Genomic DNA, 144,179 nt, shown 5'->3' on the forward strand with positions numbered 1-144,179 from the left:
GCCTCTCCTTGAGCCATTACATCACCTCGTGTGACTTGAGGGAAGGAAGGACTGAGGCACACCTTTTTCCTAAGGAGGGTGGTATAGGTTCAGTCGTGTCCCCCCAAATTCACATGCTGAATCCCTAACCCCCAGGACCCCAGGATGTGGCTGTATTTGGAGATGGGGTTTTTAAAGAGGTGATCAAGGTAAAAATGAGGTCAGTAGGGTGGATCCTAATCCAATAGGATTGATGTCCTACAAGAAGAGATTAGGACACAGATAGGCACAGGGGGAGACCATGTGAGGACCTGGGGAGAAGATGGCTGTCTGAGCACCAAGGAGAGAGGCCTCAGGAGAAGCCAGCGTGCACACACCTTGATCTCCGACAGCATCCAGGACTGGGAGATAGGTCTGTTACCCAAGCTGCCCTGTCTGTGCTATTTGTTACGGCGGTCCTGAGCAGACCCACACGCAGGGTTAACTCAGGGCTCAGACTGTCCAGAGCCCACTCTCCATCCCCCTGTACGTGAGTTACAGGAACCCCAGGAACTGAGGAGGGGGTCCCTGAGGGGAGGCACAAGATAGAAGATGCTAGGCATTAACATGGCTGCATTCATGTTAAACGTGCCTGAAATCCATTCACATGAGATGGTTTTGTCCTGTATGTACGCCCACATCAGCACCTTCAGTCTGAACTGCAGATCTCTGGCTTCACCACCTCCACTGAGAGCATTAGCTTCACCTGCTGTGGACCGTCTCCTATAGGATTTCCAGAACCACAAAGCATCGAAGCTTCACAGGACCCAGAGTCTATGTGCTAGCGTCCAGGTGACCCTCACAGCAGAGCTGCACAGCTGCCCATCAGAACCCATTTCCCTTTTTCCTGTTCACAGCTACCCTGCACCTCCCAGCTTTCCCACCCCTTCCAGCTGGGGTGTAGTGTCTCGTGTTACCAAGGGGAAGGGATGGAGGTGGTGAGGGCCTTGGCCAACCTGCATCCTAGGACGGAGGGCATGATGCCCACCTGGTCACCCCACCCTGCTGGTTGGAGCCCTCACTTGGAAGTAGGGAGGAGGAAAAAGGGGGACAGAGCCTGGGACCTGACAACCACCTGCCCTGGACTCTCACAGGAAGGGGACAGACACATCTTGAGCTCCAGCCCAGTTTTGGGAGACACTTTGTTCCAGCAACAAACTTCTGCCCTAAAAGCCAAGGTGCTTTAAAAACCCCTCTCCAGCTGTCACAGAAAGTCAGACTTAATCTCATCACACTCTTCTCAAACCCCAGCTCATGCTGAGACCACCTCTCAGGTGATGGTGCTTCAGAGCAGCCCCTTTAAAAGATCCCTGGAGTTCAGCTCTCCGAACCCTGCCTTCAGTTTAAGGAGGAAGTTTCCTTGACAACCTTGACAAACCTGCTCAGTTTCCTTGACAACCAAGCTTTGCAATCTCCCAAACTCTTCTCCTTCAAACATTCCTATTCTAGGCTTGATGAGCCTAAAGTGACAGTGCTGTCATCACATGCCAGAAACCGATTCCCCCAAGCCCATAGTTACTGGTTACATGATGCTATTGATGATGAAATCCCAGGAGAGCCAGCTTTCCAATATAACCATTTCTGGACTCGGCACTGGGTCCCCTTCCATGGACAGAGGGGAGTGGCTGTTTCCACGGGCTCCGTGGTGGAAGAGCTCACCTAATGCAGCCAGGACTTCATCCTTTCCAGGTGATTCCAGGGTCCTCACTCTGCCCAGACCCCCACCCACATGGCTGCTGTCTGTGCCAGTCTATATGGGACCCTGGTAATCTCCTAAAATGAGGGTTATTTTATACACAATGGGTTGAATGCTGGCCCCAAAAGATGTGCCACCCCCAGAACACGTGAACAGGACCCTATCCGGGAAAAATTCTTTCTATATGTAGTTCGGGATCTCGAGGTGAGGTCATCTTGGGTTAGGATGGCCCTCAATCCAGTTGAGAGAGTCCTTATGAGAGACAAAAGAGGAGAGACACAGACACAGAGAAGAAGCCACGTGAAGATAGAGGCAGAGATCGGAGGGATGCAGCCACAAGCCTGGGGATGCCTGGAACCCCCAGAAGCTGGAAAAGGCAGGAAGAGCCCTATCCTGGAGTCTCTGGAGGGACTTCTATCCTGCAACACCTTGATCTCAGATATCTGGTCTCCAGGTCTGGGAGAGGATGAATTCCTGTTGTTTTAAACCACCCAGCTTGTGGTCATTTTTTGCAGAAGCCACAGAACAGTCACACAGACCCTGCTCTGTAGGATCCTGGAAGTGCGGATCTCATTAAAGGCCAACAGAGACTGGATTGCAGAGCCCTTAGAGTCAGCATTGGGCCCCAGAAATCCTAAAGCAGAGGCTGGACACCAGAATGTTGAGGGGTCAGTTGGAAGCGCAACCCTAAGGGTGCCTGTCCAGGTGAGCTCCATATCCTGGGAGGAATCTGACCACAAGAGCCCCAGGGGCACTGGGTACATTCTCAGGTGAGCTCCATATCCTGGGAGGGGCCTGACAACGAGAACCCCGGGGCTGCTGGGTACCTGTCCAGGTGAGCTCCATATCCTGGGAGGGGCTTGGCCACAATAGCCCCGTGTGCTGGGAGGGAGGCATGTGTATGAGCGTCCTCTCTGTGCAGCTGGCACAGAATTGATTATCAACTTCCCTGTGGGCAGTGCTGGGATGAAATGAGAAGCAGGAGATGCCACAGGCCCCCTGAACCCCTGTCCATCTAGAGTGATGAGGTCAGTAGGCAGGTGCTGGCCACTGTGCTGCGTGAGGGAGGCCCCATGGATACCTCTTGTGTCGTCCACCTGACACCACGGAGGCCTCCCCAGGACAGAGCAGACAGCCTGCCTGGGGCAGGTGGGAGCTCCTGGTGACGCTGCAGGGGACATGAGAGGGACAGATCAGGAAGGAGGAGGTGGGAGCCCAGGCAGAGCCATGGGGCTTGGGGCCGAGGGGGCTTTTCTGGGTCTGAGCTGGGAGTGGACGTACAGGTGGTGAGTGTGATCCAGGAAAGCTGCCCTGGTGACGTGAGGCTGAACGTGCTTCAGAGTGACAAGCTTCCGGGTGATCCCAGAACAGGACAGTGAGACGGATCCTGTTAGAAGAAGGTAAGTGAATCCCCCCAAGAGAAGGCTCTGTGAGCTGGCCCGGCGAGGGAGGCGAGGGGAACAGGGGTGGAACCTGCAGGGAGTGGGCAGTCCCCCTGGGCGGGCGGCGGGTGCAGACCCCACTCCGTGGTCCCCCAGCTGTGCTTCCAGCTAGATTGCTTGGCTTCTCGGAGACTCAGCTTCCTGGTCTGCTCGTGGGGTGATGGTAGCATGGACTGACTAGTAATTTGCTCAGAACAGGATAGGAAGGGGTCTAGTGGAACTTTCACAGAACACCGTCAGTATGGGAATCGCAGGCCCTGTTTCCCACAGGTCTGTCTTCAGGATCGGGAGAGCAAATCCAAGCAGACTTGCAGCAGAGCCTGGGGACGGGCTCCGTTTGGTGGGTCCCCCTGTTTCCTAAATTTCGGAAGGAGAAGCTCCAGTGGGCAGTGGCAGCTTCATCCCACACCTGGAAGCATCAAGACCTCAAGGCCCAGCAGCCCCGAGCCCTGTGTCTGGGCCCCTGGGAGGCAGGCGGGACAGGCCAGCATCCTCCTCGACCCTCTTCATGCCCAGAACATTCGGGGTCCAGGCCGTCATTAGGGAGAAGCAGGGATGGAAGTGTCCCATGTGGGAACAGGACACGGGGCGGCTTGTGCACGTGGACGTCCACACCGGGAATGGGGGTCGGTGGGACGCGGGCACAGGGAGGGGCAGGCGGTGGGCCTGCGGAAGCAGGGCGGGGCCGGGGGTCCTGGGGGGGGATGCGAGCTTTGCCTGTGCCGGGCCTCAGACTCCACAGAGCTTCCCTCCCTTGGTGACTGGGCAGGAGGGGCCGAGCAGCATGGGTGGAGGGACCCCTCGCGTGCCCAGGCCCTGGCAGCATCAGCCCTCCAGGCTCTGGGTCGGGGATCCTGAGGGGTGCAGGCCCAGCTGTGCCCACAGGGAGGCCTGGAGGGGTCGGGCGGGAAGCACGGGTGTGGTCTCGCCTGTGCGGAAGCTCCCGAGCCAGTGTCCAGTGGGAGCCCTCACCGCACACGTGGGTTTCAAGTCCACAGCTCAGATCACCTTCTAGCCGCTTGGTTTGTTTTCTAGACAAAGTCCTAATATCTCCTATGTCCCCTGCCCATGAAAAGGCACGTCTCACCTGGCACAAGGTGCTGCCTCTGGTCCGTCCTGACTGGACGCCCAGCAGCCAGTATCACCACGTCATGACTGTCAGGGGGTGTCAGGCGTGGGGGGACGAGAGCACACGGTCCAGGCCCACGAGGGGCCGTGCCATCCACAGAGCCAGTGCTATGGCTGTAGGTGTTCCCTCCCCACCCCACGGGCAGAGACCACCGTCCCCTTACAGACTGTTACCAAGTGAAGTCATGTGGACCCTGCTCGGGCCCCAGCCTGTGAGGCGCTCTGCCTCAGCAGGGAAGGGTTACTTTTTCCACGTGGGTTCAAGTAGGCAAATAACAGAACCAAAGACGAGACCACACAGCACAGGCTCTACTCAGTGGCCAAAGAATGGAGAAGCGGGAACTGAGTTCACAGATCAACTTCTCACCCACCTAGAGAGAGTGGTTTAATTTTTTTTTTACATCTTTATTGGAGTATAATTGCTTTACAATGGTGTGTTAGTTTCTGCTGTATAACAAAGTGAATCAGTTATACATACACATATGTTCCCATATCTCTTCCATCTTGCGTCTCCCTCCCTCCCACCCTCCCTATCCCACCCCTCTAGGTGGTCACAAAGCACCGAGCTGATCTCCCTGTACTATGCGGCTGCTTACCGCTAGCTATCTACCTTACATTTGATAGTGTATATATGTCCAGGCCACTCTCTCACTTTGTCACAGCTTAACCTTCCCCCTCCCCATATCCTCAAGTCCATTCTCTAGTAGGTCTGTGTCTTTATTCCTGTCCTAACCCTAGGTTCTTCATGACATTTTTTTTTTAGATTCCATATATATGTGTTAGCATACGGTATTTGTCTTTCTCTTTCTGACTTACTTCACTCTGTATGACAGACTAGGTCTATCCACCTCATTACAAATAGCTCAATTTCATTTCTTTTTATGGCTGAGTAATATTCCATTGTATATATGTGCCACATCTTCTTTATCCATTCATCCAATGATGGACACTTAGGTTGTTTCCATCTCTGGGCTATTGTAAATAGAGCTGCAATAAACATTTTGGCACATGATTCCTTTTTGAATTATGGTTTTCTCAGGGTATATGCCCAGTAGTGGGATTGCTGGGTCATATGGTAGTTCTATTTGTAGTTTTTTAAGGAACCTCCATACTGTTCTCCATAGTGGCTGTACCAATTCACATTCCCACCAGCAGTACAAGAGTGTTCCCTTTACTCCACACCCTCTCCAACATTTATTGTTTCTAGATTTTTTGATGATGGCCGTTCTGACTGGTGTGAGATGATATCTCAAAGTAGTTTTGATTTGCATTTCTCTAATGATTAATGATGTTGAGCATTCTTTCATGCATTTGTTGCCAGTCTGTATATCTTCTTTGGAGAAATGTCTATTTAGGTCTTCTGCCCATTTTTGGATTGGGTTGTTTGTTTTTGTGATATTGAGCTGCATGGGCTGCTTGTAAATTTTGGAGATTAATCCTTTGTCAGTTGCTCCATTGGCAAATATTTTCTCCCATTCTGAGGGTTGTCTTTTGGTCTTGTTTATGGTTTCCTTTGCTGTGCAAAAGCTTTGAAGTTTCATTAGGTCCCATTTGTTTATTTTTGTTTTTATTTCCATTTCCCTAGGAGGTGGGTCAAAAAGGATCTTGCTGTGATTTATGTCATAGAGTGTTCTGCCTATGTTTTCCTCTAAGAGTTTGATAGTTTCTGGCCTTACATTTAGGTCTTTAATCCATTTTGTTCCTATTTTTGTATATGGTGTTAGGGAGTGATCTAATCTCATACTTTTACATGTACCTGTCCAGTTTTCCCAGCACCACTTATTGAAGAGGCTGTCCTTTCTCCATTGTACATTCCTGCCTCCTCTATCAAAGATAAGGTGACCATATGTGTGTGGGTTTATCTCTGGGCTTTCTATCCTTTTCCATTGATCTATATTTCTCTTTTTGTGCCAGTACCATACTGTCTTGATTACTGTAGCTTTGTAGTATAGTCTGAAGTTAGGGAGCCTGATTCCCCCAGCTCTGTTTTTCATTCTCAAGATTGCTTTGGCTATTCGGGGTCTTTTGTGTTTCCATACAAATTGTGAAATATTTTGTTCTAGTTCTGTGAAAAATGCCAGTGGTAGTTTGATAGCGATTGAATTGAATATGTAGATTGCTTTGGGTAGTAGAGTCATTTTCACAATGTTGATTCTTCCAATCCAAGAACATGGCATATCTCTCCATCTATTTTTATCATCTTTAATTTCTTTCATCAGTGTCTTATAATTTTCTGCATACAGGTCTTTTGTCTCCTTAGGTAGGTTTATTCCTAGTTATATATACATTTTTTTTCTGCAATGGTAAATGGGAGTGCTTTCTTGATTTCACTTTCAGTTTTTTCATCATTAGTGTATAGGAATGCCAGAGATTTCTGCGCATTAATTTTGTATCCTGCTACTTTACCAGATTCATTGATTAGCTCTAGTAGTTTTTTGGTAGCATCTTTAGGATTCTCTATGGATAATATCATGTCATCTGCAAACAGTGACAGCTTTAGTTCTTCTTTTACGATTTGGATTCCTTTTATTTCCTTTTCTTCTCCGATTGCTATGGCTAAAACTTCCAAATCTATGTTGAATAAGAGTGGTGAGAGTGGGCAACCTTGTCTTGTTCCTGATCTTAGTGGAAATGCTTTCAGGTTTTCAGCATTGAGGACGATGTTGCCTGTGGGTTTGTCATATATGGCCTTTATTATGTTGAGGAAAGTTCCCTCTATGCCTACTTTCTGCAGGGTTTTTATCATAAGTGGGTGTTGAATTTTGTTGAAAGCTTTCACTGAATCTATTGAGATGATCATATGGTTTTTCTCCTTCAATTTGTTAATATGGTGTATCACGTTGATTGATTTGTGTATATTGAAGAATCCTTGCATTCCTGGAATAAACCCCACTTGATCATGGTGTATGATTCTCTAATGTGCTGTTGGAATCTGTTTGCTAGTATTTTGTTGAGGATTTTTGCATCTATGTTCACCAGTGATATTGGCTTGTAGTTTTCTTTCTTTGTGACATCCTTGTCTGGTTTTGGTATCAGGGTGATGGTGGCCTTGTAGAATGGGTTTGGAAGTGTTCCTCCCTCTGCTATATGTTGGAAGAGTTTGAGAAGGATAGGTGTTAGCTCTTCTGAGAGTGGTTTAATTTTAAAGAGTAAAGACAAAGGGAGGAGGCGTGGGGCTAATGATGGGTTGAAGAGGCCTTCCAAGGAAGGGGCAGGGCTTTTCCAAGGGGGTGAGGTACCACCTCTTTTTACCTGTTTTTGGTTGTTCATGTCCAGTCATGGCCACCGGTAGGTGTGTCACTTAATATCCTGGTATAGTAAATTCAACATGTGATGAGACTTGCGGTCGGTTGGAGGTCACATTCGTTGCCATCTTGGTCCCAGCTGGTTCCATCTGTTTGTTTGTTTGTTGCTTCCTTTCTTATCTCTGGACCCCTTAACTTAAATACTTAGGTGAACTCCTGCTGAAGTTGGGGGGTGGAGTACAGCCCTGTGAAAGCTGGGTGCACAGGTTTTGAGCAGGGCCTGGAGCAGCTCTGACAACAAGAGGAGGCTGAGACAGGCGGTCAGTCTGATGCCCTCACTGGGACCTGTGTCGACATGCAGAGGTTGTCAGCTGGGACACGTGTCAGGGAAGGTTCTCGGTGTTTACACAGAAGATGTGAACGTGAGTCCAGATGCAGAGCTGCCTGCAGACGCTGCTACAGAAACCCCTGATTCTTTCCTGAGAAAACTGGTGGGTGGTCATTCAGGCAACAGGGCAAACAGCTTGCTCTGGAGGCTCTTGTGGGGAATTGAGGACTTAGCAACAGGGGCTCAGCCTACATAACCCCAGAAGCCCTCCCAGGACAGGCCCAGAACCGCTTCTGGAATGGCAAGGAGAAGTGGGTCTTCCACGTACTAGACGTGGAGGAGAGGGCTGGGGTCTGCAGGGCTGCCCTCACCTTCAGCTACCAGCTGGGAGGCTCACAGGACCCAGCACATGCTTGTGGCTTGTGTCCTCACAGCTGAGATGGGTCACAGAATGCAGTAGGGATGCCTGGGAGGGAGGGCCCCTGCTCCAGTCACCTCATGACCTTCATGCCCCCTCCTTCCCTCGAGGGTCTCTAGGGTGTCTCTTCCCCCAGCGATGAAGGGCAGAACCACGACAGTTACCCCCAACCCTGTCCCCCCAGGGAATCTCATTAGAGGCTTGGCACCTGGCTGGGGGCTTGTCACGTGGTGTTGTCTGCCCTCACCCTCCAAAATGCCAGTGTCCAGAAGGGGAGCCGGGGTTCAGCGTGAACCACATGGTTTGTGCACACAGCACAGGCGCAGGGGGCTGCCCCTAATGGGAGGAGGGAGGGTTTAGATCAGGCCAGGGAGCTGCTCACCAGCTGCATTAGCTTCCCGGGGCAGCCGTGACAGACAACCACAAATGGAGGCTCAGAGCAAAAGAAACCTGTCCTCTCTCAGTCCTGGAGACCAGACTTCTGAGAAGAAGGTGTCCCAGGGCCACGCTCCTTCCGGAGGCTCCAGGGGATGGTCCTGCCTGCCTCTTCCGGCTTCTGGGGGCTCCAGGAGTCCTTGGGCTTGTGGCTGCATCCCTCCCGTCTCTACCTCTCTCTTCACATGGTGTCTTCTGTGTGTCTGTGTCTCTCCTCTTGTCTCTTAGAAGGACACTGTCACTGATTTAGGGCCACCTGGATCCAGGATGACCTCATCTCCAGATCCGTAATTATACCTGCAAATACCCTACTTCCAAATAAGGTTCCTTTCTCAGATTCTGGGGGGTATGATGTGGACATAACTTTTGCAGGACCCCCCCATTCAACTCACTATATCTCCCAGTTCCCAGATGCCAGCCGACCTTCCTCAGGACAGCATCAAGCTGGTGATGTTCTGTGTTTCCTCACGGAGTTGTCTCTTGTTTCTTGTGGTAACAGTGAGGTTGGGTGGGGGGCGCTTCTGGCTGACCTCCCGGTCATTCCAGGGACCATGCTGACATGTCCTTCCTGGGAGGGTACGAGCACAGCCAGGGCTCCCTGTGAATACTCCACACTGACCGCTCGGTGGTCAGACACTTGCATGGGCTGGACCAGTCCCCGGCACCTTCTACCACATCCACAGCCTGGTCGACTCTGTGCGGGCCTATGACCATGAGGTATAGACCGGCAGGCTCTATGCGAGCCCTCCTGCCTGCCACATGGCCTCCAGCCCACCACAGACCCTCCAGTCCTGCCATGAACACCCCCATCCCATTAGCCCCCAAGAGGCCTTCTGGGAAGGGTGAGAATTTTACCATGAAGAAGTCAGGGCAGACCCTAACTGCAGCAGGTGGAGGCAAGGACTGGGGGTGCTTGGCTATTTGTCTCCCAAATACCCCGAATGTGGGCTCTGACTTGATGGGTCCACCTCCACCTGAGCTCACCTGGGGGGTCGCTGCAGAGAGAGCACATCCTTGGGTGATTTTTCAACTCTCCCCACACCCAGCTTCACCCCCTGGGCCCCCCTGGCCCAATAATAGTCTTTAAATAGTGTCTCTCATCCATCAGGCCTTTTAATATTGTGTGTGAGTCCAGCGACCAGCGCCCATGTGTCCTGTGTGTCTTGGGAGGGGAGGGAGACTCGTTCTCACATTCCTGCCCCAGTGCACCTGGGTTCGGGGGCAGCAGACCCAGGCTCTGTTCTGGCAGAAGCTCCCTTTCTGTGAACAAGTCTTCCTCCATTCCCGTTATCCTCCATGGAGGCTCAGGAGGCCACAGCATCAGGGCACCTCCAGCACCAGGACCCCACCCTAGGGAATTTCTCAAGAGCAGGGACCAGGCCTGGGGGCTGAGGGGAGGAGGGAGCCGGCCTCTTAGGGATCCCCGGGGCTAGGATGCTTCCTACCCAGAAAGGCCTTGGACTCAGCTTAACTACCACCCAGGGTCTCCTATCCATCCCCTGGTAGGGGGGCCCTTCAGATTCCAGTGCCCCAAGATCCTCCCTACCGATTTCTGACCCCAACTGCAGAGTCGGGGACCCAGAGACCCCCTCCCTGGCTTCTTTTCTCTTGGAGGCCCCCAGAAGTCCCTGAAGCTGTTAGGGTTTGAAGGATGCAAGTTAAAATCAGTGAGGACAGAGGTGATGAGCAGGGTCCAGCGTCCTCAGCTGTGGCAGCCCAGGGAAGCCCACCCAAGTCCTGAAGTGCAGGGTTTATTGGCGTCTGTCACGTCAATGTGAGGACTGCCATGTGCCTGACCTTGGCCTCCAGCCCCTGGGGGACTCAGGAAGCCCCACCGTGTATCACGCCGTCAGTACAGACCAGCCTGGAGCGAGGCCCATGGAGCACGGACACTCCCGTCAAACTTAAGGTGACCTCTGGAGCCAGGACAGAGACCCGGCCTCTCTGTGGGCAGGTGAACCCACACCGCACGGACCCTGGTGCAGTGCCTGTTCCGTGTGGTCAGCATGGGTGCACGCGGGTCAGCCAGTGTCTGTGCATCTCAGCCTGTGACCACAGACCACACTGTCCTGCTCTGCTCACAAGAGCGTGGCCAATGGAGGGACAACAGGGGTGGGAACAAAGCCGGGTCATGGTGAAGCTGGCTGCCCTTGCCTGGTGAGCCAAGAGCGGACATCTGCCCTGTGGGCAGCCCCTCTCCCCACGTCTCGAGGTAGAGCTGCCTTTCCTGCACCCTGGGGCAGGCTCATGTCTGTGTATACAGCAGGACGCACAGCAGTGCACGCAGCAGGCCTGATGCCTGCCCTTGCCATGTACTTGGGGGCTTGGTGGGGGTGGAACAGCCCGACAGGACATGGACTGACCCCAGGGAGGATGTAGGGGTGAAGCGTTTGGGAGCCTCTGGAGGGGATCCTCACCTGTCTGCACACGTGGACTGAGGACACAGACCCAGGGTGGGTAGGTGGGGGAGCCCAGTCCTGGGTCATCCCTGAGGCTGGAGGAGGGGTGTGGAGCCGGGGGTGATGGCGGTGGGGACGAGGGGCTGATCACAGGACAGTGAGGAGACGGATGATTTGAGGCACCCGGGAAAGTGGAAGACTGTGCCTGGCGGGAGGATGGAGAGACCAGCAGGCGGCGCTGTAGGCGCAGGTAGCAGGGCTGCTCCCTCCAGGGTGGCACCAGAGCCCCGCACTGCTGGAAACCCCGCGGTGTCCGGACAGAACCCCAGAAGATGGGGGCCCGAATGGGCGGGAAGAGTTTGGAAAAGTCTCCTTATCTCCACATGTCCTGGGGGAGGGGTTCCCTGCTCCAGCCTCTTTCCTTAGAGTCTCTCCACCTGGGGAAGTCAGCACCCTCAACAGCTCGTCGTGCACAGCTTGCAATTTGTCGGGAGGATGAAAGGGAGGGGGGGAAGGAATGAGAAACAAGCTCTATGTGTTTGGACAGCACATGCCACTCTAATTTCCAATCAGGAAGAGGAATTTCCCAAAGGCTCAGGCTGGCCCTGTAACCAGAATGGGGCTTGAAGCAATCCTGTCACTTTGTGGCTGGTTCCAGAAACAAGTTGAAGACAGTTGCTTAGGGACACTGCAATCCACCACGCCTGCAGTGTTGTAAATGACAACTATCGTGGAAAAATGGCTTGGGGTAAGTAACTGAAAAGGACTTGAAAACAAGGCAGGATTGCAGGAACCGGATTGCAAGGGGTAGATTGGACTCACTGTTAAAGAATATGAAAGCTGCTCAACACTGCCTATGATTCAGTTGGCCAAAAAGGGTGTACAGGTTGAAACCCATACGAACGTTGTGGCCAACCAAACATGCGGGAAGTACAAATCAACACTACAAGATGTAGCACTTTGCCCCAGTCAGAATGGCCATCCTCACAAAGTGTAGAAACAAGAAATGGAGGAGAGGATGTGGAGAAAATGGAACCTGCTACACTGATGGTGGGAATGTCAACTGCTAACAGCCATGCTGGAGAAGGGTATGATGTTTCCTAAAAATCTAAAATATAGAGCTACAGGGACTTCCTGGTGGCGCAGTTAAGAATCCAACTGCCAATGCAGAGGACACGGGTTCGAGCCCTGTTCCGGAAAGATAACACATGCTGTGGAGCAACTGAGCCCACGCGCCACAACTACTGAGCCTGTGCTCTACAGCCTGTCAGCCACAACTACAGAGCCCGTGTGCCACAACTACTGAAGCCTGATGCCTAGAGCCCGGGATCCAAAAGAAGACAAGACACTGCAATGAGAAGACTATGCACTTCAACGAAGAGTAGCCCCAACTTCCTGCAACTAGAGAAACCCCACGTGCAATAATGATGACCCAACACAGGCAAAAAAGATTAATTAATTAATTAAAAAAACAATAGAGCTACAGAGCATACGGCACTTCCACACCTGGGTGTATATCTCGGGATAACCATAAATCGATAGGACACAGCCACTTCAAATATTAGTGCAGTACTTTTGCAGGAGCCTCGACTTGAAAACAATATAAATATCCTTGGAAGGAAAAAAATGAATAAAGAAGATATGGTACTTATGTACAATGGAATAGTACTCAGCCATGAAATCAGTGAAATAAGGCCAGTTGCAGCAACTCGGGTGGACTTAGGTACAATCATTCTAAGTGGCATAAGTCAGACACAAAAAGACACTTAGCATAAGGTATCATTTATAGGTGGAATCTAAAAATGGCTGCACATGAACTAAATTACAAAACAGAGTCACACATTTAGAAAACACACTTAGGGCTGCTAAAGGGGAAAGGTGGGGTGGGGTGAGACATAAACTAGAGGGTTGAAATTAGCACAGATACAGGTCCAAAGACCAAATAGGTAATCGACAAGACCTACTCTATAGCACAAGGACTGCACTCAGCACACTCTAGTCACCAGAAAAGAATATATACAACTGGTAAGAATCTGAAAAAGAATTTATGATGTCTCTCTGTAAGTGAATCAAGTAGACGTGCAGCAGCAAGAAAGACAGCATTCAAAATCAGCTACACCCCATTATAAAAATAAATTGCAAAAAAAAACAAAAACAAAAAAAGACAGAGAGAAAATGTTACAAAATGTACTCAGGGGCTGTGATGCAAGCTGGATTGACCAAATCTAGACCCACAGCTGGATGGGCCCTAAGGCTGGACACTCGTGGGGCTGAGAGGCATGGTGAGGATGAATCAGCAAATGCAGTCCCTTTAGAGTAATACTTCCTGGTCCCCATTCCATAGATCCCAAATCTCCAGGTGCAGGGGACCCTTCGTACAGCTAAAACATACATGGGACACACTGACGATGGTACAACGTCACATCAGGAAGAGTTTAAGAAAAGGCACATAATCTCCTCATCTCTGGGTGCTCGGGTTCCCCCCTCCAGACTCTTTCCTAACAATCTCCCCAGTAGGGGAAGTCAGTACCTTCAACATCCTCTTTCGCACAGTCTGGAATTTGTCCGGAGGATGAACTGCAACGGGGGGAAACAATGAGAGACAGCCCTAGGTATTTGGACAGGCACATGCCACTCTAATTTCCAATGAGGAAGATGAATTGACCAAAGGCTCAGCTTGCCCTTGGAATGGGAATAGGGCTTGAAGCAATCCTGCTGTTTTGTGGCCAGTTCCAAAGAAACAAGTTGAAAAGTGGACCTCAGGGGCACTGCAATTCTCAACGCTGCAGGATTGTAAAAGATACCTAACGTGGAAAAATGCCTTGAGGTAACTGACCAAAAAGGACTTGAAATCAAGGCAGAACTGCGGGAACCGGATTTCAAGAGGGAGATTGGTCTCACTTAGAAAGCACATGCAAAGGTGCAGAACTTCTTCAACGATACTGTTGGCCAAAAAGGGTGTATGCGTTCTACATGAATATATTCAGAAAAAACGCATATGCCCTTTTTGGCTAAGCAAACAGGTGTGCGGTGCAAATCAACACTACAAAGAGGTATCACTTCACATCAGTCGCAAGGGCCATCCTCAGAAAGAGTAAAAACCAGAAATGCAGAATAGGACGTGGAGAAAAGGGAGCCTTTTTAGGCAGACTGTGGGAAAGTAAATTGCCAACGGCACTCTGGAGAAATGTATTGTTTCCCAGGAAAATCTAAGAAACAAAGCTATAGAGCATACGGCACTTCCACTCATGAGCATATACCTTGGGAAAACAAAACTCGACAGGACACAGGCACCACAACGTGTAGTGCTGGTCTGTTACAAGAGCCTCGACTTGGACACAACTGAAATTTCCTTTGAAGGAAAACATGGATAAAGAAGTCATACGCATGTACAATGGAATATAACTCATCCATGAAATCAATAAAATAAGGCCAGTTGCAGCCACTCGAGTGTAGGTAGGTACAATCATTGTCAGTGACATAAGTAAGACAGAAAAACAGACTTATCATAGATATCAGTTATAGGTGGAATATCACAATTGCTACACATGAACTAAATGACAAAATAGACACAGAATCTCACATTTAGAAAACTCACTTATGACTGCAAGAGTGCAAAGGCCGGTTGCCGTGAGGCATAAACCAGGAGTTTGAAATGAGCACACATACCATTCCATAGACAAAATAGGGAATCAACAAGACTTACTCTAAACCTCAAAGGACTGAACTCAGCTCACTCTATACACTGGAAAAGATTATATATGACTGGTAAGAATCTGAAAAATAATTTATCGATATATCTCTGTACGTGAATCAAGTGGATGTACAGCAGCAAGAAACACAGCACTGAAAATCAGCTACTCCTCATTATAAAAATAAATTACAAAAAAAAAGACACTGAATGAAAGGAAAGTTCTTACACAATTCGTTCAGAGTCTGGGAAGCAACCTGGATTGACCATATCAAAACACACAGCTGGATGGGACCTAAGGCTAGACACTCATGGGGCTGAGAGGCTTGGTGAACATGAGTCAGCAAACGCAGCCCCTTAGAGTAATACTGCCTGGTCCTGATTCCACGGGTCCCAAATCTCCAGATTCAGGCAACCCTTTGTACAGCTAAAACATGCAGGGACACCCTGAGGATGTTACCCCGTCAGAAAAGGAAGAGTTTGGAAAAACCACCTCAATTCCTGGTGTTCGGGTTCCCACCTCCAGCGACTTTCCTAAAAAACTCCCCACTTGTGGAAGTCTGTACTTACAACACCCTCTTTTGCACAGTTTGGAATTTGTCTGGAGGATGAACAGGAATGGGGGAACAATGAGAGACAATGCCAAAGTGTTTGGACAGGCGCATGCCACTCTAATTTCCAATGAGGAAGAGGAATTAACCAAAGGCTCAGCTTGCCCTCTGAACTGGAAGAGGGCTTGAAGCAATCCTGCTGTTTTGTGTCCAATTCCCAAAGAAACAATTTGAAAAGTGGAGCTCAGGGGCACTGCAGTTCACAATCATGCAGGATTGTAAAAGATACCTAACGTGGAAAAATGCCTTGAGGCAAGTAACAAAAAAGGACTTGAAAGCAAGGCAGAATTGTAGGAACGGGATTTCAAGAGGGAGATTGGTCCCACGTTGAATGCACATGGAAAGGGGCAGAACTTCTTCAATGATGCCGTTGGCCAAAGAGGGCATATGTGTTTTTCCTATTCAGGAAAAACGCATACACCCTTTTTGGCCAACGAAGCCGGCCCACGGTGCAAATAAACACTACCAAGAGGTATCACTTCCCATCAGTCCAAAGGGCCACCCTCACAAAGTGTAAAAACCAGACATGCAGGATAAGGTTGAAGAAAAGGTAGCCTTTTTAAGCTAATTGTGGGATGGTAAATTGCCAACAGCACTCTGGAGAAGTGTTTTGTGTTTCCCCAAAATATCTAAGAAACAAAGCTACAGAGCATACGGCACTTCCTCTCATGGGCGTATATCTTGGGAAACCCAAAACTCGAGAGGACACAGGCACTACAACTTTTAGTACTGGTCAGTATACAAGAGCCTCGACTTGGATACAACCTAAATTTCCTTGGAAGGAAAATATGGATAAAGTAGATGTGATACTTATGTACAATGGAATATAACTCAGCCATGAAATCAATGAAATAAGGCCAGTTGCAGCAACTCTGGTGTACTTAGGTATGATCATTCTCAGTGACCTAAGTCAGAAAAGGAGACTTATCATAAGATATCAGTTATAGGTGGAATATCAAAATTGTGACACATGAACTAAATGACAAAAGAGACACAGAATCACATATTTAGAAAACACAATTATGAGAGAGGGGGAAGATGGCGGAAGAGTAAGACGCGGAGATAACCTTCCTCCCCACAGATACACAGAAATGCATCTACATGTGGAAGAACTCCTACAGAACACCCACTGAATGCTGGCAGAAGACCTCAGCCCTCCCCAAAGGCAAGAAAGTGCCCACGTACCTGGGCAGGGCAAAAGAAAAAGGAATAAACAGAGACAAAAGAATAGGGATGGGACCTGCACCAGTGGGAGGGAGCTGTGAAGGAGAGAAGGTTTCCACACACTAGAATCCCCTTCGTGGGCGGAGACTGCGGGTGGCGGAGGGGGAAGCTTTGGAGCCGCGGAGGAGAGTGCAGCCACAGGGGTGTGGAGGGCAAAGTGGAGCGATTCCTGCACAGAGGACCGGTGCCAACTGGCACTCACCAGGCAGAGAGGCTTGTCTGCTCACCTGCCGGGGTGGGTGGGGCTGCGAGCTGAGGCTTGGGCTTCGGTCGGAGCACAGGGAGAGGACTGGGGTTGGTGGTGTGAACACAGCCTGCAGCGGGTTAGTGCACCGCGACGAGCCGGGAAGGAGTCCGGGGAAAAGTCTGGACCTGCCAAAGTGGCAAGAGACTTTTTCTTCCCTCTTTGTTTCCTGGTGCGCGAGGAGAGGGGATGAAGAGCGCTGCTTAAAGGAGCTCCAGAGACGGGCGCGAGCTGCAGCTAACAGCGCGGACCCCAGAGACGTGCATGAGACGCTAAGGCTGCTGCTGCTGCCACCAAGAAGCCTGTGTGCAAGCACAGGTCACCATCCACACCCCCCTTCCGGGCAGCCTGTGCAGCCCGCCACTGCCAGAGTCCCGGGATCCAGGGACAACATCCCCGGGAGAAAGCACAGCGCGCCTCAGGCTGGTGCAACGTCACACCGGCCTCTGCCGCCGCAGGCTCGCCCTGCATCCGCACCCCTCCCTCCCCCCGGCCTGAGTGAGCCAGGGCCCCTGAATCAGTGGCTCCTTTAACCCCATCCTGTCTGAGCGAAGAACAGACGCCCTCCGGCGACTTACACGCAGAGGCGGGGCCAAATCCAAAGCTGAGCCCCCGGCAGCTGTGAGAACAAAGAATAGAAAGGGAAATCTCTCCCTGTAGCCTCAGGATTAAATCTCCACAAACAACTTGATGTGCCCTGCATCTGTGGAATACCTGAATAGACAAAGAACCTCCCCAAATTGGGGAGGTGGACTTTGGGAGCAAAGATATATATATTTTCCCCTTTTTCTCTTTTTGTGAGTGTGTATGTGTATGCTTCTGTGTGTGATTTTGTCTGTATAGCTTTGCTTTCACATTTGACCTAGGGTTCTGTCTGTCCTTTTTTTTTCCTCTTTTTTTACTTTTTAAAATTCTTTTCTTAATAATTAGTTTTTATTTTAATAACTTTTTATTTTATTTTACTTTATTTTTTGTTTCATTTTATCTTCTTTCTTTCTTTCTTTCTTTCTTTCTTTCTTTCTTTCTTTCTTTCTTTCTTTCTTTCTTTCTTTCTTTCTTTCTATTTTTTCTCCCTTTTATTCTGAGCTGTGTGGATGAAACGCTCTTGATGCTCAAGTGAGGCATCAGTGCTGTGCCTCTGAGGTGGGAGAGCCAACTTCAGGACACTGGTCCACAAGAGACCTCCCAGCTCCACGTAATATCAAACGGTGAAAACCTCCCAGAGATCCCCATCTCAACACGAACACCCAGATTCACTCAACGACCAGCAAGCTACAGTGCTAGACACCCTATACCAAACAATTAGCAAGACAGGAACACAACCTCACCCATTAGCACAGAGGCTGCCTAAAATCATAATAGGGCCACAGAAACCCTGAAACACACCACCAGACATGGACCTGCCCACCAGAAAGACAAGATCCAGCCTCATCCACCAGAACACAGGCATTAGTCCCCTCCATCAGGAAGCCTACATGGCCCACTGTACCAACCTTAGGCACTGGGGGCAGACACCAAAAACAACGGAAACTACGAACATGCAGCCTTCAAAAAGGAGACCCCAAACACAGTAAGTTAAGCAAAATGAGAAGACAGAAAAACACACAGCAGATGAAGGAGAAAGGTAAAAACCCACCAGACCTAACAAATGAAGAGAAAATAGGCAGTCTACCTGAAAAAGAATTCAGAATAACAATAGTAAAGATGATCCAAAATCTTGGAAATAGAATAGAGAAAATACAAGAAACATTTAACAAGGACCTAGAAGAACTAAAGAGCAAACAAACAATGATGAACAACACAATAAATGAAATTAAAAATTCTCTATGAGGGAACAATATCAGAATAACTGAGGCAGAAGAATGGATAGGTGACCTGGAACATAAAATAGTGGAAGTAACTACTGCAGAGCAGAATAAAGAAAAAAGAATGAAAAGAACTGAGGACAGTCTCAGAGACTTCTGGGACAACATTAAACACACCAAGATTCGAATTATAGGGATCCTAGAAGAAAAAGACAAAAAGAAAGGGACTGAGAAAATATTCAAAGAGATTATAATTGAAAACTTCCCTAACATGGGAAAGGAAATAGTTAATCAAGTCCAGGAAGCACAGAGAGTCCAATACAGGATGAATCCAAGGAGAAACATACCAAGACACATATTAATCAAACTGTCAAAAATTAAATACAAAGAAAAGATATTAAAAGCAGCAAGGGAAAAACAACAAATAACACACAAGGGAATCCCCATAAGGTTAAGAGCTTATTTTTCAGCAGAAACTCTGCCAGCTAGAAGGGAGTGGCAGGACATATTTAAGGTTATGAAGGAGAAAAAGCTATCACCAAGATTACTCTACCCAGAAACGATCTCATTCAGATTTGGTGCAGAAATTAAAACCTTTACAGACAAGCAAAAGCTAAGAGAATTGAGCACCACCAAACTAGCTTTACAACAAATGCTAAAGGAACTTCTCTAGGCAGGAAACACAAGAGGAGGAAAAGACCTACAATAACAAATGCAAAACAATTAAGAAAATGGGAATAGGAACATACATATTGATAATTATGACAAAGGAGACATGATACCCAAAACCTATGGGATGCAGCAAAAGCAGTTCTAAGAGGGAAGTTTGTAGCACTACAATCCTACCTTAAGAAACAAGAAACATCTCAAATAAACAACCTAACCTTACACCTAAAACAATTAGAGAAAGAAGAAAAAAATCCCAAAGTTAGCAGAAGGAAAGAAATCATAAAGATCAGGTCAGAAATAAATGAAAAAGAAATGAAGGAAATGATAGCAAAGATCAATAAAACTAAAAGCTGGTTCTTCGAGAAGATAAAAAAATTGATAAACCATTAGCCAGACTCATCAAGAAAAAAAGGGAAAAGACTCAAATCAATAGAATTAGAAATGAAAAAGGAGAAGTAACAACTGACACTGCAGAAATACAAAGGATCATGAGAGATTACTACAAGCAACTCTATGCCAATAAAATGGACAACCTGGAAGAAATGGACAAACTCTTAGTAATGCACATCTTTCTGAGACTGAATCAGGAAGAAATAGAAAATATGAACAGACCAGTCACAAGCACTGAAATTGAAACTGTGATTAAAAATCTTCCAACAAACAAAAGTCCAGGACCAGATGGCTTCAAAGACAAATTCTATCAAACATTTGGTGAAGTGCTAATACCTATCCTTCTCAAACTCTTCCAAAATATAGCAGAGGGAGGAACACTCCCAAACTCATCTACGAGGTCACCATCACCCTGATACCAAAATCAGACAAAGCTGTCACAAAGAAAGAAAACTACAGGCCAATATCACTGATAAACATAGATGCAAAAATCCTCAACGGAATACTAGCAAACAGAATCCAACAGCACATTAAAAGGATCATACACCATGATCAAGTGGGGTTTATCCCAGGAATACAAGGATTCTTCAATATATGCAAATCAATCAATGTGATACACCATATTAACAAATGGAAGGAGAAAAACCATAAGATCATCTCAATAGATGCAGAGAAAACTTTCAACAAAATTCAACACCCACTTATGATAAAAACCCTGCAGAAAGTAGGCATAGAGGAAACTTTCCTCAACATAATAAAGGCCATATATGACAAACCCACAGCCAACATCGTCCTCAATGGTGAAAAACTGAAAGAATTTCCACTAAGATCAGGAAGAAGAAAAGGTTGCCCACTCTCACCACTATTGTTCAACATAGTTTTTGAAGTTTTAGCGACAGCAATCAGAGATGACATAGAAATAAAAGGAATCCAAATCAGAAAAGAAGAAGTAAAGCTGTCACTGTTTGCAGATGGCATGAGAATTGCATATGACATGATATACATAGAGAATCCTAAAGATGCTACCAGAAAACTACTAGAGCTAATCAATGAATTTGGTAAAGTAGCAGGATAAAAAAAATTAATGCACAGAAATATCTAGCATTCCTATATGCTAATGGTGAAAAATCTGAAAGTGAAATTAAAAAACACTCCCATTTACCATTGCAACAAAAAGAATAAAATATCTAGGAATAAACCTACCTAAGGAGACAAAAGTCCTGTATGCAGAAAATTATATGACTCTGATGAAAGAAATTAAAGATGTTACAGGGGAGAAGGCGGAAGAGGGGAGAAGGCGGAAGATGGCGGAAGAGTAAGACGCGGAGATCACCTTCCTCCCCACAGATACACCAGAAATACATCTACACGTGGAACAACTCCTACAGAACACCTACTGAAGGCTGGCAGAAGACCTCAGACCTCCCAAAAGGCAAGAAACTCCCCACGTACCTGGGTAGGGCAAAAGAAAAAACAGAGACAAAAGAATAGGGACGGCACCTGCACCAGTGAGAGGGAGCTGTGAAGGAGGAAAAGTTTCCACACACTAGGAAGCCCCTTCGCGGGCGGAGACTGCGGGAGGCGGAGGGGGGAGCTTCGAAGCTGCGGAGGAGTGCACAGCAACGGGTGCAGAGGGCAAAGAGGGGAGATTCCCGCACAGAGGATCCGTGCCGACCGGCACTCACCAGCCCGAGAGGCTTGTCTGCTCACCCGCCGGGGCGGGCGGGGCTGCGAGCTGAGGCTCTGAGGCTCGGGTTTCGGTTTCGGACGGAGCGCAGGGAGAGGACTGGGGTTGGCAGCTTGAACATAGCCTGAAGGGGTTAGTGCACCACGGCTAGCCGGGAGGGAGTCCGGGGAAAAGCCTGCACCTGCAGAAGAGGCAGGAGACTTTTCCTTCCCTCTTTGTTTCCTGGTGCGTGAGGAGAGGGGTTTAAGAACGCTGCTTAAAGGAACTCCAGAGACGGGCGCGAGCCGCGGCTAAAAGCGCGAACCCCGGAGACGGGCGCGAGCCGCGGCTGAAAGCGCGGACCCCAGAGACGGGCGTGAGCCGCGGCTGAAAACGCGGAATCCAGAGACGGGCGCGAGCCGCGGCTGAAAGCGCGGAATCCAGAGACGGGCGCGAGCCGTGGCTGAAAGCGCGGAATCCAGAGACGGGCGCAAGCCGCGGCTAAAAGCGCGGACCCCAGAGGCGGGCGGGAGACGTTAAGGCTGCTGCTGCCGCCACCGAGGGGCCTGTGTGCGAGCACAGGTCACTCTCCACACCCCTCCTCCGCGGAGCCTGTGCAGCCCGCCACTGACGGGTTACCGGGATCCAGGGACAACTTCCCCGGGAGAGCGCACAGCGCGCCTCAGGCTGGTGCAAAGTCACGCCGGCCTTTGCCACCGCAGGCCCGCCCCGCACTCTGTGCCCCTCCGGCCCCGCCGGCCTGAGTGCGCCAGAGCCCCCAGTCAGCGGCTCTTTTAACCCCAACCTGTCTGAGCAAAAAACAGACGCGTTCCAGCGATCTACACGCAGTGGCAGGGCCAAATCCAAAGCTTAGCCCTGGGAGCTGTGAGAACAAAGAAGAGAAAGGGAAATCTCTCCCAGCAGCCTCAGAAGCAGCGGATTAAAGCTCCACAATCAACTTGATGTACCCTGCATCTGTGGAATACCTGAATAGACAACCAATCATCCCAAATTAAGGAAGTGGACTTTAGGAGCAAGATCTATGATATTTTCCCCTTTCCTCTTTTTGTGAATGTGTATGTGTATGCTTCTGTGTGAGATCTTGTCTGTATAGTCTTGCTTCCACCATTTGTCCTAGGGTTCTATCCGTCCATGTTTTTTTTTAAATTTTTTTTCTTAATAATTAATTTTAATAACCTTATTATACTTTACCTTCGTTCTTTCTTTCTTTCTTTCCGTCCTTCCTTCCCTCCTTTAGACAACGAATCATCCCAAATTGAGGAGGTGGTCTCTGACAGCAAGATTTAGGATTTTTCCCCATTTACCTCTTTTAGTGAGGGTGTATGTGTATGCTTCTGTGTAAGATTTTGTCTGTATAGCTTTGCTTCCAACATTTGTCCTAAGGTTCTTTCCGTCCCTTTTTTTTTTTTCTAAATAAGAAGTTTTTAATTCAATAACTTTATTATACTTTATTTTATTTTTACTGTATCTTCTTTCTTTCTTTTTTCCTTCTTTCCCTCCTTCCTTCCTTCCTCCCTCCCTCCCTCCCTCCTTTCTTTCCTTCCTGCCTTCTTTCCTTCTTTGCTTCTTTCTTTCTTTCTTCCTTCCTTCCTATCCTCCTTTCCTTCTTTCTTTCCTCATACTTCTACTAATTCCCTCTACTTTTTCTCCCTTTTATCCTGAGCCTGTGGATGAAAAGCTTTTGGTGCTCCAGCCAGGAGGCAGGGCTCTGCCTCTGAGGTAGGACAGCCAACTTCAGGACACTGATCAACAAGAGACCTCCCAGCTCCACATAATATCAAACGGCAAAAATCTCCCAGAGACCTCCATCTTAACACCAGCACCCAGCTTCACTCAACGACCAGCAAGCCACAGTGCTGGAAAACCTATGCCAAACAACTAGCAAAACAGGAACACAACCCCACCCATTAGCAGAGAGGCTGCCTAAAATCATAATAAGGCCACAGACACCCCCAAACACACCACCAGACGTGAACCTGCCCACTAGAGAGACAAGATCCAGCCTCATCCACCACAACACAGGCACTAGCCCCCTCCACCAGGAAGCCTACACAACCCACTGAACCAACCTTAGCCACTGGAGACAGACATCAAAAACAGGAGGAACTACAAACCTGCAGCCTGCAAAAAGGAGACCCCAAACACAGTAAGATAAGCAAAATGAGAAGACAGAAAAACACACAGCAGATAAAGGAGCAAGATAAAAATGCACCAGACCTAACAAATGAAGAGGAAATAGGCAGTCTACCTGAAAGAGAATTCAGAATAATGATAGTAAGGTTGATCCGAAATCTTGGAGATAGAATGGACAATAGATTGGACAAAATGCAAGAATCAGTTAACAAGGACCTAGAAGAACTAAAGATGAAACAAGCAACGATGAACAACACAATAAATGAAATTAAAAGTACTCTAGATGGGATCAATAGCAGAATAACTGAGGCAGAAGAACGGATAAGTGACCTGGAAGATAAAATAGTGGAAATAACTACTGCAGAGCAGAATAAAGAAAAAAGAATGAAAAGAACTGAGGACAGTCTCAGAGACCTCTGGGACAACATTAAACGCACCAACATTCGAATTATAGGGGTTCCAGAAGAAGAAGAGAAAAAGAAAGGGACTGAGAAAATATTTGAAGAGATTATAGTTGAAAACTTCCCTAATATGGGAAAGGAAATAGTTAATCAAGTCCAGGAAGCACAGAGAGTCCCATACAAGATAAATACAAGGAGAAATACGCCAAGACACATATTAATCAAACTGTCAAAAATTAAATACAAAGAAAGCATATTAAAAGCAGCAAGGGAAAAAACAACAAATAACACATAAGGGAATCCCCATAAGGTTAACAGCTGATCTCTCAGCAGAAACCCTACAAGCCAGAAGGGAGTGGCAGGACATACTGAAAGTGATGAAGGAGAAAAACCTGCAGCCAAGACTACTCTACCCAGCAAGGATCTCTTTCAGATTTGATGGAGAAATTAAAACCTTTACAGACAAGCAAAAGCTGAGAGAGTTCAGCACCACCAAACCAGCTTTACAACAAATGCTAAAGGATCTTCTCTAGGCAAGAAACACAAGAGAAGGAAAAGACCTATAATAACGAACCCAAAACAATTTAGAAAATGGGAATAGGAACATACATATCGATAATTACCTTAAATGTAAATGGACTAAATGCTCCCACCAAAAGACACAGATTAGCTGAATGGATACAAAAACAAGACCCTTATATATGCTGTCTACAAGAGACCCACTTCAGACCTAGAGACACATACAGACTGAAAGTAAGGGGATGGAAAAAGATATTCCATGCAAATGGAAGCCAAAAGAAAGCTGGAGTAGCAATTCTCATATCAGACAAAATAGACTTTAAAATAAGGACTATTAAAGAGACAAAGAAGGACACTACATAATGATCAAGGGATTGATCCAAGAAGAAGATATAACAATTGTAAATATTTATGCACCCAACATAGGAGCACCACAATACATAAGGCAAATACTAACAGCCATAAAAGGGGAAATCGACAGTAACACATTCATAGTAGGGGACTTAAACACCCCACTTTCACCCATGGACAGATCATCCAAAATGAAAATAAATAAGGAAACACAAGCTTTAAATGATACATTAAACAAGATGGACTTAATTGATATTTATAGGACATTCCATCCAAAAACAACAGAATACACATTTTTCTCAAGTGCTCATGGAACATTCTCCAGGATAGATCATATCTTAGGTCACAAATCAAGCCTTGGTAAATTTAAGAAAATTGAAATTGTATCAAGTATCTTTTCTGACCATAACGCCATGAGACTAGATATCAATTACAGGAAAAGATCTGTAAAAAATACAAACACATGGAGGCTAAACAATACACTACTTAATAATGAAGAGATCACTGAAGAAATCAAAGAGGAAATCAAAAAATACCTAGAAACAAATGACAATGGAGACACAACGACCCAAACCTGTGGGATGCAGCAAAAGCAGTTCTAAGGGGGAAGTTTATAGCAATACAAGCCCACCTTAAGAAGCAGGAAACATCTCGAATAAACAACCTAACCTTGCACCTCAAGCAATTAGAGAAAGAAGAACAAAAAAACCCCAAAGCTAGCAGAAGGAAAGAAATCATAAAAATCAGATCAGAAATAAATGAAAAAGAAATGAAGGAAACAATAGCAAAGATCAATAAAACTAAAAGCTGGTTCTTTGAGAAGATAAACAAAATAGATAAACCACTAGCCAGACTCATCAAGAAAAAAAGGGAGAAGACTCAAATCAATAGAATTAGAAATGAAAAAGGAGAGGTAACAACTGACACTGCAGAGATAAAAGAGATCATGAGAGATTACTACAAGCAACTCTATGCCAATAAAATGGACAATCTGGAAGAAATGGACAAATTCTTAGAAATGCACAACCTGCCAAGACTGAATCAGGAAGAAATAGAAAATATGAACAGACCAATCACAAGCACTGAAATTGAAACTGTGATTAAAAATCTTCCAACAAAGAAAAGCCCAGGACCAGATGGCTTCACAGGCGAATTCTATCAAACATTTAGAGAAGAGCTAACACCTATCCTTCTCAAACTCTTCCAAAATATAGCAGAGGGAGGACCACTCCCTAACTCCTTCTACGAGGCCACCATCACCTTGATACCAAAACCAGACAAGGATGTCACAAAGAAAGAAAACTACAGGCCAATATCACTGATGAACATAGATGCAAAAATCCTCAACAAAATACTAGCAAACAGAATCCAACAGCACATTAAAAGGATCATACACCATGATCAAGTGGGGTTTATTCCAGGAATGCAAGGATTCTTCAATATACGCAAATCTATCAATGTGATATACCATATTAACAAATGGAAGGAGAAAAACCATATGATCATCTCAATAGATGCAGAGAAAGCTTTTGACAAAATTCAACACCCATTTATGATAAAAACCCTGCAGAAAGTAGGCATAGAGGGAACTTTCCTCAACATAATAAAGGCCATATATGACAAGCCTACAGCAAACATCATCCTCAATGGTGAAAACCTGAAAGCATTTCCACTAAGATCAGGAACAAGACAAGGTTGCCCACTCTCACCACTCTTATTCAACATTGTTTTGGAAGTTTTAGCCACAGCAATCAGAGAAGAAAAGGAAATAAAAGGAATCCAAATTGGAAAAGAAGAAGTAAAGCTGTCACTGTTTGCACATGACATGATCCTATACATAGAGAACCGTAAAGATGCTACCAGAAAACTACTAGAGCTAATCAATGAATTTGGTAAAGTGGCAGGATACAAAATTAATGCACAGAAATCTCTGGCATTCCTATATACTAATGATGAAAAATCTGAAAGTGAAATCAAGAAAACACTCCCATTTACCATTGCAACAAAAAGAATAAAATATCTAGGAATAAACCTACCTAAGGAGACAAAAGACCTGTATGCAGAAAATTATAAGACACTGATGAAAGAAATTAAAGATGATATAAATAGATGGAGAGATATACCATGTTCTTGGATTGGAAGAATCAACATTGTGAAAATGACTCTACTACCCAAAGCAATCTATAGATTCAATGCAATCGCTATCAAACTACCACTGGCATTTTTCACAGAACTAGAACAAAAAATTTCACAATTTGTATGGAAACACAAAAGACCCCAAATAGCCAAAGCAATCTTGAGAACGAAAGAAGGAACTGGAGGAATCAGGCTCCCTGACTTCAGACTATACTACAAAGCTACAGTCATCAAGATGGTATGGTACTGGCACAAAAACAGAAAGATAGATCAATGGAACAGGATAGAAAGCCCAGAGATAAACCCATGCACATATGGACAGCTTATCTTTGATAAAGGTGGCAGTAATGTACAATGGAGAAAGGACAGCCTCTTCAATAAGTGGTGCTGGGGAAACTGGACAGGTACATGTAAAAGTATGAGATTAGATCACTCCCTAACACCATACACAAAAATAAGCTCAAAATGGATTAAAGACCTAAATGTAAGGCCAGAAACTATCAAACTCTTAGAGGAAAACATAGGCAGAACACTCTATGACATAAATCAAAGCAAGATCCTTTCTGACCCACCTCCTAGAGTAATGGAAATAAAAACAAAAATAAACAAATGGGACCTAATGAAACTTCAAAGCTTTTGCACAGCAAAGGAAACCATAAACAAGACCAAAAGACAACCCTCAGAATGGGAGAAAATATTTGCAAATGAAGCAACCGACAAAGGATTAATCTCCAAAATTTACAAGCAGCCCATGCAGCTCAATATCACAAAAACAAACAACCCAATCCAAAAATGGGCAGAAGACCTAAATAGACATTTCTCCAAAGAAGATATACAGACTGGCAACAAATGCATGAAAGAATGCTCAACATCATTAATCATTAGAGAAATGCAAATCAAAACTACTTTGAGATATCATCTCACACCAGTCAGAACGGCCATCATCAAAAAATCTAGAAACAATAAATGCTGGAGAGGGTGTGGAGAAAAGGGAACACTCTTGCACTGCTGGTGGGAATGTGAATTGGTTCAGCCACTATGGAGAACAGTATGGAGGTTCCTTAAAAAACTACAAATAGAACTACCATATGACCCAGCAATCCCACTACTGGGCATATACCCTGAGAAAACCAAAATTCAAAAAGAGTCATGTACCAAAATGTTCATTGCAGCTCTATTTACAATAGCCCGGAGATGGAAACAACCTAAGTGCCCGTCATCGGATGAATGGATAAAGAAGATGTGGCACATATATACAATGGAATATTACTCAGCCATAAAAAGAAACGAAATTGAGCTATTTGTAATGAGGTGGATAGACCTAGAGTCTGTCATACAGAGTGAAGTAAGTCAGAAAGAAAAAGACAAATACCGTATGCTAACACATATATATGGAATTTAAGAAAAAAATGTCATGAAGAACCTAGGGGTAAAGCAGGAATAAAGACGCAGACCTCTTAGAGAACGGACTTGAGGTTATGGGGAGGGGGAAGGGTGAGCTGTGACAGGGCGAGAGAGAGTCATGGGCATATACACAGTAAAAAACGCAGTAAGGTAGATAGCTAGTGGGAATCAGCCGCATGGCACAGGGATATTGGCTCGGTGCTTTGTGACAGCCTGGAGGGGTGGGATGGGGAGGGTGGGAGGGAGGGAGACGCAACAGGGAAGACATATGGGAACATATGTTTATGTATGACTGATTCACTTTGTTATAAAGCAGAAACTAACACACCATTGTAAAGCAATTATGCCCCAATAAAGATGTTAAAAAAAAAAAAAGATGATACAAATAGATGGAGAGATATACGATGTTCTTGGATTGGAAGAATCAATATTGTGAAAATGACTCTACCCAAAGCAATCTACAGATTCAGTGCAGTCCCTATCAAACTACCACTGGCATTTTTCACAGAACTAGACCAACAACTTTCACAATTTTTATAGAAACACAAAAGACCCCGAATAGCCAAAGCAATCTTGAGAATGAAAAACATAGCTGGAGGAATCAGGCTCCCTGACTTCAGACTATACTACAAAGATACAGTAATCAAAGAGTATGGTACTGGCACAAAAAGAGAAATATAGGTCAATGGAAAAGGATAGAAAGCCCAAAGATAAACCCATGCACATATGGTCAGCTTATCTTTGATAAAAGAGGTAAGAATATACAGTGGAGAAAAGACAGCCTCTTCAATAAGTGGTGCTAGGAAAACTGGCCAGGTACATGTAAAAGTATGAAATTAGAGTACTCCCTAACACCATACACAAAAATAAACACAAAATGGGTTAAAGACCTAAATGTAAGGCCCGAAACTATGAAACCCTTAGAGGAAAACATAGGCAGAACATTTTGTGACATAAATCACAGCAAGATCATTTTTGCCCCCCCTCTAGAGAAAAGGAAATAAAAACAAAAATAAACAAATGGGACCTAATGAAACTTCAAAGCTTTTGCACAGCAAAGGAAACCATAAACAAGACCAAAAGACAACCTTCAGAATGGGAGAAAATATTTGCAAATGAAGCAACTGACAAAGGTTTAATCTCCAAAATTTACAAGCAGCTCCTGCACCTCAATAACAAAAAAAGCAAACAACCCAATCCAAAATTGGGCAGAAGATCTAAATAGACATTTCTCCAAAGAAGATATACAGATTGCCAAGAAACATATGAAAGAATGCTCAACATCATTAATCATTAGAGAAAAGCAAATCAAAACTACAATGAGATATCATCTCACACCAGTCAGAATGGCCATCATCAAAAAATCTACAAACAATAAATGTTGGAGAGGGTGTGGAGAAAAGGGAACACTCTTGCACTGTTGATAGGAATGTAAATTGATAGAGCCATTATGGAGAACAGTATGAAGTTTCCTTATAAAACTACAAATAGAACTACTATATGACCCAGCAATTCCACTACTGGGCATATACCCTGAGAAAACCATATTTCAGAAAGAGTCATGTACCAAAATGTTCATTGCAGCTCTATTTACAATAGCCCGGAGATGGAAGCAACCTAAGTGTCCATCATTGGATGAATGGTTAAAGAAGATGTGGTACATATATACAATGGAATATTACTCAGCCATAAAAGGAAATGAAATTGAGCTATTTGTAATGAGGTTGATGGACCTAGAGTGCGTCATACAGAGTGAAATAAGTCAGAAAGAGAAAAACAAATACAGTATGCTAACACATATATATGGAACCTAAGAAAAAATGTCATGAAGAACCTAGGGGTAAGACGGGAATAAAGACACAGACCTACTTGAGAATGGACTTGAGGATATGGGGAGGGGGGAGGTTAAGGTGTGACAAAGTGAGAGAGTGGCCTGGACATATATACACTACCAAACATAAAATAGATAGCTAGTGGGAAGCAGCTGCATAGACAGGGACATCAGCTCGGTGGTTGTGACCACCGAGAGGGTTGGGATAGGGAGGGTGGAAGGGAGGGAGACACAAGAGGGAAGAGATATGGGAACATATGTACATGTATAACTGATTCACTTTGTTATAAAGCAGAAACTAACACACCATTGTAAAGCAATTATACTCCAATAAAGATGTTTAAAAAAATGACACACTCATGTCATTAGGTATTTTTTAAATTAGATTAACTGTACCCCCTTCTTTACACATCAGTCACGATTATTTGTCTCAATAACTAGTTTCTACTTTGTGCCAGGAATCATCTGCCAAGACATTCACTGTCCATATTATTCACTTAAGTCTATACAGTGACTGAAGCCAACTCCCCAGTCTGGAAAGGTGGGATCTTGGATGCCTTACCTGACTATTGACAACTGACCTTCCACTCTCAGTGAGATGTAATGAGTGCTCACCAAGAGGCAATGAGTAATTGTTATTTGAGAACCTACAGGACTGAAAATTCTTCGTGCTGGAAAACCTAAGGGATAACCAAGGCAACGTTTTCTTTTGTTTTTTAAGCTAGTGGATACTTTCATCTAAGTGAAGCTTGCACGGGAGTAATGTAAAACCCTAAGAGAGCCTCCAGGAACCCCCAGTGCTCTGTGGATGGGAGTCTGAGAACGACTCCCCTTGCCCATCCTGGGCATCTGTGGTGAGGAACCGAGGTCCCGACACAGCGGCTGGTGGCGAGACAAAGACTAGTCTGTCTCCTGATCTTCACTCTACTCCCTGCCCTCAACTGGCATGCAGACCAGACAACTGACAGCACACAGCTCTCACTCTGGGGGATACTTCAGACATTCCCAATTCAGCAGCATTTTAATTCATGTATGTGACAATGCATAGAAAAAGTAAAAGGCATTCATTGTTTAAATCATACAACATATTGCTAAACTACATTGAAAGTTTTCATTTCACTTGGATTAAAGTGTTGTCTCCACCTGGGCTCACAGGTCTCCTTCCACCTGCCCACACCCCTACCTCTCTGGCTCCAAACCTGCTCACAGAGCTCCAGCCACACTGGCCTTCCTGCCACCCTGTAACGCGCCAGTCCTGCTCTGGCCATGGCCACGGGATCTCACGCACGGACAGGAGGAGAATGTCCACCCCCGCCCCCACCCACTCCCGGGAGCACACTGTGGCCCCACCCCCACCCACTCCCTGGAGCATCCCCTTGGCCCCACCCCCACCTACTCCCAGGAGCACCCCTTTCCCTCTTTCTCTCCACAGTGTGGATCCTCTAAGAAAAGGCTGAAGAATTCACTTGTTTGCCAACCTTGCTCTTGCCTCGACCAAGTGAAATGCTGTGAAGACAGAGACTTTGTAGATTCTTCCTTAATGAGTCCCCAGCATCCACAACAGTGCCTGGTGCACCACAGATGTTTAAACTATGTGTTGAGAAGTTGTGGGAGAGGATGAAAGGAGAGATCAAAGAATGAAGAAACCATGGAAGCAAAGCAGGAGCTCCAGGAAAGTGGGCACTGGGCAGTCATTAGACCTGCACCTGAGCTCAGAGAGCATCTTTCAGAACAAAATCACTGAGAACAGCATGACATAATCACTCACCAACACGTGTCATTTTGGCAACAGAATATTAACAATGCAGGCCTTTTCCCAAATACTGCATTTCACTAAGTTAATCAAAACATTTGTCTCTTACACTTACAAATTTCTACTCTGAACTCAACACCAGAGTTGGCCATTTTTGAAGAAAGAGCTTTAACTTCAAAGCAAAGACAGTGGAGACCTTCAGGATGGTGGAGGGGTAAGACATGGAGATCACCTTTCTCCCCACAAATACATCAGAAATACATCTACATGTGGAACAACTCCTACAGAACACCCACTGAACGCTAGCAGAAGACCTCAGACCTCTCAAAAGGCAAGAAAGTCCCCACGTACCTGGGTAGGGCAAAAGAAACAAGAAAAAGCAGAGACAAAAGAAGAGGGACGGGACCTGCACCAGTGGGAGGGAGCCATGAAGGAGGAAAGGTTTCCACACACTAGGAAGCCCCTTTGCGGGCGGAGACTGCAGGTGGCGGAGGGGGAAAGCTTCGGAGCTGCGGAGGAGAGTGCAGCCACAGGGGTGCGGAGAGCAAAGCAGAGAGATTCCCACACAGAGGATCGGTGCCGACCGGCACTCACCAGCCCGAGAGGCTTGTCTGCTCACCTGCCGGGGCGGGCAGGGCTCGGAGCTGAGGCTCGGGCTTCGGTTGGAGCACAGGGAGAGGACTGGGGTTGGCGGCGTGAACACAGCCTGCAGGGGGTTAGTGCACCACGGCTAACCTGGAGGGAGTTCCGGGAAAAGTCTGGACCTGCCGAAGAGGGAAGAAAAAGTCTCTTGCCTCTTTGTTTCCGGGTGCGCAAGGAGAGAGGATTAAGAGCGCTGCTTAAAGGAGCTCCAGAGATGGGCACAAGCCACAGTGATCAGCGCGGACCCCAGAGATGGGCATGAGACGCTAAGGCTGCTGCTGCCGCCAACAAGAAACCTGGGTGCGAGCACAGGTCACTATCCACACCTCCCTTCCGGGGAGCCTGTGCAGCCTGCCACTGCCAGGGTCCCGGGATCCAGGGACAACATCCCCGGGAGAAAGCACGGTGCACCTCAGGCTGGTGCAACATCACACCGGCCTCTGCCGCTGCAGACCACCCTGCTTCCGTACCTCTCCCTCCCCCTGGGCTGAGTGAGCCGGAGCCCCCTAATCAGCTGCTACTTTAACCCTGTTCTGTCTGAGTGAAGAACAGACTCCCTCAGGTGACCTACATGCAGAGATGGGGCCAAATCCAAAGATGAACACAGGAGCTGTGTGAACAAAGAAGAGAAAGGGAAATCTCTCCCAGCAGCCTCAGGAGCAGCAGATTAAATCTCCACAATCAACTGGAACCCTGTATCTGTGGAATACCTGAATAGACAACGAATCATCCCAAATTGAGGTGGTGGATTTGGGGAGCAACAATATATATATATATATTTTTCCTTTTTCTCTTTTTGTGAGTGTGTATGTGTAAGCTTCTGTGTGTGATTTTGTCTGTATAGCTTGGCTTTTACCATTTGTCCTAAGGTTCTGTCTGTCTTTTTTTTTATATATATAGTATAGTTTTAGCACTTGTTATCATTGGTGAATTTGTTTGGTATGTTTGCTCTCTTCTTTCTTTTTTTATTATTACTTTTAAATTTTTTATATTTAATAATTATTTTTGTTTTTATTTTAATAACTTTATTTAATTTTATTTAATTTTTCTCTCCTTCTTTCTTTTTTCTCCCTTTTATTCTGAGGCATGTGGATGACAGGGTCTTGGTGCTCTGGCCAGGTATCCAGCCTGTGCCTCTGAGGTGGGAGAGCTGAGTTCAGGATATTGGCCTACCAGAGACCTCCCAGCTACACATAATATCAAACAGTGAAAATCTCCCAGAGATCTCCATCTCAATGCCAAGACCCAGCTCCACTCAATGATCAGCAAGCTACAGTGCTGGACACCCCATGCCAAACAACTAGCAAGGCAGGAACTCAACCCCACTCAATAACAGAAAGGCTCCCTAAAATCATAATAAGGTCACAGACACCCCAAAACACACCACCCGATGTGGACCTGCCCACCAGAAAAACAAGATCCAGCCTCATCCATGAGAACATAGTCACCAGTCCCCTCTACCAGGAAGCCACATAACCCACTGAACAAAACTTAGTCACTGGGGGCAGATACCAAAACCAACAGGAAATGCAAACCTGCAGCCTGCAAAAAGGAGTCCTCAAACACAGTAAGTTAATCAAAATGAGAAGACAGAGAAACACACAGCAGATGAAGGAGCAAGGGAAAAATCCACCAGACCAAAATACGAGGAGGAAATAAGCAGTCTACCTGAAAAAGAATTCAGAGTAATGATAGTAAAGATGATCCAAAATCTTGGAAATAGAATGGAGAAAATACAAGAAACGTTTAACAAAACCTAGAAAAACTAAAGACCAAACAAACAATGATGAACAACATAATAAATAAAATTAAAATTTCTCTAGAAGGAATCAATAGCAGAATAATTGAGGCAGAAGAACAGATAAGTGACCTGGAAAACAGAATGGGGGAATTCAAGGCTGTGGAACAGAATAAAGAAAAAAGAATGAAAAGAAATGAACACAGCCTAAGAGACCTCTGAGACAACATTAAAGGCAACAACATTTGCCTTATAGGGGTCCCAGAAGGAGAAGAGAGAGAGAAAATATTTGAAGTGATTATAGTAAAAAATTCCCTAACATGGGAAAGGAAATAGCCACCCAAGTCCAGGAAGTGCAGAGAGTCCCATACAGGATAAACCCAAGGAGAAACATGCTGAGACACATAGTAATCAAATTGACAAAAATTAAAGACAAAGAAAAATTATTGAAAGCATCAAGGGAAAAATGACACATAACATACAAGGGAACTCCCATAAGGTTAAAAGATGATTTCTCAGCAGAAATTCTACAAGCCAGAAGGGAGTGGCATGATATACATAAAGTGATGGAAGGGAAGAACCTACAACAAAGATTAACCTACCAGGCAAGAATCTCTTTCAGATCCGATTAATAAATCAAAAGCTTTACAGACAAGCAAAAGCTAAGAGAATTCAGCACCACCAAACCAGCTCTACAACAAATGCTAAAGGGACTTCTCTAAGTGGAAACACAAGAGAAGAAAAGGAACTACAAAAACAAACCCAAAACAATTAAGAAAATGGTAATAGGAACATACACATTAATAATAACCTTAAACATGAATGGATTAAATGCTCCAACCAAAAGACACAGGCTTGCTGAATTGATACAAAAAGAAGACCCATATATATGCTGTCTACAAGAGACCCACTTCAGACCTAGGGACACATACAGACTGAAAGTGAGCATATGGAAAAAGATATTCCATGCAAATGGAAATCAAAAGAAAGCTGGAGTAGCAATACTCATATCAGATAAAATAGACTTTAAAATAAAGAATGTTACAAGAGACAAGGAAGGACAATACATAATGATCAAGGGATCAATCCAAGAAGAAGATATAAAAATTATAAATATATATGCACCCAGAGGTTATAGGAAGATGGCAGAAGAGTAAGACGCGGAGATTACCTTCCTCCCCACAGATACACCAGAAATACATCTACACGTGGAACAACTCCTACAGAACACCTACTGAAGGCTGGCAGAAGACCTCAGACCTCCCAAAAGGCAAGAAAGTCCCCACGTACCTGGGTAGGGCAAAAGAAAAAAAAAAGAAAGAAAAAACAGAGACAAAAGAATAGGGACAGCACCTGCACCAGTGAGAGGGAGCTGTGAAGGAGGAAAAGTTTCCACACACTAGGAAGCCCCTTCGCGGGCGGAGACTGCGGGAGGCGGAGGGGGGAGCTTCGAAGCTGCGGAGGAGTGCACAGCAACGGGTGCAGAGGGCAAAGAGGGGAGATTCCCGCACAGAGGATCCGTGCCGACCGGCACTCACCAGCCCGAGAGGCTTGTCTGCTCACCCGCCGGGGCGGGCGGGGCTGCGAGCTGAGGCTCTGAGGCTCGGGTTTCGGTTTCGGACGGAGCGCAGGGAGAGGACTGGGGTTGGCAGCTTGAACATAGCCTGAAGGGGTTAGTGCACCACGGCTAGCCGGGAGGGAGTCCGGGGAAAAGTCTGCACCTGCCGGAGAGGCAAGAGACTTTTTCTTCCCTCTTTGTTTCCTGGTGCGTGAGGAGAGGGGTTTAAGAACGCTGCTTAAAGGAGCTCCAGAGACGGGCGCGAGCCGCGGCTAAAAGCGCGGACCCCAGAGGCGGGCGGGAGACGCTAAGGCTGCTGCTGCCGCCACCAAGGGGCCTGTGTGCGAGCACAGTTCACTCTCCACACCCCTCTTCCGCGGAGCCTGTGCAGCCCGCCACTGCCAGGTTCCCGGGATCCAGGGACAACTTCCCCGGGAGAACGCACGGCGGGCCTCAGGCTGGTGCAAAGTCGCGCCGGCCTTTGCCGTTGCAGGCCCACCCCGCACTCCGTGCCCCTCCCTCCCCGCCGGCCTGAGTGCGCCAGAGCCCCCGAATCAGCGGCTCCTTTAACCCCGTCCTGTCTGAGCAAAAAACAGACGCCCTCCAGCGACCTACACGCAGAGGCAGGGCCAAATCCAAAGCTGAGCCCCTGTGAGCTGTGAGAACAAAGAAGAGAAAGGGAAATCTCTCCCAGCAGCCTCAGAAGCAGCAGATTAAAGCTCCACAATCAACTTGATGTACCTGCATCTGTGGAATACCTGAATAGAGAACCAATCATCCCAAATTAAGGAAGTGGACTTTAGGAGCAAGATCTATGATTTTTTTCCCTTTTCCTCTTTTTGTGAATGTGTATGTGTATGCTTCTGTGTGAGATCTTTTCTGTATAGTCTTGCTTCCACCATTTGTCCTAGGGTTCTATCCGTCCATGGTTTTTTTTTTTTTAAATTTTTTTCTTAATAATCAATTTTAATTTTACTAACGTTATTATACTTTACCTTCGTTCTTTCTTTCTTTCTTTCCTTCCTTCCTTCCCTCCTTTAGACAACGAATCATCCGAAATTGAGGAGGAGGTCTCTGACAGCAAGATTTATGATTTTTCCCCCTTTACCTCTTTTAGTGAGGGTGTATGTGTATGCTTCTGTGTAAGATTTTGTCTGTATAGCTTTGCTTCCAACATTTGTCCTAAGGTTCTATCCGTCCCTTTTTTTTTTTCTAAATAAGAATTTTTTAATTCAATAACTTTATTATACTTTATTTTATTTTTACTGTATCTTCTTTCTTTCTGTCTTTTTTCCTTCTTTTCCTCCTTCCTTCCTCCCTCCCTCCCTCCCTCCTTTCTTTCCTTCTTGCCTTCTGTCCTTCTTTGCTTCTTTCTTTCTCTTTCTTTCTTCCTTCCTTCCTTCCTTCCCTCCTTTCCTTCTTTCTTTCCTCATACTTCTACTAATTCCCTCTACTTTTTCTCCCTTTTATTCTGAGCTGTGTGGATGAAAGGCTCTTGGTGCTCCAGCCAGCAGTCAGGGCTCTGCCCCTGAGGTAGGAGAGCCAACTTCAGGACACTGGACCACAAGAGACCTCCCAGCTCCACATAACATCAAACGGCGAAAATCTCCCAGAGACCTCCATCTTAACACCAGCACCCAGCTTCACTCAACGACCAGCAAGCCACAGTGCTGGAAAACCTATGCCAAACAACTAGCAAAACAGGAACACAACCCCACCCATTAGCAGAGAGGCTGCCTAAAATCATAATAAGGCCACAGACACCCCAAAACACACCACCAGACGTGAACCTGCCCACTAGAGAGACAAGATCCAGCCTCATCCACCACAACACAGGCACTAGTCCCCTCCACTAGGAAGCCTACACAACCCACTGAACCAACCTTAGCCACTGGAGACAGACATCAAAAACAGCGGGAACTACGAACCTGCAGTCTGCAAAAAGGAGACCCCCAAACACAGTAAGATAAGCAAAATGAGAAGACAGAAAAACACACAGCAGGTAAAGGAACAAGATAAAAATGCACCAGACCTAACAAATGAAGAGGAAATAGCCAGTCTACCTGAAAAAGAATTCAGAATAAGGATAGTAAGGATGATCCGAAATCTTGGAAATAGAATGGACAAAATGCAAGAAACAGTTAACAAGGACCTAGAAGAAATAAAGATGAAACAAGCAACGATGAACAACACAATAAATGAAATTAAAAGTACTCTAGATGGGATCAATAGCAGAATAACTGAGGCAGAAGAACGGATAAGTGACCTGGAAGATAAAATAGTGGAAATAACTACTGCAGAGCAGAATAAAGAAAAAAGAATGAAAAGAACTGAGGACAGTCTCAGAGACCTCTGGGACAACATTAAACACACCAACATTCGAATTATAGGGGTTCCAGAAGAAGAAGAGAAAAAGAAAGGGACTGAGAAAATATTTGAAGAGATTATAGTTGAAAACTTCCCTAATATGGGAAAGGAAATAGTTAATCAAGTCCAGGAAGCACAGAGAGTCCCATACGAGATAAATACAAGGAGAAATATGCCAAGACACATATTAATCAAACTGTCAAAAATTAAATACAAAGAAAGCATATTAAAAGCATCAAGGGAAAAACAACAAATAACACATAAGGGAATCTCCATAAGGTTAACAGCTGATCTCTCAGCAGAAACCCTACAAGACAGAAGGAAGTGGCAGGTCATACTGAAAGTGATGAAGGAGAAAAACCTGCAGCCAAGACTACTCTACCCAGGAAGGATCTCATTCAGATTTGATGGAGAAATTAAAACCTTTACAGACAAGCAAAAGCTGAGAGAGTTCAGCATGACCAAACCAGCTTTACAACAAATCCTAAAGGATCTTCTCTAGGCAAGAAACACAAGAGAAGGAAAAGACCTATAATAACGAACCCAAAACAATTTAGAAAATGGGAATAGGAACATACATATCGATAATTACCTCAAATGTAAATGGACTAAATGCTCCCACCAAAGGACACAGATTAGCTGAATGGATACAAAAACAAAACCCTTATATGTGCTGTCTACAAGAGACCCACTTCAGACCTAGAGACATATACAGACTGAAAGTAAGGGGATGGAAAAAGATATTCCATGCAAATGGAAACCAAAAGAAACCAAAAGAAAGCTGGAGTAGCAATTCTCATATCAGACAAAATAGACTTTAAAATAAGGACTATTAAAAGAGACAAAGAAGGACACTACATAATGATCAAGGCATCGATCCAAGAAGATATAACGATTGTAAATATTTATGCACCCAACATAGGAGCACCTCAATACATTAGGCAAATGCTAACAGCCATAAAAGGGGAAATCGACAGTAACACATTCATAGTAGGGGACTTAAACACCCCACTTTCACCCATGGACAGATCATCCAAAATGAAAATAAATAAGGAAACACAAGCTTTAAATGATACATTAAACAAGATGGACTTAATTGATATTTATAGGACACTCCATCCAAAAACAACAGAATACACATTTTTCTCAAGTGCTCATGGAACATTCTCCAGGATAGATCATATCTTGGGTCACAAATCAAGCCTTGGTGAATTTAAGAAAATTGAAATTGTATCAAGTATCTTTTCTGACCATAACGCCATGAGACTAGATATCAATTACAGGAAAAGATCTGTAAAAAATACAAACACATGGAGGCTAAACAATACACTACTTAATAATGAAGAGATCACTGAAGAAATCAAAGAGGAAATCAAAAAATACCTAGAAACAAATGACAATGGAGACACAACGACCCAAAACCTGTGGGATGCAGCAAAAGCAGTTCTAAGGGGGAAGTTTATAGCAATACAAGCCCACCTTAAGAAGCAGGAAACATCTCGAATAAACAACCTAACCTTGCACCTCAAGCAATTAGAGAAAGAAGAACAAAAAAACCCCAAAGCTAGCAGAAGGAAAGAAATCATAAAAATCAGATCAGAAATAAATGAAAAAGAAATGAAGGAAACAATAGCAAAGATCAATAAAACTAAAAGCTGGTTCTTTGAGAAGATAAACAAAATAGATAAACCACTAGCCAGACTCATCAAGAAAAAAAGGGAGAAGACTCAAATCAATAGAATTAGAAATGAAAAAGGAGAGGTAACAACTGACACTGCAGAGATAAAAGAGATCATGAGAGATTACTACAAGCAACTCTATGCCAATAAAATGGACAATCTGGAAGAAATGGACAAATTCTTAGAAATGCACAACCTGCCAAGACTGAATCAGGAAGAAATAGAAAATATGAACAGACCAATCACAAGCACTGAAATTGAAACTGTGATTAAAAATCTTCCAACAAAGAAAAGCCCAGGACCAGATGGCTTCACAGGCGAATTCTATCAAACATTTAGAGAAGAGCTAACACCTATCCTTCTCAAACTCTTCCAAAATATAGCAGAGGGAGGAACACTCCCAAACTCCTTCTACGAGGCCACCATCACCTTGATACCAAAACCAGACAAGGATGTCACAAAGAAAGAAAACTACAGGCCAATATCACTGATGAACATAGATGCAAAAATCCTCAGCAAAATACTAGCAAACAGAATCCAACAGCACATTAAAAGGATCATACACCATGATCAAGTGGGGTTTATTCCAGGAATGCAAGGATTCTTCAATATACGCAAATCTATCAATGTGATAAACCATATTAACAAATGGAAGGAGAAAAACCATATGATCATCTCAATAGATGCAGAGAAAGCTTTTGACAAAATTCAACACCCATTTATGATAAAAACCTTGCAGAAAGTAGGCATAGAGGGAACTTTCCTCAACATAATAAAGGCCATATATGACAAGCCCACAGCAAACATCATCCTCAATGGTGAAAAACTGAAAGCATTTCCACTAGGATCAGGAACAAGACAAGGTTGCCCACTCTCACCACTCTTATTCAACATTGTTTTGGAAGTTTTAGCCACAGCAATCAGAGAAGAAAAGGAAATAAAAGGAATCCAAATCGGAAAAGAAGTAAAGCTGTCACTGTTTGCACATGACATGATCCTATACATAGAGAATCCTAAAGATGCTACCAGAAAACTACTAGAGCTAATCAATGAATTTGGTAAAGTGGCAGGATACAAAATTACTGCACAGAAGTCTCTGGCATTCCTATATACTAATGATGAAAAATCTGAAAGTGAAATCAAGAAAACACTCCCATTTACCATTGCAACAAAAAGAATAAAATATCTAGGAATAAACCTACCTAAGGAGACAAAAGACCTGTATGCAGAAAATTATAAGGCACTGATGAAAGAAATTAAAGATGATACAAATAGATGGAGAGATGTACCATGTTCTTGGATTGGAAGAATCAACATTGTGAAAATGACTATACTACCCAAAGCAATCTATAGATTCAATGTAATCCCTATCAAACTACCACTGGCATTTTTCACAGAACTAGAACAAAAAAATTTGCAATTTGTATGGAAACACAAAAGACCCCGAATAGCGAAAGCAATCTTGGGAACGAAAAAAGGAACTGGAGGAATCAGGCTCCCTGACTTCAGACTATACTACAAAGCTACAGTAATCAAGACGGTATGGTACTGGCACAAAAACAGAAAGATAGATCAGTGGAACAGGATAGAAAGCCCAGAGATAAACCCACGCACATATGGACACCTTATTTTTGATAAAGGTGGCAGGAATGTACAGTGGAGAAAGGACAGCCTCTTCAATAAGTGGTGCTGGGAAAACTGGACAGGTACATGTAAAAGTATGAGATTAGATCACTCCCTAACACCATACACAAAAATAAGCTCAAAATGGATTAAAGACCTAAATGTAAGGCCAGAAACTATCAAACTCTTAGAGGAAAACATAGGCAGAACACTCTATGACATAAATCACAGCAAGATCCTTTCTGACCCACCTCCTAGAGTAATGGAAATAAAAACAAAAATAAACAAATGGGACCTAATGAAACTTCAAAGCTTTTGCACAACAAAGGAAACCATAAGACCAAAAGACAACCCTCAGAATGGGAGAAAATATTTGCAAATGAAGCAACTGACAAAGGATTAATCTCCAAAATTTACAAGCAGCTCATGCAGCTCAATAACAAATAAACAAACAACCCAATCCAAAAATGGGCAGAAGACCTAAATAGACATTTCTCCAAAGAAGATATACAGACTGCCAACAAACACATGAAAGAATGCCCAACATCATTCATCATTAGAGAAATGCAAATCAAAACTACAATGAGATATCATCTCACACCAGTCAGAATGGCCATCATCAAAAAATCTAGAAACAATAAATGCTGGAGAGGGTGTGGAGAAAAGGGAACACTCTTGCACTGCTGGTGGGAATGTGAATTGGTTCAGCCACTATGGAGAACAGTATGGAGGTTCCTTAAAAAACTACAAATAGAACTACCATATGACCCAGCAATCCCACTACTGGGCATATACCCTGAGAAAACCAAAATTCAAAAAGAGTCATGTACCAAAATGTTCATTGCAGCTCTATGTACAATAGCCCAGAGATGGAAACAACCTAAGTGCCCATCATCGGATGAACGGATAAAGAAGATGTGGCACATATATACAATGGAATATTACTCAGCCATAAAAAGAAATGAAATTGAGCTATTTGTAATGAGGTGGATAGACCTAGAGTCTGTCATACAGAGTGAAGTAAGTCAGAAAGAAAAAGACAAATACCGTATGCTAACACATATATATGGAATTTAAGAAAGAAAGATGTCATGAAGAACCTAGGTGTAAGGCAGGAATAAAGACGCAGACCTCCTAGAGAACGGACTTGAGGTTATGGGGAGGGGGAAGGGTGAGCTGTGACAGGGCGAGAGACTGTCATGGACATATACACACTAACAAACGTACTAAGGTAGATAGCTAGTGGGAATCAGCCGCATGGCACAGGGATATTGACTCGGTGCTTTGTGACAGCCTGGAGGGGTGGGATAGGGAGGGTGGGAGGGAGGGAGACGCAAGAGGGAAGACATAAGGGAACATATGTTTATGTATGACTGATTCACTTTGTTATAAAGTAGAAACTAACACACCATTGTAAAGCAATTATACCCCAATAAAGATGTTAAAAATATATATATATATATGCACCCAACATAGGAGCACCTCAATACATAAGGCAACTGCTAACAGCTATATAAGGGGAAATTGAAAGTAACACAGTAATAGTGGGGGACATTAACACCTCACTTACACCAATGGACAGATCATCCAAAACGAAAATAAATAAGGAAATAGAAGCTTGAATGACACAATATACCAGATAGATTTAATTAATATTTATGGGACATTCCATCCAAAAACAACAGATTACAATTTCTTGCCAAGTGCGCACAGAACATTCTCCAGGATAGATCACATCTTGGATCACAAATAAAGCTTCAGTAAATTTAAGAAAATTGAAATCATATCAAGCATATTTTCTGCACACAATGCTATGAGATTAGAATTGAATTACAGGGGAAAAAAAGTAAAAAACACAAACATGGAAGATAAACAATGTGTTACTAAATAACCAAGAGACCACTGAAGAAATCAAAGAGGAAATCAAAAAATACCCAGAGACAAATGACCACGAAAACATGACGATCCAAAACCTATGGGATGCAGCAAAAGCAGTTATAAGAGGGAAGTTCATAGCTATAAAAGCCTACATCAAGAAACAAGAAAAATATCAAATAAACAATGTAAACTTACACTTAAAGGAACTAGAGAAAGAAGAACAAACAAAACCCAAATTTAGCAGAAGGAAAAAAATCATAAAGATCAGAGCAGAAATAAATGAAATAAAAAGAAAGAAAACTATAACAAAGCTCAATAAAACTAAAAGCTGGTTCTTTGAGAAGATAAACAAAACTGATAAACCATTAGCCAGACTCATCAAGAAACAGAGGAAGAGGACTCAAACCAATAAAGTTAGAAATGAAAAAGGAGAAGTTACAACAGACATCACAGAAATACAAAGCATACTAAGAGACTACTACCAGCAACACTATACCAATAAAATGGACAACCTGGAAGAAATGGACAAATTCTTAGAAATGTAAAACCTTCCAAGACTGAACCAGGAGGAAGGAGAAAATATGAACAAACCAATCACAAGTAATGAAATTGAAACTGTGATTAAAAATCTTCCAACAGGGCTTCCCTGGTGGCACAGTGGTTGAGAGTCCGCCTGCTGATGCAGAAGACATGGGTTTGTGCCCCGGTCTGGGAAGATCCCACATGCCATGGAGCAGCTGGGCCCGTGGGCCATGGCTGCTGAGCCTGAGCATCCAGAGCCTGTGCTCCACAATGCGAGAGGCCACAACAGTGAGAGGCCGGCGTACAGCAAAAAAAAAAAAAAAAAAAAAAAAAAATCTTCCAACAAACAAAAGTCCAGGACCAGATGGTCTCACAGGTGAGTTCTATCAAACATGTAGAGAAGAACTTACACCTATCCTTCTCAAACTCTTCCACAAAATCACAGAGGAAGGAACACTCCAAAACTCATTCTATGAGGTGACCATCACCCTGATACCAAAACCAGACAAAGATACTACAAAAAAAAAAAGAAAATTACAGACCAATATCACTGATGAATATAGATGCAAAAATCCTCAACAAAATACTATCAGAGTCCAACAACACATTAAAAGGATCATAAACCATGATCAAGTGGGATTTATCCCAGGGATGCAAAGATTCTTCAATATGCACAAATCAATCAATGTGATACACCATATTAACAAATTGAAAGATAAAACCATATGATAATCTCAGTAGATGCAGAAAAATCTTTTGACAAAATTCAACATGAATTTGTGATAAAAACTCTCCAAAAGGTGAGCATAGAGGCAACCTATCTCAACATAATAAAGGCCATATATGACAAACCCACAGCAAACATCATTCTCAATGGTGAAAAACTGAAAGCATTTCCTCTAAGATCAGGAAAAAGAAAAGGATGACTACTCACACCACTATTATTCAACATAGTTTTGGAAGTCCTAGCCACAGCAATCAGAGAAGAAAAAGAAATAAAAGAATAAAAATTGGAAAAGAAGAAGTAAAGCTGTCACTGTTTGCACATGACATGATACTATACATAGAGAATCCTAAAGATGTCACCAGAAAACTACCAGAGCTAATCAATGAATTTGGTAAAGTTTCAGGATACAAAATTAAGGCGCAGAAATCTCTTGTATTCCTATACACTAATGATGAAAAATTTGAAAGAGAAATTAAGGAAATACTCCCATTTACCATTGCAACAAAAAGAATAAAATACCTAGGAATAAACCTACCTAAGGGAGACAAAAGACCTGTATGCAGAAAACTATAAGACACTGATGAAAGCAATTAAAGATGATACCAACAGATGGAGAGATGTTCTTGGATTGGAAGAATCAACATTGTGAAAATGACTCTACTACACAAAATAATCTACAGATTCAATGCAATCCCTATCAAATTACCAATGGCATTTTTTACAGAACTAGAACAAAAAATATTAAAATTTGTATGGAGACACAAAAGACCCCTAATAGCCAAAGCAGTCTTGAGGGAAAGAAACAGAGCTGGAGGAATCAGACTCCCTGACTTCACACTGTACTAAAAAGCTACAGTAATCAAGACAGTATTGTCCTGGCACAAAAACAGAAACATAGATCAATGGAACAGGATAGAGAGCCCAGGACTAAACCCATGCATCTATGGTCAACTAATCTATGACAAAGGAGTCAAGGATATACAATGGAGAAAAGACAGTAACTTCAATAAGTGGTGCTGGGAAAAGTGGACAGCTACATGTAAAAGAATGAAATTAGAACACTCCCTAACACCATACACAAAAATAAACTCAAAATGGATTAGAGACCTAAATGTAAGACTGGACACTATAAAACTCTTCAAGGAAAACATAGGAAGAACACTCTTTGACATAAATCACAGAAGATCTTTTTTGATCCACCTCCTAGAGTAATGGAAACAAAAACAAAAGTAAACAAATGGGATCTAATGAAACTTCAAAGCTTTTGCACAACAAACAAAAAACAAGACGAAAAGGTAACCCTCAGAGTGGGAGAAAATATTTGCAAATGAATCATCAGACAAAGGATTAATCTCCAGAATATACAAACAGCACATGCACCCCAATATTATAAAAAACAAACAATCCAGTCCAAAAATGGGCAGAAGACCTAAATAGACATTTCTCCAAAGAAGACATACAGATGACCAAGAAGCACATGAAAAGCTGCTCAACATCACTAATTATTAGAGAAATGCAAATCAAAAGTACAATGAGGTATCACCTCACACAAGTTAGAATGGGTATCATCAGAAAATCTACAAGCAACAAATGCTGGAGAGGGTGTGGAGAAAGGGGAACCCTCTTGCACTGTTTGTGGGAATGTAAATTGGTGCAGCCACTATAGAGAACAGTATGAAGGTTCCTTAAAAAATTAAAAATAGAACTACCATACGACACAGCAATCCCACTGCGAGGCATATACCCTGAGAAAACCATAATTCAAAAAGAGTCATGTACCACAATGTTCATTGCAGCTCTATTTACAGTAGCCAGGACATGGAAGCAACCTAAGTGTCCATTGACAGATGAATGGATAAAGAAGATGTGGCACATATATACAATGGAATATTACTCAGCCATAAAAGGGAATGAAATTGGGTCATTTTTAGAGACGTGGGTGAATCTAGAGACTGTCATACAGAGTGAAGTAAGTCAGAAGGAGAAAAAAATATATCGTATAGTAATACATATATGTGGAACCTAGAAAAATGGTACAGATGAACTGGTTTGCAGGGCAGAAATAGAGACACAGGTGCAGAGAAGAAGCATATGGACACCAAAGGGGGAAAGTCGCAGGAGGAGTGGTAGTGTGATGAATTGGGAGATTGGGATTGACATGTATACACTAATATGTATAAAATGGATAACTAATAAGAATCTGCTGTATAAAAAAATAAAATAAAATTCAAAAAAATATCTCATTGAAATGGATTGATTCTACTATATCTACACCTAGCTATTTCCTAACCAGTAAGTAATTTTTTTTGCTATGGTTTATTTATTTATTTTTTTTAACATCTTTATTGGAGTATAATTGCTTTACAGTGGTGTGTTAGTTTCTGCTGTATAACAAAGTGAATCAGCTATAGATAAACACATATCCCCATATCTCCTCCCACTTGTGTCTCCTTCCCACCCTCCCTATCCCATCTCTCTAGGTGGACACAAAGCATGGAGTTGATCTCCCTGTGCTATGTGACTGCTTCCCATTAGCTACCTATTTTACATTTGCTGGTGTATATATGTTCATGTCACTCTCTCACTTTGTCCTAGCTTACGCTTCCCCCTCCCCGTGTCCTCAAGTCCATGCTCTATGTCTGCATCTTTATTCTTGTCTTGCCCCTAGGTTCTTCAGAACCTGTTTTGTTTGTTTGTTTGTTTGTTTTTAGATTCCATATATATGTGTTAGCATATGGTATTTGTTTTTCTCTTTCTGACTTACTTCACTCTGTATGACAGACTCTAGGTCCATCCACCTCACTACAAATAACTTAATTTCATTCCTTTTTCTGTCTGAGTAATATTCCATTCTATATATGTGCCACATCTTCTTTATCCATCCGTCAATGGACACAGGTTGCTTTCATGTCCTGGCTATTGTAAATAAAGCTGCAATAAACATTTTGGTACACATTTCTTTGAATTATGGTTTTCTCAGAGTGTATACCCAGTAGTGCGATTGCTTAACCAGTAATTTTTAATGTAAACAAATAAAATAGTGTAATGGGATCAATACTTTTAGTTATATGCCTTTCCTTTTAAAACTAAATATGTTTTTATGTGCTTGCTTTTTTCAGGTGTTATTATGTCAGCAACCCCTCATCTCTGAATGTCTACCTTGGCCCTTGATCAACTGTTCTCTGCACCATAGGAAACTCAGAGCCCTACACAGAACATGTGTCCTACATTGCATCTCTTGTATGTGGTTCATTTCAGAGAGTATAGTCCACCAAATAAATACTAAGCAGTGTTTCAATAGCATCAGACAGTAAAAGAGGGACATGCAGGGTTGGGTGTGGGCCTCCATTCAGTGCCTCAGTGCAAAGAAGAAACAGGTAAATGCATCGCTCCAGAACTGGGAGAAAAAGAGAGGTTATAAACACTAGGCCCCTCTGCAGACCTTTGGGCAGCAGCCTAGAATAAAGTTCCTGACAGTGTGGGTCATTATTGGCTTTAAAGGAAACTCATGTGTTAGATAATGAGTGCATTCTGAATGTCAGTCTACACTTTAACACACTCAGATAGATCTTAAAGTATCCCTGTGTGGTTGGTGTTAACCTCACTACACTGTACAGGGGAAGAAACCAAGTACAGCAGTTAGGAACCTTGCCCAAGGTCACAAACCTGAAGTGTGGCAGAGCCCAAGCTCCCTGCTTTTATGTTAACTCTTCACTACGAGCCCCGATTAGGCTTCTACCCAGCATCTTTCTCTCAATAAGCCAATGGGGGGTGGGAAATATCAAATGCATAACACCCATGGGGTGAAAATGGGGTGAGAGAGGCATTTCTGAATTGTAATAATGCCCTTCTATTTACTCTTCACTTATGGATCACATGTCAATATTCCTAATCAATCCATTGAGAAGAAGCTGGGAATTTATTATGTCAAAATGAAAAAAGAAGCAAGTAATAAAACAACTAAATTCCATAAAAACATTTTTACAAAAATAGGATTCTTAATTCAATACAGTAAATATAAAGTGCTCTCCTAGTTTCAGCCTCCATATAAACCTGACATTAATCTCATGTTACCTTCAAAATACTTCAAAAACAACACAAAATACTTTAGGATGACACAAGGACAAAGAGAAAAAACAACCAAAAAGAAATATTTTTTAGAAAAATATTACATCTGAACACTGAATAATTTTTTAATTACCTAAAAGTTTGATTTTTATTAAAACGTGTATCTCTATTTTGCCTCTGTCAGTTATCTCTGAAGGCAAAGGAAAAAATGAAGAAAATTTCAAAGAAAGCAGTAAGGGAAGAGACAGGGGAAAGAGGTATGGTGGCTGCCACTCTTGAAGCCAGTAGGCAGAAATTTCTTACGAGCTCTCAGCCCATGCAAAGTGTGCAGCTTCCCCCCGGGTGGTGGCCACATCTGGACCCCAAAGCAGTGGTTCTTGGACTTTATATACACTGTAGTAACTGGACAACCCAGTGTCCTGTTCCCCAGAACTCAGCAGCCTTGAAGTTGGGGCATAAGAATTTTCAATTTAACAAGCTTCACAGTGATTTAGCCTGAGTTATATGCAGATTATAATCTAAGAAGTACTTGGAAGAGAAACCCAGACTCAATACCCAGTAGGTGCTGCATAGGTATTCGATGTTACTTTCAGAACATTCACTCTTCCCAGGGGCCTACGTGTGTCCGTATCCTTGGGCCTGTGTTCTTCATCAGGTGGTGGCCAAGCAGGTGGGACTCTCCTGGGAAATTTCCCTTCTATATAATCCAGTGAGTGTGTGGGTTGACTAACTGCAGCCCAGGTGTTAAGTTGATCTTGCTATATTTCCAAAAAAAAAAAAAAATAAGCTATTTTAATTCAATCATGAAAAACCTGGAGTCTTCTTGATTGATAGTTGCAACATCATTTCTATCATAAACATACGTGTGGTGTGCATATATATATATAAGCAAATCTGCATAAAACATTAAACAGCATTTTATACTTGTCAATGTAGATTCATCACATAAACATTCCTTCACACGGTCTTTTCATTTTCATAACCATATGTGTTTCAACTTCTATTCTATGGTAAGATGTAAGTCTCTTTCTCTGGGGGTAGGCGGCCATGTGGGCCTGCAGGGAATTACAAGTTCAGAAAATCCACTCAGTCACAGAGTCCCCTGATGAGGCATCTTCAATGCACTGGAATATGCTGTCCCTTTGAAATCTGTTTAAACACTTGTGACAAAGTCAGAGGACAGGTAGCGCTTGGCACCCAGGACAAAAACAGCTTCCTCACCTTCAACAGCAGAAAGCCCAGGAAACTGATTATCATGTGTCCAGGTTGAGGACTGTTTGGGAGTCAAACTATGAAAAAAAAAGTAAATGAACCTGTCAAGAAGAAAAGAATTGTTCAGGGATCTGGCAAAGAAAGCTCTTCCCAGCTGCAAACCAACAGAATCCAGACAGAATGAGAAGCAGGATTGTAACTACACCTCATGCCAGGAAGCCAAGAGGAAACCTCACAAAGGAGGCCACACTGAGGCCTGTGAACAACTTGGGAAACTGCCCGCTAGGACTGCAGGGTAACAGCTGCTTCAGGACACAGGTGCTCAATGTACACAAGCCCTGGGTTCTCTTGGTGACGTCTTCCCTCCTTACAGGTATATTTCCCTAAAACTTTTGATCAACATAAAAAATAAAGCAGAGAGAATAACAAAAACACATGCTGTAACCACCATGCTGAGTGAAATTGAGTGAACCAATGGAGAGACACTGATAGTTCTGTAATTTGTTTAACAAGTTAATTTAAGAACTCCATAAAATATTCTTCAATGTCAACAGTAAAATACAAAGTATAGATCAATTAGTTTAAGCTTCACCTTTAGAGACAGTCACTGGCCCTAACTGAGAACTCAGATTCCCAGATCAGTGGTATTGAATTGGAAGGGTCCCAATGCAGACCTGGCCAGCATTTCAGTCAGTCACATCTTTCAAGTATTCATACCTTGATTGACACCAGAGGCTTTGCTATTTGTGCTGCTGAATATTAAAAGTAGCTTTTCCAGCACTGTTGACAATAGCCAAAACATGGAAACAACCTAAATATCCATCAATAGATAAATGGATAAAGAAGGTGTGGTACATATATACAATGGAATATCACTCAACCATAAAAAGGAATGAAATAATGCTATTTGCAGCAACATGGACGGACCTAGAGATTATCATACTAAGTGAAGTAAGTCAGAAAGAGAAAGACAAATATCATATGATATCACTTATATGTAAAATCTAAATTATGGCACAAATGAACTTATCTATGAAACAGAAACAGACTCATAGACATAGAGAACAGACTTGTGGTTGCCAAGGGGGAGGGGAGTGGGGGAGGGATGCATTGGGAGTTCGGGGTTGGTAGATGCAAACTATTATATTTAGAATGGATAAACAACAAGGTCTTACTGTATAGCACAGGGAACTGTATTGAATATTCTGTGATAAACTGTAATGGAAAATAATATAAAAAAAGAATATCTTTATGTGTATAACTGACACACTTTGCTGTACAGCAGAGTGGCACAACATTGTAAATCAACTCTACTTCACTAAAAAGAAAAAGTAGCTTTTCATTGGCAAAATGAGTGGCTTAATTAGCATGATATTAGAAATGAGCTCTCGTTGGTAAAAGTAAAGGAATTTAATGAATGTGGATCAGCAAAATCATCAGAGAATATCCTCATTCTTAAAAGAACAAGGTAAGATGTGAGCAAGGGGCAAGGTCAAGGCTCGATGCCCTGACGGTGCTGCATCCAGCGCTGGTCTAGGAAGCAACTCCCAGACTGTCGGCAACCACTCGGCACAGAATCCTGCCATCCTCATGTCCACATCACCTGAACCTTCCACGTAAGAAGCAGTCAAACACTCGTTGCCAGGGGAGCGAGATGTATGTTTCCTAAAAGGGGAACTCTGACTTAGCGTCATCATCCTAATAGTAAACCCGCTCAGCCTCGGACTTCATCTGCTCCATATAGAAGAGACAGCACTAGCAGGTAGGGGGACAAATGGTTGCACTCAGGATTTCATCGCTCACTGAAAAACGAAGCTTGCTACAAGCACTCTGCAAAAGCCAGAACAGCCCGGCCAGTCCTGCAGTCTTTCAGCCCCACCCCAGGACTGGAATACATTACAGCTCTGTGATGACAAAACCTCTCCTTCACCACGTGGCTCCACAAGCAGAGAAGAAGCAACCACAAAGCTCTTGCATGGCTCTTTAACATCTACAGAATCAGATGTCAACTCTTTGACCTGTCGTTTAAGTTTTTCTATATTCCTCCAATTCATCCTCCCAGATTCATCTCCCTACATTTCCTAAATCAAGCTCCACTCCACTAGAAGGCCCCACTTAGCCTCCCCACCCATGGAATCTAATAGATGATTAAATCTAGCTGGGGTGTCCAGTCCCCACTCCAAAGTCACAATGCTGACAGGATGCTGGCCACCCCTCATGTTGACAGCTACCAGCACTTGATCCAAATCAGCGGCCGAACGTGGTCCTGAGTGTAACTTGTCACCCCTCAACTGCCTGAACTCCTTCAGGACATGAGGTGTGTACACAAGTCCTGTAAATCTCCCTGAGCACTTGACAATGTTAAGAAGACTCCATAAAGTAACCTAATATCTACTGAATTGACGCATTTGTCACATAAAAAGAAAAACAAAAGAGATGGTTTGTCAATATGAACAGCAGCTGCAGCTGGGGAATCTCATTTTCTACATTAGCTTTTTTTTTAACATCTCTATTGGAGTATAATTGCTTTACAGTGGTGCATTAGTTTTTGCTTTATAACAAAGTGAATCAGCTATACATATACATATACATATGTCCCCATATCTCTTCCCTCTTGCATCTCCCTCCCACCACCCCTATTCTACCCCTCTAGGTGCTCACAAAGCACGGAGCTGATCTTCCTGTGCTATGCAGCTGCTTCCCACAACCTATATATTTTCATTTGGTAGTATATATAAGTCCATGCCACTCTCTCACTTCGTCCCAGCTTACCCTTCCTCCTCCCCATGACCTCAAGTCCATTCTCTTGTAGGTCTGAATCTTTATTCCCATCCTGCCCCAAGGTTCTTCATAACCACTTTTTAAAAACTTTTTAGATTCCATATATATGTGTTAGCATATATATTGGAATTTGTTTTTCTCCTCCTGACTTACTTCACTCGGTATGACAGACTCTAGGTCCATCCACCTCACTACAAATAACTCAATTTCATTTCTTTTTATGGCTAAGTAATATTCCATTGTATATATGTGCCACATCTTCTTTACCCATTCGTCTGTTGATGGACACTTAGGTTGCTTCCATGTCCTGGCTATTGTAAATAACGCTGCAATGAACATTGTGGTACATGACTCTTTGAATTATGGTTTTCTTGGGGTAAACGCCCAGTAGTGGGATTGCTGGGTCGGATGATAGTTCTTCTTAGATTTTTAAGGAACCTCCATACAGTTCTCCATAGTGGCTGTATCAATTTACATTCCCACCAACAGTGCAAGAGGGTTCCCTTTTCTCCACACCCTCTCCAGCATTTATTGTTTGTAGACTTTTTGATGATGGCCATTCCGACTGGTGTGAGATGATACCCCATTGTAGTTCTGATTAACATTTCTCTAATGATTAGTGATGTAGAGCATCCTTTCACGTGTTTGTTGGCAATCTGTATATCTTCTTTGGAGAAATGTCTATTTAGGTCTTCTGCCTGTTTTTGGATTGGGTTGCTTGTTTTTTAATATTGAGCTGATGTGCTGCTTGTAAATTTTGGAGATTAAACGTTGGTCAGTTGCTTAATTTACAAAATTTTCTCCCATTCCGAGGGTTGTCTTGTTTATGGTTTCTTTGCTCTGCAAAACTTTTAAGCTTCATTAGGTCTCATTTGTTATTTTTGTTTTTATTTCCGTTTCTCTAGGAGGTGGGTCAAAAAGGATCTTGCTGTGATTTATGTCATAGAGTGGTCTGCCTATGGTTTTCTCTGGAGTTATATCCTGTCTGGCCTTATATTTAGGTCTTTAATCCATTTTAAGTGTATTTTTGTTTATGGTGTTAGGGAGTGCTCTAATTTCATACTTTCACGTGTAGCTGTCCAGTTTTCCCAGCACCACTTATTGCAGAGTCTGTCTTTTCTCCACTGTACATTCCTGCCTCCTTTATCAAAGATAAGGTGACCATATGTGCGTGGGTTTATCTCTGGGCTTTCTATCGTGTTCCATTTATCTATATTTCTGGTTTTGTGCCAGGGCCATACTGTCTTGATTACGGTAGCTTTGTAGTATAGTCAGAAGTCAGGGAGCCTGACTCCTCCAGCTCCGTTTTTCTTTCTCAAGATTGCTTTGGCTATTCAGAGTCTTTTGTGTTTCCATACAATTGGTGAAATTTTTTTTTCTAGTTCTGTGAAAAATGCCATTGGTAGTTTGATAGGGATTGAATTGAATCTGTAGATTACTTTGGGTAGTATAGTCATTTTCACAATGTTGATTCTTCCAATCCAAGAACATCTCTCCATCTGTTGGTATCATCTTTAATTTCTTTCATCAGTGTCTTATAGTTTGCTTCATACAGGTCTTTTGTCTCCCTTAGCTAGGTTTATTCCTAGGTATTTTATTCTTTTGGTTTCAATGGTAAATGGGAGTGTTTCCTTAATTTTCTTTCACAATTTTCATTATTTGTGTATAGGAATGCAAGAGATTTCCTTGCATTAATTTTGTATCCTGCTGCTTTACCAAATTCATTGATTAGCTCTAGTAGTTTTCTGGTAGCATCTTTAGAACTCTCTGTGTATAATATCATGTCATCTGCAAAGAGTGGCAGCTTTACTTATTCTTTTCCAATTTTGTTTCCTTTTATTTCCTTTTCTTCTCTGATTGCTGTGGCTAAAACTTCCAAAACTATGTTGAATAATGGTGGTGAGAGTGGGCAACCTTGTCTTATTCCTGATCTTAGTGGAAATGGTTTCAGTTTTTCACCATTGAGAACAATGTTGGCTGTGGGTTTGTCATATATGGACTTTATTATGTTGAGATAAGTTCCTTCTATGCCTACGTTCTGGAGGGTTTTATCATAAATAGCTGTTGAATTTTGTCAAAAGCTTTTCCTGCATCTATTGAGATGATCATATGGTTTTTCTTCTTCAGTTTGTTAATATGATGTATCACATTGATTGATTTGTGTATTTTGAAGAATCCTTGCTTTCCTGGGATAAACCCCACTTGAACATGGTTTCTGATACTTTTAATGTGCCATTGAATTCTGTTTGCTAGTATTTTGTTGAGGAATTTTGCATCTATGTCCATTAGTGTTGTTGGCCTGTTGTTTTCTTTCTTTGTGACATCTTTGTCTGCTCTTGGTATCAGGGTGATGGTGACCTCATAGAATGAGTTTGGGAGTGTTTCTCCCTCTGCTATATTTTGGAAGAGCTTGAGAAGGATACGTATTAGCTCTTTTCTAAATGTTTGATAGAATTCACCTGTGAAGCCCTCTGGTCCTGGGCTTTTTGTTGGAAGATTTTAAATCACAGTTTCAATCTCAGTGCTTGTGATTTGTCTGTTCATATTTTCTATTTCTTCCTGATTCAGTCTTGGCAGGTTGTGCATTTCTAAGAATTTGTCCATTTCTTCCAGGTTGTCCATTTTATTGGCATATCATTGCTTGTAGTAATCCCTCATGATCCTTTGTATTTCTGCAGTGTCAGTTGTTACTTCTCCTTTTTCATTTCTAATTCTATTGATTTGAGTCTTCTCCCTTTTATTCCTGATGAGTCTGGCTAATGGTTTATTGATTTTGTTTATCTTGTCAAAGAACCAGCTTTTAGTTTTATTGATCTTTGCTATTGTTTCCTTCATTTCTTTTTCATTTATTTCTGATCTCATCTTTATGATCTTTCCTTTGGCTAACTTTGGATTTTTTGGGTTTTTTTCTTCTTTCTCTAATTACTTTAGGTGTAAGGTTAGGGTGTTTATTTGAGATGTTTCTTGTTTCTTGAGGTAGGATTGTATTGCTACAAACTTCCCTCTTAGAACTGCTTTTGCTGCATCCCATAGGTTTTGGGTCATCATGTTTTCATTGTCACTTGTTTCTAGATATTTTTTGATTTCCTCTTTGATTTCTTCAGTGATCTCATGGTTATTAAGTAGTGTATTGTCTAGCCTCCAAGTATTTGTGCTTTTACTGATTTTTTCCTGTAATTGATATCTAGTCTCATAGCATTGTGTTAAGAAAAGATACTTGATACTATTTCAATTTTCTTAAATTTATCAAGGCTTGATTTGTGACCCAGGATATGATATATACTGGAGAATGTTCCATGAGCACTTGAGAAGAAAATGTATTCTGTTGTTTTTGGATGGAATGTCCTATAAATATCAATTAAGTCCATCTTGTTTAATGTATCATTTAAAGCTTGTGTTTCCTTATTTATTTTCATTTTGGATGATCTGTCCATTGTTGAAAGTGGGCTGTTAACCTCCCCCACTATTAATGTGCTCTTCATTTGCTTATTAAGAAGGTACCAGATGGGTACTTTTTGTGCATCAAATGGAAAACAAATGTATCAAGTGATCCATGATATCTAAACCTTTTCACAACTATACCATATAAAGAAAAATATGGAGCAGACAAAACTCCTAGGATATAATCAGTGCTCTACCCCAGACAAATGTCATAACTTTATGAGACCTCAGTGTTCTCACCAGTAATTCAGGAAATCTGGCTTCTCTTGTGTTTTTCACAGGACTGGAGTGAGGCAGGAGCAAAAACTATGTGGAAAGAGCAATGAAAACCACGTACTGTGATTCAAGTATAACCACCATGATTACTACTTGTTCTGATTTATTTAATCTATGTTTGATTAGAATAATCACACATTTCCTTTATTTTGAAAAATCCTTTTTAGAGGAATTAAATATCGTCATCATATGTACAGAACACCTCCACATAACCAGCACTAAATATTTGCTTTATTCTGAGAAGCTAGGTGAGCAAACTGTAGCCGGCATAGTTCCCTTGACATTTGTGCTGATTGTCACTAAGTTTTGAATTCAATTAACAACTGCCCTGTCACATTTCCTCATCTACCCATGTATGTCTTTTTCCCTGTTGTATTTCTATTTAACATTTCTGAAAAGTATTTATTATTTTCCCAAGTAGGATATGCAAGCTTCCTGCCACCAGTCACCAACCACATCCTATACCACTTGTTTACCCCCAGTTTTTTTCTGTATACATAACAGACACACAATGAATATTAAGGAACTACAAGGGCCATGACCAATAAAAGTTGTCTTTTAACAAATTACACCATAGTTTTATATGAGTTAAAACAGGAATAATTCTCCCTGGCACTACTCCATTGCCTTAAATTCTTAAAGTCTATTTTGATTTTTGTTGAAATGGATCATTTCTTCCTATTAAAGAAAACAGATACAAACTTTCAACCTTAGGCATATCAGAAGATTTAAAATAACAATCTGAAAGTGGCATAAACAGACCACAAGCTAGCAATCTCAAAAAAGAAAACAGTTTCTTTTAGCAGATATTTCCCCATCTTTTAACTGGACTATAAATAATGACCTCTCAAATAACTCAGAGCTGTAATTCACAAATAGTTTATTTTAGAGGACCCACTAGAAAATTGTAACAACTGAAGTGAGGTATTCTAAGAGTGCTTTGTTGAAACCACTGTAGTCAAGATGAGAGTTTGGTTGTCACCTTAAGATAATGTTTGTTAACTTTTCTGTAGACGGTGCTGTATACAGGAGATTTCATTCCCTTTGGTCTGTGCATGCGGGAGGATCTAGATTACTCCCTGAGAGGCATGGATGTCCTTCCCATCAACACTCTTAGGACGTGTCAGCGCATAGCTATGGGCTGCCCTGCATGTGGGAACAAACCTAGCCTGGGCTACTCACTTCCTCAGCTCTCAGCACTGCCCCAGCTCCACTGTCTGTCTTTCAAGGCCAAAGGGTCTCTATTTAAGTGGTAAATATAGTCTGTGCATCCCAGACATCCCAGCAAGTGTATTCTCCTAACAAACATCAACTGTTTGACTGAGGGTAAAAAAAATAAAAAATTGCCACAAAGTACAGCATGCAACCGTTTCTTTACATGCATGCTATCCATCCCTGGAGTACAGAGAAAAATCTGTGTCAGGCCAGCAGATGGCTGTCACCCCACACCTGGCCACACTGACCCAAGAACTGCTCCAGCCAAGCTGAGCCAGGGTGTGGCCACTAAGAACAAGACAGCCAGGCCTTCAGAGAGTACATGGAGGGTGTGTCCATACCCTTCCACAGCACTCTCTGGAGAAGGGTTCTGAGGATCAAAGGTCTCATCTTGGAACTTTACATCTTCATTTGAAGAATTAAATACCTGGATGGTATTGAGTTTATTTGTGCTGTTAATCCCTTGGATGTGATGTGCTTTTTGTTCTGGCTATTGGAAAATCTGAAATAGGTATATATCCCTCATACCACACGTTTTCCAGTTCCAAAATGTATGCTTCTGATTAGCCTCATTCTTACCTCCATTTATGTTCCCCCTGCAGTTTAGTTTTATCTTTTCTTTTTTTTTGGTGCACTCATGGCTGAATTTTATTATTTTACAGTATTTTACTTTTCTTACTAATCATTGTACGTACTATTTGGAATTAGGTGGTGATGAACACATTATTAATATTAGGGAAATGGTGGAAAATCAATTCATTTATCTACTTTCACTCCCTTGAACTTTTTATGACTGGAAGGATAAACAGTAGATGCACTGAGAGTAGACTGAATTGGACTCATGATATTTTGGTTTGCATTAATCATTTAATCATTAAAAACCAACAGCACAACTATATAGAGTTGCTTTGAAATAGGGAAGATAAAAAACAATAACTAAACACTACTATACACAACAGCATCCCCTGCGTATAATATTTTCTAATCCTTCCTTTAATATATTATACAGCTGTAATCATACTGCACATGATTTCATAATAACATACTGTAGACTTTTTTAAACTGTTGCATCATTTTCACACTGATAATTTATATTTTTGTCACAATCATGTCACAGTTAATATTATACTGTACCCATTTAGTCAGCTCTTGACAGAACACATGAATGTAATTGCCCAAAGCACCCCCGGTTCATAATTAAATAAGAAATTACAACCCTGGAAGAGGACACTGACCCTTGAACAATGTGGGTTTGAATTGAGAGGGTCCACTTACACAGGGTTATAAATACTGCCATGCTCCATGGTCTGTGGCTGATTGAATCTGCAGATGCACAGGAACCACAGATATGGGGCCAACTATAAAGTACTGCGAGATTATCTCCTACATTATTCGAGGGTCAACTGAGTACATAAAAATAAAAAGGAATAATTAGAGTAACACCAAGAAGACTAAATCTAAAGACAATCTGAGGTCTCTGAAAATGTTTCAGGATAATATAAATGGGTGTTTTCTTAACTATGTTGAAAACAAGCACTGACATACTACCTTTGAGACTGCAAATTTGTGCAAATTTTCTGAAAAGGAATTGAGTAGCAAAAGAATTTAAATATTAATACAATCCAACTTGCATTCATGATAAAATTTCTTACCAAAGTGCGTATAGAGGGAACATACCTCAACATAATAAAAGTCATTTATGACAAACCCACAGCCAACATAATACTCAACAGTGAAAAAGCTGTAAGTCTTCCTGCTAAAATCTGGAACAAGGCAAGGATGCCCACTCTCACCACTTCTATTCAACATTGTAGTGGAAGTCTTAGCCACAGCAATCAGACAAGAAAAAGAAATAAAACGTATCCAAGTTGGAAAGGAAGAGGTAAAGCTGTCATTATATGCAGATGACATGATACTACATATAGAAAATTTTAAAGACTCCATACAAAAAAATACTAGAGCTGATAAATGAATTCAGCAAGGTGACAGGATATATGATCAATATAGAGAAAGCTGTAGCATTTCTTTACACAAACAGTGAAATATCAGAAAGAGAAAGTAAAAAAAATATCCCTTTAAAAATCACATCAAAAAAACAAAACAGGGCTTCCCTGGTGGAGCAGTGGTTGAGAGTCTGCCTGCCGATGCAGGGGACATGGGTTTGTGCCCCGGTCTGGGAAGATCCCACATGCCATGGAGTGGCTAGGCCCGTGAGCTATGGCCACTGAGCCTGCATGTCCAGAGCCTGTGCTCCACAACGGGAGAGGCCACAACAGTGAGAGGCCCGCGTACCGCAAAAAAAAAAAACAAAACAAAAACGGAGGAATAAACTTAACCAAGGAGGTGAAAGACATACGCTGAGAAATGTAAAATGTAGATAAAGGAAACTGAAGATGATTCAAAGAATGGAAAGTTATCCTGTGCTCTTGGATTGGAAAACTAATATTGTTAAAATGGCCATACTACCCAAAGCAATCTGCAGATTTAATGCAATCCCTATCAAATTACCATGACATTTTCCAAAGAACTAGAACAAATAATCCTTAACTATATATGGAACCACAAAAAAACAAAATTGCCAAAGCAATCCTGAAAAATAAGAACAAAGCTAGAGGCAGAACCCTCCCAGACTTCAGACAACATTATAAATCTATAGCAATCAAAACAGCATGGTGGGGCTTCCCTGGTGGTGCAGTGGTTAAGAGTCCACCTGCCGATACAGGGGATACGGGTTCGTGCCCCAGTCCAGGAAGATCCCACATGCCACGCAGCGGCTGGGCCCATGAGCCATGGCTGCTGAGCCTGTGCATCCAGAGCCTGTGCTCCGCAATGGGAGAGGCTACAACAGTGAGAGACTAGCATACCGAAAAAAAAAATAGCATGGTATTGGCACAAAAACAGGCATATAGATCAATGGAACAGAATAGGGAGCTCAGAAATAAACCCACACCCCTATAATCAACTAATCCTCAACAAAGCTTTGCACCTTCCTCTTCAGTAACAAATGGCTCTCAAAACCAATTATTTAATAAATTGAATAGAAATGCTATTTGGTATCTAATATCAATAGCAATTGAAAATCTAACCAGCTAAATTAGTGGAGTAAGAAGATCCTGAATTCACCTTCTCCCATGGGTACACCCAAATTTAAACTATTTATGAAGCAACTATCTACAGCAAAGATAAAGAAAGAATATTAAAAGCAGCAAGGGAAAAGCAACAATTATGTACAAGGGAACTCCCATTAGACCATGAGATGACTTTTCAGCAGAACCTTTGCAGAGAATAGGGAGTGGCATGATATATTTAAAATTATGAAAGGGAAAAACCTATAACCAAGAGTATTCTACCTGGCAAAATGACCAATCAGATTTGAAGAAGAGATCAAAAGTTTTACAGACAAGCAAAAAGTTAGAGTTCAGCATGACTAAACTGGCTTTACAAGAAATATTAAAGGGATTTCTCTGAGCAGAAAATAAATTACCACAACTAGAAATGTGAAAATTCCAAAAGGAAAAATCTCATTACTGAAGGAAAATATAACATATAAACATAGTCATCAAGTTACAAAGGAAGAGAACAAAAGAGGAAGAATGATAGAAAGAAACAAACAAAAACTACAAAATCCCCCAAAACTTTAAAAAACTGGCAACAAGTACACATCAATAATTACTTTATTAATGAACTAAGTGCTCTGATCATAACACATAGAGTGGCTAAATTGATGCAAAAACAAGACCCATATATATGTTGCCTATAAAAGACTCACTTCAGTACTAAAGACACACACAGACTGAAAGTGATGAGATTGAAAATGGTATTCAAAGAAATGGAAAGGAAAAGAAAGTTGAGGTAGAAATACTTAGACAAAATAGACTTCAAAACAAAGACTGTAAGAAGGACTAAAAAGGGTATATAATGATAAAGGGATCAATTTAACAAGATATACAGTTCTAAATATATATGCACCCAACATAGGAACACCTAAATACATAAAGCAAATATTAACAGACATTAAGGGAGAAATTCACAGTAACACAATGATAGTAGGGGCTTTAACACCCTACTTACATCAGTAAATTGGTAACCCAGACAGAAAATCAATATAGAAGCACTGTCCTTAAATGACACATTAGATCAGATGAACATAATATGTATGTATAGCACATTCCATCCAAAAGCAGCAGAATACACATTCCTTTCAAATGGACCTGGATCATTCTACAGGATAGATCACATGCTGGGTCACAAAAAAAATCTCAGTAAATTTAAGAAAATTGAAATCATATCAAGCATCTATTCCAATCACAACACTATGAAACTAGAAATCAATTACAAGAAAAAAACTGCAAAAAACCACAAATACATAGAGGTTAAATAATATGCCACTAAACAACCAATGGGTCACTGAAGATATTGAAAAGAAAATTTAAAATGCTTGGGGACAAATGAAAACAGAAACACAATGACCCAAAATCTATAAGATGCAGCAAAAGCAGTTCTAAGAGGGAAGCTTGTAGCAATACAATCCTACCTCAGGGAACAAGAAAATGACAAATAAACAACCTAACCTTACACCTAAAGGAACTAGAAAAAGAAGAGCAAACAACATCCAAATGTAGCAGAAGGAAATAAATAATAAAGAGCAGAGCAGAAATAGAAACTTAAAAAAGCAATAGAAAAGATCAATGAAACTAAGAAGTGTTTCTTTGAAAAGATAAGCAATATTGGTAACACTTTATGCAGACTCCCAAAGCAAAAGAGAAAGAGGGCCCAAATTTAAAATCAGAGATGAAACAGAAGTTACAAACAGCACTATAGGAATACAAAGGATTATAATAGATTACTACAATTATATGCCCAAAGAAAAGGGCAGCCTAGAATAAATGAATAAATTCCCAGAAACAAACAATTTCCCAAGAGTGAATCAGGAAGAAATAGAAAATAGGAATAGACCAATTACTAGTAATGAACTTGAATCAGTAATCAAAAACCTCCCAAAAAACAAAAGAACAGATGGCTTCAAAGGAGGATTCTACAAAACATTTAAAGAAGAGTTAACACCTATCCTTTCAAACTACTCGAAAAAATTAAAGAGGAAGGAATGCTTCCAAACTCAGTCCTCAAGGCCAGCATCACCCTGATGCCAAAACAGGACAAAAATATCACACACATACACACACACACACACACACACACACACATGACAGTCCAATTTCAAACATAGATTTTAAAATTCTCAAGAAAATATTAGCAGACCAAATTCAACAATTCATTAAAAGGATAATATACCATGATCAAGCAGGATTATTTCCAAAGAATGAAGTACGTTTCAGCGCTCACAAATCAATCAGTGTGGTACACCTCATTAACAAATTGGATAATAAAAATCATATGATCATCTCAATAGATGTAGAAACAACTTTTGACAAAATTAAATATCCATTTATGCTAAAAGCTCTCAACAAAGTGAGCAGAGAGGGAACATACCTCAACATAATAAATCTCAACATAATAAAGGTTATATATGACCATCATACTCATCAAGCAGAAAATACTTTTCTCTAAGATCAGGAACAAGACAAGGATGACCACTCTCGCCACTTTTATTATGTAGTATTGGGAGCCCTAGCAATCAGACAAGAAAAAGAAGTTTAAAAATTCAAATTGGAAAGGAAGTAGTAAAACTGTCACTATTTGCAGATGACATGATAATAAACATAGAAAATACTAAAGATGTCTCCAAAAAAACATTAGAACTAACAAGGGAATTCAGTAAAGTTGAAGGACACAAAATTAATATACATAAATCTGTCACATTTCTATATACAAATAATGAACTATCAGAAAAAGAAATTAAGAAAACTATCCCATTTACAGTCACATCAAAAAGAATAAAATATCTAAGAATAAATCTAACCAAGGAGTTAAAAGACGTATACTTGGAAAATTATAAGGCATTGGTGAAAGAAATTGAAGATGACATGAACAAATGGAAAGATATGTTGTCCCATGGATTGGAAGAATCAACATTATTAGAATGAACAAACTCCCCAAGGCAATCTACAGATTCACTGCAATCCCTATCAAAATACCAATGGTATTCACAGAACTAGAACAAATAATTCTAAAATTTGAATGGAAACACAAAGAGCCCAAATAACCAAAGCAATCTTGATAAGAAAAAGATCAAAGTTGCAAGTATCATGCTCCCTGATTTCAAACAATACTACAAAGCTACAATAACCAAAGCAGTATGGTACTGGCAAAAAAATAGACACATAGATCAATGGAGCAGAACAGAGAACCCAGAAATAAACCCACACTTATATGTTAAGCTAATTTATGGCAAAGGAGGCAAGACTATATGATGGGTTGGCAAAACTGGACAGCTACATGCAAAAGAATTAAACTGGACTACTTTCTCACATCATATACAAAAGTAAACTCAAAATAGATTAAAAACTTAAATGTAATACCTGACACCATAAATCTCCTAGAAGAAAACACATATTGCTAAGTCTTAGCAAAATGTTTTTGGATATGTCCCCTTAGGCAAGTGCAACAAAAACAAAAATAAACAAGTGGGACTATATCAAACTAAAATCCTTTTGTACATATCAATAAAATGAAAAGACAGTCTACTGATAAATGGGGAAAGATACTTGCAAATGATATAGTGGTTAATGATAAGGGGTTAAAATTCAACATATACAAAGAACTCAACATCATACAAAAAACAGCAAATAACCCTATTAAAAAATTAACTGAGGACCTGCATACACATTTTTCCAAAGAAGACATACAGATGGCCAGCAGATACATGAAAAGATACTCAACATCACTAATCATCAGGGAAATGCATATCAAAACACAACAAGGGGCTTCCCTGGTGGCTCAGTGGTTGAGAATCTGCCTGCCAATGCAGGGGACATGGGTTTGAGCCCTGGTCCAGGAAGATCCTGCATGCCGTGGAGCAACTAAGTCCATGTGGCACAACTACTGAGCCTACACTCTAGAGCCTGTGGCTCACAACTACTGAAACCCGGGTGCCTAGATCCCGTGCTCTGCAACAAGGGAAGCCACCGTAATGAGAAGCCCATGCACCGCAACAAAGAGTAGCTCCTGCTCACCACAACTAGAGAAAGCCCGTGCACAGCAATGACCCAACACAGCCAAAAATAAATAAATAAAATAAATAAATTTTTTAAAAACACACAAAAATATATCACCTCACACCTGTCAAAATGGCTGTTATCCAAAAGACAAATAACAAATGTTGGTGAGAAGGTGGAGAAAAGGGAGCTATCATACACTGTTGGTGGGAATGTAAATTGGTGCAGCCACTGTGAAAAACATTATGGAGTTTCCTCAAAAAAATTAAAAATAGGATTACCATGTGATCCAGCAATTCCACCTCTGGGTATTTTTCTAAAGAAAACAAAAACAATAATTTGAAAAGACATATACACCCCATTGTTCATTGCAGCATTATTTACAACAGCCAAGATATGGAAGCCACCTAAGCATATATCAATAAATGAAGGGATAAAGAAGATGTGGCATACATGTACACAATGGGATATTACTCAGCCATTTAAAAAGGATGAAATCTTTCCATTTGCAACAATATGGATGGACATAGAGGGTATTATGTTAACTGAAATGTCAAAGAGAGAAAGAAAAATTTCAGAATCATAGATAAAGAGAATAAACAGATGGTTGTCGCAGTGGGAGGGTTGGGGATGAGTAAACCGGGCGAGAAAGATTAAGAGGTACAAAGGTCCAGTTTCAAAATGAGTCACAGGAATGAAATATACAGCATGAGGAATAGAGTCAATAATACTATAATAACTTTTTATGATGACAAATGGTTACTAGACTCATATGGTGATAATTTTGTGATGTATAGATATATCAAAGCACTGTGTTGTGCACCTGGAATAAACATAGTGCTGTAGGTCAATTTTACTTCCATTTTAAGAAAAGGATACTATGGAAAAACTAAGTAAATTTGTATAGAGTATGGGCTTTGCTTAATAATAATGTATCTATAGTGGTTCATTAATTATAACAAATAGACATACTAAGATATTAAGAATAAGTGATACTGGGTGTGAGATTTATGGTACTCTGTGTAGTACCTCTGCAATTTTTCTGTAAATATAAAGATGTTCTAAAATAAAAGGTTCATTTAAAAAATAAATACAAATAAAAAGCATTTGTAAAAATAGCATTTGTTAAAATATCTAACCATCCTTTTTCACTGTGAACACTAAAGAATAATAATTTCTGATTACTTCATAAAAACTGATTTGGTGTATGTTTCCTAGTGATCTCAGAAATAAATCACAGCAAGATCCTTTTTGACCCACCTCCTAGAGAAATGGAAATAAAAACAAAAATAAACAAATGGGACGTAATGAAACTTAAAAGCTTTTGCACAGCAAAGGAAACCATAAACAAGACCAAAAGACAACCCTCAGAATGGGAGAAAATATTTGCAAATGAAGCAACTGACAAAGGTTTAATCTCCAAAATTTACAAGCAGCCCATGCAGCTCAATATCACAAAAACAAACAACCCAATCCAAAAAAGGGCAGAAGACTTAAATAGACATTTCTCCAAAGAAGATATACAGATTGCCAACAAACACATGAAAGAATGCTCAACATCATTAATCATTAGAGAAAAGCAAATCAAAACTACAATGAGATATCATCTCACACCAGTCAGAATGGCCATCATCAAAAAATCTAGAAACAATAAATGCTGGAGAAGGTGTGGAGAAAAGGGAACTCTCTTGCACTGTTGGGGGGAATGTAAATTGATACAGCCACTATGGAGAACAGTATGGAGGTTCCTTAAAAAACCAAAAATAGAACTAGCATGTGACCCAGCAATCCCACTACTGGGCATATACCCTGAGAAAACCATAATTCAAAAAGAGTCATGTACCAAAATGTTCATTGCAGCTCTATTTACAATAGCCAGGACATGGAAGCAACCTAAGTGTTCACTGACAAATGAATGGATAAAGAAGATGTGGCACATATATACAATGGAATATTACTCAGCCATAAAGAGAAACGAAATTGAGTTATTTGTAGTGAGGTGGATGGACCTAGAGTGTGTCATACAGAGTGAAGTAAGTCAGAAAGAGAAAGACAAATACCATATGCTAACACATATATATGGAATCTAAAAAAAAAAATTGTCATGAAGAACCTAGGGTTAAGACAGGAATAAAGACACAGACCTCCTAGAGAATGGACTTGAGGATATGGGGAGGGGGAAGGGTAAGCTGGGACGAAGTGAGAGAGTGGCATGGACATACATACACTACCAAATGTAAAATAGATAGCTAGTGGGAAGCAGCCACATAGTACAGGGAGATCAGCTCGGTGCTTTGTGACCACCTAGAGGGGTGGGATAGGGAGGGAGACACAAGAGGGAAGAGATATGGGGACATATATATATAAGTATAACTGATTCACTTTGTTATAAAGCAGAAACTAACACACCGTTGTAAAGCAATTATACTCCAATAAAGATGTTAAGAAAAAAAGAAAGGAATTTAACACTTTGTAAAATTTATTTAATTTGTAGATGTTTTAGAGGTTTTTATAATCTGATTCATTTACATCAACCTCCAAATAAGTAACAAATTATAGCTAGATTTTTTTATCCTTTCATGGTTTGTTAAATAGTAAATATTTCTTTCTTAGTCCTTTTCAGACTATTTATTCCAAATGCATTGCAGAGTAATCCAGAATTTTTAAAACCTGGATTAATTTCAGGCATCCCATAATGCATGTAGTGTTTCCATAGTTTCATATTTCTACTGGCTCTTGAATATACCCATAGATGTCAGTAATATTAAATATGTTCAATGTTCCTCTCTCCTCTCCCCACTGATATTGAGCCTGTACTTAATATCTGTAGACTTAAATATATTCACATGTAAGCCCTGTGATTGTAAATGCATATGTTATTAGTATTTTAATACATTGTTTATTTTTCAAGTATAATTGACCCACAGCAGGACATTAGTTCCTGGTACACAACATAGTGATCCGATATTTCTGTACATTTCAAAATGATCATCATGATAACTCTAGTTATGATATGTCACCATACTAAGGTATTACATAGCTATTGACTATATCTCCTACACTGTACACTTCATACTCATGAATTATTTATTTTGCAACTGGAAATTTGTACCTCTTAATCTCCCTCACCTATTTCTCTCAAGCCCCCACTTCTCCCTTTTGGCAACCATCTATTTGTTCACTGTATCTATACCTCTGATTCTGTTTAGTTATGTTTGTTCATTTGTTTTGCATTTTTAAATTTCACATATAAGTTAAGTCATACAGGATTTGTCTTTGTCCAATTTATTTCACTTAGAATTATACCCTCTAGGTCCATCTATGTTGTCACAAATGGCAAGATTTCATTCTTTGTTATGGCTGAGTAACATCCCATTGTATATATATACCACATCTTCTACATCTATTCATCTATTCATGAGCACTTAGGTTGCTTCCATGTCTTGGCTATTTACAAATAGCCAAGCTATTTACAAATAATGCTGCAATGAACATAGGGGTGCATATATCTTTCCAAATTCATGTTTTCATTTTCTTTGGAAAAATACCCAAGAGTGGAATTGCAGGATCATAAGGTAGTTCTATTCTTAATTTACTGAGGAATCTCCATATTGTTTTCCATAGTAGCTGCACCGATTTACATTCCCACCAACAATGCATGAGGGTTTCCTTTTCTCCGTATACTTGCCAACATTTGTTGCCTTTTTGATAATAGCCATTCTGACAGGTGTGAAGTGATCCTGATGATTGGTGATGAATCAACTGATCATATTGACCTTAAAAGGAAAAACTCTAAAAAGGAAAGAAAAGAAAAAAACTCTCATTGTGTGCTAGGTTCTAGTCAATTCACTTTAATTTATACCTTTTCCCTTCAGGTAAGCTGCCTGTTTTTTTAAAAAAAACATCAATGTACGTTCTTATGTGTTATTCCTTAAGCAGACATAGAGAAGTATCAAATATTTTATGCCCTCAGTGAATGCAGATTTCTTGTCAAGGAAGATTTCTGAAGGTGGAACAAAATAATTTCAGTTTAAATCCCAGGGACTTAGGGATTTCAACCAGGTATTTTTATATTCAAAAAATGATAAAAAATTTTATGACTTAAATTACTATTCTTCTCTGAGAAAAGTTCTGAATGTAATATAAATGCTGTTATAGCATGATCTTCCTTTTTGATGAGATTTTCTGGCCTGTGTGGAATAGCTGGCAGATAGCTATTACCTGAACAATCCCACATCTGGTTTGTTGAGATTTGTTTGTAGTCAAACACATTGAATAAAACTTAGTGAAACTACTTTAAATTGAAGTACATATTAACAAAAAAGAAAAGGTCCAATTATTTAGTTATCTAGCTAAAGAACCTACCTGTTGGTGCCCAGAAGTCTTAAAATTGAAACATAACATTCTTTTTAGTGACTCTGCTGGAACTCTACAGTGAATGGTGTTTCGGTGTGTAGCACGGAGACCATGAGACTCAAAGTGTGGGGCCTGGATTCACCTGCCAATTGTCTCCACACTTAACTTCTCTGAGTCTTACATCTCTTCCTATTAAAATAATGAGCATACTATTCTCATGAAATTGTAGGGAGCATCAAATAAGGCAGCGAACGAGAAAGCACCAGTGTGATGTAGCTTAATAAACTGGTACAAATCTACATCTAATATAAACATTAACTTGTTCCTACTTTTCTGATTAAAGAGCACTCCCTGCTTTCCCCCTTCCCCCTTATCAAAGTGTCTTGCTCTTTCTGTGTCCTTTCATAGACTGTTTTCAGTCAGGATACTTTTTGCAAATTCTAGCTAGCTTAAGCAGACAAGGAATGTATTAAAAGATATTAGATAATTCACAGAATCTGGGAAGGTCAGAAAATCAGGTTTGGAAGATAAGTCTGACTGCTCTGAGAGGCCCTAAGCGACTAACACTGGCAGAGTAATCCAGCTCGGTGCTTTGTGACCACCTAGAGGGGTGGGATAGGGAGGGTGGGAGGGAGATGGAGACGCAAGAGGGAGGAGATATGGGGATATATGTATATGTATAGCTGATTCACTTTGTTATAAAGCAGAAACTAACACATGATTGTAAAGGAATTATACTCCAATAAAGATGTTAAAAAAAAAACCCGGATTAATTTCACACATCACATAATGCAGTTAATGTTTCTGTAACATTATGGATACATTATCCCTGGGTAAGCCTGAGGGAGGCCAGAGTGACAAGAGTCCAAGGATGCTGCCCCTGGGACTCTTGCCACCGTGGCCTCCCTCAGGCTTACCCAGAATGGAGTCCACAAAGGTTGAATGATTGCATCTGATTGACAGTCTTTGTACCATAGCTGTGACAGAAACTGGAGGTGAGGTTCTGACTTCTACCTTGCAAGACAGGAGACAAAAGGAGGGAAATTCCACAAACATAAAAAGAAACGAAATTGAGTTATTTGTAGGGAGGTGGATGGACCTAGAGTCTGTCATACAGAGTGAAGTAAGTCAGAAAGAGAAAAACAAATACCATATGCTAACACATATATATGGAATCTAAACAAAAAAAGAGAAAAAGGTCGTGAAGACCCTAGGGGTAAGACAGGAATAAAGACACAGACCTACTAGAGAATGGACTTGAGAATATGGGGAGGGGGAAGGGTAAGCTGTGACAAAGTGAGAGAGTGTCATGGACATATATACACTACCAAACATAAAATAGATAGCTAGTGGGAAGCAGCCAGGTGGGATAGGGAGGGTGGAAGGGAGGGAGACTCAAGAGGGAAGAGATATAGGAACATATATCTATGCATAGCTGATTCACTTTGTTATACATCCAAAACTAACACACCATTGTAAAGCAATTATACTCCAATAAAGATGTTAAAAAAGAAAAAAAAAAAAAAAAAGAAAGCCATTGAAGGGTTCTGCTCGGCAAATAAGCATGACTATTCCACCCTGATGTCTGTTTTTTATGATCCCCATCAAGCTGATCAAATAGTGTTTACACATGAGTTTCTGAAAACAGAGGAAGCTAAAGAAGTTCACCTAATTGCAGGAATTTTAGGGCCAATAACAAATCACTGATTCTTTCAGTTTTCCCCATCTTTATTTCTCACTCTCTCTGGGTATGTGCATGTGTGTGAGAGTATTATACTATACTATAGAACTGTATTATGCCTATAGCATATAAGCTGTTTGATCAATCGATTGGTTAAACAGTTATTGAATTTCAGAATATCTGCAAGGAATAAAAAATATAAATATGAACAAGATCTGTGCCCTTCCTTCTTGGAACTCATATTCTAATTAGAAAATCTGTCATGTAAACTACTAATTATAGGCAATATGAGAAGAGTTTTAACAGGGAAGATACAAGGCACAGTGCACATATGTAACGTTTAGAGATACAGGTTTTAACACCTGTAATTGGAAACCCAAGATTAAAGGTATTGCCCCATAATATCCATATTACAAATATATTGGTAACCTATTTTGTCAAACAGTTGACTGAGGATATGTCAGTAAACTGTTATGTGTCACTGATAAGTTCAGACTTTACTATGTGCTTTCAATTTTTATTCATATTAAAGTCTTTAAATCTCTCATTGCCTTCAAATAAGAATTTCAAGCTTCGTTGTTATTCAGACAATCACTGTAAAATGAAATTTTAGATCATAAAATGTCCTTGAAAACAGAAGCTTCCTACTATGATACTGATATTTCTTTCCTTGCCTTATTATAGTCTTTAGTTTATTCTTCTAATGGGTACTCACTTAACAATCAGCCTTGAATTCAGTAATCACATTTCCCCTAATCTTTGATTAGAACAATTATAGTAATTGAAAATAAAGGAGTAATTTCGTGAAGAGATTCATAAAGTATCCTTTTCCAGCTAAAGTGCAGCCTTCTAACTAGTTTTTTCAGTATTAGGGCTACAAAAAATTCTTGCTGTTCTGTTTAAAATACACAGATCCCAAACCCTTTCATTGTCTGCTCATATTTGTCTTGGCCTCCCCTAGAACTGTGAGTCCCAGCAAAAGGTTTAGCACACAACAGATGTCCAATAGATGCTGTTGAATGACTGCTTGGCCCTCTTAACCTAGACTAAGACAGTAGAAGCATCAGAGAAAGTCCCTTCAAAAATAAAAAGCCTGTGAATGGATAAACAGGAAAGAAACATACAACAGAATTTGTATGTCTACTCCAATTTTTCTTTAGCTCTGAACTCTCTTAGCCAATGTTTATTTTTGGTTTGCCTTTAAAAGCAAGAATATATACATCAGAACACCCTAAAGGAAATCTCTGTGAAGATTGCCACACCAGTTTATATTATAAACCGATTGGTAACACATGGCTGAGTATTTTCTGTCAACTCACTACTGTATACTGAACACCGATGATAGCGTTCCCAGTTACATAATTCCCTCACACTGCCATCCTGAATATTGTGGGTTTTTAAAGTTATTTTGCTAATATCATATTCCAGGAGAAAAAAAGGCTACAAACACCTTGATTAACAGAGTTTTTATGCCATCTTTTACACATTGTGGTAAAACTAAGCCAAAGCACTAGACACGTGTCATGAAGGCACATTAGGTGCATAAGGGGTCTGAAAGAAAAAGGCACAATGTAAGATCTGTGAGTTTAAGTTTTATTCAGGGTCTTACTGTGGACTGTAGCCTGGGAGACAGCCTCTCAGACAGCTCTGAGGAACTGCTCCAAAGAAGTGGGGAAGGAGCCAGGATATACATGACTTTGGGCTAAGGAATAAGGGCAGTCAACCAAGCATACATCTCAGTAAAAGATTATGTCTAGTCACAATGAAAAGGTAGTTCAGTTAATGATTTTAGTGCTTTTCTATGCATGGGAAGATACAAGAATCTGGGTTCATTAAAATTCTTCCTCAGATATGCATCTCACTGTCTAAAGGCCTGTTTTTCCAAAGCACATTTCATCCTGTTTTTCATCCTGAATTCTTTCTGGGGTACACTGTTGGTCAGTGACTGCAGTGGCTAAAGACTTGATCCTTGTAGAACTGAAGGGTGGGAAACACTCTTTGCTGTACAGGTCTATACAGCTCTGTTAGGGTGGGTGACAATGTAACTTTTTTGCATGTGTGAATCCCTCTAATTCAGATTCTCCTAGAATAGAAAGGTTGAGGAACTGATCTTTCTCTGGTTCTTTTACCTTTATTCTTTCATCCCCAAATCCCTCACATTTTCCCCACACACACTCAGACACACACACACACACACACACACACACACACATACAATCACACTCACACACAAGCAAGAAAGGTGATTTTTGTCCAAGTAACGAAGACCCAAACTCATGGTGCCTTAAAGGAGATAGAAGTAAAAATCTGAATGTGGGCAAAGTGTGCTCTGCCCACAGGACAAAGCTTCCACCCCGTTACTATCCTGTGCAGCTCCATTCCTCAGTGCATCACTCTGGCCACATCACCTGCAGGTTAGTCGGCAGGAAGGTGAGGGCAGAAGGATGGGGAAAGGACAGGGAATGGAGAATCTGTCCTTGAAGGAAGTTTCCTAGAGTTTCCATGCTCAAAGGAAAGAGGGTGAGCAATTAGAAGAAGACAGTCTGACTTTCAGTATTAAAGCTACTGAGTACCATGGATTTGAATTAGGAGGATCTGAGCCATATTCTAATCCTGTGCCTGCATGTTTGCTCGCTCAACTGAGACCACAGTTGTTTTTAATTGAACATAAAATCTCCTATTTGATTCTAAGCAGTGGAATAGGGTTTTTATTTGCTAGTAAGTGGATTTTGAATTTCCTCCCAAAAGAAGCTAAACTTTGGTGATAGTTACAATAGTATCTCATTCACACAAAGGTCTAGAACATTTAAGATTCTCTGGGGAGATACCAACTTCTGTGGGCAGGAGACTCAGTAATTTAAAGACAATTTTAGCTGAAAGCATTGCCCTGGTTATCAAGGCAGCTGCTTTCATGCTCCACAAAGCACCAGAGGTATCTTTGAAATCTCCAGTTTCAAAGAGTGGTACAAACCAGGCAGAGCCCACCCACCACAGCCCATCCCCATTCCATCCGCATTTTATGAATATGGCTTCTATATGAGATACTGTTTAAAGAAACATTTTCACTACTTTTAAATATTTGACCTCATTGTTCCCAGCTCAAAATCTATTTCTTGTGGATTTGTTTCTAGTGGACATTACAGCCTTGAAATTCCTTGGCCTTTTAGGAACTGGTGACAAAGGGTAGAAAGAGAAGGGACATATGTGAAAACTTCTGCTAACTTGTCATCATGACATATTTTTGTAAAACTTAATTAAATCATTTAGAAGCACCACAATGATGCTTGCAAAGTAGACCTTCAGAATGCCTTGATGAGTGAGATTATATTAGCAAATACCTTTGTTTTCCTGGCAGTCACAACCTATGTGTATATTTGAAATTATTTCATTTTTTATAGTTATTTAAATTTTGCATTCTAATTCTTAAGTCTTTTTAATTGTGTGAATATATTGGTTCCTCCCACAAAACTGAATATTCGTATCTAGGTCAACATATGCAGAGGCAATGACCACCGAGTGACAAGGTTTGCTGGGTTTTCACATCACAGCTGCACCACAACTTTATTGTTTGTTTCTGAATCAGAATCCTCTCAGCAACCCCACTTCATCTGTCAAATACTCCATGGGGACCAAAAAGAGAGAAAGCATTTGTAGTCTTGTTGTTGTTGCAAAAATCCAATCTTTTCTTTCTGGCAGATCAATTACTTAAGTAAAACTCACATCGCTAAAGGAACAGTCAAGGGTTTCACACTAAATAAAATACTCTAAGAATTTATTTCTCTCAGCATCTGTTTCTTCACTTTCCAACTCATATTTCTTCATGGCAACAAAATATCGAATAAAAGTTTCCCCTAGAGCCTGTCTCAGACATTGATCTTCCTCCAGTGCCATGAGGGCATCTTCTAGTTTCAAAGGGATCTCAGAAAATTTGGGCTGATGAAGGTCTGTGCCATCCTCTGGAGCAGCCAAAACACCATCGTTTCTTTGAAGTCCATCCAAGCCTGCAGCCACAGTGGCAGCCAGCACCAGGTAAGGGTTTGCCGTGGCTGAGCCCAGCTTATTTTCTATTCTGGTGCCTTTCTCACCATGGCACTTGATATTAAAAGCACAGCTGTTATCGTTGTATGCCCACGTTGTCGGCACACTCTCCTTCAGGTCTTTACTGTCCTTGAAATAGCGCTTCCGGCAGCTAGCAGCAGGAGCCATCAAGCAGCTGAGAGCAGCAGAGTGCTTCAAGAGACCTGCCAACCATTTTTTCCCAGTGGTCGTGAGCTGCTCCATTCCAGAACTGCTACAGAACATGTTTTTCTTTCCATCGACATCCCAGAGACTATGAGACAAAATTCCTGAATTGCAGAATCCAGTCTCAATGAAAAAGCTGGTGATGTAATTATATTTCCTTGCCACTTCTTTGACAGCTGTTCTAAAGGTAAATGCATTATCAGCTGAACTGATGCCAAATTCGGGCAGAAAGCAGATTTCCATCTGGCCAGGCCTGGTAGAGGAGGAAAAGCTCTCAACATTGGCCCCAGTGTGATACAACCCATCCACGAGTTCCTGGATGAAAGGCTGGTCGTGGTCATTTAGCAATGCTGAAGCAGGAAGAGATATGGTCTTTGAATTGATAATTTCGGGTACACCAAAAGTGCAAAAATCATAGATGAAGGCAGAGAACAGGGAGAAGCCAGAGTCCTGCAGCCGGCTCAGCTGCCTCTTTGCGATGTGCCTTGGGGAAGTCAGCAGAGGCTCGCCAGTCACAGTGAACGTGTCACAGATCACCCTTGCTGTCCTCTCGGCCCACGGCAAAACTCTGAAGGTCGATAGCTCTGGCATCAGGACTATGTCACTATTAAAACATGTTGCTCTTATGTGATCCACTTCATTGTCCTTAGGATTTGGTATCAATTCAAGATAACCTCGGGGCATGTAAACGCCATGGATCACTTTTTCCTAAAGAAGTTAAAGGATAGAGCAATCAAGTTTTGAAACTTGAAAACAAACAAAAACGTTGGGGGTGGGAGAACGAGAAAAAAATGTTTAACATCTGTTGGTTAAAGCTAGCTTAGTATCAGATAAATTTTAAATAGTTTAAAATAGAACCCCCAAAGGTAATTTATAAACAAGTCTTAATAGCTTTAGCCTTGGAGACTTTATATGCTCATGTTCATGAAAACAGCACTCATAAAGAAAAGCTATAATGATAAAGAAAATGTCTATAGCAAATGACAAAGGTAAAACCTAACAGAATTATTTGAACTGCTCATAACCAAAAATATTTTTTAAAGCACTTTTTATCATGTGGCGTAGTGGCTAATACTTCAGATAAGGCTTATTCTATTGTAATCCCCACAGGTAATTGACTCTCCAAAGTCTACAGTAAAGAATCCTCAGTCTTTCTCAGAGAGCTGACTGTTGTCACACCCGGGACACACAGGACAGAAGAGCCAGGACTGCTGACAGCTGCACTCCTCTCTTCACTCACCTTTACAACACACTAACGAACAAACTACCTCACAGGCGCAGAGTTCCAGAAACCTTGCCCGTGAATGTGGACCTATGTTATAGTTTCCAAAATGTTGCAGCCTTCAAGTCAGCAGTCCTAACTCTGTCATTAATTCCTTGTGTGAAGTTAAGCAGGTCACAGAACTATGTTATGTGCCTCAGCCTCCATATCTGTGAAACGGAAGTGTTAGAGCAGATCATTGCTAAGGCACTTTCTAGTCAAATACCTCTTGGGTTCAATGGATTTAACTTTTATTTAACTTTTCTATGTGCCCTACAACAGGGAAATAATGAAGTTATAAAGTTGAACAGGCACATAAAAATGTAGAAATTGTGTAGTAGGAATATCAATAAGGTTTCATGTGTTGACGTTTCCATTAATGGGTGGAAAAAAAGCTGACTGTAAAGTTTGGTTCCTATGATGTCAGTGAACACCGTGAGGTTAACAAAACCTACTCACATTCTGCAAGCCAAATTGGTTGTTATATTACTTCCAAATCTCAAACAGGGTGGCTAATGAGGAAGGGCTGATGCTCGCAGAAGTGACTCTTCTGCAGGTGTCGGTCAGCCACTTCCTCCTTCACTTTCCACCATCTCTGCACATTTCCAAGTGCCATTTGACCTGGATGATCCAAATCTGCTTTTGCCAGTAGTAAAGTTGAGTAAGTCAAGCACTGTTTATTCAGCACCTGCTTAATTTTCAACCTACTCAAGGACCTATATACATAAACTTCGTGTGTGTGTGTGTGTGTGTGTGTGTGCAGGCAGATCTAAAGAATTTTTGAAGAAACAGATTTGAATCTTTTGGAATTCTTTAAAAAATGTTTTGAAGATGCCAAATTTTTCCCAATATAAAGCAAATGAGAAAAATTACAATTTGATATTGAAGTAATAAGTAAGATATATTTAAACAATAATCTTAGAGGATGCTTAATTTTCATACTTTTGTATATAATACTGATGTCCCTTCCTAAGAAATGATGTTTCAGTAACACAGTAAGTCAGTTATTAAAGTAAATACATGACATAAACTGAAAAATACTCAGAAAATCTCAAAACATATCTAAAAATATCATATTTCTTGATATCACTATTTTTGAGAACTTAATAATATTTATTGTCATCCAACAAAAATAGGATATATTCTTATCAGAATTAGAAGCTAAAAGGGATATACTTTTTATCTAGAAAATTCTATTTAATCTTATTTTTCTCTTTGTTTTTACTCCTAGGTCTTCTGTTGTAATTTTCTTATATCAAACAAATTATAATCTTCATAATTGCGATAAGAGAAAAAAGTAGTGAAATTATTCAAGGCTGAAGGATGAAATTTACCAGTCTTAATTAGTTTTATATTTATATTGGGTAAATGAATTGCTGTTTGGGAGCTGAAAGTATACATTCAGCTCTTAGGGGAACAATAATGTGTCTGGGGAGTGGCAAGGGAAGAAACAAAATGAATGATTGGTTTTCAACTAGAATTGCTGTATAGGTTACAATAAAATAAGAAAGAGCAATAAGGACCATTTGCTTGCAAATGAATTGAATGAAATTATATTCAATCATAACTCTACTTGCAAAACTCACTTGGAAAAATTGTGCAGGGATACTCTTAGACCGGGATACACCATGGAGGTCTGTTGCTTCAAATCGCACAAACTGAAGGTGATTTTTGGCCATCTCTTGTTTAATGTGTTTCATTCTAGAGGAGAGTTGAGGTGCAGTAGGAATTTGAGTGCTGTTCCCAGTGTTATCTGTAAAATAAAAAATGGTCTAAATCATTAGATCATGATGAACTGCGAAGTAAAATGAGGCTAGAGAATAGTGAATTAGTCATTATGATCATTAACAAAAGCATCATATGTTTCCATGTCTTTGGCTTATTCCTGAGAACATTGTCTCTAAACAGTCTAAGAGATTATCACCTGGGACAAGGTGAAGGTTAACTCTATTTGCTTAAGTAAATAGTAATATTATATGTAAGCACTTACTGAAAATGTCTTTGCTTATGGAAATTAGAATATATTTACATCACTGTTTTGGCACCATATAAGGCTGTATATAGATGAGTATCATCAAAGAGACTTTAAGTTTCTTGAACTAACTGGTTTTACCCAAATAAAAAGTTCCTGTATGATTAAAGGTAAAATTATTTGTTTGTTTTATTTTCTGTGGGTTTGCTTTTTTGTTTCATTTTCTTTGCCAAAAGAGCTTTATATCTTTATAACGGCATCTGAATCTAAGACATCTACATCTCTGTCAAATTTAAAACTTGTATAAATGAGCATATAAAAGTGTTTTCCAAGAATGAGAGTGTAGGAGATGAAAAATCTAGACTGAGTACTCCATTTTTAAAAACTAGAAAACTTAAAAAGAAGTTTTTTTCAAGACTTTTAAGATAGTCTACAAATTCTAAAACTCTAGAGTTAGAAGAGACTGGAGATAACATCTAATTCAACCAACTCAGTAGCTTAAGTCCCAGAGAAGTACAACCAGGTTCCCTGAATCACGCTCTCAGTCCATCACCAAAATCGAAACTGGAACCCAGACCTTTTGATTCTGGGTGGGTGGCTCAATACCATAAAGTGACTGAATGAATCTAAAGTGTATAGAAGGATCGGGCACACAGTACACATCATAGATGTTGGCTACTGTCTGACTTTTAGGAGACGCAGCAGATTGTAGTCATTCAGCAAAAACACTGAAGCTCATCTGCCTCCCTACAAATCCTGCCTTTGCCCTGGCAACTTTCCTTATCTCAGCTTTCTTATGTGTCTCAGCTTTCTCACTGACACAATATTACCTATTTCATAGGCTTGTTATGATGATTAAGCAAGTTATTTAACAGTTCTTGGCAGACAGTAAGCACCATATCAATGTTTCTTAAATGCATCAAGTGAGCACAATTACTCTAACCCTGGTAAATGGTACCATGATCATGTCTGAATCTGAATACCCATCAATCTGTCACATCACTGATGTTGAACAGCTGTAATTTTAAAGTGATGCTTGAGTATCATTTTTTGAGATATAATTAGGCTTTTAAAACATAAAGATTGACAGTTTAAAAACACAGATTAAGTAGATTTTAAGTACATGAAGCACATGTAGTCATTTGATTGGTTCTACCTATGCAATGACTGGTTCTACCTATGCAAATATATTAGGGATGCTGTCCCGTCACTGATAAATTTGGCTGCTCTCATGCTCCATAGGCTTTATAACTACCTTCCATTTAACAGAAACAATTAAGCTGTAGCAGTTACAGTGTTTTATGTCAAATTATCAGTTGCTGTGTTCCCAAACTTATTCTGAAGTATTGGGTGTTCTGCCCAAGATGAATAATTCTCCTTAAAGAAAATAAAATTTATAGGCATTTTAAAATATGGAAAATTTCAGATAATCAGTATTCTAAACCTAATAAGCAATTACATGTAAACCATAAATATATTAATAACATAAAAAAATCAGAAGACATCTCCTATTAAAAGAATAGTCATTTTACTGGTTCACCAATAATACAATCACAGGTAGTCATTAGTTCTTTGCCTTATCTGTATCATCTACAGTTACTACAATAAATGAGTGTTATTTTAAAATAAGAAAAAGGTTTATCCACTCAATATAGATTTTTTTTTGTTACCACATACTATTTATACTGCACATATATTATAGGGGCAGCCAGAAAAAGGTTGGGCACCCTTAGAGAGCTTTATGTTATTGAGTGAGGAAGCTATAGACAATAAACATGCCACCAAATGCAAAGGTGGGATAATTTATCATGGTGAAAGTGCTGGGGAAAAATAACATAGCCATCTGAAGTATTAATTCTGTGAGATTTGATCACAATGTGGACAGGTCCAACCACTGATTCTCTCTAACATCACCAAGTTGCACTATGGCTGGACAGTGAGTGCATATATTAGTTTGCTAGGGCTGCCATAACAAATACCATAGACCAGGAGGCTTAAACAGAAATTTATTTCCTTACAGTTCTGGAGAGTAGAAGTCCAAGACCAAGGTGTCAGAAAGATTGGTTGTTTCCTTCTGAAGACATCTCTCCTTGGCTTGTAGATGGCCATCTTCTTCACATGGTCTTCCCTCTGTGTGTGTGTTTCCTAATCTCTTCTTATAGGGACACCAGTCATATTGGATTACAGCCCATTCTACAGAACTCATTCAACATTAATTACCTCTTCTAAAACTCTGTCTTCAAATACAGTCACATTGTGAGGTAGTAGGGGTTAGAACTTCAACATATGAATTCTGGGGAGACACAATTCAGCCCATAATAATATACTGACCAGTTTCCATTTTTTTCAGGGTCCTAATCACCACCTGCCATGTTGTTGTGTAATACATGTTTACTGTCTTCACCACTTGCATGTTAGCTCCAGGAGAGCTTACTTATTATGTATTTACTTACTTGCTATTGTATCCCCAGTACCTCCAAGCAGTACAGGCATATCATAGGCACTCACTGGCTATTCCTTTAATAATTTAATAATTAATGTGATTTAATTATTTAGTTAAGTAATTAATACATCATGTGATTTGACCTTGTCTAATTAAAAAGTAAAAATTGGCATCACATATTTTGATATGTATCCTAAGTATCAAATTTTCATTTAAAAGTTTAATTCTTTCACCAAATATGAGAGCCTTATTCAATCAAATTTCATTTTCATGACATCAACTAATCTGAATTATCTGACTTTCTTTTCTTCAAATAAATTTCACTTCTTAGTTACAATTAAAACTTTTGGTCAGCCCTTCCTAGATGTGTATGATAGAGCATACATGTGTATGATAGAAGAGAAGACAGATATTTGCCAGTTCAGGGGCTCATTTGTTTTACTTATACTGTGGCTCCTGAGAGGTGCTCTCCTTTCCCATCTCCTCAGAGAGTTAATAAATTAAATCAATGCGCTTTTATAGAGGAAGTTTCATGGCTGTGAATTTTTAAGGGGAAAAATAAGAAAACATGAAAAACCAAGCAAACCTCAAAGATCTATAGCAGCTAGAAAGCCTTGGAGAAATGTCCATGTTCCGTGACAATGAGGACATGTTTCAGTTATAGAGAACAAGCCATGGTCACTTATAAAAGGCAAATTAAATAGGTGTTTGGGCTTTCAAAAAACTCATTTCAAAAGAGGAAAAGTGTGGGCTTCCCTGGTGGCGCAGTGGTTGAGAGTCCGCCTGCCGATGCAGGGAACACGGGTTCGTGCCCTGGTCTGGGAAGATCCCATGTGCCGCAGAGTGGCTGGGCCCGTGAGCCATGGCCACAGAGCCTGCGCATCCGGAGCCTGTGCTCTGCAACGGGAGAGGCCACAACAGTGAGAGGCCCGCATACAGCAAAAAAAAAAAAAAAAAAAAAAAAGAGGAAAAGTGCATTTGAGAGTACACTCTGTAATACATTCAGCTTAGGGACGGCTGCCATATTCCTTTCCTTCATCAACCTGGCTGCTCTGAGAGCCACACTGTTAATGCAGATGTGACCCCACCTTTGGCCACATCACATTAGCCCAGCAGTATTCGAAAATAAGGATGGCAGAATAACCTGGTATAAAAGCCGGGACAAAAACAAAAACAATAAAAAGCGAGGGTAGGGGGAGCTATTCTTTGAAAAAAATATATTTTTAATAAATTCAAAGTAGTTATTACAGAGAAGAAAATACCACATTGAAAATCCTTACACTTATTTTGGAGATTTATTTTTATATTTATTTTGAAATTATTTATTGGTGGTTTGTTTGGAGTTGTGAACTTCCTGGTACTTGGGGCCTGTAAAAAATCTAGCCCTGGGCCAAAGAAGAAGACTGTGAATTAATCAAGTTGAATCAATCAATAATTATACCCACACCCCTGGTCATAGTTGATTGGTAAGAAGAGAACTCATGACACAGTTCTTTTCTCAGATATTTTGACTTGAGTCTAAACAATGGTAAATTCCATTTTTTTATGCCTGAAACTATATAAAACAAAGGTCACAAACTGTGAAAGAGCCAGTGTAATCAGCAGATATTTTCTCATTAGCCTTCCCAGTGTTTGGAATTTTTTTAAAATTAGCTGACAGTTAAATATCAGAAAATTCCATATAAAAATCTTGAGTTCAACCTTCTCTTGAGAAAAGAGAAAGATTGGGCAACACTGGGTGAACATTTCTCTGCAGCAAACATTGGCTGGAACTCTGAGGTAGCCTTCAAATGGGGTATGTATGCATCCTCTAATTCATGGGTTGGCAAATGTTTTCTGTAAATGGCCAGATAGTAAATATTCACAACTTTGCAAGCCATGTGGTCTCTGAGTGAGTAGCACTCACTACTTTCTCACCAGCATGCCTCGCTCATTGGCATTATCTGCCTGGCCCCTGTGGCATTTGTATTGATAGTCCCTGATGCTTGGAGGCTGTCAGTGCTCATGTTCTTCACTTCATGGAGAAATTCATGAAGCCAAACACAGAAAGAGACATTCATTAAGCCACGGAGAAATGCAGGCATGAGAGATGGTATGAATTGCCCCCGAGGATGTTGACACCCTAAACCCTGGAACATGTAGAATATGTTAAACTGCAGGGCAAACAGGACTTTGCAGATGTAATTAAGGTTATGGACCTTAAAACAGGGACATTGTCTTGTATTATTCAGGTGAGCCCTTAAAAGCAGAGAACTTTCTCCAGCTGTAGGCATAAAAGAGGTGTGGAAGACGAGGAATTCAGAGAAATTCCAAACATGAGAAATATCTGAGGCACCACTGGCTCAGAGATGTAGAACCAAAGGCTTCCAGGAGCTAAGGGCCACTCCAGCTGGCAGCCAGCAAGGAAACAGGAACCTCAGTCCTATGACTGCAAGGAACTGGATTCTCCCAACAATGTGAATGATCTTGGAAGTGTATTGTTTCCTAGAATCTCTGGCTAAGAACTAAGATGGCCAACACCTTGATTTTGGCCTTGACATACTTGAAGTACAGAAATCAGCTGTGCAAACCTAGACTTCCGATGTACAGAACTGTGAGATAATGAATTGCGTTCTTTTAAAATGCTAAATTTGTTATGGTGGCAACAGAAAATTAATATATATGGAATCCTTACAGTGTTCACTCCCAGGCTCTATGTCCTTCTTAGGCCCTGTGTGTGGTAAAGAATTTAACCTTGCCCAAAGAGAGCTCTGGCCTTTACCCTTGGCCCTGACTGGTAATCTCTAAGCCCTTAGAATGTCCTGCCTGACAAGAGTGTCTTTGTTTTCCTTGTGTCTCTGGCCACACTAGAAAGTCCAGCAATGTCATTTATTATTGAGTCATGTGGCATCAGCTTGACCGCAGTGGAGCTGGAGACTGAGGTCAGCCGTGTGACCAGTTGACTGTGGAGCTCCAATAAAGACCTGCACACCAAGACTAAGGTGAGCTTCCCTAGTTGGCAATACTCCATTTACATTGTCACACACCATTGCCAAGAAAATAGTGTTGTTCATGACTTCAGTGGCAGAGGACAAGTGGGAGTTCCATGCTTAGAACTTCCTTGGACTCTTCATCATGAATCCTTTCCTTAATTGAATTTAATCTGTATTTTTTTCATTGTAATAAACCATAACCTTGAGGATAATAGCCTTCGGTGAGTTCTGTGAGTTCTTATAGCTAATTATCAAAACTAAGGTTAGTCTTAGGGAACTCCCAATCTTGAAATTGGTTTCAGAAGTGAGAGTAGCCTGGTAGACACTGTATCTCTAACCTTACACCCTGCTATATTTCTACCTTTCCAAACTTTGTTTGTTCAATCTTTTCATCATGGATTCCTATGTGGAATAAATAAGTTTAAAATTATTTTCTATCACTTGGATCCCACAGATTTTTGACCAATACACTCATAGGTCAAAATAGCTATATCACTATTGATAATCCATAAATTTAGAATAACAGAATTTTTAGTATCTGGTCTTACATTTAGGTCTTTAATTCATTTTGAATTTATTTTTGTGTATGGTGTTGGAGAATGTGCTAATTTCAGTCTTTTCCATGTAGCTATCCAGTTTTCCCAGCAACACTTATTGAAGAGACTGTCTTTTCTCCATTGTATATTCTTGCCTCCTTTGTCATAGATTAGGTGACCATAGGTGTGTGGCTTTATCTCTGGGGTTTCTATCCTCTTCCATTAATCTATATTTCTGTTTTTGTGCCAGTATCATACTGTTTGATTACTGTAACTTTGTAGTGTAGTCTGAAGTCAGGGAGCCTGATTCTTCCAGCTCCATTTTTCTTTCTCATAATAGCCTTGGCTATTCAGGGTCTTTTGTGTCTCTGTACAATTGTAAAATATTTTGTCTAATTCTGTGAGAAATGTTACTGGTAATTTGATAGGGATTACTTTGTATATATAGATTACTTTGGGTACTATAATCATTTTGCCAATATTCGTTCCTCCAATACAAGAACATGGTATATCTCTTCATCTGTTTGTGTCATCTTCAATTTCTTTCATCAGTATCTTATAGTTTTCTGACTACAGATCTTTTGTCTCCTTAGGTAGGCTTACTCCTAAGTATTTTATTATTTTTGATGTAAGTGGGATTGTTTCTTTAATTTCTCCTGATCTTTCATTGTTAGTGTATAGGAATGAAAGAGATTTGGGCATATTAATTTTGTATCCTGCAACTTTACTGAATTAATTGATGAGCGTTAGTGGTTTTCTGGTAGCATCTTTAGGATTTTATATATATAGTATCATGTCAACTGCAAACAGTGACAATTTTACTTCTTCATTTCCAGTTTGGATTCCTTTTACTTCTTTTTCTTCTCTGATTGCCATGGCTAAGACTTCCAAAACTATGTTGAAAAACTCTTAGAGGAAAACATAGGCAGAACACTCTCTGACATAAATTGCAGCAAGATCTTTTTTGATCCACCTCTGAGAGTGAAGAAAATAAAAACAGAAATAAACAAATAGGACCTAATTAAACTTAAAATCTTTTGCATAACAAAGGAAACCATAAGCAAAATGAAAAGACAAAGCACAGATTGGGAGAAAGTATTTGCAAACGAAGCAACCAGCAAGGGACTAATCTCCAAAATATACAAACAGCTCATGCAGCTCAATATCAAAAAACCAAATATTCCAATTAAAAATGAGTGGACAATCTAAATAGACATTTCTCCAAAGAAGAAATACAGATGGCCAAGAGGCAAATGAAAAGATGCTGAACATCACTAATTATTAGAGAAATACAACTCAAAACTACAATGAGGTATCACCTCACACCAGTTAAAATGACTATCATCAAAAAAGTCTACAACAATAAATGCTGGAGAGGGTGTGGAGAAAAGGGAACCCTCCTGCACTGTTGGTGGGAATGTAAATTGATACAGCCACTATTGAGAACAGTATGGAGATTCCTTTAAATACTAAAAGTAAAACCACCATATGACCCAGCAATCCCACTACTGGGCATATACCCTGAGAAAAACATAATTCAAAAAGAGATATGTGCCAGAATATTCATTGCAGCACTATTTACAATTGCTAGGACATGGAAACAACCTAAATGTCCATCAACGGATGAATGGATAAAGAAAATGTGGCACATATATACAATGGAATACTACTCAGCCATAAAAACGAAAGAAATTGAGTTATTTCTAATGAGGTAGATGGACCTAGTCTGTCATACAGAGTGAAGTAAGTCTGAAAGAGAAAGACAAATACCATATGCTAATGCACATATATGGAATATAAAAAAAAAAACTGGTACTGGTGTACCTAGTGGCAGGGCAGAAATAAAGACACAGATGTAAAGAATGGACTTGAGAACATGGGGGGTGGGAAGGGGGAAGCTGGGATGAAGTGAAAGAGTAGCACTGACATATATACACTACCAAATGTAAAATCGATGGCTAGTGGGAAACTGCTGCATAGACTAGAGAGATCAGCTCGATGCTTTGTGATGACCTAGAGGGGTGGGCTAGGGAGGGTGGGATGGAGGCTCAAGATAGAGGGGATATGGGAATATATGTATACTTGTAGCTGATTCACTTTGTTGTACAACAGGAACTAACACAACATTGTAAAGCAACTATACTCCAATAAAGATATAAAAAATAAAATAAAAATAGAGCTACCATATGATCCAGAAATCCCACTCTTGAGCATATATCCAGAGAAGACCATAATTCAAAAGGATACATGCACCCCAACGTTCATTACAGCACTATTTACAATAGCCAGGACAAGGAAGCAACCTAAATGTCCATCAACAGATGAATGGTTAAAGAAAATGTGGTACATATGTGCAGTGGAATGTTACTCAGCCATTAAAAAGAACAAAATAATGCCATTTACAGCAACATGGATGGACCTAGAGATTGTCATACTGAGGGAAGTACAAAGGGCAGAGAAAGACAAATATCATCCTATATGTGGAATCTTAAAAAAAAAGGTACAAGTGAACCAATTAACAAAACAGAAATTGAGTTATAGATGAAGAAAACAAACTTACATTTACCAAAGGGGAAAAGGGAGAGAGATAAATTAGGATTAACATATACACACTATATATATAAAATAGGTAACTAATATGAATCTTCCGTATAACACAGTGAATAGTCAACACTCTGTAATGACCTATATGGGAATAGAATCTAAAAAAAAATAATAATAATAACAATTTTACTTTTAGAAAAGACTTGAGAGACCATGCATGGCAACCCCTCCATTTTCCATATGAGCAGCCTAGTGGGGAAAGAAAACTGTAAAGCATTTTATAAATGATAGGTGTATAAATTATTTTAAGTGTTCTGACTTTCAGGCTAGCATCTTCAACCAACAACACAATATCACTAATTCAAATACAAATTTGGGATTAGCAACTAGACCCATATGCCAGTTTGTCCCAGAGTCCTTACCAGTATAGTTGGAGTTTGGGTGAAATTCACCATCAGGAGCGTTAACTGATGTTTTGATGGGCAATGGCTTTATCACTATTTTCTGATCTTTGGAATCCTTGTCATCTTCTGACAAATGAGATTCAGCAGAGCCAGGTCCCATGACTGGTTTATTGGTATCCCCCAATTTGTGACACACCATTTGGTTTCTAATCCTTTCTGTAGAAATAAAGAAAAATGTTAAGGTCTTCTGCCCATTTTTGATTTGCCAGTTTGTCCCAGAGTCCTTACCAGTATAGTTGGAGTTTGGGTGAAATTCACCACCAGGAGCGTTAACTGATGTTTTGATGGACAATGGCTTTATCACTATTTTCTGATCTTTGGAATCCTTGTCATCTTCTGACAAATGAGATTCAGCAGAGCCAGGTCCCATGACTGGTTTATTGGTATCCCCCAATTTGTGACACACCATTTGGTTTCTAATCCTTTCTGTAGAAATAAAGAAAAATGTTAAGGTCTTCTGCCCATTTTTGATTAGGTTGTTTGTTTTCTTGATATGGAGTTTTATGAACTGTTTGTGTATTTTTTATATTAACCTCTTGTTGGTCTCATTGTTTGCAAATATTTTCTCCTATTCCATATTTTGTCTTTTCGTTTTGTTGATGGTTTCCTTTGCTGTGCAAAAGCTTTTAAATTTGATTACGTACCATTTATTTATTTTTGCTTTTATTTCTTTTGCCTTGGCCTAAAGAAAATATTGACTGATGTAAGAAAATATGGCTACAATTCATGTCTCCTAGGAGTTTCATGGTGTCATGTCTTATATTTAGGTCTTTAAACCATTTTGAGTTTATTTTTGTATATGGTATGAGAGAATGTTTTAAGTTCATTGATTTACATGCAGCTGTCCAACTTTCCCAACACCACTTGCTGAAGAGACTGTTTCTTCTCTATTGTATATTCTTGCCTTCTTTGTCAAATATTAATTGACCTTAGGTATGTGGATTTATTTCTGGGCTCTCTATTCTGTTCCATTGATCTGTATGATGCTTTTGTGCCAATACTATGTTGTTTTGATAACTGTAGCTTTGTAGCATTGTCTGAAATCTGGGATGCTTATACATCCAGCTTTGTTCTTTTTCCTCAGTATTGCTTTGGCAATTCTGGGTCTTTCATAGTTCCATATAGATATTAGAGTTATTTGTTCTAGTTTTGTGAAAAACGTCATAGATAATTTGATAGAGATCACATTAAATCTGCAGATTGCTTTGGGTAGTATGGCCATTTTATCAAAATGAAATAGACATTTCTCCAAAGAAGACATACAGATGGCCAACAGGCACATGAAAGGATGCTCAATATCACTAAGTATTAGAGTAATGCAAATCAAAACCACAATAAGGTATCACCTCACACCAGTCAGAATGGCTATCACCATAAAGTCTACAAATAAATGCTAGATTAAAAAAGGGAACCCTCCTAAACCTTTGGTGGAAATGTAAATGGGTGTAGCCACTATGGAAAGCAGTACGTAGGTTCCTTAAAAAACTAAAAATAGAGCTACCATATGTTCCAGCAATCCCACGCCTGGGCATATATCCAGAAGAGATGAAAACTCTAATTCAAAAAGATACATGTACCCCAATGTTCATAGCAGCACTATTTACAATAGCCAAGACATGGGAACAACCCACTTGTCCATAAACTGATGATTGGTTTAAGAAGGTGTGGTATGTGTGATGTATGTGTATATATATATATATATAAAATGGAATATTACTCAGCCCCAAAAATGAAATATTGCTATTTGCAGCAACATGGATGGACCTAGAGATTATCCTACTGGGTGAAGTAAGTCAGAAAGAGAAATATATGATAATCACTTATATGTGGAATCTAAAAAAGTAAGACAAATTTATATACAAAACAGAAACGGACTTACTGGTTCTGTAGTAGATTTAACGGTTTTCATAGAAACAAACTTATGGTTACCAAAGGGGAAGGGGAGAGTGGGGAGGGAAAAAATTAGGAGTATGAGATTGACAGATACACATCACTATATATAAAATACATAAACAACAGGGATTTACTGTATAACACAGGGAACAATATTCAATATTTTGCAATAACCTATAATGGAAAATAATCTGAAAAAATGTATATAACTGAATCACTTTGCTGTACACCTGAAACTAACACAATATTATAAATCAACTATACATCAATTTAAATAAAGAAAGAAAAATGTTTAAAAATGTTGGCACTGTTTTCAACTGTCTTTCAATATGATGTAAAGAGGAATACTTGATAAAATAATTTATTCCTAGGCAATGACATACCAAATAAGGGGCAGTGGGAGTAGTTCACCCTGGTTTCAAGATATATGGGGTTGCATTTTCTGTAGAGAATTTTAAAACAATAATAAAGTTTACAAAAGTCTAACTGCATTTTATTGTTGCCATGCACTGGCCATTTGTACTGCCCCTGCCTTGGAACACCACTCTTCCTAGAATTGAGACTGTTGTCTACATCAACTCCTAGTTTCAGCACTGTTTCAAATCCACTGGAGTCTAGTTGGAATTCCAACATGTGTTATGAAAACTTGATCCATATCTTCATTGTGGCCTCTCTCAGTAATGATCTTTGTACTCATTCTCAGAGCAGAAATATTCTTCTTTTCTTACTCATATGTTCCTTCTGTTCTGTAGTCTCTTTTGTTCACACTACTATTTTCTTAGTTCTACTCCCTTAAAATTCTAAATATTTTTATTATTTTTATATATTTATACTGCAAGCCTATATTTTCCATCTTTTATGTTGCCTATGTAGGAATAAATTTTCTTTCTTTCTTTGCTTCTCCCATAGAAGAGAAGAAAAATGTTTTATGAAGAAGAGACCAAATAGAGATTATCTTTGACTACATATTCTTGAGGGATCATAGTAGCAAGATACCTTTTGAGTTGGCTATATCCACTTCTCCTATTTCAGTTGACAAACTATGTAGTTTAGTGACTTCCTTTCTTGTATTTCTTAATTTACTCATCCTGCTGGCTTTAGTCTCATTACCTTCATCTCTGATGTCCTGTAATAATTAATAAACAAAAAGTCAAATAACAGATCATGCACACAATGAAATTTGGAGGTCAAGAAAGAATGATGATATAAAAATGATTCTAGAAGACTTTAAAAACAAGGTAAATTTTGTTTCCACATCCACTTGAATAATTCAAAATTAAGAGGCTTAACATTCTGCTGACAGGATGGATTTTCTGTATCTCCTTTTATATGTGGTACAAAAAATATCACCAAATAAATTAAAATCTTGCCCAACTAGTCAGGATTTTCTATATTTTTTACTCTGGGATATTTTGCATTATTTATTCTTAAGTAATTTTACCAAACCCATTTTAGCTTTAAAAGCCCTCTTTTATAATTTCTCTCTCTCTTTTTTAGGATCTCTAATGTTTCTGACCAGAGACATAAGTATTATACCTAAGGAATTAGATTCTCCTCTTGTTACCCTCATCCTAATTGCGTCAATATTTACTTCAAAAAAGCACATGCTTTCATAAAATTCTATTTTGTGACTGTATTTTATGTATGTGAAACAATGTCATGCTCAAAGTGTTTTATAGCTTAGGAAAACCTAAAGAAATACATATTAAAACAAAATAACCTAACTTCAACACTCTAGTTATAATCTTTGACAGGATCCCTTGACAGAGCTGTCAAGGGCAATTCCCCACGGGGAGCTGGACAGTGAGGCAGGGGCTGGGGATGGAGAGCTATGGTGTCTCTGCCCCATCAGTGGACAGAATAATCCCTGCAGTCCTGAGTCACAACTGAAATAAATAAGAATTTTTTAAAGTAAAAAGCTGACATTGATTTTTTTCATTTATACACTTTTATTTTTACTTCACTGAAATAATTTTTAAAAGAATCAATTATTTTCTACTCAAATGGCTTGATACTTTATGCACATCATAATGTACTGACTACAGATTCTATTTTAAGTTTTGTGTAGGTGTCATTACTTCTACCAAGTCAACTTTTCTGATTTTTTTTAATGAAGTGTAATTGCCTTACAATATTATATTAGTTTCAGGTGTACAATATTAAATATTTTTATAGAGTATACTCCATACAAAGTTATTATAAAATATTGACTATATTCCTTGTGCTGCACATTACATCTTTGTAACTTATTTATTATCTACCTAGTAGTTTGTATCTCTTAATCATCTACTCCTATTTTGCCCATCCCTCCCCACACCTCTCCCCTTTGGTAGTTTGTTCTCTGTATCTGCAAGTCTGTTTCTGTTTTGTTATATTTGTTCATTTTTTTAAATTCCACATATAAGTGAAAATATACAGTACTTGTCTTTCTCTGTCTGACTTATTTCACTAAGGATAATATGGCATATATATATAATGGAATATTATTCAGCCATAAAAAATGAAGTTTTACCATTTGCAACAAGTTGGATGAACCTGGAGGGAATTATGCTGTCACTGGTATTTTTAATGTTTTTTTACAAACTCCTCATTGTGGTTTGAGGTGAGAGGATCAGGGTCAAAAACTATATTCTAAAATGTTTCGAGCTATTTTCTTTTTGAAGAGCTATTTCTGAAGTTTCCATCCCTGGAGGCAAGTTATAAATACATGTCCAGAATGGTTGCTGGGGAACAGCTGTACCATTTGTCAATTAAATCAATTCAATCTCTGAAGACTAAAAGAAGAAACATGAATTTAACTGTTTTGTGTCTACATATAGTTATGGTACATTGTTCTTATTGTTACCATGGTTTTTAAAAAGATATATTTCATAGGATAAAGTCTTTGTGTGATTTTTTTTCAAGAAACTAATATTTATTAAGCACTTAATGGATACTAAATACCAACATTATACTTTAAATTTTTAAAATTTTATTATGGTAAGAACACTTAACATGAGATCTAGCCTTTTAAATTTTGAAGCAATTTTTAAGTTGGCCATAGTGTTTTTTTTTTTTAACATCTTGTGTGATTTTAAGTTTCACTTTTTAGAAAATTGTGGTCTTTCACTACAGATAATCTTATATTTGGATCATGTGATATTTATAGTAATTTATTTTTTTTAGTAGTTTATAATTTTATTCAAATATTTGTGTAAATTATCCCTATGCACTTTGGATAGGATTCTGACAGTGACATACTAGCCTTATTGTATATATTCACAATTTCTAAGATTGCATTGCCAGAAATATACATTATATAGTTGTAATTTTGGTAAATGTTTTTACATATTCATGTCTCTGGTTATTTTTAAGAAGTCTTCTTTAGAAAATGACTTATTAGGCCAGTTACACAAATTTCAAAGGAAACTGAGCAGACTAATATTTGTGTTAGTTTGATTCATAGGGATCCTCTCATATACAGATTGATGGAATCAAATGAAACAAATTTTAAGATTTCTTCCAGCTTCAAACTCTAACTGCAACCAAATAACAATGTGCTACAATTGAGCACTCTGTCAGGCACATTTCTTCAGCATAACCCTCAAGATGGTAGAATCTCCATCCTACAAATGAGAAAAGTGAGACCCTGAATAACTTGCCCAGGGCCACAAAAGTGAATGGAAAGTACAGAGTATTGATGCAAACATGTCCTCTGGTTTCCAAAATGCCATTCTGCTTCCTAAATTTCAGAAACTCAAACCCAGAGAATGTTTATTTTAGTAATTTTCACCTGCCTTCATATAAACCAGACCAAAAGGGAAAGTTTATTAAGAGAAAAACAAGGACAATTTATCAAGTTCCTACACTGAGAATTTCACCAATAAAAACCCTAGAACTAAGTCATAGTATGTGCCTCTGACTCCAAAATAGATGCTCAATTTTTTTTCAAATGAAGAATACATTTAGTTCAGTCCTCTGATTTTCCTTTATATACTAAAATGATCATTTCTATAATAGCTCAAACAAATTTAGTGGATCTCTGATTTACCTCACCTCCAATAAGTATTTTTATTCTCCTTAATCTCTTAACTACATTTAGTTACAATGTGAATGATGTTTCAGTAAAAAAAAATCTACTAGTCAAGATTCATGTGATTTGAGTCCTAATTCTGACTTTTCCACTAAGTAGCAAGTCCTCTGGATCCTTGGTATTTTCAACTGTAAACACTGCTATAAGTACAATTCCCAAAAGTATATTAACATTTTACAAGTATTTTTATAACCAGTATTATAACAAGTATTTTAAAAAATATGTTATATCTTATTTAATACTCACAACTTTCAGGGAACATTTATTATCACCTACGTTTTGCCAAGGCAGAAACAGGTTCACCAGGAAATGATTTGTTCAAGATCATATGACTGCCAAGGAAGAATAGGAATTATCTGGGGAGCTTCCCACATCACCATAGCAGACAGCTGAACTAGATGAAATTCCACTTCTATTTTATAAGATTATCTGTATGACTTGTAAAAATTTGTTCACTCAACTCCCTCAGTTACATATTCTTCTACAATTATATTGTGTTTTAATAACTCTTTCCTGAATAAGGGTTAAAACCATCTTAAGTCACTATTAGCTTAAACTTCATCAGTCCAAACAATGAGGACTATGGGTAAGGTAAAATCAAAGACATAAAAATAAATAAAACATGGTCCATTTCATAAAGAATCTTACAATCTAGTATAGGAGATAAAGTGTTGTTATTGAAGTTGAAGGCTCCCATGTTACAAAGAAAGAGATATAGTTAGGATACCCTAGTTCAGAGGCAGCAAACTCAATGCTGAGCAAGTAACAGAGATGCAGTGGGCTGTATGGTGAACACCAGAGCTGACATCCATCCAAGGAAGGAACCAATGTGTGGCTGTAGCCAACAGTTGCCGTGACAAAATGTGGCCCTAGTGATGCCAGTTTTCCAAATTTCCAAGGAATGCCAGAAATCTGGATTTTCATTTGAAATTCTATGATTTTTTAAAATGTTGACAATCAATTTAAAGTATAAAGTAGGTAGTAAAGAAGAGAAGAAAGATACTCAATTCCCACATAGCCAGATCTCAAAAAGACTGGAATGTTGTTCAGAATATTCAGCAGTGCTAGAGGCCCTGGGCACAATGATAGCAGCAGAGACCACCTATCTTTTCCCCATCAGTGGTGGTTAGTAGAGATGGTCAAGATATTTAACCATTAGTACAGATAATAAAAATAACAAATACTTTTATTTTACCTACTATGTGTCAGCTCTCTTCTAAATGCTCTGCGTTTCGTCTCAGAACAACCACTTGAGAGAGATACATTGTCATCTCCATTTTAGAGATGAGTAAAACTGAGTCAAAGAAAGACTAATTAGCCCACACATCTTGTAAGTGGTGGAGCTAGGACTTGAGCCCAGGAAACTGGCTCCAGAGCACAAGTGCTTAATGCATTATTAATGAATACAGTCAGTCAGAATGCCCCAGAATCATTGCTGGGGTGCTGGGAAGCCAGGACAGGATTCTAGAGGGTCCCTGCAGGACCAGATGTTAACTCTTTAGTAGATGGATTATGGAGAGGTCTAAGGGCCCCAGGGAAACAGTAGGAGAGCTAGAGAAATTCAGAGGGTTGGGGTATCTTCAAGGGACTTGTCAGCAGCTATTTACCAACCAGTTTAGAAATGTTGATCAAGTAATTGACATTACAGGTGCAGCCGACAAATTTCCTGGTTGCACCGTTTAGTCGGACAAGCAGTGCCTGATGCGTGGTAAGTACTAAATAGATGTTAGTCATGATTATCTTTACCCAGGCACCATGCATTACTGAAGATCTCTGCTTCAAAGATACCTCTTTCTAGGCTACCTCATGGGCCCTTAACTCATGAGAGATGACTCTTATTCAGTCAGGCTCTAATCCCTCTCTTTTCTAAGCATCTCTAGACTCTGAACACAGTAAACTAGTGGAACCTCTCAGAGAGGTGAGGATATGTCAAGTAGTCTGAGGGTTCTCAGCTGGGAGCCAACATACTCATGCTTGTACTCTACAGCACTGCTATTAAACAGGCAGATTGTTTTATAAATAGGGTCTTCAGAGAGTCTTCAGGGAAACTAGGCCAAGCTTAAACAGAAGAGGGGACACTTGAACTAAAGATAGAAAGAAGTCAATAAACGAAGCTGGAAAAACCATGAGCATAAACACGGATATGTGTGAACATACAAATCTAATTTATGCTTAATTTGGACAGTCTCAAAATTCTACTACAACCGGTTGACTCTGATTTCTTTTGACATTTCCACCAGAGAAGCTTTTCACACTTCAGATACTTTTCTACTTTCATTCTATCAGATGACTTCAGTTCATACACAGGAATGGTCTTTAAAGAATATTTCATATTACAAGATATTTTCATAATTCATGTTTTTTTCATCACAACATTTCCTTTGAAAATTGTTTATATGGCTTAGTATGTTTGTCATTTTGCATTTACACTCAGTGGCTGATCAAGTTATCTAAAAGATTTAACCTAAAGGGATACTGCCAAGCATTAAATTTAGGCATAATTTGACCTAATAAGTTTCTTTCCAATAAAGTAACCAGTGTTATTTAGATTCTAGATATCACTGATTCTGTTCATTTATTTTTAATTTTCTCTAACAGTTACCTTTTCAATGTCAATACTTTAAAAATCCTTGTTTTAACCCCTGTATACTGGCTATAGTCTGTGGTATAATTATTAATGCATTTACCATACACTCTGATTTTGTTGATGAGGGGAGATGCATGAAACAGCCAGCAAGAAAAAAAAAATCCCACATCCCTACATCAAGTATTTTTTTTGTTTGTTTCTTTTTAATTTTTGTTTTTGTATTTGCTTGCTTGCTTTTTCATGTACCTCCCCTCATTAATAAAATCAGAGTTTGGGGTTGACATGTACACACTGTTATATTTAAAATGTATAACCAACAAGGAACTACTGTACAGCACAGGGGAAAAAAAGCCACATCAAGTTTTAACCTGTGTTAGAAATAATGTTAAAAAGGATCAGTGATTATCAAATTTAAAAGAATATATCAAAGAGAAAAGAATTTCAGTTTCCTTAGAATGTATTCTTCAAAGAAAAGGGGAAGAAATGTGTTCAAAATATTTGTAGAAAGATACTTCAAAGAACACATTCTAAACTCACATCAGCTTATCTAAAAATATCCATACCTATTAAACATTTTCCTACTTCCGGCAACTTGGTCTAAGAAAATAATTCAAAATATGTAAAGTTATATGCATGTCCAGTGCCATCTTTGTTATAATAGTGAAAACTTGAAAGCAGCATAAAGTAGGAAGAGTTGAATACAGTGTGGTAATTCTGTTCAATAATTCCCCAGTTAAAAGTACGTGCTTCCATTTCCCACATTTTTCTTAGATTACCACAGTCATAACCGACTTTCTCCTTACCTTCAGTGTTACCATTCTCCTACCCATCCTCCAGACTTCTGCCCATATCACTTCTCTAAATCACAATTTTGGTCTTGTTATTTCTCTGCTTAGGATACTTCCACAGTTTCCCATCTCCTTCAGGAAAAATTCAAATTAGTATTCTCTGAGGCCCTGCATAACCCAGCCTTACCAATCTCTCCAAACCTTAAGGCAATGATTAGTTTAGCCCAAGTATCATGATTCCTTAAGTGCCAAGTATGTATTTAGGTGCCCCTTCTAGAATTAAGAACTTCTGCAGCCATAAACCAAGGAACTACTTAGACCTCCCAATATCCACTTGGGCAATCTAGGGTATAGATTACAGTGATCTGAACTAGGATAATGGCTGTAGAGATGAGGCAATAAATGAGCATACTACAGATATATTGGGGAGGTAGATTTGGCAGGTTGGTGTTTGACTGGATATAGGAAATAAAGTAGACAGAAGGATTAAAGATAGCAGTAAGGTTTCTGACCAGGAAACCCAAATGAGGAGGAGACCTGAGAGGAGAGTTTCTGGGTTCTATTTCAGGTATATAGAATCTAAGATAAGTGTGTCATCTGGAGGTACCCAGCAAATATTAGCCATATGGGTCAGAACCCAAAAGAAACAAAAGGAAAAAAGCAAAGGCCTGACAGTGGTTGGAATTATTAAGGAAAAAAAGAGCAGAGACTGAAAAAAATAAGGACTAAGATAAAAATGAGAACAACAATATTTAATGATTAAACATAGAAATTGAATCTCAGACAGTAGTCAGAGAACAAAGGATGAGAATGTGAAAGAAAAAACTGGGACAGGATGGCTTCATTGACATAAAAAGATAAAAGCTGTATTTCAAAGAAGGGAGCACCAATAGGCCATGCTACTGAAATGATAAATAAAGTTAGCATTAAAACTTGCCCATCGTTTTTTGCAACAAGGTCACTGGAGGCCTTGGTAAGAGCAGTTTCAGTGGAAGAATGTAAGCAGCAGCCAGAATGCAGTAAACTGAGGAGGACTGAGAAGTGTTCAGTCCTGGGTCCACGCACAATAAGTGCACCAGAGGTGTCCACCACCATCGAGTGGAGACAGGCAGGAAATACAACTCAAAAATACAAGAGAAGAAGACAGAGAGGATGGCCAATGGGAGAGTAGTGCCTAGGGGTCCAAGAAAAGCTTATGTTGCTTTTAGGAAGAAAAGACTTACATGTATTGTATTTAAATACTTAATGAAAGGAGTCTATAAAGAAGGAGATGTTGAAGAAAGGAGAAAAAGGATAAAGCAAGATCCCTGAAAGGGCAAAAAGTATGGAAACTAGAGTTGAAATGAAGGAATAACTTTAATATATCTCCTTCCATAAGAGGAAGTAAAGAAGATAGAAGATAGAAGGTTAGAGGAGGGGAGAGAGGAAAAATCTGGAGGAAGAGGAGAATTAGGAGTAGGAGAGAAAGAAGGGAATCCTCAACATTTAATGAGTGCTTTTCAGATGACATAACTGTACCTCAGTAAGATTAATTGCACCTAATGAGTGGCAGAATCTGAATTTAAAACTAATTTTAAACTTTGATCTTTCTTATCCATTCTGGGTGTGCTCAGACAGTAAGTGTATGGAAAACTAAAGGTTTAAGAAGAATGGAAGTGGTTTGACATAGACATAGCAGAGAACAAGAAAAATCCAACTCAGGAAACAAAAATGTCTAGTGTCTAAAAGAACTGAAGACTTTAAAGTTTTAGTGGCACTAATCTTCACAGGTAAATTATTTTTCTCCAGCAAAGCTCTGTTGGTGTTGTGAAAAACACATGGTTGAGGTTTTGTGATGATACAAACTCAGGAAGACAATGACAAAAATAAGTTGAAGATATTGGCAAGTAAGAGGCTAAAATAATGAGACATGAAATCCAAGACAGATGGCATAGGAAGTGAAATCAGGAAAGACTGACAAAGAGAACCTAGTCAAGGGATTGGAGAGTCCTAGAAGGGGCCATTTTAGATATACCCTTGAGTTTAATATATTGACTAGAATAAAATGGAAATTGGTTAAGTATTTTCTAATAAATGAATGAATGAATGGCAACCAAGGTCTACCATGTTGAAACACAAGGCCAGAAGGGACATTTGATTCAGATCTCTCCTTCATAAATAATACCAAATGAGATTTCTTTAAATGTCCAACAGGACTTGATAGTAATCCAATAGGTTGACATAATCAAAACAGCTTTCCTAGATAAAATATTATGTGGAATCCTTCAAAGTTTTCTCGAGAAGGGCTTAGAGAAAGAGAAGCTTCTGCTGGTGACAAGCTGCTCCACAACTCTGTCCCCTCTCCCCATTAATTTCACCATTTCATAATTTCCTTCAGGATTTTATTCACCATATTTATCCTCAAAACACCTTATCTCCAGGGTTATGATTACTCCCTTTAAAATATAGAATCTTATTTCCAATGCTTCCTTATAGCATAGCTGAAACATGCTAATATTTCAAAAGAATGTTCTAAACATTAAAGAACTATATGAAAGAAAATAAAGAAAACTCAGAAACATTAAAGAGAACCAAAATATTCACTTTCAGTGAAAATATTCACTGGCAGTTAACTATGTTTGTATACTCTGATCTGTTCCATGTCTTATTTAAAACGTTAGTCAAATTATTCTCCTTTTAAGTTGTCTGGCTTCCCAGATAAATGGACATCATTTGGAGTTTATTTAAAAATTTCAGGGATTTCCCTGGATGTCCAGTAGTTAAGAATCTGAGCTTCCACTGCAGGGGACACAGGTTCGATCCCTGGTAGGGGAATTAAGATCCCACATGGCAATAAATAATTAAATAGAAAAAGAAAAACTTCCACACCGCTTTATGGCTTAGTGAGTAATTCACTCCTTCCACCAAGCTGTTTCTGCAAAGTCACTTTAGTCTTTCACTAAATTAGAGAGTCCCTGAGATCATTATGCACAAGGACCCAACTTATAGAAAATAAGATATTCTTACAAAGACACTATCTACATATCTACTTATTATAAAAACTAGACCTTCATCTTTATATTTTAAAGAATTTTCATCCTTAAACTGTGTTGCATTTTAGGAGCCTTCATCTGAATACATGAAAAGCAATAAGAAATCTGAGTCTCTTTTTTTTTAAACTTCACATTCCAACCGAAGAGTGCCATCTCCATCCTTTGAAGTGAAACTATGCATCGACGAAAATTACAAATAAATTTTTTGGAAGTTACAGAGAATCCAAATTTTACTTAATATGATGGGCTAACATGGGATGGGCTATTTGGAAAAGTGTCAAGCTTCTTATCCTCAAGTTCATTTGTGGAGAGGTTAGAGAGTAAAATGTCAGAGATGACCCAGATCATTTCCAGTTCTACCACCATAGATGCTCACCACCTTTGCAATAAGATAATCTATATAGTAGTTGGCAGATTAGGTGGAACATAATATATATCCACATCTGCCCAAGAATTATAGAGAAACTATCATTATAAAAAGCCTCTGTGTGAAGCAATTGTCACAGTGTAAATGATATGGCTGTTCCTCAAGTGGAGAGTTCTGGATCTTGCTTCCATTCCCAGCAAGATGGCAAATAAGCAACATCAGCACCAAGCCCAGAGAAAATCGCAACTTCGGGGGCAAAGCAAAATATGCAACAGTACATTCTATACAAGAAAAAAAATGCCTAATCAGTAGTTTCAGATAAGGGAAAAATGTTCTTATAAAGGTCTAACACCATGTTATTTTCATAACATGAAACTAAATAACAAAGGAAGCTGAAATAATAAAGGAAGCAAAACGTTCGGTCAATTCCCTGGGCTTGGTGTTAGTATACCAGTCTTACTTTGCTTTTTCATAAGTGAACCAAAAAAGAAATCTCCACATTTTCCAGAGGAATTAAGATTTTCACCTAAAAATATATTTATCTGTGTAGATAGGATCAAAGTAATCTTTGAAGGCTTTGTGCATGGGCAGAAAAGTAACAAATATACTTCAACACTAAGAAAAGACTTGTAGAAAAATTTTAATGTACATTTAGAATATAATATAATATTTATGATAATGGATTCTTGTAATATAGTTGAAATAAGATCCAAGAACATTATAGAACTGTTGGTGAAAATATCAACTGATAGGCTGCAGTAGATAAAAATACTGGGTCTCATCAAAAATATTTTAAATATGACAGGAGAAGGCATTCTATCTTTTTAAAAATATGATGTGCCTATAACTAGAATACTAAATATAGGTCTCATCACTATACCTTAGGAAAGACTTAATGGGCTAGAAGTGAATAGATGTGTGTTTATATAAATGTATACCACATATAATTATTTCATTATGACATAGAAAAGCAAATGAAGTTCTACCATGTAAATAAAAAGTGTAAAACTCTTTAAGGCTGTAAAAATGAAAACTTAGGGAAGATATTACTAGTCAGTCTAAAATATACTAAAGTATGTATGATAACTAATTCCTGTTTCATGAGTGCTCACTGTGTTGTAAGCACTATTCTAAGCACTTTGCATGTATTAAGACATTTAATCCCTCCACAGTACCTCTTCCATTTGGTAATATTAATGTCCAAATGAAGCACAGAGAAGTCCAATAATTTGCCCTATGTGACACCGATAATAAGTAATAGAGCTGAGATTAAAACACAGACATTTTGGCTTCAGGGAATGTACTCTTAGTCACTGCATGTGAAACACACACCTAATTTTTAACATTGAGAGAGGCGCTTAATGAACTGGAAGGAGGTACATTTGAGGCAAATGAAAATAAGGATAAAATGAGCTAAAAACCTTGAAATCTGAAAACAAGACTTTGAATCCTAAAAGACAAAACACATTTAAAATATAAAAATAGGATCAAGAAGTCTTTATAAACTTGCACACACAGTAGCATAGAGCAGGAAAAGTAGGGTAAGTTGGGGTAGGTAAACCTGTAGCCTTGAGTGTGGCCTCAGTCAGTGACAGCCTCCCCCGGTGCCATGCTTGCTGCCAACACATACAGAGGCTGCAGAGGATGAGAAGCCTCTGGTCTCACCCCAGCTGGCACCCATTTCTCTTCCACATTTCAATGTGGAAGGCTCAGCCTTTTGTGTCCACCTGGGTGGATGTTTTCCGTATTGAGCCATAAGCATCTACAGGGCAGAGAGCAGATCTTACCCAGGTCTCTTGGCGTATCACGCAACTCAGTGCCGCGCTCAAGGTTTTTGATAGATAGATTTTAATTTTGATAACTTGATGTGCTGCTATTTTCCTCAGTTTCCCAATGTCATACACCCATAGGGTGTATTTTGAGGAATAAGAATGTGTTTTTGATCTATTTTCTTTTCACTGTTGATAAGAATTTGACTGAACACATGACTTCATGACATCGGAATAGGGAATGTCAATAAAATATTCTTTAGGGACATACCATATCTAAGGTTAATAACAGTTCATTTTTACTGAAGATTCTGACAAAGAATTTGTTCAGATTGGGTACATGATCATCCTGGGGATTTTCTTCCTACATCTAATCCACCCTCCTGAATCCATTGGGCCTTTGTTAACCTCGTGCTGCTGCTGCTTACTTTACCAGAGTGTCTGGTACAGCACACAATCACTGTCCTTTTCTAGGCATCAGTTAACAGGAAAAGGATATCACACACCATCTCCCTCGCTCCTCTCATATTCATTCTCTCTCTGAAATATGACCCTAGGCAGGAAAACACAGAGGAGGTTATTCAATGAAGAGTTGGGCAAAGTGGACGCCAAGACTCACCTTTACTACATCTATTAAATATAATGTCCATCCCAGTTAGCAGGGAACTTTTTCCCAAAAGGCAGAATATGTCTTTTGTTGTAAAAATTGTGTACTTTAAAATCGTATTGTTGGTTTTTGTATTCTCCTAAGAGTGAACTATCAACATTTGGTCTAGGCTGGTCTTGGGGAGAGTGTGACTCATATATTTTCACAAAATCTGGGTCACCTGGAATCCTTAAAATTGTGGAAGGTGGGGGAGAAAACACAGTTCTGCCATAGGCTCAGGAGTTGTAAAACCTAATCCAAGAAGAAATTAAATAGTTAGAAATCAAAATTTCTAAAAGCTATTATGTGTATACTAACTACTTTCTCTAAGCCATCATTTGCAGCTACAAGTTTACTTTCAGACTAATTTGTTCTCTTACACGTGTCTATCATTTGATGCCTCTGACAATGACAGGACACTACTTGATAAGCCACAGCCACTCCGCAGTGGGTCCCTTCTTCACACAGTGTAACCCAGTTTCCTCGTGGAAAGCACTTGTCTCCATCCCAAAGCACACTGCTTATGCTCATTAGACACAGCAGTTACCCCATTTTTCCTCAGGTGTTTGTTTTCTTTTTTTAATAAATTTATTTATTTATTTATTTATTTTGGCTGTGTTGTGTCTTCATTGCTGCGTGCAGGCTTTCTCTACTGGTGGCAAGCGGGGTCTACTCTTCACTGTGGTGCGCGGGCTTCTCACTGCGGTGGTCTCTCTCGCTGTGGAGCATGGGCTCCAGGCACATGGGCCTCAGTAACTGTGGCACGCAGGCTCAGTAGTTGTGGCACACAGGTCTAGTTGCTCCACGGCATGTGGGATCCTCCCGGACCAGGACTCGAACCGATGTCCCCCGCATCGGCAGGCAGAGTCTCAACCACTGCACCACCAGGCAAGTCCTGCTTCCTTAGGTTTTTAGCTGTCTTCCCCACTAGATGGAGGAGTCTATTCTCTATTTGCCACTATTTCAAACACAGTGCATTGGTCTAACACTGTGCCTCACACAGAGTAGGCATGCTTCTTACACTGTATTTTCTTAACTTCAACTAATGAAAACCCACATACTCCCAGACTTGACCACAACATACCTCCCAGTCTACATTCTAGACTTTCAGAATGGTCTGTGAGAATAACAGGAGTCAAAGTTGGGTATATACACATTAAGAAGTAATGAGAAATGCTACATGTTGACAACTGAGTTGTTTAAATATATTCTAAAAGAGATGAGTGGCTGTCACTATTTAAAATGACGTGCATTTCAAATATAATTTGAAAATGGCATCTTACCTTTAGTCATTTAACCTCAAAGCATTTTTGTTTGAATGAAACAAAAACTTTGGGAAAACAAAGATTGTTCTCTCAATAACAACCAAAATAGGCATAAAAATTTTTACATCATACTTATGCTTCAAACTCAGTGCCTAATGAAGTTATTTTAAATGATTCATCAAACTAAATATGCTTTCCTAATGCAAATTCTGAATTTAGTTTTTATTACATTTATAAACTCAATGTGTAGTAGAGAGTTTCTTCATAAACTTCCCCAGTGCAGACATAAAACAAGTGTAATCACGTTGTCCTTATTCATTCTGACACTCAAACAGTTGACATAGAATAATAAAAAGCTTTGCTGTCAGTATTTTGATAAATAACATGTTAATTATTAACTTCATACCTCCTTCAGAAGGTCCCCTTCATCATTCATCTCACACAGTTTTACTTAAGTTGGCTTAGGAAACCACAGTCTCCCCAACAAATGCATTCAACATGTATTTATATGTATACCCAAAACAAACACTGCAGATGATGAATTGCATAGAGGCTCTTTCCAGAGGGGTCTGACAGGTAACAAAAGATAAGCACCAGACTCTGATGTGTCATGCCCAAGGCACAATACACTAGAAATGCACTAGAAAAGTCTAATGACAAATGTTCATTTATGCCTGACTCCCTACAAACAAAGGATATACAAAGCTTAAAACTGTGTTGATCAACATTTTCTGCAACATACTGGTTTTGTTATATAACAATTGTATTCTGGAATGAAATCTATTGTTAGACTGAGATAATGAAATATTTATTAGACAACTATGCTATCGGAGTCCACAGACGAAAACATATTTGGAAAAATACACCTGTAAGTGACCCAGATTTTTACTGATGGCAAAGATCTACTTATTTGTAATTTCTATTTTTATTTTCCTTTCTAGCATCACTTCTAGTCTCTAAATTAATTCTGGTCCTGTGTTGTATAACTACTGTCATCTTTCTTTAGCCTTTTCAATTCTCCAAATGTCAGTCTCTGAAGAACCCCAGCCTTTACAGCTGTCCACAATGAGCACAGAAATCATCTACAAGCTGCTCTACATGGTCCCAGAAACAATCCTAACTCAGTCAGAGGAAACAGGAAATGCTTTCTCAAAGGGAGTTTGCTGCCTTCAACCACAACTTCAAGTCTAGTTGATGGGGGATGGTAGGAGGCTTTTTCTGAATCCAGTCAAACCCTCTGTACCCTCCTCCTTGTGTGATGTATAGTCTCCACAGCTGATCACTCCTTTCCAGGGCGTCTAGGCCCAAGAAAGTCCAGGCCCAACTCCAACTGGTCAGCTGGGACTGACTCTCTTGTTCTATCTCTGCAATTCCATAGTCATTATTTTATGTTTGTTGTAATCAACTCTACCTTTTCCTTTATTTCTTTGATCATCGTTCCAGTTGTCTCTCTTTCCTACCTTATGAATGTCAATATCTTCTCCGTTTACCCTCTTTGTTTCTTTCTACTCAAACTGCAATATAAAATTCAAACATACTGTGTGCAACAGTTGCTATATTGCTGAGAAATTTTTATCTCTGTTCTTAATTACAAAAATGAGTATTTGAAAGGGTTTTCATTTCTCTTTTAAAACTTAAAAAGCTTAAAATTAACCTATTTACCTGTTCACTTGGTTGTTTTTCATCCAAACCTAAATGCTGATTCTCTTTATAAAATTTAATAATGCATCTATTTTGTAGAATCAAGATGAAGTAAAAACTTATACCTGAAGTTGCCAGATAATCAATATTATTTACATAAAACACAACAATCTAAATACAGTTTGCATCCACAGCCACAACTTTTTCCTAACCCTCCAAATTAATAACTCATCCTAATTCTAATATTTGAAGTAAAATGGAAAAATTGTTGTGTCATAAAACACGGAGTTGGTACATTTCTGACAAATAAATCAGATAAACTATTAGATCTTACTAAGTTGTTAGAACTTAGTTATTCTTCATTTATAAGATTTTCCATGTCATGAAGAGCTGTCTTATCTGCCCAATAGAGGCATAAACTGCACATTATTAAGTCAAAGAGATCTTAATTCAGAGATTCTCATTTCTAGTGACAACCTACTCACTGAGCATCTTTCCAACTCTGTTGTACTCATTGGGCCTGTACGTCATCATCTAACCTACTAATCAAATTATCTTTAGCCCCTCCTCATTATAATTGGACTCTTCCTGCACTAAACCTAAAGATTAACTGTTTTAACAGCTCCCCCCCCACCCCGCCCAGCTTCTTCTCCCACGAGTCTAGTTGTATACTGACTGTGGTTATTTTCACAATTGTTTATCATAGTTGTGCTGGTTATTGCATACATGCAATTTAATTAAATATTATGTAAACTAATATGAAGAAAGATATTTAACACTTCTTCAAATCTAAGCTGAATGTTTTAGAAAGACTTGAAAATATAATACATGCCATAGTTTGGGTTTCTATAACAAAATACCATAGAATGGGTAGCTTGTAAACAATAGAAATTTATTTCTCACAGTTCTGGAGCCTGGAAAGTTCAAGATCAAGAACAGATTCAACATCTGGGGAGGGTAGCTTCCTGATTCATAGACAGCTGTCTTCTCACTGTGTCCTAACTTTGCAGAAAGGGTGAGGGAGCTCTCTGGAGTCTCTTTCATAAGGGCACTAATCCAATTTATGAGAGATCAGTTCATAGCAGTATATGTCAAATACAAATTGTTGAATTCCGTTTGGGTAATATAAATGTAAAAAAAATTAAAACAATTTGTTAAATTTAGAATTCTCTTTCAGATTGTCTTACAATGGTTTTTAAAACCTAGCATCCAAGAAACAAAAAACAAAAAATCTTATAGTATTCTTATATGATGCACTATGATAATGGTTTTTTGCAAGAAAGACAATATGAGATTCAAACCAATGGATGTATACTCAAAAAAAGACATTGTTCTAAATTCAATATGTTGGTTAACAAATGTATAATTATACAACTCAATTTAAAATAATATGTTTAAAATATTTACTCTTTTTTATGATTCCTTATTTCTGCTGACTTTCTTGATTAACCAACCAATTTTCTTACCTGATTGTTTAGGATAAAATACGTCTTTTACCTTTATAAGCTTTTCTTAAAAATGTTGATGAGGCCTTTTGGGGAGAAATGCCACATTTAATACATGCACTTACTTTTGCCTCTTTCAAAAAAAAAGTTAACAAAATACCATAAGCAAAAAGCGAGAAAAGAAAATGGAAATGGGGACAAAAGAAAAAAGATCTGGGTGGAATAAAGCAGTAAGAAAAATTGTACCAAACATTTAACAAAACTCAGAGAGCTATTCCCACATAATTAGTGAGGAAAACCAGGAAACAATGCAGTGTACCACATAGAACTTTCCAAAAATAAGAGAAATAAAACAAAGAAATGGAAAATAAGATAGAAGGGATTAAAAAAGAAAAAGATGACCAATCCAGGAGGTTCAACATATGAATAATAAAAGATTCTGAAAAAGATGAGAGAAAATAGAGGGAAATAAACCTTCAAAAATATTTATTTCCCAGAATTGAAGGGCATGAGTTTCCAGAATGAAATGGTATACCTAGCTAAGTAGATTACAATTGATACAAGATGCACCGTCATAAAATTTCAGAATGCTAGCACATACCATGGATGAGGAATCAGAATGAACTCAGACTTCTTAATAACATCACTGGAACTTAGAAAACAATGGAGAAAGAATTTCAGAATCATGTGGGAAATTGTCTAACCCATAATTCTATACTGAGTCAAAACTAACAATCAAGTGAAGAGCAAAATGAAGACATGTTTCACATACCACTCATATACTTTTCTCAAAAAACTGATGAAAGATGTGTTTCTCCGAAATAAGAAACCAATACAGAGGAAAACCATAAAACCAAGTAACAGGAGATCCAAATGGTGGAGAGTAAAGGGAATCCCCAGGAAATTGATAAGGTGAAATCTCAGAATGACAGCTGAATGACATATATGATAGTACTTTACTTTTATAAGCAGTAAAGTACTATCAGATATGTTCAGGACACAAGCCCAAGAAATAATTTACAAGAAGAATAAGTTAATAAAATACCTCTTGTACATGAATGTTGGGAAATAATTGAGGTTGAATTTCTAATATATATATGGGATATTAAGCAACTAGGAAAAAAAGACAATTATTAACTCTGAAACCACACACCTTGGATAGGACTTGAAGCCAGCTGCACTTCAGATTGGGACTTCAACCCACAGTCTCTGACGTAGAAGGGAACTCAAACCCACAGTCTTTTGATTGAAACTGTACACCTGGCCACAGGACTTACTGAAGCTCAGGTTCTTTTGTCTCGGCACAGAGAGAATTCAGCAAGAGGCAAAGTGACAGGCAAAAAATGAGTCTATTAGCGAGGGATGCTTGTGAGAGATACAAGCAGGTAGGCAAGGGAGCGCAGCCCTAAGAACAAAGAGCGTTACATTTTTAAAATCAAAGAAAATTGGGAGGAGATAAGACTCCCTTCTTCCTCATTTTTGGGTAGACATCGAGGCTTATGTCATTAGTTCCTCCTTTGACCCTATATCGTATAACAGGGACTGTCATGGTGTTATTTAAATCATAGGTATATTAACAAAATGGTGGTAACGTATACTAAAATACGGTGATTCATCCCAGATTTTTGTATAATGTCCCCTTTCACCTAGTTTCTTTCCCCTTTCACCTGTATTCCTGTCTTGGTTACATGCAGAGATTCTACACTTCGAGGACAATTAACTTCCTGACTTCATGTAACAAGATTCAGACCCCATATCTATTGTCATGTGTTTTAATTATCAGGGTTTGTGGCTTGAGTGTGCCTGGTGCTTAAATGCACCTGGTCTTCCTTCAAGGTAAAATAAATTGTTGCTAGGCTACTGGATTATTTTCTTAAGTGGTCACTGGCTTACAACAGTCTTCCAAACTCCCTTAAAATTCCCTTTCTTCCTTTAATCTTCTAGTAGGATTTCTAAACTAGCTGTTTAATTATACTACTCTATGCCTATCAACTCCATGGAAAAGAAAAAATTATATGAGCAAGGAAAAATTATCATATAATAATACTACATGGCTCAATTGTGGATAGCTTTACAATTGTGAATTACATTCACAATGTAAAGACTAAATATTTGTTCTACTAAAATCACAATACTTTATTAAGATGATTAGGAAAATTGAAAGTGTGCATGTGCATTCAGGGAGGAGGGAGGAAAAAGAGCTAAATCCTCATTTATCCAGTGTGAGAAGTCAGTAGTTAATGCCAAACAATTACAGAGGAATAAATAGTAATTTAAGTACAATTTTTAGACATATTGAGTACAAACAAAAGATATAGCTAAAGAAATTGAGAATGGATGTCTTTGGAGGAGAAAAAGAGGTAGAACAAAGAACTGTTTAACTCTTTAAACCATGGGCATTTATAACTTTAATGATTGGAGACAAGTTGTCAGAGTAGAACAACTTGAGCTCGCCTCCTCTCATGAAAGCAAAATCGCAATGAACTGCTGAACAGCCATCAACAAAAAATGACTGGAACCTACCAAAAAAGATATTCTACATCCAGAGAAAAAGAAGAAGCCACAATGAGACAGAAGGCAGGGGCACTTTTGCAATATAATCAAATTCCATGCCTGCCAGGTGGGTGATCCACAAACTGGAAAATAATTATATTGCAAAGTTTCTCCCACAGAAGTGAGAGTTCTGAGACCAACATCAGGCTCCCAAGCCTGGGGTCTGGCATCAGGAGGAGGATTCCTCAGAGCATTTGACATTGAAGGCCAGCAGGGCTTCAGTTCAGGAGCTCCACAGGACAGGGGGAAACAGAGACTCAACTATTGGAGGGTTCACACAATTTTCACATGGACTGGGACCCAGGGCAAAGCAGGGATACCATAGGACCTTGGGCCAGACCTAACTGTAGGTTTTGGAGTGTCTCCAGGGGAGGAGGGAGTCAGCTATGGCCCACTGTGGGAGACAAGGACACTGGAGGTTGAAGCCCCTAGTGAATATTCCTAGGCATGATCACTTCTGTAGGTCACCATTTTGGCACCAAGACCTGGTCCCACTCAACAGCCTGCAAGGTCCAGGGCTGGGGCACCTCAGGCCAAACAAGCAACATGGTGGGAACACAGCACCACCCATCAGGCAGGCTGCATAAAGTCCTCCTCAGCCCATAGCCACCTCTAGACACACCCCTTGACACAGCCCTGCCCACCAGAGGGACAAGACCCAGCTCCACTCACCAGTGAGCACCAGTCCCTCCTACCAGGAAGCCTGCACAAGCCCCTGGACCAACTTCACCCATGAAGGGGAAGACACCAGAAGCAAGAAGAACTACAATTCAGCATCCTGCAGAATAGAGACCATGACACAGAACACTAGACAAAATGAGATGGCAGAGAAATATGTTCCAGGTGAAGGAACAAGATAAAACCCCAGAAGAACACCAATGTGAAGTGGAGGTAAGCAAGCTGTCTGAAAAAGAATTCAGAATAATGATAGTAAAGATGATCCAAGATCTCAGAAAAAGAATGGAGGCACAGATGGAGAAGATATAAGAAATGTTTAACAAAGAGCTAGTAGATTTAAAGAACAAACAAACAGAGATGAACAATACAATAACTGAAACGAAAAAATATGCTAGAAGGAACCAATAGCAGAATAACTGAGGCAGAACAATGAATAAGTGAGCTAGAAGACAGATTGGTGGAAATCACTGCTGTGGAACAGAATAAAGAAAAAAGAAATGAGGACAGTCTAAGAGACTTCTAGGACAACATTAAACACACCAACATTCACATTATAGGGGTCCCACAAGGAAAAGAGAGAGAGAAAGGGCCTGAGAAAATATCTGAAGAGATAATAAATGAAAATTTCCCTAACATGGGAAAGGAAACACTCACTCAAGTCCAGGAAGCATAGAGAGTCCCATACAGGACAAACCCAAGGAGGAACACACCAAGACATATATTAATCAAATTGACAAAAAACAGAAAATATTAAAAGCAGCAAGAGAAAAGCAACACATAACATACAAGGGATTCCCCTTAAGGCTATCAGCTGATTTCTCAGCAGAAACTCTGCAGGCCAAAGGGAGTGGCACAATATATTTAAAGTGATGAAAGGGAAAAACCTACAACAAAGAGTACTCCACAGCAAGGCTCTCATTCAGATTTGACAGAGAAATCAAAATTTTACAGACAAGCAAAAGCTAAGCAAATTCAGCACCACCAAAGCAACTTTACAGCAAATGCTAAAGGAACTTCTTTAGGCAGAAAAGAAAAGCCCACAACTAGAAACAAGAAAATTATAAATGGTAAAGCTCACCAGTAAAGACAAACATACAGTAAAGGTAAGAAATCATCCACACATAAATACGATATCAAAACCAGCAATTGTGAGAAGAGGAGAGTGCAAATGCAGGATGTTGGAAATGCACATGAAATTAAGAGACCAGCAACTTAAAACAATGTTGTATGTATATAGACTGCTCTATCAAAACTTCATGGTACCCTTAAACCAAAAATCTACAATAGATACACACACAAAAAAGAAAAAGCAACCCAAATGCAACACTAAAGACAGACATCAAATCACAAGACAATAGACTAAAAGAGAAAGGGGAAAAACCTACAAAAACAAATCCAAAACAATTAACAAAATGGTAATAAGAACATACATATTGATAATTACCTTAAATGTAAATGGATTAAATGCTCCAACCAAAAGACATAGACTGGCTGAATGGATACAAAAATAAGACCCATCTATACACTGTCTAGAAGAGAACAACTTCATCTCTAGGGACATATACAGACTGAAAGTGAGGGGATGGAAAAAGGTATTTTAGGAAAATGGAAATCAAAAGAAAGCTGGAGTAGCAGCACTCATATCAGAAAAAAATAAGCTTTAAAATAAAGACAGTTATAAGAGGCAAAGAAGGACACCACATAAAGATCAAGGGATCAATCCAAGAAGAAGATATAACAATTGTAAATATATATGCACGCAACATAAGAGCACCTCAAAATATAAGGCAAATGCTAACAGCCATAAAAGGGGAAACTGACAGTAACACAAAAATAGTGGGAGAGTTTACCACCCCACTTTCATCAATGGATAGACAATCCAGACAGAAAATCAATAAGGAAACACAGGCCTTAAATGACACATTAGGGCTTCCCTGGTGGCAGAGTGGTTGAGAGTCCACCTGCCAATGCAGGGGACACGGGTTCGTGCCCCAGTCCGGGGAGATCCCACATGCCGCAGAGCAGCTGGGCCCATGAGCCATGGCCGCAGAGCCTGCGCATCCAGAGCCTGTGCTCCACAACGGGAGAGGCCACAACAGTGAGAGGCCCACGTACCGCAAAAAAAAAAAAAAAAAAAAAAAAAAATGACACATTAGATCAGTTGGAATTAATTGATATTTATAGAGCATTCCATCTGAAAACAGCAGAATATACATTCTTTTCAAGTGAATATGGAACGTTCTCCAGGATAGACCACATCCTAAGCCACAAAGCTAGCCTAAGTAAATTTAAGAAAATTGAAGTCATATCAACCATCTTTCCTGACCAAAAATGCTCTGAGATTAGAAATCTCATACAAGAAAAAAAACTGTAAAAAACACAAACATGTGTAGGTTAAACAACATGTTACTAAGCAACCAATAGATCACTGAAGCAATCAAAGAGGAAATGAAAAACACCTAGAAACAAATGAAAAAAACCACATGATGATCCAAAACCTTTAGGACAAAGCAAAAGCAGTTCTAAGAGGGAAGTTTATAGCTATACAATATTACCTCAGGAAATAAGAAAAATCTCAAATAAACAACCTAGCCATACACCTAAAGCAACTAGAGAAAGAACAAACAAAACCCAGAGTTAGTAGAAGGAAATAAATCATAATGATGAGAACAGAAATAAATGAAATAGAGACAAAGAAAACAATAGAAAAGATCAATGAAACTGAAACCTGGTTCTTTGAAAAGATACACAAAATTGATAAACCTTTAGCCAGCCTCATCAAGAAAAAAGGAATAGTGCTCAAATCAATAAAATTAGAAATGAAAAAGAAGTTACAAGACACCCCAGAAATATAAAGGGTCATAAGAGGCTACTACAAGCAACTATATGCCAATAAAATGGACAACCTAGAAGAAATGGACAAATTCTTACAAAGGTACAATCTTCCAAGACTGAATCAGGAAGAAATAGAAAATATGAACAAACCAATCACAAGTACTGAGATTGAAACTGTGATTTTAAAATGCCCAACAAACGAAAGTCCAGGAACAAATGGCTTCACAGGCAAATTCTATCAAACATTTAGAGAAGAGTTAACACTTATACTTCTGAAACTATTTCAAAAAATTGCAGAAAAAGGAACATTTTCAAACTCTTTCTATGAGTCCACCATCACCCTGATACCAAAACCAGACAAAAATGCCAGAAAAAAAAAAGGAAATTTACAGGGCAATATCACTCATGAATGTAGATACAAAAATCCTCAACAAAATACTAGCAAACCAATCCAACAATATAGTAAAAGGACCATACACCATGATCAAGTAGGATTTATCCCAGGGATGCAAGGATTTTTCAATATCCACAAATCAATCATTGTAATACATCACATTAACAAATTGAAGAATAAAAACCATATGACCATCTCAATAGATTCAGAAAAAACTTTTGCCAAAATTCAACATGCATTTATGATAAAAACTCTCCATGAAGTGGGCATATGTAAGTTCCCTACCTCAACATAATAAAGGCAATATATGACAAACCCACAGTTAACATCATACTCAATGGTGAAAAGCTGAACTCTTTCCTCTAAGACCAGGAAAAAGAAAAGGATGTCCACACTTACCACTTTATTCAACATAGTTTGGGAAGTCCTAACCATGTCAATCAGAGAAGAGAAAGAAATAAAAAGATTCCAAATTGGAAAAGAAGTAAAACTGTCACTTTTTACAGATGACATGATACATAGAGAATCCTAAAGATGCTACCAGAAAACTGCTAGAGCTCATCAATGAATTCAGTAAAGTTGCAGGATACAAAATTAACACAGAGAAATCTCTTGCATTTCTATACATTAACAACAAAAGATCAGAAAGAGAAATTAAGGAAACAAATACCATTTACCATTGCATCAAAAAGAATAAAATACCTATGAATAAAACTACCTAAGGAGGCAAAAGACCTGTACTCTGAAAACTATAAGACACTGATGAAAAAAATCAAAGATGACACAAACAGATGGAAAGATATACCATGTTCTTGGATTGGAAGAATCAATATCATCAAAATGACTATACTACCCAAGGCAATCTACAGATTCAATGCAATCCCTATCAAATTACCAACAGAATTTTTCACAGAACTAGAACAAAAAAATTTTACAATTTGTATGGAAACAAAAAAGACCCTGAATAGACAAAGCAATCCTGAGAAAGAAAAATGGAGCTGGAAGAATCAGGCTCCCTGACTTCAGACTCTACTATAAAGCTACAGTAATCAAAACAGTATGGTACTGGCACAGGGAAAGAAATATCGATTAATGGAAGGGGGTAGAAAGCCCAGAAATAAACCCACTCACCTATGGTCAATTAATCTACGACAAAGGAGAAAAGAATATACAATGGAGAAAAGACAATCTCTTCAATAAGTGGTGCTGGAAAAACTGGACAGCTTCATGTAAAAGAATGAAATTAGAACATTCTCTAACTCCATACATAAAAATAAACTCAAAATGGATTAAAGACCTAAACGTAAGACCAGATACTATAAAACTCTTAGAGGAAAATATAGGCAGAACATTTTGACATAAATTGCAGTGAGATCATTTTTTTTTAATTTATATTACATGTTTATTAAGACAAGGAACTATATATATATATAAAAATTCTGCTTAAGGCATATTTGGAGATAAACCATTGTACAAATTATTGCCCAACTGAAACCACAGTGCATAAAAGACTCTCTGCCTAAAATGGTTAAAGTAAACCAGGTGCATTTACCTGACTTAGGTTATAAATGTAGACTCGAAGACAAAAATAGATTTTCTCATCAAAGTATGCAGCAGTTTGAAAATTTTGGCCTCATTTGGCACCTTTAGAACCAAGACTCACCAAGCACCATTGTTTAGGCTATTAAAACACAGTTTCTGTACCTGATTTTCTTCTTCTTCTAAGATCGTAATAACGGCTTTCAGAAGAGAATACAAGGTGATCTTTATGCTTATATTGCATTGAAACAATTCAAGGCTTTCTGGTCTTCCCTCCCCCACACTCACTGATCTAATTTATACCCTGATATCCACCACTTCCAGTCGCCCCCTTGGTGTTTTTGAAGTCCAGGAATATATATTCAAGTTGGATTTAGAATTAGAATGATAGAAGATCCAGTCACAGACCCCATCTGTTCTTTGTCATTTGGTTTCCTCAGGTCTCCTGATTATCCATTCACAAGTTCACTCGTTGGGAACTTGACCATGATTGTAGTGCTTTCCAGCTGGGTTCCTTCTCTCACCAGAAAGACAGTGTGAAAGGTAAAAATACTGAATTATCTTCTGGCAAGGTGGGTCATACCCACTGTTTTGGGATTTAAAAGTGCCTCTTCATGTGTAAGGCGAAGTGGTCCAAACTCACAAATGCTGGGTCGCACTTCTGGCACTGGAAGGGGTGGTGCCCGGTGTGTTGGCGGTAGTGCCTGGTCAGTTCATCTCAGAGGGCAGATTTCTACTCACGGCCGTCCCAGTCACTGTGGTAAGGTTTCTCACCTGGGTGGGCTCACAGGTGTGTGCCTTGAGATGAGAACTCTTCCTGTAGGTTTTGCCGCAGCCTGCATAATCCCAGGTGCGAGTGGCCATCCTTTTCTGGGGCCACGACGTTCTTCCCTCTTTGGCTCAGGTTCCTCCCACATGCAGGAACTGGGTGGCATGGGCTCTTGGTAATGGAGCGGTGGGACCTGCGGCTGCATCTGGTAGGGCAGGAAGGGAGGGTAGTTGGGTGGGGATGGAAGCCTGGGGTAGCGGCAGGGCAGGATGACTGCTGCTCAGCAGTTCCTCGGCACCCGGGGTTGGGGTACTCCTGCTGGGGAGCTGCGACCCCAGGGGAAAGTCATGCACCAGCAGCCTGAGGCCATTGCTGAGAGGGGGTCCAGTGACCAAGTGGGCCTCTAGGGGCAGACCGACAGGATGCATGAGGAGACAGCCTCACGCTTGACCTTGGGGCACAAGCGGGGCGGCCCACCACTGTAGGGTGCCGCCACCACCAAGTGGCTGCCATCCAGGCTGCCTTTGCTAACACCGATGATCGGGGCACTCAGCAACGCCTTCAACACAAACTTGCCCATCAAGGTGCTCATCAAGCCACCTGGCGGCTGCAGCTGCTACCATGGAGTGTACACTGGGTCCAATTCGGGCCACAGGAGCTCAGCCACGCAGCAGCCAGAGGGGTTCACGTGGTTGATGTCTGCCAGGTTGAAGGGAGCTGTTGCAGGGGGTGCAGATTCCCGGCCATGGAGCAGGCCACCACCCTTGCTGCCTGGCTCCAAGCCTGGGTCGCCCCCAGCCTGGTCTGGACAGCTGAAGCTGCAGGTGGAGGGTGCACAGGCAGGACCGCTGCTCGAAGGGGAGGACGAGGATGAGGCTGATGCCGACGACACGGTGGAAACCACTGGCTCATGATGGGACAGCGAGTTGGAGAGATTAAAGTCCAGGTCCAAGAGATCACTGAACTCCTCCGTCTCCCTCCAGGGTAGGAGAGCCGGGTTGCTCTGTCGCAAGCCGCGCTGACTCTGCCACTCTGCAGGTCGGTGGCCACGGTCGCCGCCGCCAGGTCGTAGGGGCAGACGGGAAGCCCCGGGGGGAAGTCACTTCACGTGGGAGAGCTCCCCCACCCACGGTTATTTAGGACACCTGCTGGACGCAGTGTCTTCCCCCTTCCCTGGGGGCCGGATGGGACAGTGGAGAAGGATGGGAGCAGTGTGTCGCTGACAGCCAAGTCAGACTCGCCAGGTGGCTGCCTCATTAATGTGGGTGCCCAGAAGGTCCTCAGGAGTCTGAAGCAGTGGGGGTGCCCGAACACCAAAGTCAACAAAGAGGAAAAAAGACTTAGAAACGAGGCCAAAACCAAAAACCCCAAATTGCCCGAGATACTTCTTTGGATTAAATATAAAGGGGAAATTACTTTTAAAAAAAAAGTTCCTTTGTATACAAAAGTTCTTAGAAAAGTTGTAAACCCATAAAAATAATCAGCAAGATGAGGAAGTAGGTCTGATGGCCGGGCTGTGCTCTCTTCCACTCAGCAGCGTCCACACCACACCCTGTCTCCCATGTGGAGGAGGGATATATTAGGAGTTGGGGATTGACATCTACACACTACTATCTATAAAATGGATAATCAACAAAGACCTACTGTAGAGCACAGGGAATACTACTCAATATTCTGTGATAATCTACATGGGGAAAGAATCTGAAAAAGAATGAATATAGGTATATGTATAACTGAATCACTTTGCTGTGCACCTGAAACTAGCACAACATTGTAAATCAACTATACTCCAACATAAAATTAAAAATATGAAAATGGGGGCATAGAGAAATGAATAAATTGTTGACATTCTTTCTTCAAAAAGCAGTTCTTTCAATTGTATTTATTTGATCTTTCTTTAATGATATCTTATTTAATTTATGTACAGTTAGTCACTCTATCCTCTGGCTTTCATATAACTATATAGTGCTCATCAAGTTTTACTGTATTTTATCTGTTTTTATATCTCCCACCTAAGCTGTGAATTCCTAGAGTTTCACATAGCAGAGGGTTCACATCCTAGAATTTGGATTCTCTTTTGTAACTTGAGCAGCTGGAACACTGTCTATTTCATTACAAGAGATCAGTATACATTTGTTGAATGAATGAATGATATATGAGAAAAATGGAACTTATTATCTAGGAAAAAATGTTACATTTCTATTATGAGAATTAAGTATGTATTGCCAAAGAACAAATACTCTCTTATGCTGTACCAAATCAAATTTTTATGATGACCTAGTTTCTGGTGATATCCTCTATACTCCTGTCAATCACCATAGCCACAGTGCCTTCTTTCTATTAGATAAAGAACTGAAAACATCTACTGTCAGACATCTTCACCCATAAGTAATTATTTATATTCATAATTTTTTTCAGATAAAGTTAGAGCCCTTCACACAATTTACACACCAAACACTTTAGTGTTCTCTAACCACATTCCTGATTTAGAATGTAATCTGTATTATCTACTCCTGTTTCGGGTTTGTTAAGAATCATTCTAGGGGAGTCATTTAAGAGTCAAAAAATTAACTTGATATTCGTACCACATTGCCTCCTAGATAGTAGACAGAATTAAAGATAAGTTGTACCTTCTAATTGAGTCTAGATGACTTATGAATAATTTTGTCTGCAAAACAGATATAATTGTAATCTATATACAAATATATTTTAAAAAACCATAATGACATTAGATTCTCAAATAATAGGGCCCAAGATCATTTGAAGACTTTAGTTTCCATTGTATACTGGCTATTATAAAGGATGATAGATAATAATCTAAATGGTATATATCGCCTGTCCATTGGTGTGTTTTATGTTACAACACAATAAATAAATTTCTGATGGTATCATAAATTTTAAAGTAATATGTCTTTAATTAAGCAAACATGTTTTAGAAAAAGAAATAAAAATTTTTAAAAACTTCCCAAAAAACTTCTTTCCTCTGCTTATTAACCGAGCTTCTTCAATGAGAGCCCATGTGCCTACACAGCACAGTGTATATCAGTCTCTTTACTTTGGAACTGTGACCTACATGAAGCTGGAGTATCCACACTGCTTCCTCCACTCCAGTTGTAAAAGTTTGTAATTACAACAAAAGCTTTAAGGATTTAACAAATATTTAGCACTGCTACATTATTGTAATGAATAAAATAAGATAGACTTAAATAGTTCTTAGAGTGAACTTCTAAGTGCTTTACAGATAGTAACTCATTTAATTACCAAAACCAATGAGGTAACACCATTACTACCACCATTTTACAGAGGGGGCAACTGAGGCACCGAAATCTTAAGTGTCTTGTGGAAGCCTCACACAGCTAGTAAATGGCACAACCAGGATATGAACTCCAATAGCCTGTGCCCAGAGTCCATACCCTCAACCACAAAGGCAAGATGGGAAGGAATCCAGACTTTTAAAAAATTCAGCACCTAAGAAACCATAAATAGATGCATAAATATAAGGTGAGGAAGCTTCAATAACCCTTTTCTCTTTTCATTAGTGAGACTGTCAGGAGCCATTCAGATTAAAGAAGCTCTATTCGTATCATTTCTTTGTCTCTAAAATTGTCCCATCTGAGTGGGAAATTTATTTGACCACTTACAGCAAAAATCAAATTGTCAATCGATTTTATGAGGGCACAGGTGTTTTAGAGTTTTTAGGAGTGATGTTTGATATCATATATTTAGCATTTCTAAATAGTAAAATCTTCAGTTGGAAGTCTACAAAGGAGGAAATATAATTCTTTCATTTGTAGAAAGTGAGTGATAGCTGAAAGTTTAAGGAAAGGAAAAATTTCAGAATGGCATTTATAGAGAATCTGAAACCAAAATGTATTTCACATACTTTTGTCTCTTCTTTTTCAGAAATTGCCAATTTGATTTTTTTCTCAATTTTTCAGAGAGAAAGAAAATACCTTGAAAGGAAAAGAATGCTTAAAAGGAAATATTTAAAAGATACTTAGCAAGCACGTGTGAATCTGAAGAATAAATCTGTTTTTTTGTTGTTATTGCTCCTGTAAATTTTATAAAAATTTGATCATATAAGCAACATAATATTCCATAGTGGAAAAAATCAAATTCATTTAACTATCTTTCTATGCATGGTAATCTGGTTGCTTTTTTTTTCTTAAGATGGATTATATTCTTTTTTTATTGAGGTATAGTTGATGTAAAAAAATATATGTTACAGGTGTACAACATAGTGATTCACAATATTTAAAGGTTATACTCCATTTATAGTATTATAAAGTATTGGCTATGTTCCCTGTGTTGTACAATATATCCTTGTAGCTTATTTATTTTATATATAATAGTTTGTATCTCTTATCCACTACCTCTATCTTGCCCCACCCCCTTTCCCTCTCCCCACTGGTAACCACTAGTTTGTTGTCTATATCTGTGAGTCTGTTTCTGTTTTGTTATATTCACTAGTTTACTTAACTTTTTAGTTTCCACATTTAAGTGATATCATACAGTATTTGTTTGTCTTTGACAGACTTATTTCACTAAACCTAATACCCTCCAAGCCCATTCATGTTGTCTCAAATGGCAAACTTCCATTCTTTTTTGGCTGAGTAATATTTCATTGTATATATATACCACATCTTCCTTATCCATTCATCTGTTGATGGACACTTAGGTTGCTTCTTATCTGGGAAATTATAAAGAATGCTGCTGTGAACATTGAAGTGTATGTATCTTTTCAAATTAGTGTTTCCATTTTTTTTCAAATACATGCCCAGGATTGGAATTGCTGGGTCATACAGTAGTTCTAGTTTTAGTTTTTTAAGAAACCGTCATACCATTTTCTACAGTGGTTACACCAATTTATATCCCCAGAAACAGTGTATGACTGTTCCCATTTCTCCACATCCTCACCAACATTTTTATTTGTGGTCTTTTTGACAATAGTCATGCTAACAGGTGTGAGGTGAAATCTCATTCTCGTTTTAATTTACACTTCTCTGATGATTACTGATGTTTAGCATCTTTTCATGTGCCTGTTGGCCAACTGTATGTCTTCTGTGGAAAAATGTATATTCAGGTCCTCTGCCCATTTTTTAATTGGGTTGTTTGTGTTTTTGATGTTGAGTTGTATGATCTATTTATATATTTTGGGTATTAACCACTTTTGCAAATATTTTCTCCCATTCAGTAGCTTGTCTTTTCATTTTGTCCATGGTTTTCTGTGCTGTACAAAAGCTTTTGTGTCTAATTAGGTCACATCTATTTATTTTTGTTTTTATCTCCTTTTCTTTAGGAGTTAGATCTAAAAACTATATTGCTACCATTTATGTGAAAAAGTGTTCTGTGTTTTCTTCTAGGAGTTTTATGGTTTCTGGTCTTATATTTAGGTCTTTAATCCATTTTGAATTTATTTTTGTATATGGTGAGAGAAATGTTCTGATGTCATTCTTTTACATGTGGCTGTCCAGTTTTCCCAGCACCACTTATTGAAGAGACTGTCTTTTCTGTATTGTATATTCTTGCCTTCTTTGTCATATATTAATTGATCATTCTGTTCCATTGGTCTACGTGTCTATTTTTTGTGCCAATATCATAATGTTTTGATTATTGTAGCTTTGTGGTATTGTTTGAAATCAGGGAGCAGGATACCTCCAGCTTTGATCTTTTTTCTCAAGATTGTTTTGGCTATTCAGGGTCTTTTTTGTTTCCATACAAATTTTAAAACTATTTGTTTTAGTCCTGTGACAAATGCCATTGTTATTTTGATAGGAATTGGATTGAATCTGTAGATTGTCTTGGGTACCATGGTCACTTTAACAACATAAAATCTTCCAATTTATGAACACGGTATATCTTTCCATCTGTTTGTGTCATCTTCTGTTTCATTCATCAGTGTTTTACAGTTTTCTGAGTACAGATTTTTACCTCCTTAGGTAGGTTTATACATAAGTATTTTATTCTTTTTGATGCAGTAGTAAATGGGATTGTCTCCTTAATTTCTCTTTCTGATAGTTTATTGCTAGTGCATAGAAATGCAACAGATTTCTGTATGTTAATTTTATAACCTGAAACTTTACCAAATTCATTGCTGAACTCTAGTAGTTTTCTGGTAGTGTCTTTAGGATTTTCTATGTATAGTTCACATTATCTGCAAACAGTGATGGTTTTACTTCTTCTTTTCCAATTTGGATTCTTTTTATTCCTTTTTCTTGTCTGATTAATGTGGCTAGGAGTTCCAATACTGTGTTGAATAAATGTGGTGAGTATGGCTATCCTTGCCTTGTTCCTGATTGTAGAAAAAAATTTTTCTGCTTGATAAGTATAATGAGTATGATTGTTAGCTGTGGGCCTTTATTATGTTGAAGTATGTTTCCTCTATACTCACTTTCTGGAGAGTTTTTATCATAAATGAGTGTTGAATTTTGTCAAAAGCTTTTTCTGCATCTACTGAGATGATCATAGGGTTTTTATTCTTCAATTTGTTAATGTGGTGATTGACTGACTTGCAGATATTGAAAAATACTTACATCCTTGGGATAAATCCCACTAGATCATGGTGTATGATCCTTTTAATGTATTGTTGATTTAAGTTTGCTAATATAATGTTGAGGATTTTTGCATCTATGTTCATCAGTGATATTGGCCTATAATTTTTTGTGTGTGTCTGTGTGATATCTTAGTCTGGTTTTGATATCAGGGTGAGGCTGAACTCATAGAATAAGTTCAGAGACATTCCTTCTTCTGCAATTTTTTGGAACAGTTTGAGATGGATAGTTGTTAAATATTCTCTAAATGTTTAATAGAATTCACTGTAAAGCTATCTGGTCCTGAACATTTTTGGGGGGCAGTTTTTAAATTACTGATTCAATTTTTATTACTGGTAATTGGTCGGTTCATATTTTCTATTTCTTCCTGCTTCAGTCTTGGGAGATTATATATAATTTGTCCATTTCTTCTAGGTTGTCCATTTTATTGGCATATAGTTGTTTGCAGTAGTCTCTTATGATCTTTTGTATTTCTGTGGTGTCAGTCATAACTTCTCCTTTTTCACTTCTGATTTTATTGATTTGGGTCCTCTCTTTTTTTTTTTTTTTCTTGATGAGTCTGGCTAAATGTTTATCAATTTTGTTTGTCTTTTCAAAGAACCAGCTCTTAGTTTCATTGATCTTTTCTACTGTTTTCTTAGTCTCTATTTCTGCTCTGATCTTTATGATTTCTTTCCTTCTATTAATTTTAGGATTTGCTTATTCTTCTTTTTCTAGTTCCTTTAGGTCTAAGTTTGGGTTGTTTATTTGAGTTTTTCATGTTTCCTGAGGTAAACTTGTGTTGCTATAAACTTCCCTCTTAGAACTGCTTTTGCTGCATCCCATAGATTTTGGATTGCTGTGTTTTTGTTTTCATTTGTATCCAGGTATTTTTTTATTTCCTCTTTGATTTCTTCAGTGATCCATTGATTCTTCAGTAGCATATTGTTTAGCCTCCAAGTGTTTGTTTCATAGTTGTTTTCTAGTCTCATAGCATTGTGTTTCGGAAAAGATGCTTGATATGGTTTCAATTTTCTTAAATTTACCAAGGCTTATTTGTGGCCTAGTATGTGATATATCCTGGAAAATGTTCCATGTGCACTTGAAAAGACTATGTATTCTGATGCTTCCAGATGGAATATTCTATACATATATCTAGTAAGTCTATCTGGCCTAAAGTGTCATTTACAGCCTTATTGATTTTTCTGTCTGGATGATCTGTCCATTGATGTAAGTGGAGTGTTGAAGTCCCCTACTATTATTGTGTCACTGTTAATATCTCCCATTATGCTTGTTAATATTTGCTTTAGGACTTTAGTTACACCTACGTTGGATGTTATATCTTCTTGAATTGATCCCTTGATCATTATATAATATCCTTCTTTGTCTCTTATAACAGACTTTAAAGTTCATTTTGTCTAAGTATTGCTACCCTGGCTTTCTTTTGATTTCCATTTGCATAGAATACCTTTTTCCATCCCTTCCTTTCAGTCTGTGTGCTTTATTTTATTTTTTTAAGAATTTATTTATTTATTTTATTTTTGGCTACGTTGGGTCTTTGTTGCTGCACATAGGCTTTCTCTAGTTGCAGCAAGTGGGGGTTACTTTTCGTTGTGGTGCATGGGCTTCTCATTGTGGTGGTTTCTCTTGTTGTGGAGCATGGGCTCTAGGCATGCAGGCTCCAGTAGTTGTGGCTCAGGGGCTCAGTAGTTGTGGCTCATGGGCTCTAAAGTGCAGGCTCAGTAGTTGTGGTGCACAGGCTTAGTTGCTCTGTGGCATGTGGGATCTTCCCTGATCAGGGCTCAAACCTGTGTCCCTGCATTGACAGGTGGATTCTTAACCACTGCACCACCAGGGAATCCCCAGTCTGTGTGTTTTTAGATCTGAAGTGAGTCTCTTATAGGCAGCATATATATGGGCCTTGTTTTATATCTATTCAGCCACTCTATGTCTTTTGATTGGAGCATTTACTGCATTTACATTTATGGATATATTTATTGATATTTAGGTTCTTATTGCCATCTTGTGTTAATTGTTTTGGGGTGTTTTCATAGGTATTTTTTATTCCTTTCATTTTCTTTTGTTCTCTTCTTTTGTGATTTGATGACCATCTTTGGTGTTATGTTCAGATTCCTTTTTCTTTTTTGTGTGTTCATCTATTATAGACTTTTGTTTTGTGGGTACCATGAGGTTTTTACATAGTAATCTATATGTATACATGCTTGTTTTAAGTTACTGATATTAGTTTCAAATGCATTTTAAACATCTTGCATTTGTACTCTCTTCCCCTCACAAATAATATTTTTGATATCTTATTTTACATCTAATTATTTTATATATCCCTTAACTGCTTGTTGTGGATACAGATGATTTTACTACTTTGTCTTTTAACCTTCCTAGTAGATTTGTGTGTGGATGATTTCCTACCTTTACTATATGTTTGCCTTTACCAATAAGCTTTTTCATTTTATAATTTTCATTTTTCTAGTTGTGACCTTTTCTTTTTTGCTTAAACAAGTTCCTTTAACATTTCTTGTAAAGCCAGTTTTGTGGTACTTTTTTGGTTTTGCTTGTCTGCTAAGCTTTTGATCTCTCCATCAAATCTGAAGTAGAACCATGCTGGGTAGAGTAATCTTGTTTGTAGGTTTTTCCCTTTTATTACTTTAAATATATCATGCCACTGCCTTCTTCCCCGCCAAATTTCTGCTGAAGATTCAGCTGATAGACTTACAACAGTTCTCTTGTATATAATCTATTGTTTTTCCCTTGTTGCTTTTACTATTCTCTCTTTATCTTTAAATTTTTGCCATTTTAATTACAATGTGTCTTGATGTGTTCATCTTTGGGTTAGTCCTGTATGGGACTCTCTGGACTTCCTGGACTTCTTGGATGTCTGTTTCCTTTCCCAGGTTAGGAAAGTTTTCAGCTATTATATCTTCAAATATGCTCTTAACACCTTTCTCTCTCTCTTCTTTCAGGATCCATTGTATTATGAATATTAGTGCACTTGATAGTGTCCCAGATGTCTCTTAAACTGTCCTCAATTTTTTTCTTTTTTTTTCTTTTTTCTGTTCAGCAGTAGTGATTTCCACTACTCTGTCTTCTAGCTCTCTGATCCATTCTTATGTATTATTTAATCTACTGTTGATTCCTTCTAGTGTCTTTTTCATTTTGATTACTGTATTCATCTATGGTTCTTCTTTTAATTGTAACTCTGTTAAAAATGTGTAACTTCTAGTTCTGTGTACCCATTCTTCTCCAGAGTTCTTTGATCATCTTTACAATCACTACCCTGAATTTCTTCTTGAGTAAATTGCTTATCTACACTTCACTTAGTTCTTCTTCTGGGGTTTTATCTTGTTCCTTTGTCTGGAACACTTTCTTCTATTGCTTCATTTTGCCTAAGTTGCTGTTTTTATTTTTATGTATCTAGTAGATTGGTTATGTTTCCCAACCTTGGAGAAGTGACATTTTGTAGGAGATGTCCCATGCATCCCAGCAGTGTACCCCACTCTTATCCCCCAAGCTATTTATTCTAGGGGTTCCTGTTATGAGGGCTGCATGGGTCCTTCTGTTGTGGGGGACAGATTATGTGTGTGGTCTCATGGACTTTGTTGCTCCCAGTCTGGTTTGTTTCCAGGTCATGCCTTGTGTAGAGGCTGCTGCTGGTGGTACTGCATCATGAATGGCTGACTGCAGAACTCCAGTGGTCTCCAGGGTTTATGTTAGTTCACTAGTGGGTTGAGTTGGGGTCAAGAAGACTCCAGTACTATTGCCTACCCACTGGTAGGTGAAGCCAAGTGCTGCACTACTGACAGGCAGAGCTGGGTCCTGGAGCCTGCTTGTAGGACCCAGGTTTCTCAGAGTTGGTGTCAGATCAGTTGGGGGAAGGGGTGGTTTCTGACACAGTTGGGTATGGGCCCAGGGTGTCCCAAAACTTGTGTTGGCCTTCTAGTGGGCAGTACCAGGGCCCAGGTGATCCCAGGGAAGGGTCTGTCCTGCTGATGGGTAGGCTGGATCTGCAGGCTGTGGGACTGTGGTTTTCTTGAGTCTGGTGTCAGCCCTCTGGTGGGTGAGGCTTGTCCAGAGGCTAGAGGAGGCTCCCTAGAAGGCAGGGCCAGGGACCAAGGAATTCTGGAACTCGTGTCTGCCCAATGTTGTGTACAGCTGCATCCTGGGTCCTCTGGTGGGCAGGGTCATGTCCAGAGGAGGCTGTGGGCTCAGGGGGTCTTAAGGTAGCCTGTCTGTTGATGGATGATGTGTCCCCACCAATTTAGTTGTTTGGCCTGAAGAGTCTTAGCACTGGTGCCTACAGGCTGTTGGATGGGGCCAGGTCTTGGCCTAATGAGCTAGAGGGAGGATGCTGCAACGGCACTTGCCAACTCTAGTGTCCACGTGGTAAAAGGAGCTCCCAAAAATGGCTGTTACCAGTGTCTATGTCCCCAGAGTGAGCTGCTGTTGCTTTCTGCCTAAGTTCAGCAAATAGGTTTGACACAGGCTCTTCTCAAATTACTGCTTCTGCCCTCAGTCCTGGAGTGTGTGATATTTTGTGTGCACCCTTTAAGAGTAAAATCTCTATTTTCCCCAGCCCTCTGGGAATCCTAAATGTAAGCTCCACTCTCCTTCAGAATCAAATACTCTGAGAGCTCCTCTTCCCATTGCAGAAGCCCCGGGCTGGGGAGCCCAACATGGGGCTCAGACCTCTCACTCCTTTAGAAAAACCTCTGTCTTGTAATTATTCCCCAATTTGTAGGTTGCCCGCCCAGGAGTATGGGATTGACTATATTGTGAGTCTACTCCTCCTACCCATCTCATTGTGGTTCCTTTTTTATATCTTTAGTTGTAGAAGATCTTTATTTGTAGGTCTCAGTCTTTTTCATTGATGGTTGTTCTGCAGATAGTTGTGATTTTGGTGTGCATGTGAAAGAAGGTGAGCTCAGGGTCTTTCTACTCTGCCATATTGGCCAATTTCTGTCTTGAATATTTTTAACCATTTTTAAATTATTCACTCAATAAGCAAAAGTTGAAAAAAGTTGATTACCTATATGTAAATTAATTAAATTAACTCATAAGTAACAATAAATGTGAATAAGCTCTGGAGTTAAGAAAACTAGATTTTTAGTTCTTTTGGCCATGTAATAGTCAACAAATACCTTGATTTCTTTCACTATTACTGTAATATGAAAAAAAAATTACTATAGTAATGAACTTGGATCAAGATGGCAGAGTAGGAAGATGCAGAACTCACCTCTTCCAAAGAACACATCAAAGATACATCTGCACATGGAATAATTCTCCCTGAAAATTAACTGGAGACTAGCAGAAAGACTCCTGTACAGCCAAGGCTTTGCAAATGATATGTCTGATAAGTGATTAATATCCAAATATATAAACTGTTCATACAATCCAAAATCACAAAAACCAACAACCCAATTAATAAATGGGCAGAAGACATGCATAGACATTTTCCCAAGGAAGATATACAGATGGCCAACACACACATGAAAAAGTGCTCAACGTCCCAAATCATCAGAGATAGCAAGTCAATACCACAATGAGATATCACCTCACACCTGTCAAAATGGCTGTCATCAAAAAGTCCATAAATAACAAATGTTGGTGAGGATGTGAAGAAAAGGGAACCCTTGTACACTGTAGGTGGGATTGTTGCAGCTACTATGGAAAGCAGTATGGAAATTCCTCAAAACTAAAAATAGAAGTACCATATGATACCAGTTCCACTGCTGGTATATATCCAAAGAAAATGAAAACACTAATTCAAAAAGAGACAAACACCCCAATTTTCACAGCAGCTTATTTACCATAACCAAGATATGGAAGCAACTCAAGTGTCCATAAATAGATAAATGGATAAAGAAGATGTGGTATATATATATATATATATATATTACTCAGCCATAAAAAATAATGAAATTTGCAGCAATGTGATTGGACCTAGAGAGTATTATGCTTAGTGAAATAAGTCAGACAGAAAGACAAATACTGTATGTTATCAGTTATATGAAGAATCTAAAAAACTGAAGCAAAATATTGTATATAACAAAACAGAAACAAAGTCACAGACAGAGAGAACAAAGAAGTGGTTACCAATGGGGAGAGGTAAGGTGTGAGGAGTGAGATAAGGGTATGGGATTAAGAGGTACAAACTATAAAAGAGAAGAAACACAGGGAAATATAGCCCTTATTTTAATATAACTTTAAATAGAGTATAATTTATAAAACTATTGAATCACTACTCTGTACATCTGAACCTAACAAAAAATAAAAAAGAGTATCATGGAACAATTCTATATAAAAGATTATTGGCCTGCATTAAACACAATGCTTCTATTCCCACTTGGGGTCCTTGTGCAAATTCAACATCTAAATACTAGCTTACATATGTTCATGGCCTTTCTTTCCCAGTCATTATGTCATTGAAAAAATAATAATGTTTTTTCCTTGGATATTCTCCTCAAAAAAAGGATTAGTTTCTATAAAAGTATCAACAGATTTTATAGTATTTAGTGGAGTCAGAAAAAAAATTCTGTTTTCCCCTAATATTTCAGTATGTTTTCTTCATAAAGCTGAATATACCTATAAAAAACCAATTACTGTACTAATTACTTCACAGTATTATTAGTAGTACCAAATTAACTAAAATATTTGAAGAAATTTATAAACTGTAAAACAGTTCACAGATTTTACTTATGATTGCTACTGCGTCTAGTCATAGTTATATGTTTGAAGACCATAGATTATCTCAGAGCACTAAAATTAGTCTGAACTGTAAGTGCACAGAATTTTTAAATTTTACTTTATTTCCAGATTGAATCAACAGCATACTTAAAAAGTGCTACATACACATCAAAAAACTACAAAGTAAACAATTCAGAAAAACAATTGTTAAGTAAACTAATTGGTATTTTATCCTAATAAAAAGAATCTGACACAATCACTGACATCTAAATGTATTTACAGGGAAAAAAAAACAGAACCAGATATTTATTTTATACATGTCTTGAATTTGAATCTGAAAATAAAACTAACAGCAATCCAGTAATCTTAACCTCTTTGAATTAGATTAGAGACTAAAGCATTATTAAAGTGGAGTTTCAATTATAGATACTGCATCTCTTTTCCAACTTCAAAATGATGTCAACATATTGGAGAAGATTTAAGGAATATTAGGTCACTTTCTCAGGATTTTTCCAATGTATCAGTGGAAGAATTTCTTGTAATGACCCTTTGGGTACAGTATTTAAAAGTAAGTAAGTAAATAAATCACTTCAAAAGAAGAAGGCATTGAGGTTAAAATGATCTTTGCAGAAAAAGAAATGCAGTTAGAGGGAAGAATATTGTTATATAAAGTGAATTATATGTACTAGTATGTATCTAGGCAAACAGCAGATGGCAACATCTACACAATCTTGTTTTTGAAAGGATTATATAATATCAATATAAATCAGGCTAATGGTTCATGAAATTTGGGACTTTCCAAAACTCATGTATTAGAAAAGATATATATGCACATACACATTTTGTTTTTATGCTTCCTATTTTACAATATCGTGCTTCTACCTTATTAGAAGGACTTCACTAAGATCATTAACCTAAAAAATGTTTTATTGTGAGTCACATTAGATTGCCTACCTAAACAAAGGGACAGTATTGTTTTTCCTCATATGAGTCGGCCAGATGAGGTGGTTGAGTTAGATAAGGATGAGGATTAATGGAAAAACAGATACCTTCTTTAATGAAAACTAACAAATAAATAAATCTCTGACGTGACCTCAATAATTGGAGTTGCAGCAAGCTGCGGCAGGAGGCACATCTGGTGGTCAAGGGAAGGTGCAAGATGCATCTATCAAGTTTCCTTTTCTCTTTTGAGGTCATACAGCCCCCACCTGCCTCTGTCAGCAACGCTGAAGTCTGAAGACATTCTCACAAACCACTTTCAAACCTAAGAAAACCACGGAAGTCACTGTGGACTTTGATGCCTGGGGGTATTTTTATTTTTCAGAATGATGAGATTTATTATTGATGGTTTTCCTGGTCAGAAATCAGAGAGCAGCTCTGCTGGCGAGCAGCAGTGTTGCTTTACAACAGCAGAGGTCACTAAGAGCAAAAGGGAAGGAGATGGAGCCATCCAGACAGAACCTGCTCCCACTTCCTTTGACAATCAGCAGGCAAGAGGCTGACACACATGAAGGATAACCTAACCCTAAGTGCCCAATAGGATCTCCTGGGCAAGCAATGGCTCTATCCTGGTCACAGTGCTTTCCTGGACATGCTCAGAGATGTTTAAGACCCTCCACACAGAGAATTAGTTCCTACCAAAGAGTATATTTTTAGGGAACCATAATAAAATATAGAGTGAAAATTTCCACTATATGCTTTTACAATTATTGAAAATTTTCCTACCTCTCCAATCCTGGATGTGGATCCATCTTTAGAAAGAACAAATAACAGCCATCGCCCAACAACAACAACAGAAAAGAATGGGAAAAATAAAATAGTTTAACTCTGCATTCTTCAGCAAAAATGTTTGAGTGTCAGGCACTGTTCTAAGTACTCGGGTACAAAGGCAAACAAAATACATTACATCCTTTTCCTCATGGAACTTAAAGAGCCTGGTAGGAGCAGGCAGAAACTCAACAAAGAAATGGTATATCACACGTCAAGTGGTGTATTTGTTTTCTAGAGCTGCCGCAACAAAGTGCCACAAACTGCGTGACATAAAACAACAGAAATTGATTGTCTCATAGTTGTGGAGGCTAGAAATCCAAAATTGAGGTATCTGCAGGGCCATGATCCCTCTGAAACCTGAAGGGAAATCTCCCTTGCCTTTTCTTAGCTTCTGGGTGTTTACCAGGAATGCTTGGCTTGTATTGATAGATGTGTCACTCCAATCCTCCATCTTCACATGGCATTCTCCCTGTGTCTCTTCACAGACTCCTTTATATATGTTTATGTTTGTGTCCAAATTTCTCCTTTTTATAAGGACACCAGTCATACTGGACTAGGACCCACCCCAATAAACTTAACTTAGCTACGTCTGCAAAGAACCTATTTACAAATAAGGTCACAGTCTGAAGTACTGAAGGTTAGAGCTTCAACATATATTTTAGGGGGTGGGGACAAAATTTAACTCATAACCCATATTATGAAAAACTGAAGCAGAGTAAAGGAAATAGAGAGTAACAGGCAAGGGTAGGGAAGGCACACTGAGATACGGTGGTCAAGGAAAATGACATTTGAATAGAGAAAGTAAAATCTGAGGAATTGAGGCATGCAGGTAACTGAGAGAAGAGATATCTGCTCCTGAAAATACATGAATTTTAAGTGGCAAAATTGTAATACGACCAATTGTCTTCACTCTTTAAAATATTTTCATGATTATAAAGAAAGGCGTATTAACATCACAACCCCAAATCATTCTTTTTAACTCTAAACAAATTGATTCATTTTCCTTTAACTTATCCTTAACAAGAATAGAGGGGATACTGATTAATTGTAAGCTTAAATGATGATTCTCTAAACAAATATTCATTTTGTAGCAAATATTCATTTTTGTACACTTCTAGCTCCTGGGGAAAAAGGGAATAAAAAATGTAAAACTCTTTGCCTTCATGGAGTTTATATTTCAATAAGGGGGAACTGAATTTGACTTTTCACTGTTTCTCCCCCACTGGTTTGGAAATTGAAGACACCTGCCCAGAAAGAGTAAAGTGTGTCTTTGCAGCTATCAAGAATCATGAGATCTCATGAGGACCCATAAACTTTATCTGTTCCAAGTATTCATTGGATGGGGAACACTTTATAGACTCTCCTTCAAATGGCACTAACTTGTTTGGCAACACCATCAGCAACAGAAGTTCACAATCCCCCCAAACCCACCATCCACAGGAACTTCTTTCACCCTTGCTCCCTCTGTTCCAAAAATACAGTCCTGCTGCTTTTATTGGAAAACACCAGGCTCTGCACTTGCTGCTCTCCAGAAAATACCTTCCTGGCTAGGTGCTTCACATCCAAGTCTTTCCTAAAATGTCACCTTCTCGCTGTAAGTCTTTCCTGGTCTCTCCATTTAAAATTAATCCTCTGCCACTTCAACTGTCCTTATTCCCCTTCCCTGCACATTTTTCTCCAAAATATATATAACCGTCAAGTTTTTTAACTCACAGATTTTGTTCATTGTCTGTTTCCTCATATTGAAACATAAACTCCATGAAGACAAATATTTTTATCCTTTTGTTTTTTACTGCTATGTTCCCTGGAGTGAGAAGCATGCCTGGCACAAAACAAGAATGTGTTTAAAGAATGATCATTTAAACATAATCTGCAGCCCCTCTATTTGTGCTAAAGGAGAGTTGACTGCAAGCCATCAACTTTTCCCAGGTGGGCCACATCTGAACATTGACACTGTCTCTTCAATGAAAGTCATAGGAAATTTAGAGACATTCCTTGAAATTGATGTTCCTCATATTTCTCTTTATAAATAGTGAGAATGTCTTTAAATCTTTATCTTAAGGAAGGGAAGACCAGTTCATGTGTGCTATTTTATGATGAACTAACCCATACACAGATAAAACCTGGAGAACTTGGCCCAGGAAGTCCTACAGTTATTGCACCAAACACTCAGCATGATCTTGATGGAATAAGTCATGTGACTTGCCCATATATGTGCTGCCTTTTCAAATGTAGGTAGAAGTCCATTATGATTAATAAGTACATACAGGAGAAATAATTCTGCATTAACTTGGCTGCACTCATATGCAGATATTAAGTATTAGATGGAAACAATGTTAGGTGACTTGAAATTTACTCTGATAATGAAAAGACTTTTCATTTGTACAATACTTTTCTATTGTACAAGAATGTAATCCCTGTCAGGATACTCAGAATTGTAGGTGGAGCAGTGCTTCTAGACTCAAATTAGAATCACCTGGGAAGATTTGTAAGCACGGCTGCCTAGTCCTCACCCCTCCAGAATTCTGCTTTAAATAGTGAAAGGTGGGGTAGGGGCTTCCCTGGTGGCGCAGTGGTTGAGAGTCCACCTGCCGATGCGGGGGGGACATGGGTTTGTGCCCCGGTCCAGGAAGATCCCACATGCCACGGAGCGGCTGGGCCCGTGAGCCATGGCCACTGAGCCTGCGCGTCCGGAGCCTGTGCTCCACAACGGGAGAGGCCACAACAGTGAGAGGCCCGCGTACGGCAAAAAAAAAAAAAAAAAAAGGTGGGGCAAATAGTTTCTTAAGCTTCCTAGGTGATTCTAATGTGGAGGTAGGTGAAGATCTAATGCAGTAAAAGAACTAAATATCCTCTAAGAAATGACCAAGGAAACTGTACACAGATGGTCCCTGACTCTCAATGGTTTGGTTTATGGTTTTTCCATTTTATGATGGTACAAAAGCAATACCAGCAGAAACCATGCTTGGAATTTTGAATTTTGATCTTTTCCCAGGCTAGTGATATGCTGTACAATCCTCTCTCTCATGATGCTGGGCCATGGCAGTGAGCCACATCTCCCAGTCAGCCACACAATCATGAGGGTAACAACTTACAACAATTTTGTACCCAGACAACCATTCTGTTTTTCACTTTCAGTACAGTATTCAATAAATTACCTGAGATATTCAATACTTTACTATAAACCAGGCTTTGTGTTACATGATATGGCCAACTGTAGGCTAATGTAAGTGTTCTGAGCACATTTAAGGTAGGCGAGGCTAAGCTATGACGTTCAGTAGGTTAGGTGCATTACCTTTCATCTTACAAGGGGTGTATTAACTTTTCAAATTACAATGGGTTTACTGGGACATAAGCTCATCATAAGTTAAGGAACATGTGTATTGAGTTTACAGAATTATTCCAGAAGTGCACTGTCCTAATGAAACCATGCCACATAGAGTTAAAAAAAAAACATCTGAAACCATGCCCCACAAGGTTAACAGAAACTGGAAAATAACAGAAAGTCTTGAGATTATCTTACAAAACAGCAGATAAGGGAAGAGCTTGTTAAAAACCACTCTGCTTGTAACAAAACTGGCTGAGACTGGATGGAACCAAAATGGCTGATTGGAGTCTGCTCAGAATGGACGTGCTTGTCCAGTAGGTGACCTTTGGACATCATGGACCCAAATTCCCCTGCACATTTCATACCAACCCTCCTGGACTTTGCACGTGTCCCATGAGGAAGCTTGTCCGTCCTGTGCAGACTGACAATTGCTGCACATTTCCCTCCCTCCAGTCACCTTCCCTTACACCTCTGGCCACCCTATGCTCTTCAACCATAAATATCCCCACTTCCCACTTTTGCAGAGATAGACTTGAGATTTGTTCTCGCATCTCCCTGCTCAGTTGCCTTGTGAATAAACTCTTTCTTTGCTGCAAACCTCCAGCATCTCAGCATTAGGTTTACTGCATGTCAGGTAAGTGAAACTCTTTGATAACATTAATAGGAAAAGAGGAGGACCTTCAAGCTGGCAGAGGAGTAAGACGTGGAAATCACCTACCTCCCCACAAATATATCGAAAATACATCTACATGTAGAACAACTGCAACAGAACACCTACTGAACACTGGCAGAAGACCTCAGACTTCCCCAAAGTCAAGAAACTCCCCACATACCTGGCTGACAGGGTCTTGGCACTCCAGCCGGGTGTCAGGCATGAGCCTCTGAAGTAGGAGAGCCGAGTTCAGGACATTGGACCACCAGAGACCTCCTGGCACCATGTAATATCAATTGATGAGAGCTCTCCCAGAGATCTCCATTTCAACACTAAGACCCAGCTCTAATCAATGACCAGCAAGCTCCAGTGCTGGACACCCCATGCCAAACAATGAGCAAGACAGGAAAAAAAACCCCACCCATTAGCAGAGAGGCTGCCTAAAATCATAAGGTCACAGACACCCCAAAACACACCACTAGATGCGATCCTGCCCACAAGAAAGACAGATCCAGACTCATCCACCAGAACACAGGCACCAACCCCCCAACCAGGAAGCCTACACAACCCACTGAACCAAACTTACCCACTGGAGACAGGCAACAAAAACAATGGGAACTATGAACCTGCAGCCTGCAAAAAGAAGACCCCAAACACAGTAAGTTAAACAAAATGAGAAGACAGAGACATATGCAGCAGATGAAGGAGCAAGGTAAAAACTCATCAGACCAAACAAATGAAGAGGAAATAGGCAGTCTACCTGGAAAAGAATTCAAAGTAATGATAGTAAAGATGATCCAAAATCTTGGAAACAGAATGGAGAAAATACAAGAAATGATTAACAAGGACTTAGAAGAACTACAGAGCAAACACACAATGATGAACAAGACAATAAATAAAATTTAAAATTCTCTAGAAGGAATCAGTAGCGGAATAACTGAGGCAGAAGAACAGATAAGTGACTTGGAAGATAAAATAGTGGCAATAACTACCTCAGAGCATAATAAAGAATGAAAAGAATTGAGGACAGTCTCAGAGACCTCAGGGATGACATTAAACTCACCCACATTAGCATTATAGGGGTCCCAGAAGAAGAAGAGAAAAAGAAAGGTACTGAGAAAATATTTGAAGACATTATAGCTGAAAACTTCCCTTTCATGGGAAAGGCAATAGTTGGTCAAGTCCAAGAAGCGCAGAGAGTCCCATACATGATAAATCCAAGGAGAAACATACCAAGAAACATGTTAAGGAAACCACCAAAAATTAAATACAAAAACAAAACAAAACAAAACATTAAAAGCAGCAAGGAAAAGCAACAAATAACCTACAAGGGAATCCCCATAAGGTTAACAGATGATCTTTCAGCAGAAACTCTGCAGGCCAGAAGGGAGTGGCAGGACATATTTAAAGTGATGAAAGGGAAAAACCTACAACCAAGATTACTCTACCCAGCAAGGATCTCATTCAGATTTGACAGAGAAATTAAAACCTTTACAGACAAGCAAAACCTAAGAGAATTCAGCAGCAACAGAACGAGCTTTACAACAAATGCTAAAGGAATTTCTATAGGTGGGAAAAAGAAGAGAAAGAAAAAACCTACAATAAAAAACCTAAAGCAATTAAGAATGATTATAGGAGCATACATATCAATAACTACCTTAAATGTAAATGGATTAAATGTTCCAACCAAAAGACATAGACTGGCTGAATGGATACACAAACAAGACACATATATATGCTGTCTACAATGGACTGACTTCAGACCTAGAGACACATAAAGACTAAAAGTGAGGGAATAGAAAAATGTATTCCATGCAAATGGAAATCAAAAAAGATGGAATAGCAAATCTCATATCAAACAAAATAGACTTTAAAATAAAGACTATTACAAGAAACCAAGAGGGACACTACATGATGATCAAAGGATGAATCAAAGAAGATATAGCAAATGTAAATATTTATGCACCCAACATAGGAGAACCTCAATACATAATGCAAATGTTAACAACCATAAAAGGGGAAATCAACAGCAACACAATAATAGTAGGGGATTTTAACACCCGACTTTCACCAATGGACAGATCAACCAAAATGAAAATAGATAAGGAAACATAAGTTTTAAATGATACATTAAACAAGCTGGACTTAATTGATATTTATAGGACATTCCATCCTAAAACAACAGAATACAATTTCTTCTCAAGTGCTCATGGAACACTCTCCAGGATAGATCATACCTTGGGTCACAAATGAAGCCTTGGTAAATTTAAGAAAATTGAAATTGTATCAAGTATCATTTCTGACCACAACACTATGAGACTAGATATCAATTACAGGGAAAAAACTGTAAAATATACAAAGAAATGGAGGCTAAACAATACACTAATAAATAACCAAGAGACCATTGAAGAAATCAAAAAGGAAATCAAAAAATACCAAGAAACAAATGACAATGAAAACATGATGCTCAAAACCTATGGAAAGCAGCAAAGGCAATTCTAAGAGGGAAGTTTATAGCAATACAATCCTACATCTAGAAACAAGAAACATCTCAAATAAACAACCTAACCTTACACCTAAAGCAATTAGAGAAAGAACAACAACAAAAACCCAAAGTTTGCAGAAGGAAAAAAATCATAAAAATAAGAACAGAAATAAAGGAAAAGAAATGAAGGCAATGATAGTAAAGCTCAGCAAAACTAAAAGCTGGTTCTTTGAGAAGATAAATAAAATTGTTAAACCATTAGCCAGACTCATCAAGAAAAAAAGGGGAAAGACTTAAATCAACAGGATTAGAAATGAAAAAGGAGAAGTAACAACTGATGCTGCAGAAATACAAAGAATCATTAGATATTACTAGAAGCAACAATATGCGAATAAAATGGACAACCTGGAAGAAATGGACAAATTCTTAGAAAAGCACAACATTCTGAGACTGAACCACAAAGAAATAGAAAATATAAACAGACCAATCACAAGCACTGAAATTGAAACTGTGATTAAAAATCTTACAACAAACAAAAGCCAAGTACAAGATGGCTGCACAGTCAAATCCTATCAAACATTTAGAGAATAGCTAACACCTATCCTTCTCAAACTCATCCAAAATATAGTAGAGGAAGAAACACTACCAAACTAATTCTACAATGCCACCATCACCATGATACCAAACCTGAGAGCGATGTCATAAAAAAAGAAAACTAGAGACCAATATCACTGATGAACATAGATGCAAAAATCCTCAACAAACTACTAGCAAACAGAATCCTCCAGCACATTAAAAGGGTCATACACCATCATCAAGTGGGGTTTATCCCAGGAATGCAAGGATTCTTCAATATACACAAATCAATCAAGGTGATATGCCATATTAACAAATTGAAAGATAAAAACCATATGATAATCTCAGTAGATGCAGAAAAAGCTTTCAACAAAATTCAACAGCTTTTTATGCTAAAAACCCTCCAGAAAGAAGGCATAGAGGGAACTTACCTTAACATAATAAAGGCCATATATGACAAACCCACAGCCAACATCGTTCTCAATGGTGAAAACATGAAACCATTTCCACTAAGATCAGGAACAAGACAAGGTTGCCCACTCTCACCACTATTATTCAAAATAGCTTTGGAAGTTTTAGTCACAGCAATCAGAGAAGAAAAAGAAATAAAAGGAATCTAAATCAGAAAAGAAGAAATAAAACTCTCATTGTTTGAAGATGTCATGATACTCTACATAGAGAATCCTAAAAATGCTACCAGAAAACTACTAGAGCTAATAAATGAATTTGGTAAAGTAGCAGGATACAAAATTAATGCACAGAAATCTCTGGCATTCCTATACACTAATGATGAAAAATCTGAAAGAGAAATTAAGGAAACACTCCCATTTACCACTGCAACAAAAAGAATAAAATACCTAGGAATAAACCTACCTAAGGAGACAACAGACCTGTATGCAGAAAACTATAAGACAGTGATGAATGAAATTAAAGATGATACAAATAGATGGAGAGATATACCATGTTCTTGGATTGGAAGAATCAACATTGTGAAAATGGCTATACTACCCAAAGCAATCTACAGATTCAATGCAATCCCTATCAACCTACCAATAGCATTTTCCACAGAACTAAAAAGAAAAATTTCACCATTTTTATGCAAACACAAAACACCCGAATAGCCAAAGCAATCTTGAGAAAGAAAAATGGAGCTGGAGGAATCAGGCTCCCTGACTTCAGACTCTACTACAAAGCTACAGTAATCAAGACAGTATGGTACTGACACAAGAACAGAAATATAGATTGCCAACAAAAACATGAAAAGATGCTTAGCATCACTAATCATTAGAGAAATGCAAATCAAAACAAAATGAGGTATCACCTCACACCAGTCAGAATGGCCATGATAAAAAAATCTACAAACAATAAATGCTGGAAAGGGTGTGGAGAAAAAGGAACCCTCCTGCACTGTTGGTAGGAATGTAAATTGATACAGCCACTATGGAGAACAGTACAGAGCTTCCTTAGAAAACTAAAAATAGAACTACCATATGACCCAGCAATCCCACTACTGGGCATATACCCTGAGAAAACCATAATTCAAAAAATGTCATGTACCACAATGTTCATTACAGCACTATTTACAATAGCCAGGACATGGAAGCAACCTAGATCTCCATCGACAAATGAATGGGTAAAGAAGATGTGGCACATATGTACAATGGAATATTTACTCAGCCATAAAAAGAAATGGAATTGAGTTATTTGTAGTGAGTTGGATGGACCTAGAGTCTGTCATACAGAGTGACTTATGTCAGAGAAAAGCAAATACCATATGCTAACACATATATATGGAATCAAAAAAAAAAGTTCTGAAGAACGTAGGAGCAGGACAGGAATAAAGACACAGACATACAGAATGGACTTGAGGACACGGGGAGGGGGAAGGGGAAGCTGGGACGAAGTGAGAGAGTGGCATTGACATATATACACTACCAAGTGTAAAATAGATAGCTAGTGGGAAGAAGTCGCATAGCACAGGGAGATCAGCTCCATGCTTTGTGACCACCTAGAGGGGTGGGATAAGGAGGGTGGGAGGGAGGTGCAAGAGGGAGGAGATATGGGGATATATGTATACGTATAGCTTATTCACTTTTTTATACAGCAGAAGCTAATACAACATTGCAAAGCAACTATACTCCAATAAAGATGTAAAAAAAAAAAAGTATATAAGAAATAGGAAAAGAGTCCTCAAAATAGCTCTAGAAAAAGAGGCAAAAATCACATTTCTCTTCCAGGTATTTATGATACAAAGATTTATAGAAAGTATCACTTGTGATAGTGGAAATGCAATTATTTCAGCTTATGATAAAAATATTTGAATCTTAATACTGTGTGACATTCCCCTCAAGTAAGAAGTCACATTGCAAAGGTGGAGTGAATTGTTCTAGGTGCCCTGAGGTGATTCCAGTAGAGAGTAACCAACAAGATGTGCTGGCTTGGTCCCTGTCTTATGTAAGAATAATAAAACCTACCTCAAAAGGACTTATGAGCAGGGCCTTGCAACCCACAGAGAAGCACAGTGTTCCACACTCAAATGGGTTTTATGTTTGCAATTTAGTGCTTTGTGGTCACTGTCTTGAAATTCTTATTACTTTTATTTTGAATTATGTGACTTCTTATGGAACAATGGAGTAGGCACTGGAGGCTTGGAAGCCCACATGAGGTCCTGCCTATCCACATCCCCAGGGTGGGTTCTCAAGGATGCTCTCTTCACTGACCAGTAACCACTGTTGTTTTCCACCCCCTAACCCCTCCATTGGAGCCTGGGCATGGTTTGGGATCAGATGCAAATGCCCTGCTTGCCAAGTCAGAGGGCAGGGCCGTGGGCTCCTGTGAGGGTCTGCACTTTCCCTGCAAGTAATTCTTTACCAAAGGAGCAAGCTACTAAATAGCAAATACAGAAGATATGATATATTGAGAAAGAAATCTTGGAGGAAATAAATGTAGTTTTCCTTCTTTTGGAACAAGGAGTCTGCATTTTCATTTTTCATTGGGTCCTGCAAATTATATGGCTAGCCCTGCTTGTGAGATACTGATTTTTATCATACATATTTGTTGTGCAAAAATTAGAAAGAAAACATGAGACAATAAATTTGTTCTGTTGGAGTGGAAAGGCTAATAACACATTTGCCAATAGTTCATTCTCTTCATCTCTTTCAATGAATACCTTTCAACAACGCAAGTTGTTAAAATACTAATGGGCATATTCAGACTTATCTAAGAAATTAGAGGATAATCTAGACCAGATATGGATGCTTTTCTTTCAATAATTTCTATTTTCTAGGTTGTTTGAAGCAGGACTAAGGTGGGTCCCTGCCTCAGCAATTAAAGTCATAGAGCCTGGTCATGCAAAGACCAAACAATATCTGTAAACCACTGAACCAAGAGATTTGCTTTGTAAACCAATGGAAATAATACTTCCCCCTAGGGAGACTTAGATTCAGAACAATTAGAAGTTTCTACTCTGAAAATTATTTCAGACTTTGAGCTCCCTCAATTTCTTTTTAGAAATAGGGCATAAATTAAAACTCCATGTAATCTCCTTTAGAGCCATCTGGTGTTGATTTTTCTGCTCTACCTCCTGAGAACTCAAAAGAGCCAAAAATGGGAAGAAAACAATAATCCTCTGTTCACTGCAGCTGTTGAAGTAATCACTACATTTTTTTCTACATTCACCTGTAAATGAGAACCAGCATTCAAAACAATAGATGTTTTATTAGTGTAAATCTGTATTAGCCAAATATGGAATGATTTGTATTGCTATAATCCAATGCTAATGACTTTTGGCCCTTTCAAGTTCCTGAATTGAGCAATGTAATATCTCATGTCCAGGATGATGGTGGTGTTGAGAGAAAAATAGGGACCCAAGAGTAGTTTTGTTAAAGAACTGCTTATTCTTAGTTCATATTTTTACAGAACGAAAAACATTTTCCCTTAATCTTTTCTTTTGCAGAGTGAATATAGTATTCCCAAATCTTTTCACTTTTCATGATAAAGTCCTTTAATCTATGCTTATGCTCACTGATGTCTGCAGAATCTTCTCCAGCCTGCACCTTCCTAAAGCTGTTGACTTCAGAAATTATGTATATGTAACTCATGAAGATGAATAGGCAATTTTGTGACTAAATGTCTCTAGTTATGCTACTAGCCCTGTTATATTTATCATGCAAAAGAGATACTATAGAGATACTGTGAATAAAACAGTCCTCTGGGGTTACAACATCCAGGGGACCCCAGAAAGTCAGCTCTCAGTTCTAGACAGAGTAGTAGTTCTCTATGTGGCAGAATCAGAAAAATCTTTGCAGTTCTTTAAAAACAATACTCCACAGAGTACCAAGATGTGAGAAAGTTTTCAATCAAGTTTCTTTTCTTTTCTTTCTTTCTTTCTTTTTTTTTTTTTTTGTCAAGCTAACCAATGGTTTCGTTCCCATAAAAATGCACATATGCTGAGAAAGGGCACTGTTTTTTCTAACTCAATTCACTTTAAATTAGTTGATCAGACTTTTTTTCCTAAGAGCAGCTTTATCTTAAATGTTGGGAAGCGACTAATTAAAAGAGAGGCAAGAGAAATGGTTAGATATGACCAAGGGCATTTTCTAAATTCGGGTTGAGAACAGCAAAGAATTGGTTATACATCACAGCTTTAACTAGGGCTTATCATGCTGATGGCACATTGTAAATTATTTTCATCTGAGTTTCTTTTAGGACATATAAGAATACAATTTATAGGGGAATAACAGTAAAGAATAAAATAGAAGGAATAGATGAGCAAAGTCCTTGTCCTGTAACTTCAAAACCTCTAGTATACGGAATCTAAGACACCATGAATTGTAAAACAGCATTACATACTAATAAAAATGAAAAAAAACCTCTCAATTAAACAATGATAAAGTTTTTTAAACACTAATTATATTTATTTATTCTTATTAAAAGAGCTCTTTTGGACTTGATTATATGCAGACTTTTATTAGACATCACTTTTATGCATACATCATAACAAATTGGTTATGTTTTTTTCCTACAAATTTTCTACATTCAAAGTCTTTTGGGCTCAGATTCACCAATGTTTGTGCTTTTATTTTTTTCTACATAATGTCATCCTCCATTCCACCAACTGCATTGGTGATGCAGCATTTCATGAAATAATCCACCAGAGAACAAAAGCCATTGGCACAAGGCTCTGTATTGCCTTGAGATTATGTAGAGTTGGCACACCTTCGACTCGCATTTCAAGAGTGTAGCAAACATGTGACTCACCACTTTCCATACCTCTTCCCCACAACCATTTTGTTCCTATGGTTTAAAAGAGCGATCTACTGAGAAATTATGATGCGAGAAAGGATATTTACATCATCACAAAATTTCTTCCTATATGATATGTGCTTATTACAAATGAAGAAATAGTTACCATGATGTAGGAACCCGGCGACAGTACCTTCACTAAGTGATCAAAGTTAGCATCAGTAATGAGACAGGTAACTCCTTGATACACTGGAAAGGAATATCTGTGATATTTCTGCCAAAAAAAAAAAAAGAATTGCCTAAATCTAATCATGAAAAAACATCAGAACTAACTCAAATTAAGGTATATTCGACAAAACAACTGGCTTGTAATCTTCAAAAATGTCAAGTCATGAACTACAAGGAAAGACTGAAGAGTTTTTCAGGTTAAAAGAGAGTAAATTTAAACACAGTATGTGATCTTGGTCTGTATCCTGAACCAGAATTATGATTTATTTTGCTATAAAGGATATCAGTGGAACTATTGACAAAACGTAAATATTTTAAGAGTATTTTATCCATGCTAATTGACTTATTTTGATAGCTATATTGTAGTTATGTAAGAGAATGACCTTTGAGATATGTGTACACACACACACATATATATACCAAATTACTTAAAGAAAGATATATATAATTACTTAGAGATAGAATGGTAAAACAAATGTGGTAAAATGTTAACCTTTGTGGAATCAAGATCAAGCTTATACAGGAATTCTTTATACTATTTTTCTAAAAGTCTGAAATTATTTCAAAATAAAATTGTTTTAATGGACCTCCAGCATTTTCTCTGGCATTTTATTCAAAGAGTTGACACCTATTTTGCAAGTTTTACTGACAGTGCTTTTAGGTTTCCAAAGAAATGTGTAATGCTACTACAGTACCTTTACTGCCTAACAGCAATTGTAAGATGTGACTGATTTTAAGATGCTTCATGGACTTCCCTGGTGGTGCAGTGGTTAAGAATCCACCTGCCAGTGCAAGGGGACGTGTGTTCGAGCCCTGGTCTAGCAAGATCCCACATGCCGTACAGCAACTAAGCCCATGTGTCACAACTACTGAGCCTGCACTCTAGAGCCCATGCTTTGCAACAAAGAGAAGCCACCGCAATGAGAAGACTGCACTCCACAAGGAAGAGTAGCCCCCAATCACCCCAACCAGAGAAAGCCCACAAGCAGCAACGAAGACCCACTGCAGCCAAAAATAATAAATAACTAAATTTAAAACTAAATTTAAAAAAAATACTTCACAATTTTCAAGATGTTAAAATGGAGAAGATGTATTTGTAATCATGGAATATTTCAGTCAGAAT

At 39.3% G+C, this 144,179-nt stretch overlaps 1 protein-coding gene and 1 pseudogene across 1 annotated transcript; both read right to left on the reverse strand.

Annotated features, from left to right (window-relative positions):
- Positions 1–74,587: 74,587 nt before the first annotated feature.
- On the reverse strand, positions 74,588–94,970 carry LGSN (lengsin, lens protein with glutamine synthetase domain). The gene is made up of 5 exons (XM_073789870.1): positions 94,848–94,970; positions 90,161–90,290; positions 87,230–87,427; positions 77,927–78,093; positions 74,588–75,787 (listed from the first exon to the last, which is right to left on the reverse strand). Exons 1-5 carry the CDS (start codon positions 94,968–94,970, stop codon positions 74,588–74,590), a joined length of 1,818 nt encoding a protein of 605 aa, XP_073645971.1.
- Positions 94,971–115,373: 20,403 nt separating this feature from the next.
- On the reverse strand, positions 115,374–116,801 carry LOC101327608 (Krueppel-like factor 4 pseudogene; annotated as a pseudogene).
- Positions 116,802–144,179: the final 27,378 nt, after the last annotated feature.

Source organism: Tursiops truncatus, chromosome 12 (assembly GCF_011762595.2).
Source record: "Tursiops truncatus isolate mTurTru1 chromosome 12, mTurTru1.mat.Y, whole genome shotgun sequence".
NCBI classification, from domain to species: Eukaryota; Metazoa; Chordata; class Mammalia; order Artiodactyla; family Delphinidae; genus Tursiops; species Tursiops truncatus.

Bases quoted from the DNA above. Each gene is read 5' to 3' on its own strand.
- LGSN (XM_073789870.1), bottom strand. From the start codon at position 94,970: ATGACTAACATCTATTTAGTACTTACCACGCATCAGGCACTGCTTGTC. The intron at 78,094-87,229 runs GTAAGGACTCTG...TTTATTTTACAG, and splicing joins CCCAAACTCCAACTATACTG to ATAACACTGGGAACAGCACT. The intron at 75,788-77,926 runs GTGAGTTTTGCA...TAACTTCTTTAG, and splicing joins TCCCTGCACAATTTTTCCAA to GAAAAAGTGATCCATGGCGT.